We start from the raw sequence: 144,179 nt of genomic DNA, 5'->3' as shown, positions 1-144,179 counted from the left end.
TTCCTCATGGGACATTTATAGCAGAGTGGAAATCAGAGTAAAAGAGAATTCCTTTTGGAAGGCTGTTTCAGTCTTTAGAGGAAAGGGGTCTCAGAACTCAGGTGAGTATTGGCTGAAGAAAGGAAAAATCCTACTTCTGCTACTAAAATTAGGATCCTCTGGACTAGACAAGAAGGGGAGGGTGACACCATGAGGTAGAGGGGAGAGGAAAGAGAGAAAGAGATGGAGAGAGACGTGTAAAGACAGACACAGAAAGAGAGACAGAGAGACAGAGAAAAAGAGATAGAAAAGTCAGAGAATGAGCCCTTTGGATCTTGAGTAGCAGAAATCTGACCCTTGCCCTGCAGCCTATGGGAGAGTTGGCAACAGCTCGGCTTACAGAGGTGCCAGGTGATTCTGGCTGGATGGGATCACAGGAAGAGCCACAACAGAGCCTCATTGTCCAGGCAGTGCAAGAAGCACAGAGGAAGGGACAGGATGATGGCTGCACTGGTGACAACCTGTGTGGATGGTTAACTGAGAGCCAAACTCAGTCACTGGTTGGATGCCAAAGATGGGGATATGAAAGGACCCTGGGAAGAGCCAAATTAACTTTTCTGTAGATCAGAAGGATAGGGAGCAAGCAGTCATGTAGTCAAATTGAGATGACAAAAAAGGAGACTAGACTATTGCACACCTGAGTTTGAAGTTTGAACTGTGCATCTATGACAAATAGAAAAGAATGTGGTAATTGTTCCCTGGTTTATGATGAGCAGGGAGAACTTTCTGGTACTGAAGTCAGCACTGCGTGAACCTCCATCTGGCCACGTGGGTTGCTCGGCACACAGTCCCTGCAAAGATGGTGGAAGGTACTGAAGCTGAAGATCAGGTAAGCCAAAGCCAGAGTCTTGACAGGGCTACTGGCTCAGTGAAAGAGGACCAGGAAATTGTGTCCATCAATCCAGATAAGCAAATTGGGGGATTTATCACTCACCAGTATTCTAGGTTAAAAAATTCTAGAATGACTTATCTGTGAGAAACCAAAATGTCAAGCATGCACCATATGGTCATGATCAAAGTCAAATTTGGTAAGTTAATTGGTAGGTGTAGGCTAGGCTGGTAAAAACTCCAAGTTTCCCTGTAGACAGGAATATAAAATCTTTCTGTAATAACATTACTATAAACTCTAGGCTCTAAGGAACACCCATGACAGAAAATTTCCCTAGGATGCAGCAATAATTCAAAAACTAAAACGTACAGGAAGAAATGGTCAATTGTGAGGGAGACTCAGCAGCTCCCACGGACAGTAAAATCAGCAGTCCCAGGAGTTTTGGTATCAGAAAAACAATCTGAAAGAGACTATAAGTCTATGTAAAAGAAAAATAAAGGAATCCTTAAAAACAGGATACCAATGAGAATAATAATAAGCAGGGCTGAGAGAGAATAAAACAGAATGTCTACCAATAAAAACAGGCACAGAGAACAGAACCTTAATAAATGTGTTAGATACCAGATTAAACACAGTTAAAAAGAGAATTGTTGAAATATAAGACAGAGCTAAGGATATTACTGGCAATGAAAGTTAGCGAGAAGAAGAAGTAGACAAGATAAAAGAAAAAAATATATGGAGAACAGGCTTTGAAGAGAGTTCTAGAATTAAAGACGAGAATGAGGACTAGGCAGCACTTAAGGAGAATTTCTAGAATTCAGGGTGCACATTGCATTCTAAACTAGGCAAAGAAAAATAAAGCCACCTCTGGATACACTGAAGAGAAACCGAGAAATAACAAAGACAAGGAAAATCGTAAAAGCCACCAGAGATAAAAGCTAGTGAAATTATCAGAAAGGCAAAACAGATTGATAGCCACCCAGAAACTCAGAATGATGGCACAGTCCCTGGCAAACCCTGAGAAAGAATCGCGTGGAGCCAGGGCACTGTGCCCAGTTTAAATGTAAAAGATGAAGGTGACGGACACGTGTCTCTAACCACAGACGTGGAGCGTTCATAGTTCAGGAGAAGGGTGTGAGCACAGAGTGAAGGAGCAGAAGCCGCCGGCATTACTGAGCAGCCAGCTGGTGACAGTTGTGGTGACTCTAAGAAAGCACTTCTCTAAAAAATAATAACTACCATAGGGGAGGAAGTAAGAAAAAGGTGGAAATAAAATAAACACACAACAAAAATAAGTGGAGAGAGATCATGTTTTCTTAAATCTGTGTGCTGCTCTGGGATAGCAGGACTAGATTAACTACAGAGGTGATGTATGCATATTAAAAGCCTAAGGGGAGTTATTAAAAGAATAGAAATGCAAATCAACATTTTGAAAGGAGTAGGTAAAAGATTCCCTACTAAATCAATAAAAGGAGCTGAAGCTATATAAATATATGATAGAAATCACACAATAGGATCTCAAGACAGTTCCAAATGTACCACCAATCACAATAAATGTAAATGGATCATTACCATCAATTAATATGCAAGGATTCTCAAATTGGATTTTAAAATCTGAAAGTATCTATACGGTATTTATTAGAAATGCACCTAAGAAGTAGCAACTGCTAACCAAATGAAGGCTGATGTACTAATCCCAGTGTCAAATAAAAAACGACCTAAGCTCACTAAGCATAAGTCAGAATCAGGAGTGATCAATATGTAATGATTACAGAGGAAGTGTACCAACTGTTTTCAGTGAACACAGCTTCAAAACATACAAAGCAGAGGTGAGAACTGTAAGAAAAAAATTTGGCAATTTCCAGCCACTGAAAGTTCAAAGAATTGAAAACTACACCAGGATATTGGAGTTTTGTGCATCACTATTAAAACACTTGTTCTAATGCTCATGTTGAGAATACAGAATGTTTTTACAGAATGTAGAAAATTAGAATACATTCTTCTGAAGCACACGCAGAATATTTATCAAAACTTCCCCAGGCTACCAAGCAAGTCTCAACAAATGGTGAAGACTCAATACCACATAGACCGTTTCCTTGATAATAAAATCGCCATAAAACTGAGAAAAGGAGCAGAAAGGCAGTCAAACCCTCTCCCCACTACCTCTGGAAACAATAACTTTTAAACAATTCCTGTGCCACGGAAGACACATTTAATGAAAAGTAGGAAGTATTGAGATGTAAACACAAAAGATACTAGCTAGGAGCACACGCAGATATGGGTTCTTACAGTTCATATGAGAGAGTAAAGAGTCAAGTTCAGTGGAAATGCAAATTGATACAGCAATGAGTCCCTTCTGTATCCAACAGTAAGGTAAGAAATGTGACAATGTGACAATGACCACCACGGCCAGGACATTCAGTAATGAGAAATGAGGCTGCTGCTGGTGGAGCAGACAGATCAGTCCTGAGGAGTGGCCATGGGCATCCAGTGACACCAAGCACACAGTACCCTCCAACTCAGCCAGAAGTCACTGGGCATACACCACGGCAGGTCACCCTGATTGTGGCTGAGAAACTAAAAAGAATTTGGTAGACACTGCCCTAAAGAACCTTCCCTAAAGAAACTCTCACATGTGTACACAGGGAGACGAGCTGAGGGTGTTCACTGACACGCTGCTTGTCACGATGAAACATGGAAGACTCTAAATGTCCTTTTTATTTTTTGAGAGGACTGGGGTTTGAACTCAGGGCTTTGCATTTGCTAGGCACGTGCCCTACCATTTGAGCCATGCCCCCAGTTATTTTTCCTTTAATAACGTTTTCAAATAGAGTCTCACTCTTTTGCCCAGTTGGCCTGGACCATTGTCCTCCTATTTATGCCTCTGGCTTAGCTCTGGTGCACATTACCAGCCCAGATTGATTGAAATGGGTTCTTGCTGACCTTTTGCCTGGGTTGGGGTTGAACTGTGATACTCCTATCTCTTCCTCCTGAGTAGCTGGGATTGCAAGAGTAAGCTACCGTACCCTGCTCCTAGATGTCTATTTATAGTGTAATGGAAAGAAAGAAAATTTGTATTTATCCACATAATAGAATATATCCTGCACTTAAAGTAATGGATCAACACTGAAAAATCTCAAAATCAAAATGTCGAACACATGAACAGCATGTAGCATTTCTCTACCTGTCAAAGATGCCTGAGTATGTAGTAAGATATGAAACATCCCCAGGCAAAGTCCACCCCTGAAACTTCAGGAAGAAGGTGGGAGGAGACCAGGCTGCAGTGTGTTCCTGGCAGGTGTCTCTTGCTTTACCTACAATATTCCCCATGCAAATGACATGAAACAAAGCTCGGAAAATGTGCGCACTTGCACATTTTGGGTGCAGGGTCCATGGATGCCTGTTATCTTATTTACTGTGGGTTTGAAATCATTCAGAAATAAAACCTTAAATATTAAAATTATGACAGTAAAAACAGTCCTCTGAGCATCCATTCTGCACACCAGATGAATGGCGGGCGTGGACTTGGCTGCCTGGAAGGGGCTCTGGCTGGTCTTTAAGCCTGAGGCCAGAAAGACAGAATGTAAATTTGTGTCACAGACCCCAACGAAATCAATAGAGGCAGTTTCCTGATTCAAGCCCATACATGTGCACAGAGCCATCCAGCTCTGGAGAACCAGCACAATTGAGGGGGAACAGGAGGAGGGAGGTGGTGGCGGTGACATAGGGCCTGAATTATTCAGTGCAGGCCTCTTGTCCCCGTCACTTTGGGCGGGCCTCGGTTGGGATATGGTGGAGGAGCGTGAATTCGGCTGCAGGAGAGGCCTCGGCTTGGATGCTCTGACAATAACAGACCCGTGATGAATGATAATTGCGTTCTCTCTACATCAGTGTATGGAAATCTGTTTATAGATTTGGGTTACAAATTCTGGACGCTTTATACGTTTAATGGATTTTTCTCCGACCTTAAAGGACTCCGTACAGTTTCAACCACGACTCTGCCTAAACTCTGGGCATGGTTGAATTAGCTCTGATTTGGCCCAGTGGAATCAACTTTTGTGATTTATAAAAAGCCGGAAATGTCACTTTGTCCCCAAGTTCCTCATGTGATTCAGAACACGGGTGGGAAAGACTTCAGCCAATGGCTGCCCATCTGCCCTAAGCTTCTAGGAAGAAGCCAGGAGCCCCACATTTCACACATTTCATACTCTGAATCCCTGCAGGTAGAGAAAGGTCCTGTAGTCTCACGTGTGTTTCTTGAAGACCGCAGTGAGTGGCTGTGAGGTTCAGTTCTAACAGGATTAAAAACTACACCCAGACACAGCTACGAAACCCAGCGGTGCTGACTGGCATACATATTAGAAAAAGAAAACTGAATTAGCACTGACATTTTTTGGCCTGAGGCCTTTTTTTTTTTGTTGATGTTTTGACTGTGGAAATAAAAACAAACTTTGATCTATTCTACTAAGACCTTGATGCAACAGCAGAGTCACAATATTGCTTCTAATCTTATTTGTCACTTCCAGCCTGGGTCTCTTCGGATCCTCTTTTCTTGAGGACAGGGCTATGTGTGCCTCTGAATGGACATTTTATGCTTCTGTCACAACTGCAGAAGGCATGTCCTGTTGGGGACTTAAAAGGTGTCCCACGATTGCAGTGGGAGGCAGCCACCATAATCTGTCCACTTGGACTGGTCGTGGCTCTGTTTGATTCACAAGTCTTGAGCATTTCTCTCCGGTGTGGAAAAAACATCAAGAGTGGAAGGAAAATAGAAGAGAGGGCAGGGGAAGGGCAGTCCGGTAACACAGAATTACAAAGCACACACCAAGTGGGAACTTTCCTTTTTTCTTAAATGACAGAGTTCATTTTTTCTCAAAAAGAGGAAATGAATGAGGGTGGACCTATCATTACACACAATTGAAGCATACTTTTTATGTTTTTAAGATAAAAAATTATGCAGCAAGCATTCAAGCAAGGAAGTAGCTATTTTCAAAGACAAGGAAAACATAAACACAAATGAAAACCAAACAAAAATATATATATTTTAAAGGATCTGGTAGACTCAGACCTTTCTGTTTCAGCAACAAATGCCATAATAGATTTGAGAGATACTTACACAGCTTTGAGAAAAGAAAACTGTAACTCAGTGTGTATCCAAGTCAGTCTTTGGGTATAAGGAAAATAGCAAAGGACATTCTGGCAGCGGGAACAGAACTGCAAAGACCCCCAAGTTGAAAGACCACAGCACACACAACTTTGAAGCAGTATCAGTCTGGATTTTTTTCCCTATAGGTTTTAAGCAAATGAATGACATAATTCAATAGATGTTTAAAGATATTAATCCAACTTGTTGGGTGAAGAACAGACTAGAAGGCTAAGAGTGGGAGTGGTGTAGGAATGAAGGGGCTTTGCACAGTGAATGCTGAGTGATGAAGTCTTGCCCCAGCACAGAGACATTGGGGAAAGTAGATGGATTTGAGATCTCTTTTATAGGAGCTGGTTGGCAAGATGAGGATTCAAGGAAGATTTTGGGGTTCTGGAATCTTCCAGATTGCAATTTCCTGAAGTGAGAAACTTGGGCAGAAGTACCAGTTTAGGGTTGAGGGTCAGTGGGTTGGTTTTGAACCTGTTAAGTTTGGAATCGCCTGTCTCACTCTCCTCCTAACCATGTCCACCCACCTTCTGGGTGATCAGTTAGTGCCCCTGAGTCCCCAAAACCACAGCTCCCAACCCTTCTTGCTGTTCTCTCTTCCTCAATCTAGTAAGTGGTTCATCCATACTGAACTCTGATTCCTAACATGCCCCTCCCCCCAGGGTGTAGGAAGCTCTCTATAATTTCAAGTAATGGCACCCCCCAACCAAAGTCCAAAAACTGACTTAATTTTTTCTTTAACATCCCTCACTCAGTTCTCCAAAAAAACCCAGTTGCTTTCCATAGAACTCAGTAACTCTTACAGTAACCCCCAAAGTCCCCCATATGATCCTGACCCCCTGCTACCTCTGCCTTACCTCTTGCTACCTTTTCTTTCATTCATTTTACCCTAGCCACATTGACCTCCTTTCCACACCCCTACCCCAGGGCCTTTGCACTGGCTCTTTCTTCTGCCTGAAACACTTTTGCTCACTTACCTGTAGGCCTTCCTTATTTTTTATGTCCTTCAAATCTCACCTCATCAGTGAGGCATGCTCTAACCCAAAATAAAGCAGCATCTTCCCTTCTCACCATCTGGCATGCTTTATTCTTTGTAAGTCCCATGGGATCGCCATCTTTGTTTATCCACTGACGCGGACCCAGTCTAGAGCAATACTCAGCGGTGGCAGATGGATCAGTATTGTTGCTAGGTGTTAGGGCTGGTGATGAGGAGCCAAATGATCTGGAATTTAGTCTCAATTATAACCTCATGTGACCTCTTGAGATTCACCTTTCTCAGCTAAGGGGTGGGGACATTGTTACCTGCCTTGCCTATCTCATGGGGAGCTGTGAAATTCAAATGAATGACTGTTCCCTATGGCTTAACTGTTAGACAGGAAGGTTTTGACATTTTCATAGGCTCTGATCTCATGCCCAAAATGCAAAGTGGGTGTTTGATAATTTCCTATATAATTCCCATGGGGAAAAGAGGAGGGGTGAGACCCTTAAAATAGTGAGTTATGATGTTGAGATAAATAAAAACTAGAGGGTCATAAAAGCAAAGATGAATACAAAAGAGTGGTATGTGTGGCCAGGAATGGTTTCAGTGAGGCTGTGGGAAAAAAAGAGCTAAGGCCTGCAAAAAATAATGAGGACAAGGAAAATTGATTTGGGGCCCACTTGAAGGAAGAAGACAAATGACAAGATAGTGCCAACCAATGACAAATTAAGAGCAGAACTTGGGTTTTAGTTTGTTCCCAATAAAGGAAATACTCTTCTGATTCAAAATAAGAAATCCTTAAAAGTGAAATTTAGAGAACAGAGAAATAGGAAGAGCTAGATGGATTCTGCTCATTTAAGAATGTTGTCTTCAAACCCAATGTGACGGTCAGCCCAACCTCCCACTTTCTTTCACGCTCTTTTGCTTCTCCCCCAAGCTTGGCACTCAGGCTGCCACCCCAGATGTGACAGTTCCCATGTCACGCTCAGCTCAATCTGATGAGAGAGATAACTAAGAAATCACATCAGCTGAGTTTTGTAAGATCTGAGAACTCTGTGCAACAGGGCATCTTCATCCAAGACCAGGCTAGGAGGGCCTGCCTGCCAGGTTGTGTGAATGTGCACAAGGGTGTTTTTCTAACGAGAGAGTTCCAGGTGGTATCTGCTCATGACCATGAACAAGGCCTATGGCTGCCAAGCAACTCTTCATCAGAGCTCAGGGATTTGGGGAGCAGCAGGGATATGGCTCCCCAAATAGTACAACACAGATGCACTTTGGCTTCTGACTATCACGTTCAGTACACCAAGAACTGCTCATGAGACTTTGCCTTCTCTTCTGGGAGCTCCAGAAAATATTCCAGAGATGTGAGAAACTCTGGGAAGCCCATAGAAGTGACTTAAATAATCATTGCTAATTTTATCCAGCAAATGAAGTCTGGGCCTCATTGTGCTTTGACAGTGAACAGACCATCTCCTGTCAGGGTTCTGACTTCATATAACACACCAAATGAAGTCTTTGCCAAGTACCACAGTTTAAATATGGGCTGTCCCCATACTACATGCTGAGTGCTGCCGGGAGGTGATGAGACTTTAAGTTGCAGGCCTACTGGGAGGTCTTCTGTTCTTTGGGGATATGCCTTTGGAGGGGATAATGGGACCCTAGCCCTCTCCTTTTCCTACCTTTCACATCCCAGCCATAAGAATGTGATATAACAGTTTGCTCCACCAAGATGTGCTGCCTTGCCAGAGGCCCAAAAGCAACAGGGTGAATTGACCCTGGAAGGAAACCTCTAAAACTGTGAGCCAAAATAAAGCTTTCTCTTCATAAGTTGATTTGTCTTAGCTAATTGTTCCATTAATGGAAACTGACTAATCCTGTATCATTATCTCCCGATGTCCCCTTCCCCCACTCCTCATGCGACCACTAGCTGAGAATATTTTTCAAAATTTGATTGTTGTTGGAATGTGATTACCTCAAATTTGGGAGTGGCTCAGACTCACACTAACATGCTTGAATTCACTTATAAATTTTGTCACTGTGGCCAATACCTGCAACAACAACTTTAAGGAGGAAAGGTTTATTTTGGCTCACGGTGTCAGAGATTCTAGTCCATGGTTGGTGGCTCCATTGCTGTGGGCCTGTGGGGAGGCACAGCATCATGGCGGGAGCCAGTGGCGCAGCCATGCTGCTCGCTTAATGGCGTCCAGGAAGCAGAGAAAGGGGCAGGGCAAGGTACAGCTTTTCAGGACATGTCCCGTGACCTACTTCCTCTAAGCAGGCCCCGAATTCTCAGTCTCCACCGCTATCCACCACTTCCCAATAATGCCATCACTACGGAGAACCATGATTATGGTTAATGGATTAAGCCATTGGTGACGACAGAGTCCTCATTGACCTGTCACCTGTCACTAGCACCACTACCTGGGACCACGCCTTCAACACTTGAGCCTTTTCGAGGGACGCCTTTATATCTAAACCATCACACTGACTGACCTTGACTACAATAGTTATAAAATACTTGCAAATGGATTTTCTAAACAATTTCCAGTAGCTATTTGGCTACTGAGATACTGAGACACATTCATCTTTGCAACCTTGGACAGAGAGCAGTCACAGTCTTTATGAGAAGAAACTCCAGAAGACTGGGAAAAGCTGCTAATCCTTGTTCCAGAAAAGAAAATTCCAAGAAACTAGAGAGAGTTACATTGCAAAACCCTAAATGAGCTGTTGTTACATTTTTGCTTTGTGTATACTTGGAAAAGAGTGAGATGGTCACTGAATAAGTCATATCATATTAACCTCATGTCCTGATTTTGAGGGAGTTAGTCTCAGGAGTGTGACAAAGTTGAGTGTGTCAATTTTTTTAAACTTATTTATAATGTATCTATTTTTATTGTGGTAAAATATACAAAACATAAAGTTCGCCATGTAAGAGTACATTTCAGTGGAAACAAGACACGCACGTTGTCATCCAACCATCACCACCATCCATCTCCAGAACTTTCTCATCAGCTCAAATCGAACCCCTGCCAGTGGCTCCCCCACGCTGTCTTCCCCCAGGCCCTGCCAGTCAACATGCTGCTTTCTGTCCCTACACACGACTGCTCTAGGAACCTCATATAAACGGAGTATTTCACTTAACATAACGTCCTCAAGGTTCACCCATAGTGCAGCATGTGTCAGAAATCCCTCATTTGCAAAGTTCTAATGTATCTCCATTGTAACAGGTCAATTTCCCTCCCACTGTCCTATGGATAAGCTGTGGGAATGTGGCTTATGGAGGGGATACTGAATCCATGTCATTTGAGAAGCGCTGTCTTAGGCAGTTCTGTGACACTGCTCTCGACAATGTTTCTAACAATGACTTTCATGAGGGAGCAGAAAGGCTGCCAAGCTAATAACTTGTGAATGACACAAAATTGGGCATAATAGCTCTCCTGCCCAATGACCAATACAGACTCAAAATATGTAGCGCCCTAAAATGATGTGCTGAAACCAAGAGGTAAAATGTAACAACAGTAAATGTAATACACTTAAATTAGACTGAAGTGCACACACACACACCTCTGCAGAAGCAGCAGCACAGGATGGAGTAAAACCAAGAGCAGCGTGACCAGGAGCTGTGGGTTTTAATTGACCACACTCATGCCAAGTCACCAGGGGATGTGGTTACAAACAAAGCACTAATGTGTTCCCAAGGAACATTAATAGAAGCTGGTGTTCAGAGCAGACCAGGAAGCAGCAAGTCCCCAGATTGCCATGCCACACTGCACTTGGAACGCTGTGCTCGTCCCAGTGTCACAGTTTATGAGGGACATCAAAACTGGGAGGCCATTTGACAGAGAGTGAGTGGCCTGGCGAATGAGCCACACGAGAAGCAAGAAATGAACCAAGAAACCTAGCAGGGCAACCAGAGAGGTCTTTGAAATCTGGAAGTCCTGCTTTTGTGTGGCCCTAGGAGGTGGAATTTGAACTCAGGATGGGAGAGATGAGAAGGGAAATGTCTACTTAGAACTACAAAGAACTTCCTTACACTTGGACCCATCAGACAATGGGATGGGCAACTTCAGGGTGAGGTGGAGTCTTAGAAAGGTGGCTCTCAGAGGCCCCACCAGTGCAGTGTCTACAGACACTGGTGGTCATCAAAGCAAGGGAAGACAGGTAGCTAATGACTCCTATGAGGTAGAGCCTGGATGCTGCTAATTGTCCCTGCTACATATAGGACAGCTCCCCTCCCCCAAAGAAGTGCTCTGAAGTGCAGAGCTTAAGAAACATGGTGGAGAAAGACTCCTACTCTAAAATGTTTTAGAGGAAAGATCAAGCCTGCTGAATCTGGCCCGCAAATTTGTTTTTCTTTTCCTATCACTTGCCAATGCTTAAGAATCCTGAGATTTCACATAAAGACCTGAATTTCCAGCCTCTTTAAAAAACAAAATCCAGGCCAGGAGCAGTAACTCACACCTGTAACACCAGCTACTTGGGAGGCAGAGATTGGGAGGATTGTGATGGCACAATGTTAGCGAGACTCCATTTCAACCAGCAGCTGAGCCTGGGGATGTATATCTGGGGATGTATGGGAAGCATACATAGCAGAATCTCGGTCCACACCAGCTCATGGAAATTCATAGACCCAATCTCAAAAATGACCAAAGCAAAAATGGGAGCATGGCTCAAGTGGTAGAGCACCTGCTTTTCAATCACAAGATCCTGAATTCAATCCCCATTACCACTAAAAAAAAAAATATATATATATATATATATATATATATATATATATATAGTAATAATTTCCTGGAGCTGAATAGCTGAAGTCCTTTGTGATCTCTGGTTTGTCAGAGTCCTCGCCTAATGGGCTGTGTCACACTGCAGGCATTTGAACGTAGGACTGTGTGTGCCTTGATTCCAGTGGGTCTCACTTCTGCCTGGGCATTTGAATTGCCTGGGGAGCTTTTAAAACTCTCAGTGCTGAGCTGGCACTGGATTCAATTCCCAGAAACCTCCCTCTCCCCAGAAAAAAATAAACACCCAGGGCTATGGTTGCACTCCAGACCAATTACATCAGGTTCTGGGGGTGGGCCCAGGAATCTGTGCATCTCATAGTTCTCCAAAGTGGCTCCAAGTGCAGTCAAGGGTAGGAAGCACAGCTGTAGATAAGGACACCATAGCCAGCAGGAAGCAGTTCTAAGATGAGCTCACACCCAGCAGATAGAACTTCCAAACAGTCAAAGAATTTGAATAGCCAAATAGACTGCTTTAGAAGGGAGCTCAAAGATCCTGATTTGGGAATATTTGAAATGGAGAAAGACTGAACCGAAGCAGCTGGTCATGACTGTGAATCTAGAGGAATGTCACCAGAGGATCATCCTCAGATGCCCAAGTCTAGGTTCCTTCCTGGAAGGTGCTATCTAGTAAAGTCAGGTAGGGACTGAGCAGGTATAAGTTGAAAAACTTCCCCTGATTAGTGCTCATACAGAAAGAACCACGGAGTAGGTAGGTGACCTCTGCAAGCCCCAACCTTGACCTTGGCAATGACTCATTCAGGTCCTTAAAAAGAAATCTATGTCAATCTTCAAATACGCACTGAAATAGAAACATCCGTAACGTGACCACTGTGGCCTGGGAGACTTTTATCACACGGAGATGAGGCTACACTTGAAGCTTCAAGATTCTCTGATTCCATCAAACACAGAAGCCTACAGGATACAAGGTGAAACCTTTCAAGGTTCCAGCTCTTTTGCCAACATGCTGGACGTGTGCCGTTTGCTTAAGGAACCTCTTGGAAAGTGGCTTATGTATTGGAGAGAGAGTTCTTAGCCCCAGCAACAGACGGCAGTGCTGCCTGCTGTAAGCGCAAAGGATTTTACCCAATGGATATTGACCCAGTGCAAGCAGGTTTTAAAATACACCTGCCCAGTGACACATCAGTGCAGTGGCTTAGATTGTATCTAAGAAGCAACTGTTAGACGTGACCAAACAAATTAAACTTTATTGATGCATAAAGAAGCCAACATAGAGGATTTTGTGAGAAAATTAGATTATTCAACAGAGTATAGGATAAGCTTATCTTATTGTAGCCTACAATTTATTTTTTGTAATAGCATCTACTTACATTAATTTATATAATTAAGCAGATCATAGTCTTAAATATAAAATGTACTTTTTAAATACCAATCTATAAAAAAATGAGAAAAATCTTAATGATATGAATTCTTAAACTTATTACCAAAAGTATAATCTGTAAGAGGAAAGAACTGATAAATTTTACCTCACTCAAATGAAAAACTTTCACTCTACAAAAAAGTAGAGTGCCTTGTGAAAATAATGAAAAGATGAGCGTCAGGCTAAGACAAAACACTTGTAAGCTGTGTGTCCAATGAAGGACCAGTAGCTAGGATCCATAAAGAACTCTCAATACTCAACGGTTCAAAAATCAGCTCAGGCCAGGAACTGTGGTACATGTCTGTAATCCTAGCTACTTGGGAGGCAGAGATCAGGAAGAGCACAGTTTAAGGCCAGCCTAGGCAAAAAGTTCTTGAGATCCCATCTCAACAAATGGTTGGGTACAGTAGCTACACAGGGAAGTACAAATAGGAGGAGCACAGTCCAGGCTGGTCCCTGCATAAAGTGAGACTCTATCTCAAAAGTAACCAAACCAAAAGGGCTGGTGGGGTGGCTCAAGTAGTAGTGCTCCTGCCTAACACGCATGAGGCCCTGAGCTCAATGCCTGGTACTGCACCCCCCAAAAAAATCAGATTAGAAAATGAGCAAAGAACATGAAAATACATTTTACCAAAGTATGCATTTGAAAAATAAGCACATGAAAAGGTGTTTAATATCACTAGCCGTGAGGAAAAACATGTTAAGACCACAATAAGGTGTCACTACACACCTATCATGTTAAGATCTCACTGAGGCATCACCACACACCTATCAGAATTGGTAAAATCGTGACAACACTAAGTGCTGTCAAGGATGTAGAGAAACCAGACCACTCACGTACCGTAAACTGGAAACAGTCTGGTGTTTCTTTTCAAGTAAGCATTCAATTGTCATTTCATCCAGCAATTAAACTCTTAGGCATTCATTTACCCAGGGAAATGAAAACTTATGTCCACACCATAACCTGCACTCAAATGTGCACAGCACTTTTGTTTACAATAAACAAAAACCGGAAACAACCCAAATGCCCTTCTACAGGCAAGTGATGAAAGAAATGGTGATAGAACCATAACTGTGACACAAACAGGAATGAACTACTGACACAGGGATGGATCACCAGGGAGTTCTGCTGAGTGGAAAAAGCCAACTTCAAAACATCATGTATGTCCCACTTGTCAAAAAAAGATGAAATTTCAGAAATGAAGAACATGTCAGTGTTGGGAAGAGAAGTAGGTGGAAGGGGTGGGTGTGGTTTTTAAAGGCCACATGAAGGCCCCTTAGGAACAAATGGGACTGTTCTGCATTTTGACGGTGGTGTAGGGAAAATTAACATGTAACAACACTACAGAGAATTAAGTCCACACAAACAAACACAGGTAAACCAGGGAAATCTAAATAAAATCAGTAGATTATATTACGTACAGTCCTTTACAATATGTCACCACTGGGGGACACCAGCTAAAGGATATCTGGGCTTTCTTTGTATCCTCTCTTACAACTGCATATGAATCTACAAATATCTCAAAACAAAAGGTTTAATTAAAAATGCATTGGTATGTTAAGATGTCCACTGTATAGAATTTTGAGGCATGTAGGTTGCAAAAAAATAAGATATATGATCTATTTTTAAAATTTTGTACATTTTATTAATAATTACATATAAAATATGGAAGGTTTCATGCTGAAATGATACCAGTGAATTATTCTGGGTGGAGGGATTATGGGTAACTTTTTAACTTTTTTTTTGCTTTTGCTTGTTTGTCTATTGAGACAACGTCTCACTATGTAGCCCAGGCTGGTCTCAAACTTGCAATCCTCCAGCAATTAAACTCTTGGGCATTCATTTACCCAGAGAAATGAAAACTTATGTCTACACCACAACCTGTACTCAAATGTGCACAGCAGTTTTGTTTGCAGTAGACAAACCTCCCTAGTCTGGGATTATAGGCATGACCACCACATCAAGCAAGATTATGAGCAGCTTTAGTTGTAACTTTTATTTCTGTGTGTGTTCTATTTTTCCTACTGAACACATGGGTCAATGACTGGAAAGTAATTAAGCACGGTAAAACAAAGACTAGAAGGCTATCGGGTAATTCATAGAATCACTGAGATGTGTGGATGAAGGGGAAAGTGGGGAAGAGCCAAGAAGGGACTTGGAATCTGTGGCCAGGTCCCTTCTCAGGATGTCTGTCTGGGCCACTGCTGCTGACCCAGCCATGGATGAGTTTCAGCTTGCCCATCAGCATCATGGGTAATGTGCTCTTGATTCCCTCATGAGTCCTGATATCCTGGTTGGGGGGCAGGTAAGGGCGGTGAGGGAGGGAGAGAGGTGTGGGAGAGAAACAGAGACAGATTCTGTGGTCCTTGATTACTTGTGTCTTTTGTTCCCACCTCAGAGCCTGGAGCAGATACACAGACAATTTCCAATACTTTTCAGGGACTGGAGCAGAAGTTCAAATGGAGGCTGACATAACTACATGTCTACACATTTGACAGTCATAAACCAAACTTACAGTTACCTAAAATAGTTCCAGAATCCTGTCCTGATGAATATATCCTCAGAACACTCTGGAAGACCAGCTTCAAAGGAATTTGATGCTATAGGGAGAGCCAGCCTGTGATCCAGCCCTTTCTTTCTCTACCCTGACTCATCCTCCACTCCAAGCTGCCTCATACACAAGAAACAGCCATTTCTCTACCTCCTGTGGCTCAGGTGTGCATGCTGGCACTGAAGCCCACCTTGAGAAGGATGGACCTGGGAAAGAGAAGGCTAGGAAGTGGGATGAGACTGTTTGGTCAGGTATTCTAGGATTCAGTATGCCTGGAATGTGGTGCAGAAGGAGGGATCATAGGTGGATCATCTCCTTGACCCTGCAGACTCCTCACCTCCTGACATAGGAAAAAAGTTGGGTCTTCCTAGCTGCAAGGGAGTTCAGGAAAGTAGAGCTGACCTTTCACCTTCTTAGTGTAAAATAGGTTTTGCTTGCCACCAAGACTCATTGTGTAGGGAATTTCATGGACATAGGAAAGGTTCTCAAACCTAGTCAACCTAAAACAACAGATCAGTACAATGTTTTAGTACCCAATGCAACCCATGGTCTGCTCAGAGAGTCAAGAATGATGCTGAGGATGGTGAGGTGAATGACGTGATGGAGGGTGAGCCTTTTTGAACATTCACTCTGTCAAGCAGTGTGGGAACCTCTTTGCATACATTCCTACTAAATCTTCAGGAGAACTCCAAGATGGCATCCTTTTTGTTACTCTTACCTTCAACAGAGATTAAAGCTGAGATGCTAAGAAGTTAGACAACTTGCTCACTGTCATGGGTAGCAAGCAGCAAAGACAAACTCTGGAGTCAAGTTGGCTCTTAGATGTCCAAGCTTTCCCACTATACCCGCTGATCTCTGGAGGATAGACTGGAGTGATGTTTTTGAGCCTACAAATCAAAATGTGTGTTATCTGCCTTGATTACAGAACACCTGGCCACATTTACTACAAATGTCAGCTCTTGAGTCAGAACCCATTAGGATGAGTTTACCGCGTGGCGCGTCCTTGGGATATGCAAGGGACACAAGCTGAGATCAAGAGTATCCCAACACTTGACTTGGCAATTCCCAGTACATCCAAATATGTACATATGTGTGTATTTGCTATGTCTATACATGTGCATGTGTGTAAGTATAAAGAGTGAGATGATACAAAGAAATGTTGCAGAATTTGTCACATTATTGACACTCAGTGGGGGGGGCAGAAGCTCTGAAGGGTCACGTCCATGTGAATGAGTGAAGTTTGGGGAACGGTGCCTGGGATTGTCACATTCTGTTTCCTTCCCTTGAAAATTTTAGTGCAGTGATAAAGGGCACAGAAAATGAAAGACCCCCAATAAGTACCATCTATCTCTTTCCCTTTCTCTCTTACTCTTTCATCTTCTATTCAGAAAGGGGGACTCTAGATACCCTCCTTCGGTATGTTAACAAATGATCCACAATGAGCTATGGTCCTCGCAGCTCACCTCCTTAGGGAATGGGGAGGTGGGGAGGCCAAGAAAGGGTCACTGGAGGGATTAGGGAAGAGGCAGCCATCACTGAAAATAAAGAAGCATTTTCAAGATCTGTGGCTAAGCCTCAAGCCATCTCTGGTGAGCTAGGAAGTGCGAGAAAGTTGTTTGTGTGAAATGGAGTGTAAACTGCAAACTTGTGATCAAGACAGAAGGGAAGGAAAGGGAGGCTGAGGGGGCAGAAGGAGGGACCCATTTAAGGCAGCAGTAGCCCCCCCCCCCCCGGCAAGTGGGAGACTGCAGGAGTCTGTCTGTCTTTATTTATACAATACCAGATAATGAACATGGCAGCTCCCACTCATGCTTTTGCTGCTGCCACCTCCATCAACAGATGGAGGTAACAAAAAGACTAAAAATAGAAACATGAACTGGTGTGTGGCTTTGTTGTGACAGTTTGTCATGGAACAGTCAAGAATCCCTTACTGGTAAGTATGCTTGTCAAGGTCACTCATGGCCTCTTTGGTGTTAAATCTAGTAGACGCTTGGCTGGTCCAGCTCCTGGGGAAAAGGGTGGCCGCTGCTCACTTGCGATCAGCCAGACCTAAGCAGTGGCCTGGCTTCCCTGGGGTTCCTGAAGGGCTGTTAGCTCCAGCATTGGTCAATAGCCTGTGTAATTAATCAACTTAAAGGGAGTTCTGGTGAGCAATGAATCTTGACCCTGGTTGCACATTAAAGTCATCCAGGGAGCTTTAAAAATAAAACCAGTGCCTAGGCTCACCCAGAACGGATTGAGCCAGAATTGGAGGGCCCTCTAATATCAGCATTTTATAAAAGTTCCCCAGGTGACTTTAATGTGCAGTCGGGAGTGACAGCTACCAGGCCAGATAATATTAAGGGACAAGTTCAGATACACATGCCCAATATCAATCTCGTTCCTTCTCTCATCTATGAGCTCCTGTCTTTTCTAGTCACTACTGAACTGGGACAGGAGACCAATTTCTGTAAGCAAAAACCAACCAAGCTGGGTTTCGCTGGCTCACGCCTGTAATCCTAGCTACTCAAGAGGCAGAGCTCAGGAGGATTGCGGTTTGAAGCCAGCCCAGGCAAATATTTCATGAGACCCTGTCTTGAAAAAAAACATCACCAGAAAGGGCTGTGGAGTGACTCAAGGTGTAGGGTCTGAGCTCAAACCCCAGTACCACAAAACCGAAACCAAAACCAAACAATGCACTTTAAGATTGCTTCCAGTTTTGTATACGTCAAATGTGATGAACCACCCACCTCATGCCCAAATCTCATACGTATCTATCACCTGATTTTTGGTAGTGCTAGGCAGGTGCTCTGCCACTTGAGCCACAGCCCAGCTCCTTTGTTTCGTTTTGTTTTCGTTATTTTTGAATATGGTCTCCTGTCTATGCCGAGGCCTGCCTGGACCATGAGGCCAGCCTGGACCAGGAGCCCCCTGTTTATACTTTCTGAGTAGCTGGGATTACAGACGTGAGCTATTGTGCCCAGCTTATAACCTACTTTCTTAAGATAAATTTCTACTCTGAGTAAAAAGGTATGAATACTTTCTCAACTCTGTAATACATATTGCCAAATTATCTTCTAGAACTATTGTTCCAATTTAAACACTTGGGCATTCAAATACTTCTTCTGTAAGTCCCATAGCCTGGAGCTTATCATTTTAAATAACTTTGGGCAACTCAACAGGTAATAAACTCTATTTACTATCGTCTTATTTTGCACTTCTTCAGTGTTCAAGTTTTCCATTTGTTTATTAGTCATTTCTTCTCTTCTGAAATAGCTGTCCATATTTTTTGGCCATTCTTCTGTTGTGGTATTTTTTACCGATTTTAAGAGACTTTTTATATATGGAGGGCATTAAACTTTGCTTTATGTATAGGACTGATATTTTTTTCTTGATGCCTATTATGGTTTGGGTATAAAGTATAATAAAATAATATTTTTTAAATCTTGTAAAAGTATTGTGAAATCAAAGCATGTTAAGACAATGTTGTCTGTAAACACTGATGAATAGGTTTATGGAATCAAACAGAAAGTCAGAGATAATGAATGTAGCATTTTATATCAGTGAGAAAACAGGTTTTTTTCAGTAATTGATTTTGGACAATTGCTTATCCAATTGGATAAATATCAGAGTACTATCTCAGATTACCTACAAAAATAAGCGTCAGGAAAAGTGGGGAAGTCATTTACAGACAAGATATCCCAAACGGCTGAAAACATAAAAGATTTTCACCCACAGAAGTAGGGCAAGGTAAAGAAAAACAGCAATTAAATATCACTTTTCTTTCATATGATTTGTCAATTTTTTGCAGTGCTGGGGGTCGAACCCAGGGTCTTGTGCTACCACTGAGCTCCATCCCCAGCCCTTGGTTTTTTGAGACAGGGTATCACTATTTGTAGCCCAGGCTGGCATTAAACTCATCATCCATTGCTTCTACCTCCTGAGCGCTGGGATAACAGGTGGGCACCATTATGTCTGGCTCAAAATTATTTTTTAATTTGTGGAGCTGATGAGATCAAGTCGAGTTGCTGGGGGAGTGTGGATTTACACAGCCACTTTGAGACAATCTCATACCCTGTGACCCAATGAGTCACTTCAGTGAAACACTGCCATGTGCAAGTAGAATCAGGACTCTTCCAGTTACTAAAATATTGAAACACTTCCCTTTCGATTGGAAAACAACACTAACCTCACTTCCTGAAGTTACTCTTGGCCCCTTTGTCCTGGGCCAGTTTTCCTCAGCCCCATACTCCCTGTGATCCAGCAAGGAGAGAGCTAATGACAGGCACATCCTAATGGATACAAAGCTAAATAGCCATTAACCATGAATGGCCAAATAAACCATGATATATTAGAAAATATAGACTATAAACAACTGGAGACATCTATATGCATATACGTATATGCATATATACACACACATATACACATGTATACACAAACATATAATGAAATATTTTGCAGAGATTAGCATGTTGTATGTTATATGAAGAAAGAAAGTTGCAGACTGTCATAGACATATATGGACACTCAAACCCCCCAATAAAGTACGTTGGGGTTTTCCTACTTCTTTTTGGTGGTACTGGAGTTTGAACTCAGGGCAGGTCCTCTACCATTTGAGCCATGCCTCTAGCCCTTTTTGCTTTGGCTGTTTTTGAGATGGGGTCTTGCTTTATACCTGGGTCACTTGGACTGTGATCTTCCCATTTGTGCTTCCCCAAGTAGCTGGGATAACAGGTTTTGTACTATAGCACCGAGCCACTGGTTAAATGGGGTCTTGCAAACTGCTTTTTGCTTGGGCTGGCTTCGAACAATGATCTTCCCGATCTTAACCTCCTAAGTAACTGAGATTACAGACTTGAGCATCTCACCCAGCCCCTATTTTTCTATATATGAAAACATTTTAAAAGAAGTGATTATACTACCTAAACTGTGCTAATGTTAGGAAATTTTGGGTAGAGGAAGAAAACACAAAAAATGCTGGGGAGCGGTCAAAGGTTGCCTTACCTTTGGCTGCACAAGTCTCCATTTTCACAAAAGGAATGATTCATGTGTTCTTGTAGAGAACAAATTAATTAGGCTTCCCACCTACCCACCAGCTGACCTTCTTAAACTGTTTTCTTGCCCTCTGCCTACTACCTGCAGGGTGTGCATTTGAAAACTGTCAGAGCTGGAGCCTCAGACAGGGAGCAGCAACCTCTTTGGCAAAGAGAGATTAGCTCAAGAGCCACACCTGAGTGCTTCTGTTGGCAACGTTCAAGGTTCTTTCAGACACCCTCTGTCACGGACATTGTATTTTCACAATGCCACTGTGTCTAAAGAAATGAAGTAAAGGCATTGCTCTGCAAGGACAAAGGGCAGGAGAGGACAAGGTGGCAAGTGGGATGACAGTAAAAATTTGGAAGGAGGACCTGACTCAGTACAGCCAGGAAAGTTTCATATTGTAAAAAATAAAAACTCATCCTCTTTGGAAGTACTTATTCATGTGTCTGAGGACAGTTCTCTCTGGTTACTTGTCAGGTTTGAACAGGAGCTGGTCTGAGCCTTGCTAGCTCCTAGTGTGGATAGTGTGAATAGTGTGGATGCTGGGGTGGAGGGGAAAGATTTGGTTTACTGTCTCAGAAGACTTCTCAGGTTGACACATTTTTAGCCCCAAGAGTGGATCTTCTCTCTGAATGAGACTAGAAGTCAGTGAGGGCTTTGAATAGATAGAAGGATTCCTTTTGATTTTGAGACTGGACTTAGGAAGGCCTGCTGGGGGCTCTAGCAATTAATGTGTGCTCTGGAAAACAGACACCAGGTATTTCAAATAAAAAGAATTTAAACCTATAATCCTATTTACTCAGGAGACAGAGATCAGGAGGATCGAGATTCAAAGCCTGGGCAAATAGTGCTATGAGACCCTATCTCAAAAAACCCTTCAAAAAAAAAAAAAGGTAGAGCGGCTCAAAGTATAGGCCTTGAGTTCAAATCCCAGCACACAAAAAAAGAATTTAATACAGGGAATTGGCACCAAAAAGTGATAAGAGGGTAGGAGGAGTAAAAAGGGAAGGACAAAGCCGCTTACAAATTAATAACTCCAAGGACAACCCCTGGGCTGTAGGAGCAAAGGGAAGATGATGTTAACAGAGCCCACAGCTGCTGTGTCACGTGGCTGCTGGGGCAGATGCTACCGTTCCTCGCTGGTTTTGGCACTGTGGCCCCATCTACCTTGCAGAGAGCTGCTGGTCACACTCCCGCTAACACTGCAGGTTCACGGGGTCCCAACACTGTCCAAGAGGCCAAGGGTCTGTTACCGTGCTGGAGCAAAGCACGGTAAGTGAGTTCTGTGTTGCCGACACTACAAGAATGCCCACTTCCACCACCACGAACAGGAATTAGACGTCTGCATTCAACCACCTCCGCCATTGCTGCTAATGTTGTGTGAGACACTTCTAGAAGCAAAACACACTTTCTCCCTTCTATTTTGTAGTTTCCTGCCAAGACCTTGGGTGAACCTAACTAGAAACCGGCTAGCAATGGATTCTGGGAAATGTAGTTTTAAGACATCCAGCAACTTGCAATTCAAGGAGCGCTTCAGAGGATGGATGAGGAGCTGAGAGAAATGACTGGTGGCAGCTATTGCAGGAATCTGGATGAAAAGGAATGGTGACTTGGATGAAGATGACATCCATGGAGGTGTTGAGAGTACTCAGATTTAATATACATTTTGAGGGAAGAAAAGACAGGATTTACTTGCAAATCAAATCAGAAGAGAGTGAGAGCTACCTAGATTTTTGTTGGCTTAAATAATTAGATTAGAATTGCCCATTTACTTAGATATCTAAGACAGGGTAAAATCAAGTTTTAGGGAAGTAGTAAGAGTTTGTGATGTGTTTAGTTTGAGATGTCTGTTAGAGATCCAAGTTGACAATTCAAAGGAAAAGAAATACACATTTGAGATTCAGTGAGTATATAGGTGACATAACAAACCATGAAACTTATGAGGCCATTAAGGGAATTAGTGTAGAAAAGACATGACATCCAAGGACACTGCAAGTTAGAGGTCATGAAAACATCAAAAGGAGGCTCAATAGAAACAGAGGGGATAGACACAGAGGTGACAGACACAGGAGGAGAATGTCACATCTTGGAATTCTGATGAACACAGTGTTTCCAGAGGAAAAATGTCACCTGTGTCACATGCTGCTTTTAGGGAGGATCAATAAAGATTAAGAATTGACTTAAGAGGCTGGGGGTAGAGGAGCACTTGCCTTGCTACTCAGGGTAGATTCTTGCCTAGCATGTGCATGGTCCTGGGTTTGATCTCCAGCACTGCAAAAAAAAAAAAAAAAAAGAGAATTGAATTGAATTTAGCAACGTGAGAGTCATGGGTGACCTTAAATAGAAAAGTTTTGGAGGAAAATAGGCAGAAGAGTAGGTGGAAGGACTTGTTGAAAAGAGAGACTCTGGGGCTAAGCTGGAAAAGAAAGACTATAAACCAAGCAGAAGGTGTGGGGAAAGATGAGGTCAAGCCAGGGCAGTTTCTTTTCTTTTCAAGATGGAAAAAGTAACACCATACTTGTATGGTGATGAGACAGTCTAGTGGAGGGGAACATTCCCTTCCAATCACTTCCATCTTACCAGTGAGGGAGGAAGCAAGGCCATCAGTCTGCAGGGTGAGGAGGAGGAGCCGGGGGATAAGAGGAGGATGGGTGGCATGTGGCACTGACAGAGGAGGGCCACAGAGCAAAAGGATCTAGACAGCATGATTGCTAGGAAGCGTTGAGTGCCCACTTGAAGTGGCTCTGGTCATCAGCTCCTGTGTTTGGGGGTTCAGCTGTGTGGGTGCAGTGCCGCTGAGCAGGAAGAAAGTTGACATTAACCAGGAAAAACAGCACAAGGAGCGCAAGGTCAAGGAAGTCGGTGATACCAACAACAAAGCGATGATCCTGTTTACTCACGGAATTCAGACTGAATAAGAGGGGAGAGAGGACGGGGTGGGGGGGTGGGGGGAGATGGGGGGTGGCGATCAACAGACAATCCAGTCCTTTGGGATTTTTTTTGGCTCATGTAGCCATGGTTAAAATAGTTGTCCTCCAAGCAAAGGGCTGTTTGAGGGTACGAAGTGAATCGAGAAAGCACTTCCCGAACTCCTGTCTGTGTCGTGGCTGGACAGTGCATCTGGTCCCCTCCGTTGAGGCACTTAAAGAATTGAGGATACACATTGGACTCAAAGCTGGGGTGTCCTTAGGTGATTTCTGAGAACAGAGATTGATTTTATTTTGTTGCAATACAACTTTCAAGTCAGTTGAAAGATGTGCACCTAGTTGCAAAGTATGTATCTGCAACAACGTGACCAAAGCCAAGAAAGAAAACGTATCAACAGATGTACCTGAAAAGTTTTCTGGCTGTTCTGGGTGCACTGGATTTATCACCTGGTTTAATTGCAGGAGCAGAACCAAGATCTGAAGGCAGGCTGTCAGCTTCTGAGATGGCACTCATAACTGCTGTGCTTTACTGGCTCTTAAAAAGATAGCTTCAGGCACAGCTGCATCTAGGGACTCAGTTATTATAGAACTGTGCTGCGTCTGTGTCGGATCAATTCACATGCAGAGTAAGCTATCTCCATTCACAACAGCTGGAGGTCAACACGTTCTTACATCTAGCGTTTCCAGTAGAAAGTTATTTTCTCTTTCTGAAAAAAAAAAGTACACAAGTCTGTATTTAATGATATAAAATAGATTTACAATGTCAGGAAGGAAAAAAAAACTTTACAAAACAGTACGCATAGGCAGACCCATAAGAAAATGAATACATTTATAATTGGAAAGATATAAATAAAATCCTAATGATATTAATAAAATTAACAATATATAAAATATCAACAAAGTTCTGTGTATTATGTGTTGGGTTTTTTTCTTGATTCTCAGTATTTTCGTTATTACCTGACTAATAAAAACTGTTAAAAAGAAAATTTAAAAACCAGGAAAAATCAATAAATTTCCCTCCCTATATCTTCCTGTGCAGCGATGTACTTTCCCACTCATCCCCTCTTGTACCACTGAGGTCTAGATTTTAGGAAACTGATAAATTGGGGTGACAGAGTACTGTCATTCTTAACTGTTTCCTTTTGCTTAAGGAAAATGAGAGATGGGCTGGGTGTGGTGTTTCACACCTGTAATCCCAGTTACTCCAGAGGCAGGGATCAGGAGGATTGTGGTTCAAGGCCAGCCTGGGCAAAAGCTATTGAGAACCCATTACCAGCAAACAAGCTGAGATCATGCCTTTGATCCCAGCTACGAAGGCGGCACAGGTAGGAGGACCGTCATCCTGGCCACTCAGGCAAAAACATGAGACCCCATCTCAGTACTGAAAAATCAGTAAAACAAAAAAGGATGGTAGAGTGGCTCAAGTGGTACAGTGCCTGCCTAGCAAGGTCCTGAGTTCAAATCCCAGTACTGCCATAGAGACAGGAGGCATTCCTAAATCCACTCTACCACATGTAGATTATTTCCCTAATTGCAAATAATCCAGTTTGGATTGACAGGAGGCATTGATTTGTCCTTATAAGCGCAGATGGGTAATATTTAGTGGTCCAATGGAGAAGAAAGACTAGGGAGTCTCAGTACAGATGTGCATCCAATTCCAAGTCCCAGCTGAACTGGACCAGCCATTTCGTCCCTGCTCCCAAAGAAGATGAGCTTGGGTAGCTGCTGACAGAAGACCCTGTGATGAAACAACAAAGGACTCAGTGGTAGAGCACACATCCCAGGAAAGAGCCTGAGGTGATGAAGCTAACCCTGGATCCCATTCATGCCTTCTTTGCACTCCTTTCTTCCTCCCCTGGCTCAAAGCATCTGTGAGAACATGGAAAACTCAACCTACTTGAGACCTCTTCCTATTATTTATAAAATAGGGAGAGCAATAACACTCACCGACTGGCTTACTGGGAGGACCAAATTAGGTCATGTGTCTGAATGCTTAGCCCTGTCGCTGGTGCAGGATAAATGGAGAATAAATGGCACCTCGTATTACAATTGAGATTATAGCGGGTGACAGAGCATGGAGAATGACGCAGGGCTTAGACTCTTACGCAGTCCCCGGTGCCCATCTTCTAGATTCGCCTCCCTGCACTGGGCAGTATCTGGAAGCCCTTGAGCTTTTGCCATCTGATTTCATCCAGAGACCAGAGTAACCAAAACTTTCTCTCACCCTAACTCTCAACGTCCACGCACATCCTCTGGGCTCACTGAGGACTTCGCCCCTCACAGAACCCACGGACCACAGGACTCTGTCACTGCCCTCTGCCCTCAGAGGGACATTTTCTCACATTTTACCAAACTCTGCTCTTGGGAAAAGATCTGAAATTTAACTCTGAAAAAGAAAAACCTGAATAATAAGGCTTGATTAGGCCTGAAGACGCAAGGGAAAGAAAACTTATAATTTAAAATTCAAGGTCTTTGGTGCAAGATGTCAGAGTGGGAAGGCTCAAGACAAGCCTGGTGCGAGGTGACTGGAGAGGCACGGGGAGTGGGGAGCAGAGGGGAGGCCAGCTGTGCGCCCCAGCCTTCTTCCTCCTACGGTGTGAACCCCCCAACTCCTCTGCATATCACAGTACAAGTCAACAACCCTTACTGATTCATAAACAAGGAGCGTAGAGCAAAAACAGAGATGATGAAAAAGTAGCTGGGTGCCCCTTTTGCAAATTCAGAATGGTGCCAGCCCTGGCCTGTGCCTTTTTTTTGGTGGTCATGGAGTTTGAACTAAGGGTCTTGCACTTGCTAGGCAGGTGCTCTACCTGCCACAACCACAGCCCTTTCTGCTTTAGTTATTTTTCAGACAGGGTCTTGAACTTTTTGCCTAGGCTGTCCCATATCACAATACTGCTACCTACACCTCCCATATAGCTGGGCTTACAGACATGTGCTACCAAACCTGGCTTGTTTGTAGAGATCGGGGTGTTGCTAACTTTTTGCCTAGGCTGGCTTTGAACTACAATCTTCCCTATCTCTACCTCCCAGCATTTCTTTAAAAATAAGCCCCCATTTCCTCTACACCACTTTTGATTAAAATGGTGCAACTGAAATGGTAACTGTTTGTGTCTTTAATGAGTCAGGACTCTTTGAATTACTAGTAATTAGAGAAAGTTATCTAATTAACTAGCGCAAAGACGTCTGGGGACATGGTGACATCTGAGGCTCTCCCTAGTCCAGTCCCTGCTTGCTTCTCTTCCTTGTTGGCTTTGTTCTCAGGGTCCTCCCTCCTGGTGACAGAGATGACCACGGGAAGTGTCAGGGTTATTGAGTCTAGTTCATCATCTTTTAGTAAAAGCTATGTGATTGATTGATTCTCTCTGGAAAGATTGGAGTTCTTTCATTGAAATATGACTCAAAAATGACAGTGTATGGCTTGGTCACATGCCTGTCTTTGAACTAGGCTCAGCCCTCAAGACACCTGGGCAAAGAATGAGGGAAAATCATGTCTCTCTAATCATGGTAGGGATGACTAGCTGCTTTCCGTAATTGTTCATTGGTTTCTCCTTAATTGTAGCCAGGCACAGAAACACCCAAAATAAGGACCGTTTAGTAGGACTTTTTTTTGGCAGTACTAGGGTTTGAACTCAGAGCTTTGCACTTGCTAGGCAGGTGTTCTACTGTTTGAACCACTCTGCCAGTCCTTTAGGCTCTGGTTATTTTGGAGATATGGTCCCACTTTTGCCCAAGCTGGCCTGGATCACAATCCACCCTAGCTGGGATGACAGGTGCACGTTACCACTCTCAGCATTTTCCCTTTGAAATGGGGTCTCATGATCTTTTTTTGCCAGGGCTGGCTGGAGTCACAATCCTCCCGATCTCAGCCACCACCCCCCCATATAGCTGGGGTGGTAGGCCTGAACCACTGCATGCAGTTACTGATTGAGAAAACGTCTCATGAACTTTTTGCCTATGCTGGCTTGGAACTGTGATATTCCTGATCTCAGCTTCCCAAGTAGCTTGGATTATAGGCGTGAGCCACAGTGCCTGGTGTGTTTGGTAGAATCTCTTGGAGCGTCCAGGTATGTGACAACCATTTTGATCAATTGAATGTGGGTAGAAATAATGCAGACAACTTCCAAGAAAGGTCCTTAGAGGAAGGGAGCATGCTTCTCTGACATTTTTTTCCTTTCCAGTGACCAGAATGTGAACATGATGACAGAAGATGAATGAGTCATCTCAGAATACAGGGTAACTTTGGTGAAGGAAACACAGCAGAGTCACAAGATAGAAGGGACCTGGATCCCTCACATGTGGGACTCCCGTACAGCCCCAAGTCACCTTCCATGTGACAGAAAAATAGCTATATCTCTTCTTTAAATGACAAACCACTTAACCCAGCATAATTCTAGCTGACATTCCCAAAGGAGAGCCAGAATCCTACTGTAAAATGACAGGGGGTGGCTGACAAGCTGGCATGGCCGTGGTCACACTCCCTAAGGAGTTCTGTCCATGTCATGGTCGTTACCCTGGTTGAAAATTTGAAGGAGACAATCTGCCTAGCTCGAATGCATCTGGAATTTCAGAGTTTATGAATTAAAGATTAAAAAATAAATTAAAAAAACTGAACCACGCTCAAAATTATGAGAAATAATTGTATCCATGTTTCTTTTGCTAAGAAAAAGCACCGTCAGAGTGTGTCACACTACCTCTAACCTTATAATTTTAACAACAGAGCGCAGAAATGGCATGTTCACAATGGGGAAACTGCTGCAAGTATGCATGAGAACTCCTTTCAGCATATTTGTTTTGACATTTTTATTAATAATTTGAGTGAAGAATTAATTAAGTTGTAATCAAATGTGGAGACGACATGATGCCAAGACGCTGGTTTATGCGTGGATAATGGAACCTTGTAATCATAGACTTACGAGACAGAATGTTGTCTTTGAAGTTAACCATAATGCCCCATTATATAGCTAAAGAAACTGACACTCAGGAGGGAAACCCAATTGCCCCAATACAGCTAGAAATCATGATCAAAGCTGGAATGCAATCTTCTTACTTTTTTTCAAATACAGGAAGTCTACATCACGACTTTGAGATTCAAATAGACGTTTAAAAAAAACTGGAGGAGTGAATTGATGAGGGGAGATGAAATCTAATCAGGTCAAATGTCTAAGGACCTACAAGTTGGGTCCAAAAAAAATCCACTGTACAGAAACTGTGGGACAGACGTGCCTCTATCAGCAGTGCTCGCAAGAAATACTTAGAAAGTTGCTTTGCACCTTCCAGCTGGAGATGCCAGCAGTGTGATATAGCTCAGGGAAAAAGATAATGGGGTCTTAGGTGGCATTACAAGACACAGCTTGCAGAAGGAAGGGGAGGTCCTGTTGAACTTTTCAACCACCACCTTCTAGTAGACACTTAGACAAATGAGTTCACATCCAGGAGCAGAGCCTGGGAGGAAGTTCTGCGAATAATGCTCAAAGAAGTTAGGCAATGTCAAAGCACTGTAATTAAGAACTGGAATCTTGGAGTCAGGCTGCCTAGGTTTAATCTTAGCTCTGCCAATTACTGGATATGCATTCATTTAAGCCTCTCTCACTGTCTGTAAATTTGGAATTATTATAATACCTATAATACACCTACCTCCAAAGATAAATGAGGTGAGGCATACTGTGCCATTGGCAGGAAACAAGCACTTGGTAAATGTTAGCTACTGTTAGAATTAAGAAGCGGATAAGGGAGCCACTCTGGTAGGTTGTAGTAAGTATTAAATGAGTTAAGGTGCCAGGAACTTGGCACACCCTCAAGAGCTACTATGCCCACAGTAGAGGGACTGGTGAAATGTTTTTAGGGGTGGCTTGGTTGGGGGGCAAAATATTTCCTGGTTTGAACTAAGATCCACAGAGCCTGTGTTCTGGTTATGCCCAGAATGAGCCTGAGTGAGTGCTGGGGGTGGTGGAGGTCCTCTGACCATCTTACTGGGGGGTCTCACTTTGGGACCATCTGGGTATAGTGATTTGGCATTTTTGAAGGACAACTTGGCAGTGCTCTTGGCCGTGACCATTCAGGCCTGTTCTGATCCTTCAGGGCCCTCAGGGCCGTCCTGGGATCCACCACTCACACCTGTTCTTGGGATGGGCACCGAGAACTGTTCGGTGGGTGGTCACGTAGGACTCATTCGCAGTGGAACAGCTCCTGGATAAGTCCTCCCTGTCCTTTGTTTCCTCCTCTTAATACCACTGTGAAGAAGCTCGCCGCACCCTGACCCTCCCTTGAGAGACCCCATGGTACCTTGGACAGATCCCCGGGGAGCTGTCTACCGCTAGGGGGCGACCGCAGGGAGAGGAACCGGCTGGCGCGGAGTCCGCGGTTCCGGGGGAGAGGTGCAGTGGGAGTGGGGTGGAGGCGCGCGCTGCATGGGTGCGAGACAGAGCGAGGCGCTGGGCGTGAGTCAGCCGCGGGGGACCGGGGAGCTGGATGAGTAGACACGGAATCTCCCTCTCGCTCCGTCCCTCCGCCCGGCCCTTTTCCAGCGGGCGCCCCATCCCCGGGCATGTGCGCACATCGCACCAGGTCCGATTCCCCGCTGTCGGGCTGTTTGGCAGTGGGGCGGGGGAGGGGTGTGTCTCTGTCGGTGTTTTCACGGCGTGAGGGGGTTCCTCCTCCCCACCCCTCGTGGGGTGCGAGGGGTGTGTGTCTGGGTTAGGGCGCGCGGGCTGCTGGGCATGTGCGTGCGCGCGTGGGTCAGTGGAGTGGGACCGCGCACCAGGGCAGGGTGCTCGTGTCTGCGCCAGTGCCCGCGTCTGGCCTGGGGTTGGCGCAATCTCGACTTGGGCTCCTAGCCCTGGGTGTCGACAGGCCAGTGTACTGGGGATGTCCAGCCTCCTCCAGGAGTACCTGATGTGCCTGGCACCTTCTTCTCACCGCCCCAAGCTGATCAGAGCTCCTTAGGGAGAGGCCTGCGTGCCGAGGACCTGGGACAGCGTGTCCCTGAGAGGAGAAAGAGAGTGGGGGCGCAGGGGGCGGGCCAAGGTCCCCGGGCGCGGCGCGGGCTCGGGGGACCCGCGCGGCTGACGTCAGGCGACTCCTTAAATAGAGCCGGCAGCGCGCTCCGCTCGGCATTTCCCGAGGAGCCAGAGTGCGGCCCGCGCCAGCGCCACCGTCCGGTCCGTCCGCCAGCGGGCACAGCCGCGCGGCCACCGAGCGCTCCCTGCGCGGCGCTGCGAGCCTCCGGAATGGGGCTTCGGGCGCTGGGCGCGCTCCGAACCCGGCGCATGTAGGAGCCAAGCCGCGCCGGAGCCGCCCCACTGCCCGGAGCCCCATCGCCGAGGACCCGGAGATGCTGGGAATGCTGTCGCCTGTTCCCCGAGGAGCCGCCGCGCCCGGGATTCCCGGGCATGGTGCGCGCCCCGAGAAGAAGGCGCCCCCTACAACTGACCCGCGCCCCCGGGGCAGCGCCACGAGAACCCTCTAGGCGACCGCAGCGCCACAACCGCTCTGCCGCAGGTGCCCTCTCGGAAACCATGTACCCCGGAGCGGGCCCATGGAGCCATGGCCTATAGGGTCCTGGGCCGCGCGGGGCCACCTCAGCCGCGGAGGGCACGCAGGCTGCTCTTCGCGTTCACGCTGTCGCTGTCCTGCACTTACCTGTGTTACAGCTTCCTGTGCTGCTGCGACGACCTCGGCCGCAGCCGCCTCTTGGGCGCGCCTCGCTGCCTCCGCGGCCCCGGTGCGAGCAGCCAGAAACTTCTCCCCAAGTCCCGCCCCTGCGGTCCCCCCGGGCCACCGCCCAGCGCGCCCGCGGCCGCCGCCGCTCCCGCTCCGCGCCTCCCCGGCTCCAACCACTCGGGCACACCGAAGCTGGGCACCAAGCGGCTTCCCCAAGCCCTCATTGTGGGCGTGAAGAAGGGGGGCACCCGCGCGGTGCTGGAGTTTATCCGCGTGCACCCGGACGTGCGGGCCTTGGGCACCGAGCCCCACTTCTTCGACAGGAACTACGGCCGCGGGCTGGACTGGTACAGGTAAGGACGTGGGTCCCACTCCGTGCGCCACCACTCTGATCGGTTCCATCCTTGGAGTCATGGCTTGCGTTTTCTCTTCGCCTTCACCCAGCTAGGTATGTGGGTTTAGGCTGACACGTGGGGAGCAGAAGTCTCTAGCAGAAGGCTCTCCCCAGAACTTCCCTGTGGTTATCGAGATGGGCACGCGGTTTCTTGAACTGCTCAGGGCGTCTCCTCCTGTCCCCGGAGTCCCTGCAAGGGAAGGGAGATTTCCAGTCACATCCTTTTGCGGGCTGGAGAGCTGCCTGTGCCTCCAGCCTTTAAGGTGGATGGAGCAGGGTGCCCAAGCAAGGGGCAAGCCAGGCTACGGGTGCTGCTAACCACAACACTATCCTGCCCTAGGTAGGGTTGAGAAGGGGAAATCAGGACACGGATCCCCTGGGAGAGGTCCTTGTAGTTAGGCAGATGGAGAAAGAATGAGAAAGACCCTCCAGGGAGTCCCATTCCCAGCCACCAGCATTTGGTGCTGTACAGGGGCTGCCTTCTCCTCCCCCAACACTGGGGGATGTCTTGGAGTCAGAGGTCTTGGAGTGATGGAAAGAACCCTAGATTCAAATCTTGGTTCTGTGCATTAGCTTGAACAAGTGCTTCCAGCTCTCCCATCCTCTCTGCTCTCATCTGTCAGGATGGGCAGAAAAACAGTCCATGCCTGGTCTGCCTCCCAAGGCTTTGCTAAAGTGCTTTGAAGGTGTAGAAAAAGACACTTAGAACAGGTGCTCTATACCAGTAGTCAAGATGTGGACTTTGGCACCTCAGGTGAAGAGTAGCCAGAGTTCCAGGGATAGCTAGACATACAAGACTGTCCACTCTTCCCTGGCACCTCGAGGAACAGAAGTTAGGGGGACACAGACAACCTTCTGCAAGGTGATAGCCTCCACTCTCTCATGTCCTGTGTGGTGCTGAAGTGCGGTCCTCCCTTGCTTATGTGCTCACTAGGGGCTGAGTCAGGGCTGGTACAATGTATGGACTCTCCATGACAAACAGGTGATAGAATTCTCACCTGACCCCTTGAAGACATTCTAGAAAAATCTGCATAGTAATGGAACTGTGGAGGGGTGCTCCAGGAGCTCTAGAGTGGCTGAGGCCAACTCTTTTTTTCTAAAAGTAAACTCTTTTGGGCAGTGGAGGTCATGGGCACATTGAACAAAGGACAATTTCATTAGAAAGAGCCCCCCACTGGACTCGTAATAGGGAGCCGTGGATGTGCAAGAAGTGGAGACCACAGGGCCGACCTGCCTGTCATCTTTGCCAGCTAGCCGTGGCCTGCAGTGGCTGTGACTGTAGGTATGGAGCATACACCGTCCCTAAGAGGTGGACACACAGTCTGTCTGCAGCAGAGCCAAGCAGTGCCTCGCTGGCCTGTGGGTGGCTCCCACACTATTAGTATCTGGTTAGTGGATAGGGTGGCAAATGGTGACAGGTGTGGCTCCATGCCAATGCTGATGTCCCATTGTGCTCTCTGAGCTATGACCCACAGGCGTCACATCTCCGTGGATGAGGACACTGTCTGAGGTTGAGCCCAGGTCCAGGGAGGCAGGTGCATCAACAGTGCCCTGCCTGAGTGCGTCAGCCACGGCCACACTCGAGTGCCTGCCAGTTTCCTCGATGGAAAATCTGAGGATTATTAGGAGCCCTTTCGCCAGTGGGAAGTGCAAAACAGCAGAATTCCAAACAACTGCCTTTTAGGTAATGTGCTCTCCAGTGACAAACACCTCGCTCTGAACCCAGTGTCTCCTTCCTCTCTCCTCCCTCCACCATCAAACAGCATACCTCAGGCTTCCTTCCTGGAGCCTGTGTCATTCAGGGATGGCTGCTTTTTATTTTTAACCTTGGCATGTGTGATTCTAAGCCAGCTTAGCTGTGAACCTTAGAGATGGGAGCCATGCTTTTTTTTTTTCCTAGCACATTTGGATTCTGCTAAAATTCTCGGCTAAATCTTGGTAGGTTTTATTTAACATCAAGCACACTGACAGCTCCACTTTTCTTTCTCCTTCCCCCCCAACCTCACCACCCTTTCTTCCTTGATATTTCTAAAAGAAAGATTAGCGCAGAGGCTGGTCCTAGCTGCTATCCCATCACTTGCCCAGGAAGGCTGGGAGCCTACAGCAGCCAGGCTGTGTTGTTTGGATGCTCTTTGGATTGCGATTTGGACACCTCCAGAGTGCAGGGTTTCAGCTGTGGATCCCATGTGTGCACAGGTACTACCGTGCCGTTTGGATACTGCTTCCATATTTCTAGAAGGTCTCTCTGGCTATGTTTCTCCTTTGACTATCACTCAAGTAACATGCACTAATGGCAGAAGTGATGGGGATTACTGGGTTCTTTGAAACCTATGTTCTTCCTTTCTTTCTGAATTCATGAGTTAGGCATGGTGCCCACTGCCCTTATCATTTCACAGCCTGCCATCAGAAAGCCAGTGCCCACTGGTAGACAGGGCTGAGAAGCTGCGCACCCATCATGGTGGACCGCGTTTTCCAAAGTCAGCATTGCAGAGTTGCGTGCAGACACTGGGCTCTACCCACATGGAAGCCCCAGGTGGCGCTTCCAGGGTCAGGAGATCTAACTCTAGGTAGACTCTGGAGAAAAAAATCAAAACTGTTTTCCTCAGCCCACAAGGAAGACTTCTTTCTGTGGGTGCATGGAGATTCAATGTAGCCAGAGAGATACCGTCAGCCAAAGGGACAAGGGGACAGAGCCTGCACCTTTCATGTCTTCAGCCTGAGCCCTTCTTGGGAGCCAGCCCAGCAGGCCACCATTGGACAGCCCTGCCCTCTGCGGAGGGCTCCTTTTCCATGAGCTCATCTCTCCTGTGCCAGTAGCCCGAGGTCCCCTCTCCACATTTCCTCCCCAAGGCAGCAGGGGCCTCAGTTTCCCTGGTCCACAGGGAGGCAAAGTGACAACAGGCTGGCAAGGGCACCAGGATAGGCCAAGCTATATCAAGCCAGAGGTGGCCCCCAGATGCTATGCGAGGTGAAGAAAGGGGGTCCTGCTGAGTCTCATCAGAGTGGGACCCAGAGTCACTGTCCTGGAAACTGGTTTTGAAGATGCTGTGTCCAGAAGTGCCCTGGGAAGTCTTTGGGACATAAAGATGAGGTGGCAATGCTACTACTGTTGCCACTGTCTCTATTCCTTTGCTGCTGACACTCCTGTGACCACCATTATTTATTTTTATTTTGTGATACTAAGGTTTGAACTCAGGGCCTGGCACCTGGTAGCCAGTCCTTCTTCCACTTGAGCCGTGGCCCCAGCCCTTTTGGCTTATTTTTCAGGTAGGGGCTCACTGTTTTTGCTGGGCTGACCTGGACTTCAGTTCTCCTATTTATGCCTCCAAGCACAGCTGGAATGACAGGCTTGTGTCACCATGCCTGGCTTATTTGTTGAAATGGGGTCTTGCTAATGTTTTGCCCAGGCTAGCTTTGAACTGCAGTCCTCCTGGTCTTTGCCTCTTGAGAAGCTGGGACTACAGTTGTGAGACACTGCGGCCCAGCCTGTTACCATCATTAATACTAGTCTATTAAAACTATCCATCTCTGTCCCTGTTGCTGTTACAAGTGAACTGAGGAAGTAATTAACTGCTAGAAAATTGTTTTTATACTTTCCTTTTCCTTACTTCCTTTCTACCTTCTTCCTCTTCCTCCTTCCTTCCTTTTGAACTTCCTTCCTGCCTTTCTCTGGATTGATAAAAAGTCACCTGACACTTCTGCTGATCAGTTTACCCACCTTTCAAATGGAAACAGCACCCAGCCTGCTGCTTGTTAGTCTTGTGAAACTGCTGCACGGCAATCTGTGTCTCACGTAGACAAGAAAGTGCTTCTCCAAGTGGAAGATTCCATGAAGGATGTTATGGTTTTGCCAAGATTTGTGCCAGGCACACATTCCTAAGTGTCATCACCTTTTAGGAGTTTCGGAGTGTCCGGCAGTGTTCAAAGACGGAGGGGAAGCTGAGCATTACCTAAAGCGCTCTCAGCGTTGCTGGCGTTCCAGGCTGGCAGGGTGCGTGTGGAGAGGAAGTGAGTCTTTCTAAATGCATTAAAATGCGAACAAGAGCAAGTTAATACACGATAATTGACTCTGCGCTCCGTGTCCAAATTTTGATAGATGAGCCCGTTCTGTACATTTTAGACTCCATCTCACATCTCTGGTTATTTATTTGTTCAGCATCAATGGTGTTCTTGGGACTGTGTAAGGCAAAAGAGATACAGTATTTGCCCCAGAGGCAATAATCTAAGTCAGACAGAGAAGGAAAGGCACAGAATGAAATCTGTCACATTAGCAAGCTCGTTTCCATCCAGAAATCATATGCTAACAGCACAGGAAAACATTGGGAGAACCCAAAGGCGAACGACAGGGGCCTGGCGCATGAAGTAGAGGGGCAGAAGGCTTTGCCATCTTATAATGATCAGATCCATGCATGTGACAGGCGGCCTGTGCTCCCTGCCTGTGCTCAGATGTTGTGCTACACACACAGATTGTGCCTGTGCAGACTTCTGTCTTTCTGTGGAGCTTCCCTGCCCCAGTCCAGGGGAATGCCACCTATCTGATAAAATGGAACCACGAGTCCCTAAGTCCCCCATCTGTCTTGTAGCTCTCTGTCAGCCTCACAGCACACTGGAGATACGATAGTTAGTTCTGGCATATGTCCTGGCCAGGCACTAAGGGACATTTAGAATGGGCAAGTAGAGCTGTCATTGCTCAAGGAGGCTTTGAAGAGCTGGCTTTCCTAGCACCGTTAGGACTGTTTGCGTGTTAAACTGTGAAAACAGCACCTCAGAGGCACAGTTTGCTTTTTCCTTATTTTACCATCGCTGAGATTAGGATGTGTCTTACGAGTGATGATGTTTGTCCTAGACTCAATGAGGTATGGCACTTCCATGCTGGTTGGGAGCCCCTCCCCATCAAGATGCCGTCTGCCTTGAAGACTTGGCTTCCCTGGCTAGCCTGAGACCCACCGGCCCTTCCAAAGAACAAGTGACAACATGGAGGGCGCCTGACACACAGAGGGCATCCTAGCCCCTGGAGTCTGCAGGGCTCTCTCCTGATTGGTGAAGGAGCTGTACCCACTTTGGATTTTGGAATGCCATCTCCAAAAGCATCAATCCTAAAATTAGGGAGGGTCTGTGGCTGATGCTCAGCATGAGACAGAGGCTGTCTGCTGGGCATGTAGTCCCAGGCTGATTAGAGACGTGCTCACTGTACCCCCATACTTGGAGGCCCATCCCACGAGTCCTTCACAGTTTGGGGTGCAGTGGAGGCTGACGGGTGCTCTTACGTGCGTGCTCTTCCGTGTTCCATGCACCAGTGTGCACAGGCGTACAATCGCTTTCTTCCCTTTGGGTAGACCTCCATGAATCATTTCGGGGTGACTGAATGACAGAGTGGGAGTGGAGGGGAGGAAGCACACTTTCCTATTGATCGGGATCTGAAGGAGGACTTGAAGGGGAGGTAGCAGCCAGGGGCAGGGAAGAGGATGTAGATAGCAGACTGGGGCTCTGAGCTGGGCTGGCGGGGCCTGAAAGGTCACAGCTGTGCCGGGCCTGTGGACACACCGTCTCCCAGCTCTGACTCTGATGCAGGTTAATCCATGTATATGTCAGACGCCTACCACGCACCAGGCTCTGTGCCAGGCTGCTGTAGGCTGGCTCTGCTGCCACTTTTTTCTCCTAATGGGCTGTGCTGAGCTGAAGTGCTTTGTGGTCCACGAGCTGATTGACGAGCTGGGTGAAGCCACCAGTGAGTGGAAATAACTCGGCTCTCCAGAGGTAATCGCTGCCTGTCAAGCTACACAGCTGGGCTGGGCGTCCACAGCTGCACACCCCGGGTCTTCTCAGCAGGACCACGTGACAGGCGGGGGCGGCGTTCTGACAGAGCGCGTTCTCCCAGGAGACGGACTGGTGGTGTGGCCTAGTGGTCCAAGTGACACTTGGGTCACAGGTCCCTCGGGCAAATCTGCCCCAGCTTTTCAGAGTAGAGGAGCCAGAGTGGTGCCATCTCAGTGCCCATGGCCACCAGCTCCTGTCCCTGCTCCCCAGGTAAGAAAGTAAGGGGTGTCTGCTCGGGGTGGAGGCCTGAGGACCCCTCACTCCATCTCCCAATAGTGACATAGCTCCCACGTCTTGGAGGGACACATTTCTAGGTGTCAGTCATTCTTGTCTCACTTCTGGATTTTGCAAAGCCTGGGGTAACCTCTCCCACTGTCTTCTTAATATTTTTGTTCAAGTTAACTCATTTAAAAATTATGATCGTGGTTACCAGAGGCCAAGGACTTATGGGGGAGGGAGGGTTGGTCAGTGGGTACTGGGTTATAGTTAGACAGGAGCAAGAAGTTCTAGACTGTTACTGTACATTTCACAAAGTTAGAAGGAAGGATTTTGAATGTATCCCCATAGACGATGATAAATGTTTGAGGTATTTTTAAGCATTATGCAATGTGTGCATGTATCAGAACATCATCTGAAACTCCATTAGTGCTAGTCAGCTTTCTGTTACTGTGACAAAATACCTGAGGCCATCAAACTTAAAAAGAGGAAAGGTTTGTTTTGGCTCACAGTTCTTTTCAGTGCACAGTTGGTTGGCACATTGCTTCTGCCCTATAGTGAGACAGAACATCATGGTGGGAACATGTGGCAGAGGAAGCACTCAACTCGTGGCCAGAAACAAAAGAAAGAGATAGGAAAGGGCTGGATTCCCACTGTTCCCCTTGAGGGCATTCCTCCAGTGACCTCCCAGTAGGTCTCACCTCTTGAAAGTTAAAGGTTCCACATCATCCCACTAACACCAAGCTGAGAACCAAGCCTTAAACATGGGCCTTTGGGGGCCATTCCAAATCCAAATTATTGCACCACTAATTTGTACAATTTTTATGTTTTTAGATATTAGTTAAAAAATGAATTTAAAAAGTATAATCTTTCATAAAGCAGCAGGTTTAGTTTTCCTTCATAGGAGAGACTATATTACAATATACGCACATTAGTGCAATTCAAAATGACAAAGGGGGCCCAGGCCCAGTGGCTCATGTCTGTAATCCTAGCTGCTCAGGAGGCAGAGATCAGGAGGATCACATTTCAAGACCAGCCTGGGCTGGTCCACAAGACCCCATCTCAGCCAGTGACTGTGCATGGTGGCACACGCTTGTCATCCCAGCTCTGAGGGAAGTGTAAATAGGAGGATTGAGGTCCAGGTCAGCCAGGCATAAAAGCGAGACCCTATCTCAAAAGTAATGAAAGCAAAAAGGGCTGGGGGTGTGGCTCAAGTGGTAAAGTGCCTGCCTGGCAAGAGCAAGGTCCTGAGTTCAAACCCCAGTACCACAGAAATTTTAAAAATGACCTAAGTATCCAGTGGAAACTTTCCCCTCTTTCCTACTCCATCTTTTGGCCACAAAATTCCTCTTCCCAGGAACAATGACAGTACCATTTTGGGGCCTTTTAAAGTTCTGCTATGTATTTGTAAACTCAATGCATTCTATGCAAATATAGTTCAAATAAATATTTTTACAAAGCAACTTTATTTTAAAACCCCCTAAATGGAAAACCAGCATCATTGCATACATAGCAAGTAACCATAAAAATAGATACATATTGAGAACGAAAGTGCGTTATTGAATTTTTGCTATGTTGTGTGGCTGGAGTGTTCCAAGCCTGCAGCGGTCCCTAAAAGGGGTACCAGGAGACGAGAGCAGGAGGTTGAAGAAATATTGATGTCGCTGTGGGACTTTTCCCCTTAATGCAGTTAGAAGGGATGAACACAAAATGGAAAAGACAGTACATTTCTCCCTCCGACCCTGTGGCATTTAGTAGGTCTGTGTGGCATCTGACACGCAACATCGCTGACATGAGGGGAAACACTGCTGGGCTTTGCAGAAAATCCAACTTCAGTCAACACGATTATGTCTCTAGCTTTTTGAATCCTTTGGCGGGTTAATGATTGGGATCAGAAAGCTGAAGGAAGACCCAGAACAAATACAAGCATTAAGAGAAATGCTTTGGCCAGACACTGGTGGCTCACACCTGTAATCCTTGCTATTCAGGAGGCAGAGATCATGGGGATCACCGTTCAAAGCCAGCCCCAGGGAAATAGTTCCAGACACCCATATTGTAAGAAAGCAATGCAAAAAAGGGCTGGCGGAGCAGCTCAGGTGGTAGAGCACCTGCCTAGCAGGCGTGAGGCCCTGAGTTCAAATCCCAGGGCTACAAAAAACAAGAAAAAATACTTTTGGTTTGTAGGACTCACAGAGCCTCCAGCCTCCAGGAAAGCCAGGTCTCCTGAAGAAAGGGGAGAGTGAACATTCAAAGGGGAAAATATTACAGTCCTCCCACGATCGTCAGCTACTGAAGTTGTGGCATAGCTGCAGGTGAGGCATCAGGGTTGCAAAAGTCAGAGAGAAGGTTGCTCCCACAGGGGAGTCAGCAACTTCTGGAGAAGGTGATCAAGGGTATTTTTTAATTTTGAGGCTCATATGAGACAGGATGTCCCTTTTTAAAAATCTCTGAATGCAGGCCAGGCCAGGTGGCTTACTTCTGTAATCCCAGCTACTTATGAGGTGAAGATAGAGAGGATCATGGTTTGAGGCCAGCCAGGCAAAAAGTTAATGAAGCCCCATCTCAATCAGATGTGGTGGTGTACAACTGTGGTCCCAGCTATGTGGAAGGCAAAGATAGGAGGACCATGATCCGAGGCTGGCGTGGGCACAACAGTGAGACCTCAGGTGAAAATAACTAAAATAAAACAGCCTGGGGTGTGACTGAAGTGCCAGAGCCCCTGTCTAGCAAGTGCAAGGCTTTGTATTCAAACCCAAGACCACCAAAGAAAAAAAATTTGTGGCTGCAAAGTTCCATTTCTCCCCTTTAGTCACATGACACGAGGCTTACACACAAGGCAGGGCAGGGCGGGTCCGTTCCATGTTCTCAGATGGTTTAATGTCAGTGAATGGAGAGGATGCCCACTGGGGAAGACAGTCACGGGGCTCCCCCATCCATTGTTAACAAAGGCAACACGGAGGGTGATGGTGACAGCGACGGTGCTCCCCACCACAGTCTGTCCTTTAATTGGGCAGATTGTCACCAAACTGCTGGAGAGGTGGCTTCTGGCCGGCTCAGGCCTCAGTGCTCACTTCTGGGAAAGCACCCCAGATTTGCCCTGAGGCGGGGGAAAAGCTGGGCAGCCACTGAAGCAGACCTGGTGTGGGATTTGGGATCCCTGGGAAGAGGCTCTTGGAACGCATGGGTGGAGAGAACTCAGAACCATAAGGAGCAGAAATGCATTGCCCCCCTTATCTGCTGGGGATACACCCCCAAGACTCCAGAGGATGCCTGAAATTGTGGTTAAGACCAAACCCTATATATTCTGTTTTTCCTGTGCATATGATAAAGCTTGATTTATAAATTAGGCACAGCAAGAGATTAATAGCAGTAACTATTAATAAAACAGAACCATTGTAACAGTGTACCGTCATAAGTTCTGGGAATGTGGTCTCTTTCAAAATATCTTACTGTTTTTCCACCTTTTCACTTAAAAGAAAGACTTCACAGCTTCTCTGCCTTTGGAGCTATTATTAAGTAAAATAAGGGTTATTTGAACATAAGCACTGACATTCTGTGACAGTCAGCCTGATAGTCAGGATGCTACTAAGTGACTAACGGGCAGGTAGCATATATGATGTGGACACCCTGGACAAGAGAATGAGTCAGTCCCCAGGTAAGACGGGGCAGGGTGGAGTGAGACAGAGATGTAATCATGCTATTCAGAATGGTGCGCAACTTAAAACTTATAAATAGTTTATTTCTGAGATTTTCTATTTAGTCTTTTGGGGCCACATTGGACCACAGGCACCTGAACCATGGATAAGGGAGTCAGCTGTACTTGGCAAGTCAGTTTCGACACAGAAATTCAAAGCTCAGGTCCTAGGATTGGAAGGAAGTGCTCTCTGTGGCTCAGTTTCCACGCTGAAAACCGGGCAAATCATACCAACTTTCAGGTTGGGTCACAGTGAGAAGTCAATGAACAATTCCATGGAAAAATGCTTTCAACACTTCCAGCATACAGAAAGTATCCAATAAGTGTTAACTCTCATCATTGACTATCCATTCTGATGTCAGACCTTTATTGATCCCAAAACTGAGGACACAGGCTGGCTTTTGAAATGTTCATGGAAAATTTATACACAAGTCCAAGACGGTAAGTAGGCTCCATAACAGCCATCATCACACAGAAAGGAGATGAAATCTGAAGGCTTCCTGGGAGAGACAGTATGTTATTTGGGTCCCCATAGACAAACAGGATCTCTTCAGCCAGTGTTGTTGAACCAGGGCTGATGAAGAAGTGGCCCTACAGGGGTACTGATTCCAAACACTTCCATCCCACAGTTTCACTCCTGGTTACAGTGAAATCACAAAATTAAGCCACTTCAGATCTGTGTGCATTTTGGACCACCAAACACTGTTCCCTTTCCCTGGGAACAAGGAAAAGAGCTGAAGGGGACTACAAGCCACATAGTAAGATCTTGGCATCTGCAGGGTCACAGAGGAAGGACCCCCATCCAGGGACACTTTGGGGAGGTAGATCCTGGAGCTTCAGGGTGCTCTTGTCTCCACTGGGTCCCTCTTTCCCCAGAACATTCCAGATCTTTTCCCACAGTTTGTGGCTTGTATGTTACTTCCTGGAAGAAGTCTTCCTGAGCCACCTGGTCTAAGACTGCTCACCTTCCTCACCCTCCTCTAACTCCTGTCACCTTCTTCCTTCATCTTCTCCATCTTTCTGCTGCAACTCAAAATGACTTGTTCATTCTCTTTTTACTTACCTCTCCCCGGTAGACTGAAAACTCCCGGAGAGCAGACTTGGTGTCTAACCTGGTTTTTAGTCGTGTCCCTGGAGCTCACATAGAGCCTGGCTCACAGTCGGTGTTCCATAAACATTTGTTGAGTTGCAAGGCAAAGTGGCTCACGACTGTAATCCTAGCTATTTGGGAGGCAGAGATCGAGGAGGATAGAAATTAGAGGCTAGCTGGGGCAAAAAATTCACAGCATCCCATCTCAACCAATAAAAATGCTGAGCCTGATGGCACAAGCCTGTCATCCTACTACAATAGAAGTTTAAATAACAGAATTGCAGTCCAGACCACCCCAGGCATAAGACAAGAACAACCAAAGCACAAAGGGCTAGGAGCATGGCTCAAGTGGTAGAACACCTGCCTAGCAAGCACAAGGCTCTGAGTTCAAACCCCAGCACCATCACCAAAAGGTATGTGTGTGTTGAGTGGCTAACCTTCAAGCATGAGGGACAGTTGGGACTTCCTGAGTGTGCTCTGAGGCCACCAATGGACCATATTCCTTTATTTGGCTTGTCACACTGGTTCTGATGGGGTGAGAAAGTACAGAATTTAGATATTGGTGGCTTGGTCATCATGTCAACAGATTGTTTATTGAGCACCTTCTGTGTACTGGGTTCTAGAAGTCACTGGGGAGAGCAGGGAAACAAGGAGACAGATCCCTGACCTCATGATGCCTACTTTCTGTGGGGTGGGGAGGAGAGGGCCAGTGAAGAAGGTGTATCTTTCGGGGGCAGAAAGTACTATGGAGGCAGTGTGAGCGGGTGAGGGGAGGCATTGCTAATCTCAATAGGAAAGGCCTTAACTGGGGAGGTGGCACTTGGGCCAAGATCTGAAGGAGGTGAAGGGACCAACCATGCTGTGATTTGGAGGGAAGAACATTCTAGCAAAGGGAAAAACAAATGCCAAGGCTCTGATGACAGCAGGGTGGTCACAGTGATGGAGGCCAATGTGGCTAGAGTGGAGCGAGCAAGGAGGATGGGAGAGAATAAATTCAGAGAGGGACCAGGGGCCAGAGTACGTGGGCCTAGTCAGCCATCTGAGAATCTTGGCTTGTGCTCTGTGTTCATGGGGAGGCAGTGGATGGCTGGGAGTTGAGTCCTGAGCTGCTGTGCAGGAGAGCAAAGCCTAAAGCCAGAAGTGTGATTAGGGGAACCTAAAGCTGTGCCCAGTCCAGCTTCCAGGCTGGGCTGTTCAGCATCCATCTGTAGGTGTCTCTGAGCTAACCAAAGAAAAGAGCTATGCTTGCCTGTCGCCTGGAGTCTTCCTTCCCTAATAGCTGGGAGATGGCAGGGTCTCCCTTTCTGGGGTCGTCTAGAAATGCATTTTGTGGGTAACCTCTTAAGATCTTTGAAGGTTGAATTAACTCTGCCACAACCCCCAAAAGGCATGTGTCATTTGGTGTGTGCTGCCCTGCTTCCCTCTTGCCCTGTTCTGCCTATCCACATGCATGGTGACATGTGTCACCTGATTTGGGGCTTGTGTGTGTTCAAGCAGAGCTGAACACTGTCCCCCCTCCCAGACTTCCTCGAAGCTGATGACGCACAGGGACCCATTCTCTGCTCCAGCAACCTCTTTGCAGCGGTTTTCTGCCTTGGTGGTTTTCATGAAGAGGGGAACTCATCTAACGGCTTTCATTGCTTCAGACGATGGCTTAAAGTGCAGGTAGCACTTCCCAGGATCAATCCCCGTTTTCAGGAGTGTCTGGTTAGACACGCTGCAGTTTATGGCCACTTCTCATTGAGACAGTGTGGGATCTGAATTATTAATTCTGTGAAGATGAGTTAAGTCACTGTGGTGCTCTGTGGTGGCACTGCCCCTGCTCCGGAATCCTTTCTCATCTTTTCCCCAGCATAGACATCACCATTAACTAGACGTTCTAGGGCAGCATGGCCAGATTTCCACCTGTCAGTCATTTTGCAAGGAGGGAAAAAACTCTGACTGAATTCAGCTGATTTTTCCTTCCAGGGATGAAGTGAAAGAAATACACCCAAATGACTGGGGGAGGTCCCTCTGTCCAAACCAGTTACAGGTCCTTGAATTTGAGCATCATTCAAATGACAACTGTGCAAACAAGGTCACACCTAAAACATGCATCTCTGAGCTGGTGCTGGGAGAGGTGTGTGGAGGGCGGAGCCGCTCGGAGCATTGGGATCTGAAGCAGTGACAGAGCTTCGCAGAGCTTCTCCCCCACGGACCATCAAAGACTCAGTGTCCCCAGGGACGACGTGGACACATGACCAGTGAAGTTGACTGTGGAACCACAAGGCTACATGGGATGTTGCAGTCACACAAGTCCCACGGAGAAGATAACTGCTAGTTGATGCTGATTTTTTTTTCTTTTGCCATGCCTGTGTGGCTAGCTCTCCCAGATTTTTCTTTCTTTTTTTTTTTTTTGTGAAAAAGCCTTTTAAAGAAAATTGTAGCAGGTGTAGGTATACCTGTAATCCCAACTCTTAGGAGGGTGAGGCAGGAGGATCTCAACTTCAAGGTCAGCCTGGGCTGCATAGCAAGACCCTGTCTCAAAAAAAAAACCAAAATCATGAACTCTCCAGTTACAACTGTGACTTACTGATCACCACTTTTATCAAAACAGTTTGTGGGGGTGCTACCAGTTGTCTGCTTTTGTGACTAAGAGGGTGGGCCTTAGAAACAGGCACTGCTGACTTCTCATCTGCCACTCGTTCACTGTGAGGTAAAGTTGCCTCATCTTTTGTTTTTGGTTTTCTCTTTTTATGGCAGTGATGGTGGTTTTGGGGTTTGAGCTCAGAGCTTTGCACTTGAGTGCTGTACCACTTAAGCACACCTCCAGCCCTTTTCGCTCAGGCAAGTTTTGAGATAGGGTTTTGCTTTTTGCCTGGGGCCAGTGTGGATAGTGGTGGCCCTCCCCTATTAAGTTTCTTGCCACAGCTGAGATGACAGGTGTGCACCACCATACCTGGCTTTTCTCTGTTGAGATGGGGTCTCGAGAACTTTTTGCTTTAGGGGCTAGCAGAGTGGTTCAAGTGATAAAGCACCTGCCTAGCAAGCATGAGGCCCCACGTTCAAACCTCAGTACTGAAAAAAACAAAAAACAAAAAACTTTGCCTGGACTGGATTTGAATTGAGATCCTCCTGATCTCAGTCTCTCAAGTAGCTAGGATTACAGGAGTAAGTCACTAGGCCCAACTTGCTAAGATGAGGATAGCAAGTGTTCCTACCACACAGGTTGCTGGAGTGATTCAGTGTTAGGTTTTGTTATTGCTGCTGTTGGAAGCAGGTTTCATTCTCACTAAGCTGGTGGCTTGCCTGGAAGACAGACTCACTGACAAAATGAAGACCTGTGTCAGCGGGAGGACAACTGAGTCTTGTCAGTTGGGCCAGTGAGATGCCAGGAGACTCATGGTTGGAGAGACCCTTTTGGTCGCAGAACTAGACCACAGGGAGGAAGCCAGCAATCTCCTCTACTCCCTCATCATTCAGTGTGCCCACAGAGTCCCCGCAGGGCATGGAGCTGGTGACCCTGTCCTCCCTGCTTCCCCATGGGACTGAAGGACTTGTAGCTCCATCACTGCTTGAAGCTCATTACAGCTTCAAGCTCCTCCATCCTTCTACTCCTCTTGCCATTTGCCACCTGCACAGGACACAGGTGCTCCACAGTCCATGCTTTCATGATGACATCCTTCCACAGAGGCGAATGCTGCTCTGATTTTGGACGTTTGCTCTAGACCAAACCTCCAGCCTAGAGAGGAAAATCTTGCTAAGAAGGACAGACTTTGGGCCAAGCAGGAGTGGGCCATAAAGATCAGCCTAGAGGAATTTCTGTTCAGTCATGATCAGTCATTAGCCCTTGCAGAAGGAGCTTGGCGACTGTGGGGCACAGGAGGCTGGAGAGAGATGAGTGTGAGGAGAGAGAAGGCAGCCACCTCTCAGGAGAGTGAGTACCTGCCAGGGGCCTCAGAGGTGACCCAGTTAGTTCTTTTACCAGACAAGCCAAGCTCTGACTCACAGAGCGGTGCCGTGAGAATGGTGGCCTCACTGGTACTGAGCCCGCATATGCCAGCCATGGGCAGATGAGCCAGGAGATGGTCGAGGCTGACCCTTGCCTCCAGGGAATTCTGTCTGTCCATGAGGCCCCCAGTCATGGGACCATCCGTGTCCTTTCTAAACACTTAGGCGTTGTCCCTGACCCTCAGTCACTGCTGTGCCATTCTCACCATTTATTTTTGGACATTTTAAGCAAATCCCTCCATTTGGGTAGTATTAAGGCCCACTCCCATGTGTTTACTTAAAAGTCAAATTTCCCATCACCATCTGAAATGAGACCCTCACCTTGTGCCAGCAGGAGAAAGTAATTAAAAACAAAACAGCTGGCTTGCTTTGCTGTGCCAGAGGCTGCCCCTTTTTCTGGTAAAAAGGAAACTCGGCATTCTAGCACCTAAAACTTCTCCGTGCTGCAATCAGAAGTCTTGAATGGAGTGAAAGAGGAAAGGCAATTTCTCTAATGAAGTGCTTAGGTGGCTTTTGGAGTCAGCACCCCCTTTTTTAACACTGGTGGTTCCTAACCCACACTTTGGGACATGCTGACTACCATATATCTTTCCCCCTTTGACATTACCAGTACGTATCATATTTGGTTGTCATAATGGTCCATCCACAGCTTGGGAGGGACTGGCTGACATTACAGAGTCTGAGTGGTTTAAAAAGCTGTGATTCCCATTTAAATTGCAAATGATAGGGCATCATGGGAAGACGGAAGCAGCCAAGAAGAACGGGAGGAAAGGATCCAGCTTGGCAGTATTTTTAGATCCCTTTCCCCAGATCGCTTTTGCATAATTTGAATCTGGACTTTCGTGTGATAAATTCTGATATCTGTGCCTGATCCATTCCCCAGGGGCTCGCCCACGGCCTCTCCACAGTTCCAATTTTCATCACCTATGTCAAACCTTTGTTTAATTCTCCTTAAAAACACAGGGACATTGGAAGATGCTTACAGGCATTACACTGGCCATGTACGTGTGTTTCTAGATGTGTGACACTCTGGCCCACAAGCCATGCTTGCCAGCCACAGGGAGGGGTGGCTAGAAAGAGTCAGATAAGGAGGTTTGGGGGTATTCTGTGGGGCACGTTAAGTGACCTGTTCCCATCCTGACTGTGGAGGGGTGCTCACGAGAATCTACATGTGTTAACACGCATACAACAGGACTTGGGACGAGCCCAGTGGTAGAGCACTCACCTAGCACACTTGAATTTGGACCCCAGCACTGAAGAAATAATCACAGAGTGGAACACCAATAAAAAGTCTACTTTGTAGTATGTATATGCAGTCTGTAAATATATACATGTGTGTGTGTGTGTGTGTGTGTGTGTGTGTGTGTGTGTATGTGTACATGAGAAGATCAGGCCCAGCGCCTTGGGTCAGCTGGAGGTGAGTGTCACGATGAGGAAAGATACAGTAAGGTGGGGAGAACCCAAGGATTTCCCTCCACAAAGCAATCCATGGTCTCCCCAAAGCACTCGTGACCTCCTAACTCCCAGAGAGGCCACTGCTGAGCCAGAGGCGCTTCCCCATCCTCCATCCTGAGCCCACAGAGCAGGGGAGGAGCACCGCTTTGGCCTGCAGAGGTCACAGTTCCTTTCTCCCCAGACTCTGCTAAAGAGGGCCGCCAATCATGTCCTTCTTGCTGTGGCATTGGAACTAGATTCAGAGACCATCACCAGTGAAGACTGCAGGATTGCTTCCATTTTGTGTCCACAGCGCACTCTGTGTCCTTTCAGGAATCCCATTTTGGGCTAGGCACGGGTGGTTCACACCTGTAATGCTAACTCAGGAGGCAGAGATCAGGAGGATCTCGGTTTGAAGCCAGCCAGGGCAAATAGTTCACAAGACTGTTATCTAGAAAAACCCATTACAAAAAAAGGGGGTGGGGGGGCTGGTGGTGAGGCTTGAGGTGTAGGCCCTGAATTCAAATCCCAGTACCAAAAAAAAAAAAGGCTCCATTTTGGGCTAGGAGAATGGTACAAGTGGTAGAGTGCCTGCCTAGCAAGTCTGAGGACCTGAATTCAAATCCCGGTACCACAATATCACAGACACACACACACAAGGTCACACTTTTCACTTGGGCTACTTGAAGTAGCTTTCTTTTCCTCAGGTAACTGAGATGTCACTTGGATGGTTGTCACTCCCCTCACTGGGGTGGTTGTGTTGAAACCACATGGACTGGAGGCAAAATCGTGGGTGTGGCCAGGGTGTGGGTGATAGTGAGACTCATGGGAGTGACCACCATGAGCATTTGTGGGAAGGAGGTGGGTGAAGCGGGGGGATGGTGTAGTTTCCAAACCCACCAGGGAGCAGAGGGTAAGTGACCAAGTGTGTCAGAAGCGTCCACACCTCCAGCATTGTTACTCTGCACGTGCCCCTGAGGGAAAGACATTGCAGATTTCCTGACTTTGCTGTTTTCTTGTGGATATTGGGCTACCTGCATCAAGTTCAGCTTTGGTTACTCATATTTATCTATTTCAAAAATCATAGTGATCACACCACATATCGAGAGATCTGAGATCCGTCACTGTCATCATTGTCCCCAACATTTGATCTGTAAGTAAACAAAAAAGCAAGCAAATAAACATCCAGCTGGAGTTCAGTTATGCTCAGGTAAGAAGAACAGCAGTGAGGCTGGGCCCAGTGGTGCATGGCTATGATCCAAGCCACTCAGGTGGCAGAGATTGGGAGGAATGCAGTTTGAGGCCAACCCAGGCAAAAAAGCTAGCAAGATCACAGCTCAACCAGTAGCTCCACGTGGTGGCAGGCAACTCTGTGGGAGGCGTAAATAGCAGAATCTTGGTCTGGACCCATCCAGACTCTATTCCAAAACTAAAACAAAAAGTCAGGGGTGTGGCTCAAGTGGTAGAGCACCTGTCCAGCAAGCACAAGGCCCTGAGTTCAAAACCCCAGTGCTACTCCTCACTTCTCCAAAAAAAAGAAGAGCAGTTAAGAAAACATTTGCTTCTTTTTGTATAAAAGAGGAGGAAAGGAATATTATGTAGTTAAAATTTCTTATTTATGCATAAATAAATTCTGAAAGATCACAGAAGAAACTAATAACCTTAGCTTCTGGGGGTAAAACTGGGAGATGGAGAACAGGGTAGGAGAGAGATTTATATTTTTTATGCAACATGAAGATAGTCCTCGAACAATTAAAGTGGAAATTATGCACTATGGGAAAATGAGGAAATTGGTAAATGTAGTAAAAATTTGCTCAAAACAGTTGTAAACGCTGTTGGAATTTTTGCTTTTTAGCCTTCCTGATGGATTGCATGTGCTTTACAGACAGTGCACGCCGCATACACCCTGGGCGGATTCATGTCTTGCAGTTTTATGGAGCAATACAACATGCATATCTTTCTGTGCCCGGGCGTCTGGCTCTGGAGTCAGTTCAATGCTTGTATGACATTTAGCTGTATAGACAGATCATTTCCTGTTTAACCACATCACCTATCGTTGGGCATTTGGATCGCCTCTCCTTTTACTATTTAAAAATAAAAGGGTAGTAACAAGCACTTTGCCCATCCCCCACCCCCGAATAATTCTCTTTGGGAGGAATTTTAGCTCTGAGAATAAGCTTGCTAAAGAAGAAAAGTGTATCAGTTTTGATAGAAATTGCCAGCAGCATTCCTACTCCATGAGAATGTGGGGGCATGTGTCCTTTGCTAGAAGAATCTAAAGTGTTCCCCTGCCAACAGGCTGCTTTCAACCTCAGTAATATCAGCTGCTAACAATCTAATGCCTAAACACTATCTCCTTTTAATTGGAGAAATTTCCATAAGTATTTTAAATTGTTTATTGCTCATTTGTATTTTCTGAAATTTTTGGTTAATTTTTTTTTTCTGTTGAAATATTTGTGTGTAGGCAGAGCACTGGAGATTGAACTCAGGGCCTTGTCCTTGCAAGGCAAGTGCTCTACTACTAGAGCCACTCCACAGCTCTTTTTTGCTATAGTTATTTTACACATAGGGTCTCTTGATTTTGCCTGGGGTTGGCCTGGATCAGGATCCTCTTACCTATGCCTGCATAGCTTGGGATGACAGACATGCATCACCACACCAGCTATTGGCTGAGATGGGGTCATGGGAACCTTTTGTCTGTGCTGGCCTCAAACCTTGATCCTCCTGATCTCTGCCACTCCAGTGGCCTTTCCCCTTTTAAAAGAGGCTGGTTATATAACTAAGGAGTCTCCCTCTGGATTGACTCTTAGCATCTTTATTATTTCAGATGATTCTGATTAGCTGAATTTGATTGAATTTTATGTTTTTATCCAACCTGATAATTTTCATCCTTCAATAGGAAGCTTAAATTTTATATGTGCTCTGATCATTGATATATTTTGTATATGTATGTGTGTGTGTGTGTGTGTGTGTGTGTGATATATTTCTTGGATATTTTTAAATCACTTAATAGGCTGAGGGATGGCTCAAGTGGTAAAACAACACCTGCCTATCAAGCACAAGGCTCTGAGTTCAAACCCCAGTACCACTAAAAGAAAAAAATCATTTCTTTTGTTCATTTTCCCCACCTCTTTGTTCCTCCTCTGACTCTGCTTTTGGGTTGGTGGGATTCTCTTTAGAGTAGAGTGGAAGGTACTTTGGCTGTTTCTGTAGTTTTTTGTTTTTTTGGTTTTTTTTTAGGTACTGGGGTTTGAACTCAGGGCCTACACCTTGAGCTATTCCACCAGCCCTTTTTTGTGATGGGTTTTTTTCGAGATAGGGTCTCACAGACTATTTGCCTGGTCTGACTTTGAATGTTGATCCTCCTGAGTAGCTAGGATTACAGGCGTGAGTCACCTGCACCCGACCATTTCTGTACTTTTAATCATTGCAGTCCCAAGGTTCCCTTGCCAGGCTCTGTCTCTGGTGGATGCTGCTGGGCTCTTCCCTCCCTTTGCTCCTGTGATCTTAGTGTTTAAAAGCACACTATGTCTACATAGTTTAAATGGTTAAATCGTATCAGGAGGCCTGGCAGAGAACAGCCAGAAAAGTCACCGTGTGACTTGTGCACCTTCTGATTCCTGTCTAATGAAACTACCAATTTGTGACTCTTTTCTCTCTGCGTGTGGTTCCTCCGTGTTGCTGGATAACTTGTTTATGTTGCTGTGTCTTACAAATCGCACAAAGGATAACCTTGGAGTTACTCAGGTAGAAGAAGACTTTCAAAACCACAGTTCATCGCAAATAATCAAATGCGCACGGTGCTCGTTCAAACAAGTCAGACGCAGCCACTCAGCTGCCTTCTGCAGTGAAGAAAGCCAGCCAACTAAAGACTCAATCCCAAATGTTAGAGGAATGAGGAAGGAAACAACGAAATAAAGAAATCATTTGGAACAACAAAGGCAGAAATTAATGCATCTGGGGAAATGGTAACAGTAACAGTGATTTTTCTAAAAAATAAATCTGAGAACTAATTATTTAAAAGTCATTAGAGTAGACAAGCATTTATGGTATCTGATGACAAAAATAGACAAAATTAGAAGTGGGTGGGGCCGGGGGAGGTATAACTGCAAGATTTTTAAAAGATCGTCACAGGCCTCAAGCATCTTCCTGGTCCTGGAAGAGAATTAGGTTAAAGTCTAGCACTTAATCCCCACAAAGCACTGTGAACGTGTTAAAGGTATTTTCTTAGCAAGATTCAGAAAAGAATTTCATCTAATAGAAACAGGATGACATCCTGGGCTGAGGTGGGTGACACTCCCCCAAGCTGCCAACAAATCACCCCAGTGCTGGTGTTTCTCACAGAGAGCCACCCAGCATGCAGGAAAGAGACACAGATATCTCAGCAGAGAGCTGAAGGAAGGGAAGTCCTTGGCGGTCACAGAGACCGAGTAGAAAATCTAGGATGCTGTTGCTGAGTGCTTCTTTGTAAAATTGTTATGATTTGATAATCATCTCCGCTAAACTGGGCACAGTGGCTCACACCTGTAATCCTAGCTACTTAGGGAGACAGATTGGGAGAATCACAGCTCGAAGCCATCCTGGACAAAATTTCCACAAGACTCCATCTCAACCAATAGCTGGGCACCATGGCATGTGCCTGTCATCCCAGCAATGACAGGAAGCATAAAAGAGGAGGACCTATTTGCCAGACTGGCCTGGGCAAAAAGCAAGACCTTATCTCCACAATAACCAGAGCAGAAAGGGCTGGAGGTGTGGCTCAAGTGGTAGAGCGAGGTCCTGAGTTCAGATCATGTCAAGTAGTATGTCTCCTATTTTAAATATGACATTTGGTGTGCACTTGAGCTCCTTCACCATGTTAACAATGCCAATTGGCTGTAGTCCTCACCTTTCTCTCTCTGCAACTTTAACCCAGAACTTTCTTCACTTTGTTTTTATTCATCGCTCAGTCAGTTGGTGAACATTTATGCGTGACTTTTTTTTTTAGTTCATGTTTTAACCTGAGCCCTTTGCATGTTGAAGAATATCTTTCTTCTCTTGCATGTAATGATTTGATTGATTTAAAAGTTTTAGGATGAAGTCTTTGTAAAAGTACTTCTAAAAATATGAACCAATGGTCACGGGGCATCTGTGTGTGTGACAGAAGGAACGGGGATTCCTTCTTTCCTCTGTGCAGGAATATGGTTTTGTGTGCTTTTTTTCTCCCTGCCTGTAAGCTTATATAATTTTTCTCTATTACTTAAATTAACAATAAAGACTTGGAACTAGATGGCCTTGTGTTCAAGACCAGCCTCCTCTGCGTGCTAGCTGTGCCCCATCAGGCAGCTTACGTCACTGCTGCGCTCCTGTTGTCCCCTGTGTGTGGCAGGAGTGATGACTATACCAGCCACACAGGGACAATGTGAGTTGACTTGTGCAAAGTGCTTAGAGGAAGACCTGAGCCCGTAGCAGGGACTATATAGGAATTTTTCAAATTTGATTTATTTTCAAATTAGCATATATTATATGCATATATATATAATAGGAAGAGGTTCATTGTGATAATTCCATACGTGTGTACAGTGTACTCTGAAGAAGTTCACCCCTCCGTTACATTCTCGTCCCCTCCCCGCTTTTTATACAATATTTTTGGGCTCACTACCCATCTTCAAATGTAGACATGTGGCTTATTCCATCCTCTCCCCCTCAGCACCCTTTCCTTTCCCCCTCCCTGTGTTGATACCCCAGACTGCCCCCCATACGTTCATGTCCCATCGTCACTATCACCATCACCACCGTCGTCATACTAGATCAGGTTCCACAAATGAGCAGGGACATTCGATATTTGACCTTGGCTTATCTCACTCAGCAGGATGATCTCCAGTTCCATCCATTTTCCTGCAAATGACTTGACTTCATTTTTTTTAATGGCTTAGTAATGTACAGGAATTTTCTACTGTGGCATTATTTTTTATTGCTACTAAACACTTTAGTTCTCATCTTGCTGTGAATTTTATTTGTTTCTGTGAGTAGTGAGAGGTTTTGGCACTCCTATGGGGATTTTCCAAAGGGTCTCCTGTAATACTGGCAGTAACCCTATTATCTGCCAGATTGGCCCCTTTTTCCTTCTAGACACCCCAGATGAGTGTTTCTTCACTTGGCAAGAGAGCACACAGTGAGTAAGTGCCTTGTAGGATCTCAGCTCTCTGAGGCCTCAGGTATCTGGGAACCCTGCCTGACGTTTGTAAGATTGACATTTACCCCCACCCCACCTGACCGCTCAATAGCTGGCCCTTCCTTCATCCCTCTGTCCTGGACTCAGGAGCGTGTCCTGGATCCTGCTAAATCTTCCACGTCCCCCAGTGCGGGTCACGGGTCACGGGTTGGCTGAGTCTTCCCTCAGTGTGGTCTCGTCTTGGTTGGATCTTGTAAAAATTTCTTTAAAATTCTGCCATGGAAGCAAAACACATTCCCTATTCTCCATGCATGCACAGATATCTCTTGGTTTGTCATGGCCAAAAGGGACCAGAGAGCCTGGGGGGAAAAGGGGAAGATGCAAGCTTTAGCTTTGTGTTTCTCCTCCTGGGCTACTGGCTTCTTTGTAGTGGGTTCTGGGTTTTGAATCTAGGCTTCTGGCAAGATTTATGAGCTGCCTTTCTTTTCTTCTCTTTCTTCTGTTGCATTGCTGAGTGCTCAGTGTTTGATCTCCAGAGAAAAGTGTCCTCTTTCCTTGAAGAGAAGGAGAGGCAGGAGAGGGAGAGGAGTTGGCCTTTTCTACCCAGGCTTCTTGAGACTATAACCTCCCCCCAGCACAACATACACCCAGGCCATGTGTGCACTGCATGAGATCCTGACATGCACACCAGGCATCGTGGCTCACATCTGTAATCTCAGTTACTCAGGAGCCAGAGATCAAGAGACTCTAGATTCAAGGCCAGTCTGAGCAAAAATTTAGGGAGACCCCATCTCAACCAATAAGCCAGGTGTGGTGGCACAGGTCTGACATCCCAGATACTAAGGAGACCATAGGTAACAGGATCACAGTCTGAGGTCAAAATGCAGGACCCTATGGCAAGAATTGTGGGAGTTGGGTAGGGCACAAAGGTGCACACCTGCAATCCCAGCTATTTGGGAAGTGACAATCTAGAGGCAAAAAGGGCTGGGGGTGTGGCTTACATGGTACAGCTCATACCTAGCAAGCATAGACCCTCAGTTCAAACCCCAGTACTCCCCACCCCCCAAAAAAGCAAATACTGACACCGACATGCTCAGTTTTCCTAAAAACTGGGGTCTGGAGGCAAGAATGTGAGTGCAGGTAGTTTATTCCGGAGGTGATGCCTGAGAGCAAGGGTGATGCAGTGGGGGAGGAACTCAGGCACAGGAGAAAAGTCAGAAGGGACAGCTGGCTGCCCCTCAGTCCTGCTTGGGAACCTGGAACCTAGGGGACCATGGAGGAGATAGTGCCTAGACTTGTCCCTTAGGCCTGCCAGTGGGAATTTCTCCAAGGGGCACTTCTTTCCCTTGCCTCTGGTCTGCCCTATGTCAGGGCAAAGCAAAGCACCCGCAGGCTGAATAAAGCCCAGGACAGAGTCAGGACACCCCATGGGCTTTTGAGGGATGCAGTCAGGGTTTACAGGAACTGTCAACCTGTCTGTGATGCCAGCCACATGGGAGGCTTGTGCCACCATCCAGCGTATTGATTTGAGATTGAGTCTTGCTAATGTTTTGCCTGGGCTGACCTTGAACTGTGATCCTCCCCCACTGTCACCTCCTGAGTACTGAGAATACAGGCAGAAGCAATGGTCAGCGCCAGTCTTTTCATTTACAGAATTAGAATGGTTCAGCTAAACTTGTGTATCCAGAGGGATACACCACACAGAACGAAGGGGTGAGTTTAGCTGATCCCTGAGAGATTCACAGTGCACATGAAAACACGGTTCCATTTTTCATTTTCCTTCCCTCATCCTGAGTCCAAGAGAAAGTCTTAGTTACACTCTCTGATGCCTATAACACACTAGTTACAATGAACTCTTACATTTCTCTATGCATTTACTTTTACATTTACGTACTGTTGGTAACAACAGTATGGATTTAGGGAAAGAATCTAAAAACCAGATCTATGTTAAATAAAACAGTGAATTTTAAACAAAAATATAAATGAAGCAGTAGTGCAGGACTATGGCAAGAATTGTGGCAGTTGGGTAGGGCACAATGGTGCACACCTACAATCCCAGCTATTTGGGAAGTGACAATCTAGAGGATCAAGGTGCAAGGCCAGCTCAAGCAAACAGTTAGTGAGATTCCATTTCAACAAATAAGCTGTCAGTAATCGCAGCTACTCAGGAGGCATGAGTAGGAGGATCTCTGTCTGAGGTTGTACTGTGGATAGGACAGAGAGGAGAAACATACAAACCTTACAAGAAAAAAAAAAAAAAAACTGAAGCAAAAGGTCTGACGTGTGGTTCAAATGGTAGAGTGCATGCCCAGCAAGCTAAGGCCTAAGTTCAAACAGTGTGGCCACCCACAGACACACACAGGAGAGTAGTTGTGTGCAAATGGCTGAATTGGGAGAATGTGGACTTAATATCCTTTTTCCAGCTCTGGAAGCTCTTGAGTGAGATCTCTGTGCAGTCAGAGTGGAGAGTGCAGTGTTCCATGCCTGGAACCTTGAAAGCCCCGTTTTGGAGTCTTGGAAGCAGTTTCTAGCTGGCCGGGAGCAGCATGCCTGCCTGTGCATGGGGTCCAGGAAGTTGTTGTGACTATCAGTGAAGGCCTGTCCCCTACAGCCCGCAGGCTGAGCCCTTAGAAATCTTAAGTGACCAGTGGCCTCTCTGACTGCTGTGCTGACCTCGTGTACTTTGGTCCAGGTGCGCTGGATCTGAAGTCTCCGGCCAGAGTCCTGGCTGGGGAGGAAATTGTTAGGGGGACCCGTTGATTAGGTGTCCAAAGCCACTGCAGCTTGACTGGAAGGCCAGGGACTGGGGACAAGGGCAAAGATGTCACATGCTGGGCTGTGGTTTGTAGAAAGGACCGTGTGTAGCAGACAGGCAGACGGCCGAGGGAGCCAGGCCCTCCTGGTGCCAGGTTCAAGAAGGGGAGTCACTCAGCTGTCGGCTAGGATTGAGTGCCAGGGCTGAGAACCTCGGGTCTCAATGTTTTCTGCTGTCCACTGCTGCCCTGCACGGTCTTTGCTGCAGGGTTCAGCCTGCCCTGTTTAGGCCCACACCTCTGCCCTGCCACGGATTTCACTACACTCTGGTTAACAGGCGCGCCTCACCTTGCCTTGGGCGATCCACTCACTTGCCATCCTGAGCATCCTCAGACACATATGTGTGACTGCAAAAAAGGACCTCAGCCCTGATTATGCCTCGGTCTCCTGGACCTAGAAAAGTGTCCTCACATAATAGAATTCATCAGCGTTTGTCGAATGAATGCAGGATTCGCACCACACGAGCAGGTCAGGACTCAGAAAAGCTCACAGCACCCCACTGCAAGGCCCGTGTACTGTGGGCTCCCAGCTATGAATCCACAAAAAGCATGAATTGCTGCTCGGGAAACCTGAAAGCGCTCGACAAGAACAAAAGTGTGAGCGTGAAGGAGTGTGACAATGTTCCCTCTTGCCTGTGGCTTTCTAAGAGTGGTAATTTCAAATGATCCATCAATCACATTTGATAAATTAAATCATAACTTAGAGCCACAGAGAGAAAACCTCGTTTTCTTCTTGGCACAAAAGCTGCTGCATAGGTAGCTTCTCTATGTTATGTGAAATTTTCTTTCCTGGGTAGCAGCAATTTCACTCTCTCTTCAGTTCAAGGCAGTATATTATATATTTCTGTCTTGATGACGCACAGTCCCCCCACCCCACCCAAAGATTATGATATGCACCCCCATGCCCCACTGGCTACTTTTGCTAACTACAATTAATGTCTTCTCACCCTCATTTTGCTCATAAATTTCTCAGAGAATTGGATGCAAGCTATTTTCCCATTCTTCCCCCCTGAAGTGTATAAACATTTCGCAGAGAATTCTTCTTATTGTAATGGAGGTTGATTGCCTTCACGTGCACGCAAAATGATTCTTATCTTCAGGCCTCGTCCAGCACCTTGGCTGCTTCTTTTTTTGGTAGGTCTGGGGTTTGAACTCAGGGCCTCGCACTTGCTAGGCAGGTGCTCTACGACTTGAGCCTCATCCCCAGCACTTCTAGTGTTGGTTATTTTTGAGATAGCGTCTCTCTTTTTTCCTCAGCTCAGCCTGGACTGTTCATGCTTACCCATGTAGCTGGGATGACAGGTGTGTGCCACCACACCCAGTCATTGGTTGAGATGGGGAGGGTCTTGTGAACTTTTTGGTCAGGCTAGCCTCAAACTGCAATCTTCCCCATTTCTGCCTCTTGTGTAGCTAGGATTACAGGCATGAGCCACCGCACCCAGCTTCAGTTTCTCCATGTTATTGATCATTTTTGGGGAGGAAAAATGTAAACTTAAGCCTGTGCAAAGTAAGAGAAAAAGTAGCTTTGAACTTAAGAGGCCATTTTAATGATGGTACCGCCAAGTTCAACTGCCATGCACACACTGTCTTTGACATCCAGTCAATTCTGACGTCTGATTTTGATGACCATGGACTCCTATTTGCAAAGTAAGTAGAAGTGAAGAGAGGCTACCATGGGTAGCTTTGCCCGAGAGGTGGCTTGGCGGTCTAAGAGCAACAGGTTTCCTCCTGACTCACAGTGGACCTGTGTCAGGAGCTCGCCTCTCGCACAGTCTGCGTACTTCTCTCTCTGCTTTGCAAACACACTTCATTATTTCAGTGATCCCCCCTGCTTTTGCAAGTTACCAAAAAGAAGCTCACAAAGTAGGATTTCGTTGATGGTGCCAGGGCTGCACAGGGAGAGCGTGGTGACTTTCTCATCCGAGGGCCATGTTGTCCGTGACCTGCCCCACTCCATCAGAAGGTCCTGCACTGGACAATGACATTCCACAGAGGCCCTGCCTGAGTTTCTCCGTCCACTCCAGCCACACAGCAGCCCATCAGCCTCTCTTTCAACTGCCTTGGAAGTTGTCCATTTTGCTTGTAAGGTTTTAGGGTTATACTTACGATGGTAATCGCCATGGTCTAGAATTTCTCGGTGTTTTACCTCCTTCCTGAATGCTACAAACACTAATTCCCACACTGCTCCCACCTAGCTTGTCACTGCCTGCTATTGGTGTGCCACGAGTACCAACCCAAATCAGTGACCGTTAGAACTCCCTCTTTAAACAGCCAGCACAGATGCAGGGTTAGCCAGAAAGTGGGTTTCCCATTCCTTTGCTCTCTGTGACTTCTTTCACCTGCCTCTGAGTTTAGCCGCCTATAGGAGGTTTTCCTTGGGAAATTCTTAGAGTGCCTTTTTTGGAAATATCTCTATTTGGGGCTGGGCTGTACCTCAATAGTAAACTGCCTGCCTACCATGTGCAAGGCCCTGGGTTCCACCCCCAGCACTGCAGAAATAAGATAAAATAAAGTCCCTATTTTGCATCACTTTCAATTGGTAGTGTGGTTGGGTACAGAATTCTGTGTGTGTCATTCTCCCTCACATCCTGGAAGATGTCATTCCCACATCCTCTGGAACTTTCTTGTTAAGAAAGCTGCTCCAGCTCTAAACAATGTGTCTTTCCTCTTTGGTTGCTTTTACTCTATTTTGGTGTTCTGTAACTTCAGGACAGTGTATTTACACGGATTTGTCTGGTTTGTGTTTCATTTTTCCACAGTGAAGTGCACTGTGACTAACTAACGTGTTAATGACACGTTGTACTGCAGATCTCTAGAACTTTCTCCTGCTGCCTGGCTGATGTGGTCTGTCCTCAGGCCAGGCCGCCCTGCTGCCCCAGCCTCTGTACCGCTGTCCTTCTCATTTGTCTGTCCATCAGGGCCCAGTGCTTCAGAGTCTCAACACTGATGTCTTACCAAGTCTGGAAAATTCTCCACCGTTGTCTCAGAATATTCTTTCCCCTTCTCTCTCCCTGTCCCCCCACAGACCCTCCCGGAGATGCTCAGAGGGTCTTCTCAGCCGCTCCCATCTCTTGACGCTCACCCGTTTTCCTGCCTTAAATCTTACATTGCTTAACTGCAACTGCAGAAATTTCCTTCTGCATTTTCCCATTTGCTCACAGTTGTTTTTTTTTTTTTTAGTAAGAAAAAGGCCTACTTTGGAAAGGCTAGAACTTTTGCCAAAGCTTGGATTTGCCTCCCCCCGCCCCAGCAGTGTGCTGTGTTGTCATTAGTGTTCCTATTTTGTACAGCCTCTTCAATTATGTTAAACATGCTTATTTTATAGGGTTTTTTTTTTGTCAGGTCTGGGATTGGAACTCAGGGCCTTGCTCTTGCTAGGTGATGTTCTACCACTTGAGCTGTGCCCCCAACCCTTATAGTAAGTTTAAATTGCTTTCATTATCTTTAAAATTTTTTTTTGGACATACTGGGATTTGAACTCAGGACTTTGTGCTTGCAAAGGCAAGTGTTCTGCTGCTTTTTATTCTGGTTATTTTGGAGCTAGGGTCTTGATTATTTTGCCCAGGCTGCCTGGACCACAATCCTCCTATCTTAGGCTTCCTGCCATCCCTGCAATGACAGGAGAGTGCCACCATGCCCAGTTTTTTCCATGGAGATGTGGTCTCATGAACATTTTTGTCCATTGACCTGGAACTTGATCCTCCCCATCTCAACCTTCCACATAACTTGGAATGACAGGCATGTGCCACCTCACTGAGCTATTGGTTGAGATGGGTTCTCACAAACTTTTTTTTGTTGCTTGGGCTGGCCTCAAACCATGATCCTCCCAACCTCAGCCTCCCAAGTACCTTAAATTGTTTCTTCATGTTAAGTTTGGAAAGCCTGTTCCCTTTTGGTCATGTTTCCTTACTTACTGTCCATTATGGTGGACTCTTTCTGGTGTGTTCTGTATTTTTTAAATTGTGAGCTCATCTTAGCCCGTATTCCTTAGAGCCCCCTGGGCCTGTGGGAAGACTCTTTCCTCTTCCTGCTCTAAAATATCAACCTTTCAGAGACTCCCAGCTCTGTGTCCTCACATGAACTCAGGGTCACACCATCAGTCCTGGGATATCACCGCTCCGTCCACTGAGGCCTGAGCTGTGGTTTGAATGTGGTTTGTGTCCCCCAGAACCCACACTGAGATTTGATTGCCATTGTGGGGGTGAGGGGAAGGGAGCCCAGTAAGAGGGAGTTAAGTCCCTAGGAGGGACTAATGCCTTTCTTGGGACTGGATTAGTTACCACAGAGCAGGTTGCTATCAAGCAAGCAAGCCATCCCTTGTGCTTTGCTTCTTCTGCATGCACCACTTGCCGTCCAGGTGACAATGCAGCAGGAGGCTCTCGCCAGACACGGCTGCCCACACTTGGAGTTCCAGCCTGTAGAACTCTGAGCTAAATAAACTTCTTTCCTTTATAAATCACACAGACTTGGATGTTCTATAATAGCAACAGAAAGCATAGCTCTCTCAAGGTTCTCATCCTCTGGGAAATCCAGGACTTCCTTTTCCTTACTTGTAAGCACACTTGTGTATTTTTATTGTAATATTTTATCTGTCATTTCTATTGGGAAAATCCATGTTAGCTAAGTTACTTTGTTAGCGGCCGTGATGTCTCTCTAATCACAAATCAAACTGTTCGGTAACACAGTAAGCAACTTAGCGGCAGGCTGCTGTAAGGCTCTCGTGTTAAAGCAAATGCAACTGTTGGTGAAATTCCTGTTTGCAAATTGAGTTTTCTTCTCATTAACCCATGACCTGTACTGTCTAATGTCATTTCAAGCTGGACAGACATGAGTTGGCCTGCCACATTGGACCCAAAGACGAAGTCAGCTCTTGTCAGTGTGTCACTCCCGGCCTTGGACAGCAGGTCCCCAGACACATCATTGCCGACCTCTCTGCGCTGTCACCATCAGTGCCTCCCATGTTATAGTCTGTCTTACTGTGTGACCTCATGTAAGCTGAATGATAACCTGAGCCACGTCACCTACTTCACGTCACCCATGCCACCACACACATAGTAGGCAGTTTAAAAAACTGTATGTTTTACATGGACTCATTTGTAACCAGATATATCAAAATTAACCCAATTCAAGAAGGAATTTTATACCCATGAGACCAGGAAAGAAAATCAGAAATCACTCCACATTGCAGCAAGTTGCCCACACTGTGGCCAGGCAGGTGGGCAGAGCGATTCTGGGAGCAGTTCAACATCAAGGTCAAGTTGAGCCTGTCATCCAAGCTGTACTCCTGAGCATGTGGCCCAAAGACATTCCCATAAGCTCTCTAAAAAGACACGCACAGGAAAATGACTGCAGAGTAGATCTGCTGAGGGGGCATTGGAGACCATCCCGGTGTCCATCCCTGGCAAAGCTGATGGGCAAAGGTGGAGTCCACAGCATGGCGTTCTCTGCAGTTCTTAGAATCAGCAGATTGATGAATACCCAGCATTGTGCATAGACCTTAAAAGCTTAGCACTGAGAAGAAAAAAAAAAACTGCAAGAAAGAGAGCAAGATATTCAGCGCAGGGCCGTTATGTAAAAATCTTAAAACCCCCATGCAAAACAACATACATTTTGCAAGAACAGATTCTAGCCAAAGAATACACTTAAATGTGTGAGAGGATTGCCTGTAGGAGGGGGAGCGAGGACACAGAGAAATGCATTAATTAATAACTTCATGAGAAAGGGTCCTCGCCCAGACCAACATGAGGCCAGTCACGGTCAGGAGTCTGGCGCCTAACCCCTGATCTGCACAAGACATTAATGAAAAGAAAGAAGCATTTGGTCAGTCAGGAGCCTTGCATTCTTGCGGGCTCAGGTCAGCCTTGTGTTTTCTGGAATCTTATAATTCTTATTATTTTAATATGTGTCTCTCCCTGCAACTCACTAGAAAGCTCATTAATTGCAGAAATTGTTTCTTATTCGTGATCCCATGGGTGCAGCAGGACGCAGCTGAAGGAACATGGGGAGTAGATGAGCCTCTTCCACTTACTGGCCATTTGACCTTGACCTCACTTTGCTCATTTGAAAACAAGCAAGACCTCTGCGGGTTGTTACAGGAACTAATGCTGGTGGTAGATATTTAGTAAATGCTAGTGTCCTCTTCTTGCAGTTTTTTGAGAAGGGTCTCACTCATGTCATCCAGGCTGGCCTTGAACCTGTGATCCTCCTACTTCTGCTTCCTGAGTGCTGAGATTATGGGTATGCACCACTGCACCTGACTTTCAAGGTTTGTTGAACAGAAATGAGTTGATGTTCACCATAGACTGGAGCAAAAAATGGTGGCTTTGCTCCATCTAAAAAACAACAAAAAGAAGAACTTCCATCCAGCGTTTAAAAAAAGTGTCTGTCCGGGTTACTTGTGAGTGTAGTTGGGAACAATTCTCCTTTGAATGCATTACTAAAGGAATTGTCTCCTCTCCTGCGTGCGTCCTCCATCCTGTTCCCTGCCTCTGTTTCTCTGCGGGCAGTCTCGTGGCTCCGTGACTTCTCACTCACCTTCCCCCCGCTGGTCCCACCGAGAAGCACTCTAAGTATTCAAGATGATTTTTCTCTTGCTTTGTTCTCTGCTGCCTGCCAGAGGGACCACAACTTAACATGAGGCTGAATGATTATCCCTGGGCCTGCCACCGTGCAGAGAACCCCTGACACTCCACCCCGTACATGGTGATTTTCTAAAGCCGTTAGATTGATTGCATTCATCTTATCAGCGGGTCATACACACTATAAAATTATGCAGCTGCTTTTTGAAACCTCGCATTCAACCTGAGAGTCTTTAAAAGCTTTCACATTTGAACGTTTGAAATCCAGATTTGGAAAATGCATCTGACTCATCATGATTTGGCCTGGGATTTTTATCCCTCTGGGCCTTGGTTCCCCGTGTAGGAAATGGGAATGATCTTCAGCACAGTGTGTTCAAACACCAGAGGGATGTGGAACAGGTGACATGCTCTCAGTAATGTAGTGGTACTCTGAAGGTCCCCACCCTCTGCAATGAAGTTACAGCCAACGGGGGCACACAGATGGATGTACAGAAGATTTCTTTAATGTAATCCACTCCTGTCTCTTTAAAATAAGCCAGTCCACCCAGAGACTAAGAACATAAATCATCGAAAACAAACCTTTGCTAAAATGTTTGCTGCAGATACGTTACAGCTCATCGTCTAGATGTGGGAAATCACCTATTTTAACTTCTGGCTCTCATTCTAACTCAGTTCAGAATCGACTAGCTTGTGCTGCAGTAACGAGCAACCCCAGTGCATCAACGGCTCAGAGGTTTATTTCTTGATAGCATTATCAGTCCTTTAAGGTCACTCAGAAACCTGTACTCACTGAAGTGTCTTGGTGCTGCAGAAGATAGAGGCCTCATCTCAACATCTGTATCCAAGGTTTCCAGGGAAGTAGAAAGGGGATATGTTAGCACACTGGCTGGAACAGCTTCAGGAGAAGCTTGATCCAGGACACAAGCAATGCCACTGTGCTCCACCTTGGCAGTCTGATTGCTCTGGCTTATCTCCATTTTCAGATTCAGTTTGGTAACCTTCCAGCACTCAACTCAGCAAGTGAGACAGGGACCCCTCAAGTAGTTCCCACACAAATTCTGGGCTTCCCTCTCTGGTTGCTCTGAATTGAGTAGCATAGCTGTTCAGAAGTCCTGCTTGTGGGTGGGGCATCCAGTGGCTGGGTATAGCCCATCCCCACTTCTGGGCTGGGGGTGGGCCTCTACGCAATAAGATATAGCATGCCTTGTTACCTCTAAACTTCACATAAATGATCATGTTCTAGGATGTCAGTCCCAAATACTTCATGAGTCGTACTTACACTAAAACATAGATTGTTTATCTGAAATTCAAATTTCACTGGCCACCTGTATTTTTTTTTGCGGAAAAAAAAATAAGTAAGAGTCCACTCACAAAGTACATCTAGGGGAGTGGGTTTCTTTGAAAACAAAATTGGGGTGCCGCATTATCTGCATGACAGACTGATGTCAGCTGAGTGGCATAAACTACAATTATTCACCCAAAATGAGTACACACGGGCTAGCCCTAAAAGTAACACCTCGTCCTTTTCTCTTTTTACTATTAAAGTAATGAGTTAAGAAAAATAATGCCCTGTGATAACATGGTGTGGTTCTGGTTACTTCTGTCTAACAAACCACCCCAAAATTGAGTCACGGAAGCCCCTGAGTTACTCTGTCCTGTGACTCCATGGGGTGGCTTGGCTCAGCAGGGTGGTTCTGTGTAGCAACTGGTACAGTTGTGGTCAGACGTCACCTGGGGTCATGAGCACCTGGAGGCCCTGCTGTGCCTAAGATGGGGTGTCATGTGGCAGCAGTCGGTGCTTCTCTCAGCTAGGAACTTGGCTGGGACTGTCACCAGAGTGGCTGTCACTAGAGTGACTACACATGGCCTGTCTGTAGGACTTGTGCTTCCCCAGGCAGCTGGGTTCTGAGAAGGAGCAAGTGGACTGAGAGGTCCAGGCAGAGGCTGCAGGGCTTCTCTGAACAGCCTCTGACATCCCAGATCATGTGGTCCCTCATCAGTCACGCAGGTCCCTGAGGCCAGGCCAGTCCAGAGAAGGCGAGCCACACCCCTCTCCATGTGACCACATGCGTCGTACACGCCAGGTGATTTCGTTCTCTGTTCAGTAGATACTGAGTTAGTCTCACCGTAAGGTGAGGTGACCAAGTCCTACTAAGTCTAGGACTTGCCCCAAACCGCCTCCCAATAGGGGGCAGAGCCAGGACTAGAATTCAGGTGTTTGGAGTTCTTTTCTCCATTGCCGCCTAGATGTCTCCTCTTTGGAGTGTTGCAGTCATCTCTCTGTGTCCACAGGACGTTGGTTCCACAGTCCCCTGCAGATACCAAAACCCACAGATGCTCAGATCTCGTATATAAAATAGTATATGGGCTGGGAGCAGTGCCTCATGCCTGTAATCCCAACTATTCAGAAGGCATAGGTTGGAGGCTCACCATCAAGGCCAGGCAAAAAATAAGAGACCCGATCTGAAAAATAACCTAAAGCAAAAGGTGCTGGGGGAATGGCTCAAATAATAGCCTCCCTGCCTAGCAAACACAAAGCCCTGAGTTCAAATCCCAATACCACCAATAACATGGTGTAGAATTTGCATATGACCTATGCACATAACTCCCAGCCTGTGAGCCATCTCCATGTGACTTGTCGTACTGAGAACAATGTAAAAGCTATGGAAATAGTTGTCACACTGTACCGTTTAGGGAAAGACAGCCTGTACCTGTATATGTTTAGTACTGACAATTTTCCCCGTTATTTTTGATCCAGTCTTATTTGAGTCCACAGACACTGATGGCTGCCTGTGTAGTTATTGTCCATGGGTTTAAGAATAACGATTAAACTCCACCCTGATGAAGGAGGGTGCTTTCAGATACAACCCACACCCTGGGCCTCCAGGTACCTGTAGACCTGTGAGCTGCACTGTCACTGCTGTTGAAAACTCCAGGTTCTGGGGGAGGCTTTAAATGTAGCATGATTGTGGGAATAAGTAGCAGCTGTCATGGCAAACATGAGACCCATGTTTTGTGAGAGAAGCTTGATAAAGGCTTCTCCCAGCTAAACTTGGGGTCTTCTTGCTGGCGCTGCTCCCTGCTCAGGCTCATTCCCTCTGGCAAAGGCAGCCCTGCAGGTCAGCTCAGATTCTACTGGTTCTTCGTCCCCCACATTTCATCAGCGTGGGGCTCACAGGCTAGGCCTCTTCCCCTTGGCCACCTCCAAGGGGAAGCTCTAGCTGGTTGTCACTATTGCTGGTTTTCTCCTGCAGAAAAGCTCACCTGTTCCCTCCTCCTTCCAGCCTGGACTCTACACGCCTCTTGGTGACTCCTGCTCCCCCAAGGAACTGAATTCCTTCCGTACTTTTGAGGACAGATGGCAAGTGTTCCTGTTGGTCCTTCATAAATTCCTACATCCCCTAGATCTTCTTTTTACAGTCTGGGTTCCCAAACTGAAAAGAGAATCAGGTTATGACTAATCAACACAAAGAATTCTAGCAACATCTTTTATCTTCTGAACATGCCATCTTGTTTTATATCAGCATACACTTTCACCCTCTGTGGAGGATTTTTAACAATTGATGTACCATTTTGCATATGGCAAAGTGCACAAATCTGATGTCTGTGTACACCTGTGTGACCATGATCTAGAATATTCCAGCACACCCACAGGCCCCCTGTGCCCTTTTCCAGGCAATCACAGCCCCACAGAGGTAACCCCTATTCTGTCTTATGTCCCGTGTCAGCCAGCTCTCCATCACTGTGACACAATACCTGAGAGAAACTACTTAAAAAAGGAAAGGTCTGTTTTGGCTCATGGTTTCAATCATGGTTATTTGGCCCCATGGCTGTGGTGAGGCAGAGCATCAAGTGGGGAGGAGGTGATGGGACAAAGCTGCTCATCTCAGGTAGATGGGAGCCAGAGAGAGAAAGGGAGAGCGAGAGAATGGAAGGAAGGGGCCAGTGACAAAATATCCCCTTCAAGGGCACAGGTCTTACTCACCAGGCCCCACCTCCCAGACTGCCCGTGACCTCCCAACAGCTCATTAAGCTAGGAACCCATCAACAGATTAATGGAGCCTGGTGCCCCGGGGACCAAGCCTTCCACGCACAAGTTGGGCGGGGATCATTTCAGATTTAAACCACAGCAGTCACCAAAGGCTAATTTTGCCTGTTCTTGAACTCCATGTGGGCGAATCATGCAGCATGTCTTACAAGAGTCACGCGCTTGAGTTTGTGGCTTCTTTCAGTGAACACTTTGAATCCATCATGTGGTTGGGTGTGTCACCTAGAGGATTCTAAGTGGCTTCTTCCACAGAGAAGAGGAAGGATCTGGTGAAAAATATTTCATGACTCCATGGGTAGAAGAGGGAAATGAGGACGTCTGAGATGGCATTCACGAAAGCGCCTGTCCTCCCCTCGCATCTGTGATGATGATCAACACAGCACGGCAGGAGGAAAATAAGCATTGTTGTTTAGACACATGTTAAGCACCCCTAATCCAAAACTCTGAAATCAAAAATGCTCCAAAATCCAAAACTTCTTGAGTGTTGGCCTGATGCCTCCTGACCTTGTGTGACAGGCAGCGATGAAAATGCAGGTGCACTAAAAACATCATATAAAGTCACCTTCAGGCTAGCATGTAAGGTGTATGTGGGACAAATTTCATGTCTAGACTTGGGTCTCATCCTAAGAGATTTTGTTATAAATGCAAATACTCCAGAATCAGAAAAAAATAAAAATCTAAAACACTTGTGCTCCCAGGCATTTCAGACAAGGGCAACTTGGTTGTAATAGGAACAACTTCATCTGGATGCTGGAAACTTCTACCTGGCCGGTACAGGTGAGATGAGACAGTCCAAGATCACCATAGATGGCGGCCTCATTCTGCAGCCCAAGGGGAGCCAAGTCAGCCACAGGTCAGCAGAGAAGCCTGCAGCTCAGGGCCTGGCTCCCCCCAGGACTGGAAGGCTGCTGTGGAGGCCTCTCCGGTGCCAGGTGCCCCCACAAATAAAAATCCACCAACATGGTGGCCTGTGGTCCAGCACACAGCCTGGGAGTCACTGGCCTTAAGCAGGGTGAGTCTTCCATGGTCAATTCTGATGACTTCTTTTTCCCTAAGGAAGTGCTGCTTCACCCAGCTTTCCAATACACAAGCATCGTGCATTATACGTGGTATCACACGTGCTTGGCACCAGGTGTGGGGTGAGGGCAAGGACAACTTGAACTCTAGCAGAAAGCATCCTCCCTGCTGCAACTGCTGTGTGTGCAAAGATGGGGTGCAGACTTCTAGAACCCCCCAAATGCAACATTGACTTTGGTGTGGTATGCCACAGAGGTGAGGTCTGAGGTGAGGCTGACTCTTTCCCCTGAGGGTTCAGACTTTTTTCCTTGAAGTTCGTCCTGTACCAGGGTTGGCTGGGCTTTGGTCTCCTTTTATGAAGTTTCTGGTGTATGATTTTTGCTCTTCCGAAGCACAGTGCTGTTTTTACTTCATTCAGTGACATTCTTTCTCTCTGTTCTTCTTCTAATAGACTAAGAAGAGGGGTTTTGTGTTTTGTTTGTTTGTTGCAGTATTGGGAATTGAACCCAGAGTCTTGTGCTTGCTAGGTAAGTGCCTCTCTCTCCCTCTCTCTTTCCTTCTTCTCCCTCTCCCTTCCTTTCTTTTCTTTCTTTCTTGTCCTGGGGATCAAACCCAAGGCCTTGCACTCTACCACTGAGCTACATCCCCAGTCCCTGTTTCTGAGACAGGTCTTGATGAGTAGGCCCAGGCTGGTGATCCTCTTGAGATTACAGGCACATACCACCACGCCCAGCTACCTGCACACATTTTTGTGTTATATTACCTCATGCATCGTCCTTAGGGCCCTTCTCTCACATTTCACCTCTGCCCAGCTCCTCTGAGTCCTGCAGAACTTTCTTTTTTTTTTTTTTCATTCAATATTTTATTTTATTTATTTATTTTTTTCATTTTTCTTTTATTATTCATATGTGCATACAAGGCTTGGGTCATTTCTTCCCCCTGCCCCCACCCCCTCCCTTACCACCCACTCCACCCCCTCCCGCTCCCCCCCTCAATACCCAGCAGAAACTATTTTGCCCTTATCTCTAATTTTGTTGAAGAGAGAGTATAAGCAATAATAGGAAGGAACAAGGGGTTTTGCTGGTTGAGATAAGGATAGCTATACAGGGCATTGACTCACATTGATTTCTGTGCGTGGGTGTTACCTTCTAGGTTAATTCTTTTTGATCTAACCTTTTCTCTAGTTCCTGGTCTCCTTTTCCTATTGGCCTCAGTTGCTTTAAGGTATCTGCTTTAGTTTCTCTGCATTAAGGGCAACAAATGCTAGCTAGTTTTTTAAGTGTCTTACCTATCCTCATCCCTCCCTTGTGTGCTCTCGCTTTTATCATGTGCTCATAGTCCAATCCCCTTGTTGTGTTTGCCCTTGATCTAATGTCAACATATGAGGGAGAACATACGATTTTTGGTCTTTTGAGCCAGGCTAACCTCACTCAGAATGATGTTCTCCAATTCCATCCATTTACCAGCGAATGATAACATTTCGTTCTTCTTCATGGCTGCATAAAATTCCATTGTGTATAGATACCACATTTTCTTAATCCATTCGTCAGTGCTGGGGCATCTTGGCTGTTTCCATAACTTGGCTATTGTGAATAGTGCCGCAATAAACATGGATGTGCAGGTGCCTCTGGAGTAACAGTCTTTTGGGTATATCCCCAAGAGTGGTATTGCTGGATCAAATGGTAGATCGATGTCCAGCTTTTTAAGTAGCCTCCAAATTTTTTTCCAGAGTGGTTGTACTAGTCTACATTCCCACCAACAGTGTAAGAGGGTTCCTTTTTCCCCGCATCCTCGCCAACACCTGTTGTTGGTGGTGTTGCTGATGATGGCTATTCTAACAGGGGTGAGGTGGAATCTTAGTGTGGTTTTAATTTGCATTTCCTTTATTGCTAGAGATGGTGAACATTTTTTCATGTGTTTTCTGGCCATTTGAATTTCTTCTTTTGAGAAAGTTCTGTTTAGTTCACGTGCCCATCTCTTTATTGGTTCATTAGTTTTGGGAGAATTTAGTTTTTTAAGTTCCCTGTATATTCTGGTTATCAGTCCTTTGTCTGATGTATAATTGGCAAATATTTTCTCCCACTCTGTGGGCGTTCTCTTCAGTTTAGAGAGCATTTCTTTTGATGAACAGAAGCTTTTTAGTTTTATGAGGTCCCATTTATCTATGCTATCTCTTAGTTGCTGTGCTGCTGGGGTTTCATTGAGAAAGTTCTTACCTATACCTACTAACTCCAGAGTATTTCCTACTCTTTCTTGTATCAACTTAAGTGTTTGGGGTCTGATATTAAGATCCTTGATCCATTTTGAGTTAATCTTGGTATAGGGTGATATACATGGATCTAGTTTCAGTTTTTTGCAGACTGCTAACCAGTTTTCCCAGCAGTTTTTGTTGAAGAGGCTGCTATTTCTCCATCGTATATTTTTAGCTCCTTTGTCAAAGATAAGTTGCTCATAGTTGTGTGGCTTCATATCTGGATCCTCTATTCTGTTCCACTGGTCTTCATGTCTGTTTTTGTGCCAGTACCATGCTGTTTTTATTGTTATTGCTTTGTAATATAGTTTGAAGTCAGGTATTGTGATACCTCCTGCATTGTTCTTTTGACTGAGTATTGCCTTGGCTATTCGTGGCCTCTTGTGTTTCCATATAAATTTCACAGTAGATTTTTCAATCTCTTTAATGAATGTCATTGGAATTTTGATGGGAATTGCATTAAACATGTAGATTACTTTTGGGAGTATCGACATTTTTACTATGTTGATTCTACCAATCCATGAGCATGGGAGATCTCTCCACTTTCTATATTCTTCCTCAATCTCTTTCTTCAGAAGTGTATAGTTTTCCTTGTAGAGGTCTTTCACATCTTTTGTTAGGTTTACACCTAGGTATTTGATTTTTTTTGAGGCTATTGTAAATGGAATTGTTTTCATACATTCTTTTTCCGTTTGCTCATTGTTAGTGTATAGAAATGCTAATGATTTTTCTATGTTGATTTTATATCCTGCTACCTTGCTATAGCTATTGATGATGTCTAGAAGCTTCTGAGTAGAGTTTTTTGGGTCTTTAAGGTATAGGATCATGTCGTCTGCAAATAGGGATATTTTGACAGTTTCTTTACCTATTTGTATTCCTTTTATTCCTTCTTCTTGCCTAATTGCTCTGGCTAGGAATTCCAGTACTATGTTGAATAGGAGTGGAGATAGTGGGCATCCTTGTCTGGTTCCTGATTTTAGAGGGAATGGTTTTAATTTTTCTCTGTTAAGTATAATGCTGGCTGTAGGTTTGTCATATATAGCTTTTATAATGTTGAGGAACTTTCCTTCTATTCCTAGTTTTCTTAGAGCTTTTATCATGAAATGGTGTTGGATCTTATCAAAGGCTTTTTCTGCATCTATTGAGATGATTAAGTGGTTTTTGTCTTTGCTTCTGTTAATGTGGTTTATTACGTTTATTGATTTTCGTATGTTGAACCACCCCTGCATCCCTGGGATGAAGCCTACTTGGTCGTGGTGAATAATCTTTTTGATGTGTTGCTGAATTCAATTTGCCATTATTTTGTTGAGGATTTTTGCATCAATGTTCATTAAGGAGATTGGCCTATAGTTCTCCTTTTTGGAGGTGTCTTTGCCTGGTTTTGGGATAAGTGTAATACTGGCTTCATAAAATGTGTTTGGCAGTTTTCCTTCCCTTTCTATTTCATGGAACAGTTTAAGGAGGGTTGGTATCAGTTCTTCTTTAAAGGTCTGATAGAATTCAGCAGAGAATCCATCAGGTCCTGGACTTTTCTTTTTGGGGAGACTCTTGATTGCTGCTTCAATTTCATTTTGTGTTATAGGTCTATTCAGGTGATTAATTTCCTCTTGGTTCAGTTTTGGATGATCATATGTATCTAGAAATCTGTCCATTTCTTTTAGATTTTCAAATTTATTTGAATATAGGTTCTCAAAGTAGTCTCTGATGATTTCCTGGACTTCCATGGTGTTTGTTGTTATCTCCCCTTTTGCATTCCTGATTCTACTAATTTGGGTTTTTTCTCTCCTCATTTTAGTCAGGTTTGCCAGGGGTCTATCGATCTTGTTTATTTTTTCAAAGAACCAACTTTTTGTTTCATTAATTCTTTGTATGGTTTTTTTGGTTTCTATTTCATTGATTTCAGCTCTTATTTTTATTATTTCTCTCCTTCTATTTGTTTTGGGATTTGCTTGTTCTTGTTTTTCTAGGAGTTTGAGATGTATCATTAGGTCATTGATTTGGGATCTTTCAATCTTTTTAATATATGCACTCATGGCTATAAACTTTCCTCTCAAGACTGCCTTAGCTGTGTCCCATAGGTTCTGGTAGGTTGTGTTTTCATTTTCATTGACTTCTAGGAACTTTTTAATTTCCTCTTTTATTGCATCGATGATCCATTCTTCATTAAGTAATGAGTTATTTAGTTTCCAGCTGTTTGCATGTTTTTTGTCTTTACTTTTGTTGTTGAGTTCTACTTTTACTGCATTGTGGTCAGATAGTATGCATGGTATTATTTCTATTTTCTTATATTTGCTGAGGCTTGCTTTGTGCCCTAGGATATGATCTATTTTGGAGAAGGTTCCATGGGCTGCTGAGAAGAATGTATATTGTGTAGAGGTTGGATGAAATGTTCTGTAGACATCTACTAGGTCCACTTGATCTATTGCATATTTTAGATCTTGGATTTCTTTATTGAGTTTTTGTTTGGATGACCTATCTATTGATGATAATGGAGTGTTAAAGTCTCCCACAACCACTGTGTTGGCGTTTATATATGCTTTTAGGTCTTTCAGGGTATGTTTGATGAAATTGGGTGCGTTGACATTGGGTGCGTACAGATTGATGATTATTATTTCCTTTTGGTCTATTTCCCCTTTTATTAGTATGGAATGTCCTTCTTTATCTCGTTTGATCAATGTAGGTTTGAAGTCTACTTTGTCAGAGATAAGTATTGCTACTCCTGCTTGTTTTCGGGGGCCGTTGGCTTGGTAAATCTTCTTCCAGCCTTTCATCCTAAGCATATGCTTATTTCTGTCGGTGAGATGAGTCTCCTGTAAGCAACAAATTGTTGGATCTTCTTTTTTAATCCATTTTGTCAAACGGTGTCTTTTGATGGGTGAATTAAGTCCATTAACATTAAGTGTTAGTACTGATAGGTATGTGGTGATTTCTGCCATTTAGTTATCTTAGTTGTTTGAAGGTTTGATTGTGTGTACCTAACTTGATGTTACTCTCTACTGTCTTGCTTTTTCTTATCCTGTGGTTTGGTGCTGCCTGCCTTTTCATGGTTAAGTTGGGTGTCACTTTCTGTGTGCAGGATCCCTTGCAGAATCTTTTGTAATGGTGGCTTTGTGGTCACATATTGTTTTAGTTTCTGCTTATCATGGAAGACTTTTATTGCTCCATCTATTTTGAATGATAGCTTTGCTGGGTAGAGTATCCTGGGGTTGAAGTTATTTTCATTCAGTGCCCGGAAGATCTCACCCCACGCTCTTCTTGCTTTTAATGTTTCTGTTGAGAAGTCTGCTGTGATTTTGATGGGTTTACCTTTGTATGTTACTTGTTTTTTCTCTCTTGCAGCCTTCCATATTCTTTCCTTAGTTTCTGAACTTGTTGTTTTAATGATGATATGTCGTGGAGTAGTTCTATTTTGATCTGGTCTGTTTGGTGTCCTGGAGGCCTCTTGCATTTGTATGGGAATCTCTTTCTCTAGATTTGGGAAATTTTCCGTTATTATTTTGTTGAATATATTAAGCATTCCCTTTGCTTGCACCTCTTCTCCTTCTTCGATGCCCATGATTCTCAAGTTTGGTCTTTTGATGGAGTCAGTGAGTTCTTGCATTTTCTTTTCACAGGTCTTGAGTTGTTTAATTAATAGTTCTTTGGTTTTTCCTTTAATTACCATTTCATCTTCAAGTTCTGAGATTCTGTCTTCTGTTTGTTCTATTCTGCTGGATTGGCCTTCCGTTTTGTTTTGCAGTTCTGTTTCGTTCTTTTTTCTGAGGTTTTCCATATCCTGGCTGTTTTCTTCTTTATTGTTGTCTATTTTTGTCCTGAGTTCATTTATCCATTTATTCATTGTGTTCTCTCTTTCACTTTGGTGTTTATACAGTGCTTCTATGGTTTCCTTTATTTCTTCTTTTGCTTTTTCAAATTCTCTATTTTTATTGTCTTGGAATTTCTTGAGTGTCTCCTGTACATTTTGGTTGACCCTATCCAGTATCATCTCTATAAAATTCTCATTGAGTACTTGTAGTATGTCTTCTTTTAAATTATTCTTGTGGGCTTCATTGGGTCCTTTGGCATAGTTTATCTTCATTTTGTTGGAGTCTGGATCTGAGTTTCTGTTCTCTTCATTCCCCTCTGGTTCCTGTACTAATTTTTTGCTGTGGGGAAACTGGTTTCCTTGTTTTTTCTGTCTTCCTGTCATTGTCCTTGGTGTTGTTACTGTCCCTGTACTGTGTGTAATTAAGTATTTTCTAGCTTGTAATAATAACAATGGTAATATTGAGAATGGAAGAGTGAGCTGAGATGGAAAGCAAGAAGTTAAAGAAACGGGGAAAACAAATATACAGACAAGAGGGAGAAAGCAGAACAAGGTATCAGACAAGAGAGTTTCAAAGGTATAAATAGGGAGTGTTAGTGTACTAATCAACAGTAAGCTGAACAGACAATAGAGAGACAGAGAGAGGATTGAAAATCAAAGATAAAAAAAATAAAAAATAAGTATATGAAAGTAATATCTATTTATAAAAATGAATTAAAATAAAATGGAAAATAGAAAATTAAAAAAAAAAAAAAAACCAAAAAACTTCCAAGTTTATATGCAATGCAATTTCAGTCTTAATAATTTGGATGTCCGTCTCAATCTCCAGTCCTGGAGTTGGTGCCTCAGATGTTGTTCTGTAGTTGTCTCATCAAAGGGGATGCATAAAGTAGAACAAAACTACACTCACACACACACAGAAGAAAAAAAAAAAAAAAGCCCCACCAAGTGTCCCCAGTTCAAATGCAATACAGTTTCAGTAAGCTTTTCGGCTTGCAGGTGTAATTCGGTTGTTCTCTCATCAAAGGTAGGGAGAAAAAGAAAAAAAAAGCGTCTGGAGACAGTTCTGAGAGTGGTATCTGCAACTGTGGCTTGCCTGCCTGCTGCTCTCAGCCTGTAGCTGGCGGCGTTATTTATGCAGATCTCTGGGGTCAGCTAGCGCTCACCTGGTCCCACAGGCTTTGTTTGCTCAGAGTTCTCCTGTGCAAAGCTACAGGCTTTCCCCTTTCCAAGCACTGGGAAAGGTGCCACTGCCCCGCGTTGTCAGGCCTGCGTGTTTATTTACAGTTCACGTGGGAAGTGGGTCTTCCCTCCTCTCACAAGCGTCCCCACTCCTGGTTGCTGGCGCGCCCCGCTCCCGCCAGAGCCTCTCCGGCCCCCCGGCTCGTTTATTTACAGTCCCGGGAAGGCTTCCCTTCCCCCAATCTTCAGCGCTCAGGGCGCCCCACCCTCTTTCCAGCGTGTCTTAACTGTTCTTATTGCTTAGTACTCAGTTTCTCTTTTTTTCCCGGGTGGAGGTCAGTCTGTCCAGGGGGCTATGCTGCTCTGGCCCAGGCTTGTCTGTAGGGGAACCGCGGTACCGCGAAGCTCACCTGGTCCGCGTCTTCCCAAGCCGTATGGGCGCCGGCCACTGGCGGCCCCGGGGGCCTCCTCGGTTCTCCGTTTAACGTGAAGTGGAGATTCTCTGCGCCGGCTGGAGATGTGGAGGGGTCAAAGTTATGCCTTTTCTCGGTGATTATGCCTGCAAAGTGTGTCTCCAGCGTCTCTCCAAGATTTCACTATAGGAGGGTCGCTTTCTGCTTCCTACCTCTAGCCGCCATCTTGGAATTCTCCCTGCAGAACTTTCTTAAGCTCATTTTCATCAACTCTGAGCTGCTTTTCCACATTGCTAATTTAGCTGTTTCTGTATCAGATTCATTTTTAAATGGCTTACTTTCTCTCTGACTCTAAACCATAATTATTTCCATCTCTTTTCTTCTTATCTCATCCAAATTTTAGTTTCTTGGAGTCTGCATTTTATAAACTGTTTTTTGAAAGTACAAAGCAAATGTTATGGAATTTACTTCTATTTGCTTTTGTAAATTCCTTTCAAAGGCAGGTTTTTTCCTCTATCCAGTTTTTGACATCTTTTGTAGGCTTCTCTTTTTTCCTTCTTATTCTTTGTAATTGATGAGACATCTGTCCAGGTCAGCCTTTTTTTTTTAACTGAGTAGAAAACAGTGGGTTCTTCCTGTATTTTTCCCCCACCTGAACTTTGAACTGGAAGATTTTGCAAATTCAGGGATTAAGCACTCTGGGGCTCACAGAAGGCAGATGAGGACACAGATAGTCCCATCCCTGGGCTCCACATTTGACAAGGCCACCGTGGCAGGCTTCAGACACCCAAAGTGTCCATACCCCATCTTCATGGCACTTCCAGTGTCCACAGGAAGTCCTGTTCCCTGGAATGGGGGCTCCCTTCCCACCACCACTGCCATCTTGCAGAAAAATGTCTGTCCCACTCTGCTTCCCCCCACCCTTAAGTCTCCCCTCAAAATTGGGGTACTTGTGAGGCTTGGGGATCTTTTGTCTATAAATGGCTCAGGCAATGTATTTAGTCTCACACAGCTGAAGAGTGCAGGGTGGTTCTGGCCTCTGGGGTATCAGGAACAATAAATGTACTCTCTCTCCCTCCCTCCCTCCTTTTCTCCCTTCCTCTCCATTTCATGCACCAGCTCCATTCTCAGGCTCCTTATGGTGACATGACCTGCTGTAGCTTTAGTCTTCACGTGCTCGCCACCTCAAAATTAACAGAAAGGATTTTTTTCCTCCCAGCATCCCCAGAACATGACCAGTCATGGCTCATTGGCTCTGCTTGGTCACATGTTCATCTTTCAGCCACGCATCACATCCAGGGTGTGGAATATTCTGCCTGGTTAAGCACAGCTCACCTGCTTGCTTTCGAGCAGGGGTTCGGATCTACCCCCAAATGCTAAAAAGCAATGTTGGGTTAGATCAAAAAGAATTAACCTAGAAGGTAACACCCACGCACAGGAAATCAATGTGAGTCAATGCCCTGTATAGCTATCCTTATCTCAACCAGCAAAACCCCTTGTTCCTTCCTATTATTGCTTATATTCTCTCTACAACAAAATTAGAGATAAGGGCAAAATAGTTTCTGCTGGGTATTGAGGGGGGGGAGAGGGAGGGGGCGGAGTGGGTGGTAAGGGAGTGGGTGGGGGCAGGGGGGAGAAATGAACCAAGCCTTGTATGCACATATGAATAATAAAAGAAAAATAAAAAAATAAAAGGCAATGTTGGAGTACTGTTGTTATAAGAAGGTTGGTAGCACAAGGAAGAGATTTACTTTATAGAAGACTTTGCCACTTAATCCCACAAAAGCACTCTGGCTTCTGAAGGATGGTAAGCTGTAAACTGACCTAACAGGACTGTCACGTGAAGTAGCTCAAGTTGTGCACTGCACAACTGTGCACATCAGGGGGCTGAGGTCACATCACAGATGCCATGGAGCTGCATAACTTTTACACATGGAAACGGTGCTTGAGGAGGGGGACCTTTTGCTAATAGTGCAGAAGTGCCATGTAGACTGGTGAGAAGTAGCAGTCCTCCCAAGATGGCGTGACTCAATGTTGTTTCTTCCTACAAACTGCAGTTCCTCTCCTGGGCTGCCAGTCCTTATGCAGTTCCTCAGATAATTTTGCATATTTAAGTTTATAAATCTTTCATTCTGTCTTTTCCCAGGAAAAGAAAACCTATTGCTAATCTAACAACTCCAAAGCATATACTTCTACTACCCTCTTCCCTGCCCTTGGCCTCCTGGGTGTGAGCATTGCTGATGGGAAAGGGTGGGGCTCATCCTGAAGAAGGCAGGGTGGCCCTGGAGGAGCAGGCAGGCCACGTATGCTTTCTGTGTGTTGACTGTGGCCGCAAAGTGCCCAGGGAGTGACCTTTGCTAGCAGGAGTGCAGCCTGGGAGCCACTTGGTTCCTGGTCTGACTTGCTCCCCGGAGGCGGGGGGTGACCCTCTCTTCTCTGGGCTGTTCTGTGGGAGGCAGAGCTGGTCACTTCTGAAAGCTTGGCCGCGCTTGGATCTGAGGCCAGTAGACCTTTTCTGGTAAGAAAGAAACCATCACCCTGGTGAGCGCCTAACCTCATTAAAACCTTTTCCAACCACAGTGGGTGTTTTGCATACAGAAGCCACCTGTTTAGAGAGACATGTTGTCCAACAACCCAACATATATTTAAAATGTTGTAAGTCAAAAATGCAGGTAAGCCCTGAACATCTGGGCTTAGCCACAAAGTACACCAGCCATTCCTCTCGTGACCATGTGCTGACCATGTGCTGTGGGTCACTGTCACCACCCCACAGCATCACATATGACCAGCCCAAGACAAGATCAAAATCCCAAACTCAAAGTGCAGTTTCTACTCAACATGCATCACTCTTGACCATTGTAAGTCAGGCTACCGCAAGTCAAGCTACTGTAAGTCGGGACCTGCGTATACCGTGCCATTGAATCCCACAGCACCCCACAGGTGTGTGTAGCCATCTTATAAACCAGGACTATGAGGCCAGGACTGTGGCATTTTGTTAAAAAATGTATATATATCAACTAGTTCTCATCCCCTGATGTGATGTGTGACTTCCTGGTGTTAGTACAATGAAGAAAACAGTATTGCTAATTTGCACAGTTACAACTTTTCACCAGGGAGAATATGAACTGACTGTTTCACAGACATTTCTTACATCTTTCCATGCATCTGTTATTAATCCCCGTTTTCTCCCTCAAGCCAGAGGTCTTTGATAACTCCCTTTTAAGACAGCCCCCTTCTTTGTTTCCTCCACACCTCTGCATGAGTATTCCAGACGGTTTTAAAATGTAACAGTGAAAATGTGCAATCTCATCTCCTTCCCAGCCCATTTCAAAATGAAACAGTGCTGTATTTGGGGGGAAAATTCCCTTACAAGTTCGGCCAAATGCCTGAACTCTGAAAAGAGCCTCCAAAACAGAACAAAGTTAAATCTTCCCTAAATCAAATCCTGTGTCTCTGATGGTGCTGGGGAGGCACTCACGGTGACCCACCCATCAATAATGGGACGTGAAAGACGGTCTTCTAATCAATCCCTTTAATCCTGCTGGCTCAGATGAAAGCACAGAAAATGCCCACATGTCCCATCTGATTCTTCTAAGATTTCTGGTAGGCTGGAGCCCAATTATGGCTGCCTTATCCATTTTTAATAATCTACTTATGATCATGCAAACACGGGTGTGATTAGACCCACATTGGCTTTTGTTCAGCGTTTCCGTTGCCATCCATAATTAATCAGCTGCTCAGTGCATGGGAGGGGAGCTGAAGGAGAGAGGGGAGGTGTTCTTAAGTAGGCAAGATCTGCCAGCTGTCGTTCATTCATTCACTTTACAACCCTTACTGGTGTCTACACTGCACCAGGAGCTGTGCTAGACCCAAAGGTGAGAGGAGAGATAGCACAGGCTTTTGCCCTCACTGTGAGCCCTTCTTGGACTATGGAGGAAGACGGTGTGCACACACACTCACACACACACACACACACTCCTTGTGCTATGGACTATGTGAGCTCGTTAACCAGAAAACTCAACTGCTCAGACAACCAAGATGTTTTATATTTGTGAATACTGAAAGGTAGGATGGTTAGATCTCCACAGTATTACGAATATAATTCTAGCATGGAACCAATTTCTTCTGTTTGGAAGGGAGTGAGTTCTTTGGGGCAGATAGTTGTCTAGTAAGAAAGGCTGGGTAGAAAGCTGCTAAACTGTCAGACAAGCCAGGGTGCAGGTCCCTGCTTTGTGTCCTTAGACAACTCCCTTTACCTCTCTAAGAGTTTCTGCACTGAAAATGATAGTGGCCCTTCACTGAGCTTTTCTGGGATGATGTGTGTGAAGTCACTGTGTAGATTACCAAGTACAATGGCAGTATAGTAAAGAAAATTCGAAGTCATCCTGATCAGAAGGTCTGACAGCCAAATGTCGTATGGGTTCCATTATTATTTGCTAGAAATGTAATCACATCAGTAATTGACTGACTACTAGTGTGCCCCCTCAGCGTTCAGCTGCCAGACTGCCCCACACTTTTCATGGGACTTGGGGGCCCACCAGGCCTCCTCCTTCTCAAAGTCTTCCTTCCCTTTCCCCCAGATAGTTCCTTAGTCCATGTTAGATGAAGTCTCTGTGTCCCACTGCTAGGCTTGGTGGAAAATTCCAGCAACCTGCAGGTTGTGATTTATAGCTGAATGAAACCTACAAGCATCCATCCCCAGCAATAATGGAGCAGCTTCAAGTGAGGGAGCTGGTGACAAATGCCATGTTGCCGAGGAGAGGCTGCTGCTTTGCCCTGCTCTGGTCCCAGAAGATTCCTTAGGGAGGTGGCACCTGACCTGAGACCTGGTGGAGAGGGAGGATGGTGTGCGCATGGCGGTGGAGTTGATGCTCTTCGGACCTCCCCACCTGAGGCCAGCCACATGGCTGATCTGTGTGCACCCTGCCCCAGAGCCCCGCACCTGCTCCTTCTGTGAGATCCTTCCTGTGGCCCATGTGGCTTGCATATCCCTCCTGTGATGTCAGGAAGTTTAAATCGTTGTGTTTAAAATTGCATCCTTCTCCCCCACACATCAGAGCTCCCTGTCTCACTTCGGAGCTTTAATTTTCTTTGCAGTAATTATACTTTTTATTGTATCATTTCCTTGTTCATAGGACTTTATGTCTCCTCCCCACCCCAAGGGCAGGAATAACCATCTATTTTACTACCTCCTGCCATCCCCAGCACCGAGGGCGTCTCGGACTCCCAGGAAATATCTGTGGAAGGAGCAGATGCAGAAGTCTTGGGCATAGAACGTGCTTTCAGGTCTCACAGTCAAGTATTCGTAGACGGAAGTGCTGAGGAGCTGGACCTTGAGTCTGGAGTCTCTGGTGGACCTGCATTAAGCATGGGTTTTACCCAGCACAGTTAGAGATGTGTGGGTGGCATGAATGCGTACATGTGTCTGCTGTGACGGGCTGGACAGTCCCAGGAGCAGCCTCAGTCCTCCTCTCCTCTCCTGTAGGTCTCAGACCTGTCATCTGAATCATAAATGATGCATAGAAAGCTTTAGAGCAAGATAACTCAAAAGAAGACAACTTTTAATCCAAAGTTGGGGCGCCCCCTTCCTAAGAATCATAGATGGATAGAATTTAAAGTAATAAATACAAACCTCTCTCCATGACCTTCGAGATCACACATGACAAGGTCCCCACAGACCTCTGACTGCAACGTCTGTCACCCCATGCTCACCATACCCAGCCATGGGCTCCTCTGCTCCTCCATCCTGCCAAGCCACTGGCCTCTGGCACTTGTCTCCTACAGTGCCCTGCTCCCTAGGCTTGGCTTCCTCTCCTTTGACCCTCAGCCCAGTGTTGTCCCAAGGGAGAGACCTTTCTGGTCTGAAACAGCCCCTCTCCCTATCTTGTCTAGTTTTTCCATAGAAAAAAGAAATTTCTCTTGTTCAATTTGCACCACTTGCCTCCCCGGCTCCCCACCTTGGGAAGGTGGCTGCTATGATCACCAGTGCCCTTCCTCTGGTTCACTCACCATGGTAGCCTTAATGTCCAGTGCAGCACCCTACATTCCACAAGTGCTCAACACTTGTTTGTTGAGTGAATAAATGAATGAAGGGACTGACAGGCCAATTACACCTTTCTGCTTTAACATCCGAAGGCAACTGTGTGGGCGCGAGTCTCATTCATGAGGCCAGCTTTGAAGAGAATTGGCAGTAAATGTTGCCCACTGGTAGACTGTGGGCTTCGTGGAGCCTGTGGATTTGGTGAAGTGGTTTGATTGGCCTCCCATGGTGTTTTAAAGGCGAGCTAAGCAAGCAGCTGCTACGCTTGCAGCCCAGCTGTCAGCATCCACGCTTTCCACCATCTCCATCCCACATGCTTCTGTGAGCTGCAGGTTTGGGCTTGCCCATACTGGACTATTGCATCATTCAGACCCAGAGCAAACCTGCCATGGTTCCTACTACTGTTCTTGGGAGTCCAAGTTCATCCTCAGGAACCTGGCTGGAGAACCAGGCTTCTCACCTGGGATTCACCAGGCTGCCAGCCTCAGACATGTCTACAATATTCCCAGGCTCTCAGACAGGCAAGGGTTAGCTGGCAGTTGATGACTTTCACCTTCCCAGAGGAGGTAAGCAAGGCCGACAACCAGGAGAGAGGAGGCCAGTGTAGAGAACAAAGGGTTGAGGTGGGTCTGCCCTGTCCACTGTGAGGCACTTGGAGTCTAGCACCATATGCACTAGGGCTGGACCTCCCCAGTGTAAGCCCCCTAATGTGACCACAGCCACAAAGACTGCTTTTTTCAGTAAGCCAGAGGTTCCCAGAGCTAGGACCTGGTATCTTTGGGGACCATTATTGAGCCTACCACATACAGCGTGCCAGGCTGCTGGGGAAGGTACAGAAGTGGCAAAAGACCTTCCACAGTGTCCCCTGGGACTCCGAGTAGGGCCACCAAATGCACAGAACTCAGGCTAGATGTTGGAGGATGATATGCCTCCTGAGTCTTGCCCTCCACAATATCATGGCAATCGATGTCATTGTCAGCTTGTCCCCCTGAGGCCACAACGTTGCTCTTATTCTTCTGGAGGTCTCACTCATGCCATGACTCCACACGTCTCCTGACAATGTCCCTCTTCCCCTAAATACCTCTTAAGACCTCTGCTTTCCCAAGCCAGGAACCATCTTTTGGGTACCTTTAGAGACCTCAGCTCCTGCCCTGGCACCTCTGATTCAGCAAGCCATCACCCCTCCTCACCACCACCCCACGGGACTCACACATGGGGAGTGACTAGGAATCCTATGGAAGAAAAAGCCATCTGGCTCTTTTCATACATAATCCATTGTTCTCTTGGTCACCCAGGGGACGTAATGGGAAGCACCAGCCACCTTTCCCTTCATCCCGTCACCCCCAACACTCAGTGTGCCATGGTTCCTTCCTATGCTGGGTTTGGCATAGGTCCTCACTCTGTCTGAAAGTCCCCGGCCTGGAGATCATGACCAGGGTCACCCCCGGTGAACAGGACAAATGCTCTTTTAGCAAGTAAGGTGGAAATGGAAGTCTTAGGGTAACAAATGAACTTAAATGATGCAGAGGGACAATCCACACTGTCCTTTCAGTGGAGGTCATGTGGTCAGCATGGAATTTCCCCCCCTGGAAGAGGGGATGTAATGGATATGTGACCCGCAATGACTGTCTCCATGTGACATTATCTGGTTGTGAACAGCAGAGATGTAGTCAAATTAAATAAAGGAGAAAGAGGGGGTGTCACAAAATTGCAAGGCTATTTCAGGGAACCAAGTATAGGAAATGCAGGGTCTCATGAAAGATGGTAGCCAGGAACAAGAACGGTAATTACCCATTTGAGCAAATGACAGACAATAGCTAGTGTCTCGGATTCTCAATTCCAAGTTCCCAGGAGAGAAGCTTTGGCTGTCATAGCTTGAGCCCAGTGTCCATAGCTGGTCTGGTCTAGGTCAGAATGTTCAGGCCGTTCCATGCAGACGTGGCTCCAGGCGGCTGCTCCTGTGGGTAAAAGGGCTGACCAGACATCCCAGAACACATCCAATGGTGAAGAAAATACAAATCACACACTTAACTGTGCTTCTAGGAGCATAACCTTCAAAACATGGCAACTGACAAGAAGGCCAGTGCCCCAGGAGCTACTGTTCTCAAGAGACAAAACCAACAGGTCTCTGGGTGGGAGGGAGGGAAGAAGGGAGGAAAGAGGAGAAAGGAAACAAATGCACAATATTAGAAAGACAAACCACAAATTTTTTTAAAGTTGCATTTATTAAGTGGCAAAATCTTATTTTGGAAGATAATTTTCTAGTAAAACATTTTACTCAAGAAGAGGTAGAAGAACTGATAACCCAACAGTCTTGGAAACATCTTCAAAGTATTTTTTTAGAAACTACTAGACAAAAAAGATTTTGTGTATGAGTATTGAATCTTCAAGAAAGTAGGCAATTTATGCTGTTCCAGACAATTTAAAAAGTACTTTCCTACTTACTTTGCTAGCAAGAATCTGGATTACCTTGATAACAAACTCTGAACACAGATTCAGAAAATTAGAATAATAGAAGAGCAAATAGCATCTAGCTAAATTAGAAACAAGAAATAAGCGTCTAGAGAATTGTGGGAAATATATTGTAGCCAAGGAGGATTTCTTCCAAAAATGCCAAGAATGTCCTCTTGTTAGGATGCCCAGTGACACAGTGAAAACATTCCAGAAGAGGGGGAGACACACCGTCAGTCACATGGCTTTTAAATGAGGCATTGATGGAGGTCAGTAGTCATTTCTAGAAACAAAATACTAAATCAGGACTACAGGATGCCTTCATGTGATATCTCCTTACAGTTTGCCTAAGGCAACCTTTAGGTCCTAAAAAGCCATAAGTGCAGTTATTTGTTTTTGTTCTGGGAGGTAAAGCCAATGCAACAAGACAAGAAAAAAAGGACAGAAAAAAAACACAGATTCTGAAAAGCACAGTTTTTCATGGTTAGCAGATGATAGTATTGTTGGCCTACAAACCAAAGAAAATCAACTGACAACCTATTAGAACTAATTAAGAGGGTTTGGTAGGGGGAGCACGCACACACACGCACACACACACATGCACAATACCCAACTGGATCACATTAGAGACAGATGCAAGGGGAAGGTTATTTACAACAGAGACAAAAACACTCAATATTTAAACAAATGTGTAGAAACAATTTGTATGAAGGAAACTATAAAATGTTGCTAGGTAATTAAATAAAAGACCTGAATACGTGGAGGGTGTGGTATGTGCCTGAATGTCATGTCTCTTTGAATTAATATCTTCTTTTTATTTGGCTAAATAGAAAGCACAAGTGAAGTAAAACTTTTAATAGTCATGTAGGGATCAACGAAAACAGAAGAGACTATTTTGAACACGAGATTAATATTATTACATTAAGATATAAGTGTAGAATAATTAGTAGCACAGTGATAAGAAAAGCCGGTGAAGTAGATGAGAAAAATCCACTGAAATTCTTGGAGTTTGATATGCTGGCATTTGCATCGGTGGAAAAGCTTATTCAATTAAGTGTTGGGACAACAGACTGAACATTTGGAAAAGAATTCTTCCCTCACGTGTACCAAAATTAGTCTCAAATCATTACAGATTTACATGCTAACATAAAATCACTTTATACTTATGGAATGGTGAAATTTGTCTAATTGCGGCACTCAAGATGTAATACATCAATAAAAAAAAAAAAACCCTAAGAAATCAAAGGAGATAAAAATGTAAAAGCTAAGCCAGGTGTGGTGGTACACACCAGTAATCCCAGCATTTTGGGAGACTGAGGCAGGAGGATCATGAGTCTGAGATCAGTCAGGCCTACATGATGAGACCTTGTCGCAAAAAAAATGTAAAACTGTATAAAATATTAAAACCTTTTTATATTTAAAAATCAGAAAGGCAAAGCAGACAGTAAATGGGTAATGGGATGTTTAACACGTAAAAATGAAGTCTTGATAGCCTTAATTGTGACAATTATCACATCTATATAAGAAAGCAGTAAACATCCCAATAAGTAAATTGGGCACTGAACATTAGCAAGGGCTGTGTAAAGATAGAAATTTAAATGGACAATCCACAGTGAAACAAAAACCTCCACGCAGTAGTCAGGGAAGGCAGTAAAATAACGAGCACAGTTTTCTCACCTGTGAAGGTGCCCTTGAGCTCAAGGTCAGCCTAGGCAAAGTTAGCAGTGAGTCCCTGTCTAAAAAGCAAATCAAAAGAACAAAAGGGCTGAGTGTGTAGCTGAAGCAATGGAGACCCAACATTCGATCGTTAGGACCCACTACTCAAAAAAGAAGTGGCGTCTGCATATTTAACTTCAGGAGTGTTGAGTATAGTTTTGTTTGAATATTAAAATGCAAACAAATACTGATTCAGGAGAACGAAATGGAATACTATACAACTGTTTTAAAAAGATGAAGTGAATGGGTGTAAGCCATTAATATAGAATATTATCCATAACATATGATCAAGTGAAAAGGTTACAGAATACTTCATTCATTTAGTGGAATTCTGTTTATATAAACAAAATTAGTACACATGCACCAAATCACACACACAAATGGAAACACAATGACTGGAAGTAAACCCAACATTCTCTCCTGCTGCCATCTCCCGAGGTGGAGGTTGGTTATACATTTTTTTCCTTTTCAGATGTGTCCTTTTCATGGTATCAGCCAGAGAACGCAAAGTCAGGAAATATTCAAAGTCAGCTGCAGTTAAGTTTTAGATCCATTTCTGAGCCAGGGCCCTACCCAAGACTGTTGTTACTCTGAGCATGAATTCACCCACGCCTGTGCTCTGTTGTACACTTCCAGGAATTGCTTTGCTGCCTTTTGGAGGTAACTTTGCTTCTGCAGCGCTCTGAGGTCCCCTGAGCTGGGGTGCTGTTTAAACTACCCACCCGCTGTGTCCCTTGCCACATTTGCTCAGCGGTTTATCAGGTGCTTTTCTTAATTGAATAAGACTCATAATTTCATTTTTTAAATACATGGGCCCATTAGTGTCAGTAATTAGACACTAACAGTATAAAGATGGCCCATTAATGACACAGGAGTTGAAGAAGGCTGCACTGGAAAAAAGACAACCAAGGAGTCCCATACAAATGCTGTCCCTCATGGAGTATGATGGACCTGTTTGAGAACCTTTGAACAACCATGGGACCAACAACGAAAGTAGCATTTCCCTAACAGATATTGAACAGCCAGGACTGCACAGGGCATTTGTGTTGGTGTAAAAATGGCCCAGAGAAGCTGGAGACTGTCGTGCAGTACTTGGCTTTCCTGGCCTGGCCTGCTGGACTCATCTCTGAGTGGAGGATCTCCCAGCATGCTGTTGTGTCTAAAGGCCTGGCTTTAGCATTGGGCCGCTGTGAGTTCAAGTTCTAGGTCTGTAATCTTGGGCAGATTTTGAGAATTCCTTAGCTGGCTTAAGCCTCAGTTTTCTGGTTCAAGATTATGGAGCAGAACTCAGATAAAACCTCAAGATCTTCGGCTTTAGGCCAGGTTGCAAAGGAAGTCCTTTTTATTACTAGGCCTGTGGTCCAGCCCCAGTTGAAGGCAAAATGTCAGAGTCCTATTTGAATTACTCATCTTGGGAAAATTGCATAAAAAATTATATATGCCAATATATATTGAGCACTTACCATGAAGTGTAATACAACCACAATCCTGAATTCCCACATGGAACTTGTCATATTGTTATGGCTATCCTGTCACGTACAGGTGAGGACACTGGAGGTTGTAGAGAGGTCTGAGGTTACAGAGAGTAAGTGGCTCATGTGGAATGAAGTCAGGACATCTGACTGCAGAGCACGGCTCTGACCACTGGCCACTACTGTCCTACGCAGTCACTCGTGCGCATCCCATACACAAGACCGCGGGTTGCAGACAATTTCAGGGGATCCATAGACCCCCAAAGCCCACCCAGGAATGCCCCTATCCTGTGGGAGGCAGTAATCAAGCAATCAGGGAACTGGACGCATCCAGAATCTAATCACCTCTCACTTGCCCTTAGCCAAGCCACCACCATCTCCTTCATCAATAACTGCCAACAGCCTCCTAAGTGACTCTTGCTTCTGCCCTTATCCCTGGTCCATCTGCCCCAACATGACAGCCCCCAAGACCTGCTTACAGATCACAGGGAGGAAGTTGGACCATGTCACTCCTCTGCTTCTTGTCATGATGGAGGTAAATGTTGAAGTCCTAGGACGTTCAAAGTCCTCCATCCCCTGTGTTTCTCTGATTGCCTCTCCTGTCTCTCTGAGCAACACTGCCTTCCCGTTGTCTGTTGGACACGCCAGGTGCAGCCCACCTCGGAGACTGTGCACCTGTGTTCCCCTCCCTGTGCCCATCTCCGTCATTTCCTCTGTCTCTGCTCCAACATCTACTTCTGAGTGATGTCTTCTCTGGCTACGCTTTGGAAATGTTTAATCTCTATGTCTGCACAACACCAGGACTTTCATCTCTGCTAAGTCTGGCTGGGCGTTGGGACAGTACCTAGCACATAGTAGCTGCTGGATAAATACTTGATGACGCTAGCCAGTGCCTGTTTATCCACGAGGATATGGAATTTGGGAGGCAAAGTTCTAGGGAAGCTAGCAAGATCCTATACTGACAGCAGCTGCTAGCAGGAGCATCTTGTGGGCTAAAAACCTGTGTGGCTCAGACTTCAATGTTGACAGGAACAAGGGTGCATCCAAGGGTGCACCTGGGAGGTGGGATCAGACTCGGAATCACCCTTTGGGGAAGTGGCCAGGCATACACACATCTCTTTGGAAATCAGCAGCACTAGTACAGATGGCGCCTGTTCTCCAGGTTGTTTATTACTGGTAGAAATAAGATCTGTGCACTTTAGATACCAAGAGAGCCATGGCAGAGATGACAGTGTCAGAGCCTGGCTTATATATCTGCTGTCCATGGCCTTGTGTTTTGTCAACCGAGCATTAGGATGTCAAATGGCAGCCTTAGAGATAATCCAAGTAAAAGACCACTTAGTAATCTCCCCTTCATTTTCATATCAACTCTAAAAAATGATGATCTGAGACTTATTTTCCAGGAGATAAGTTCCACCTTAAACACATTCTGATTTTTATTGTCACTTACCCTGAGTTTTATCTCTTGTACCAAATGTAGCAAACATTGCTCTTGGGCAATAGTTGGTCCAAAGAAATTTTGTTTGGTTCACATGGAATTTTGAGGAAAGGAAATTTTATTGTGTGCCAACTTAAAAATCAAAACATACCCAAAAAATTACATTTCTGGCTTATCTTGAAAAATGGAAAAGTCGGGCAACACTAGACCCAGACTCCCACCTGTTGACAACCAGCTGGAAAAACAAGGTTTCTTCTTCAGTGGGTGTGCTCCCTAGGGCCCCCTGCCAAACCCCAAGCCCTCTCCATCCACTATGACCTGCTGGACTAGAGTGAATGTCTGAACTAGTGGACCTGGCTTTTACCCTTGGGTTCTGGGCTGCCTTGTTGAAGATGGGAATGGAGTGGCCCTGGACCCCAACATATAGAATTCTCCCAGACTTCATCCCAAAGAATTCAAGACGTGAACTTCCTGGACAATCTTTATCCACACCTACAGCCTTTGAGCTCACTTGTAAGAGGCAAAATGGGAAGGAGGTCTGTATATGAAGACTTTGGGTCACGAATATTAAGTGCTCAGGCTGGAGTGTAGCTTCTTCAGCCTGTCACATCCTGCCTGAGCCACTCACTAGCCATGTGACGATCTGGTTTCTTAACCTTTCCATGCCTCAGTTTCCTCATTTGTAAAGCAATGGTAACAATAGTCTCTACCCTGTGGGGTTACAGTTGGGGTTCACATTGCTCTTGTACAGCGTTTAGAATAGTACCTGACCTGTACTATTCTAAAGTATTTGCTAGAATTGGAATCCTGTGATGTCAAGAAATCAGTCAAACTTTGAACTATCACAGTGGAATTCAAAACCTGGCTCTGGATTGGATATAGTTGTTCAAACCTGTAATCCTAGCACTAGAGAGGCTGAGGCAGGAGGATCATGAGTTCAAGGTCAACCTGGGCTACATGCTGAGTTTGATGCCAGCTTATAGTACACAGCAAGACACTATTTAAAAAAAAAAAAAAGCCTGGTTCTACCACTACTAGAAAAAACAAGACTTCCAACCCCTGGGTTTGGCAAGTGTGCAAGCAGAATCTATTTGATAGGTTATGAAATGGTAATGCTAACTAGAGGCAAATGAAACCAAGAATCTCTAAACCATCAAGTTCAAAGTCTAGAACAAGATCAAATGTTCTCTTAATCTCATCTCACTGTAGTGGCGAGTTTCTTGAACCATTTTCTCTTGACCTCTACTTAACATCTAACTAATATTGTTGGGTGACAGACAACCTAGACAGGAAGAGAGAGCAATGGGAAAAGGCTTTTTATTTCTGTTATGGGTATTTGAATGCTGCATTGTCACTGTTTTTGCTGTGTAAACTTTACTAATGACCACTCTGGGATGTTGTGGACAGATATCTTAGTCTGGCTGGATGAAGCCCAGTCTACCTTGGCAATCTCTAACAATACAACAGTCACAGTTTGCTCTTACTGTGTAACAGACTGCCTCAAAATTTAGTAGCTCAAAACAACTGGGTACTGAGCTCAACAACTCTACAGGTTGGTGATTTGGCCTGAGCTCACCTGGGAAGTTGTTCTGGTCTGAGCCAGGCTTGGCTGAGCTCAGCTGAAATCACTCCTGAATCTGTAACCTACTTCTGGGTCACTGGGGCTGGCTGACCTCAGTCCAGAATCCCCAAGATGACAGGGGCTTTCTCTCCATGTGGCCACCCATTCTCCAGTAGAATGTCTGGCGTGCTCAACAGCAGCCACAGTGTCCCGGGAGGCCAAGCTCTAGTGGCCAAGAGTATATAAAGTGTCTACACGTGTCACATTTGCTACTGTCCTATTGGCCAAAGTTAGTTGTTTTGACTCCATGTGGAAGGACCCCTTCACAGGGGGTTCATACAGGAAGGGGACTTACTGTATCCATTTCTACAAATGACAGACCCCATCATGACCATAAGATAAGCTAGAAAACAATTCCCTCAACTTCTAGTGAGAGGAAACTCAGAATGTAAGTCTTCCTCCTCCATATCGCATCTGCAAGTTCTCAGACAGGTGGGGAATTTGGTCCTGTGAGGCCCACACTCAGTTCTCCTCAAGCCTGGTTCACCATGTTCCCCACATGAGCCTTCCAACCCAGGATTCCCTAAATGGCCTGACTTGACCAGAGTAGCCTAGGCGATGGGCCAGTATGGCTGTGAGTCTGTGTCTCTAAATGGCAGACTCTGCCAGGGCCATATGCTGTCTGGGAAAAGCCATTATTCACTGTGCACATCATTGCTGGGACCTGGCAGAGACATCTGCTGGGTGGAAACCTGTCACAGTCCAGACAAGAACTGGGACCTGGTGTACCTCCAGGCCCCAGGAAGCTGAACTGGCTGGACCAAGGACAAATCTCCTTGTTCGCTTCAGATTTCTGCATCCCATGTCCTTAGGCTACAAATGCCAAAGATAGCTAGTTTCTGAATCCCCAGTGTTCTCAGAAAAGACTGACCAGGATTTAAACCCCAGGACTCTGACAGATCTAAACAATTTGGGACCAGGCTGATCCTTCTACCCTGTGAGAAAAGGATGGGGGCTACATCATCCTGTCAAGCTATCCCATGGCTGGGTCTATGTGGCGGACGGGAATCTTACCTGTGGCTGACAGTACGTGGTGTCTGAGGGTCAATTTTAAAATACACATGGGACAGTGTTGCATAAGCTCACCCTAATGAGACAGTGCCACCGCAACCAACATGGACAGAGCATTCAGTACATAATCCAGGCACCCTGCTGAGTACCGAGTCCTACAAGGTCTGGATTGTTATTATTGCTATTTTTAAGGGAAACTGAGGCATGGAAGTCACTGTGCTGACTCAGGTAGGAAGAGGGATAATGACCAAGCCCTAGTCTCTCTGCCTAACTCCAGGGCCTTTAATCATGACACCAGGATTCCAAATTTGGGGAGGGTAATGTGGACAGGAAAGTTTGGACTGCCTGATTCTGGCTACAAACTCAACAATCAGTGTTCTGTCATTGCCAGCCCAGAATCTCCATCTCGACAGCCCTGAACTCAGGCTCTCTTTTCTGAGCAAATAATCGGCTTGCATAACTATCCTTTTATTCCTACAGAATCCACCCTGTGTTTCACCATCTACCATGCATTTTAGGGACTTGTAGATCACCTCCACTGCTTCCAGGACCATGATGAGAGTTCTCCTATCTCTGGAAGTGTTACTGAACTCCCCAGGGAAAGTTAATTGAGCTCCTTTGTGGACTATGTTTTTGCCAGGTGTCCTGTGTCTCCTGCACCATGCCCTCGGAAGGGGAAGGGCAGATGGTGGATGGAGAAGGGGAGTTGAGTACCTCCTGCCTGGCTGTCATCAGTTGCCCCCAGAGACCTGATCCTGAGTGCACATAGTCCAAGGGAGCTGGCCCCATTTTACATGAGATTAGCTGTGTCCAAGGTCTGACAAGGGAAGGAGAGGAATTCAGAGCTAATGAGCTGAGTTCGGGGTAGCATTAATGAGGCTGCACACCCAGCAGGCCTTGCCATCCATCAGTCTGTCGGCCTCTCTGGGGGCTGCCAGAGTGTGCATTAATCTAGAGGTAGCAACTCCACTACTGAATTCTTCCTCCAAATGTTTGTGTCTGAAATCTTTCCCTGAGCTCCTGGAGAGGACAAGGCAGTCAATTCCCCCTTAGCCATCAAAGCCTGGGGATTTTCCATGGCCATGAATTCCAGACAAGGCTCATGGCTATTGACCTGGGAAGGAGACCATGATTGCCAACCAGGGACTGGATGAATCATGGTGACAAAAAGCAAGATGTTTGCACAGATCCACAAAGCTCAGTGAAGCATGGAGCCCAGCCTCTGGGCTATTTAAGGACTTTCTGCTACCCTAGGTATTTGAGAGTAGTTAAATGACAGAAGGAAACACTTGTGTGTGTTAAATCACCCATCTTAAATATCTTCTCTTCAATAAAGGTATAGGAAAAAAACTTTGATGTCACAAAGTATAGGTGACATCTATTGATTTTGCCTCACCATCATCCATTTCCCTCTATGGCTGGCCATTGGGGAACCTGTTTTGTGCCATGTGGTGCTGGTGGAGGAATGTATCAGACTATCCTCCTCTCACAGAGGTGGGCCCATGGCCCAGGCCAGCCAATCAGAGAACTCCATGTCCCTTGTCATTGTGATTTGTTTAGGGATACATGTGACTCAAACTGGTTAATCCAAAATTCCCTGAGATTTGAAACAGGGACTCTAGTAGAAATAAGTTTCTTTTCTTCTGGATCTCAAGCCACAGAGATTATGCAACCATAGCACCAATGGCATCTTTACCAAACACATGGAAGAAGAGGTCTACAGAGTAAAGCCAGCATTTAGAAGACAACAGAACAAAGTGATAAAAACAAAGAGCTCCAAGGACACTGTGACTCCAGATCCAAATGGGCCTGGGATTAAAGGAATCACTAGCCTACCAAACCATGTGTGGGAATTCCCTTGTTGTTTGAGCTGAGTTCTGCCACTTGCAACCAAACTGCAGACTTCAGCTTAAATTCCAGTTTTACCAACTACTAGTTCCATGATCTTGGGAAAGACCTTAGCTTATCTAAAGTCACGGTCCACACCTGAAAAAATAAAAGTGACAGGTCACATCTTATAGAGAAGTGGCGAGGGTTAATGGGAACCCTTATGAGTTCTCCTGAGCATTTCTTGACACTAATAGGGGCTCAGTGGGAAGCATGGTTCCCAGATGCAGAGTGAGACTGGAGGAGACACTCCACACCGTGCTGGGTGGTGGGGACACTGGTGCTGTCAGGAGACGACGTGGTAGATCCACATGATCACAGCAAGCTCAAGGCGAGCTCTCAGATCTTGCTTCATGCACAGTCTGTTCCTTTTCTCTGTTCTCCATCTCCCCTCAGTCACCAGCCCCTCCATTCTATAAAGAGGGCATCAGAATCCACATCCCTCCATGTTGGAATGGTAAGAGTCAGAGGAAACCAACTGAGAGACAGTGGAACCCACAGGAAGCTGACAGGAGGAACAAAGGGTCTACATATGGGCAGGGGACGTCCATGACAGAATCCCAACTTCTCAGCAAAATTGGACTGAATGGCTTCCAGAAGCATGGGAAACTGAGAGCACACTTCAGAGCATTCAAGAAACTTGCACCAACAGATCTTAGTTTGGTTTGTTTGCAAGATCTGAAAGAGAAGCACTATGTGTCTGTTCTCCACTCACTTCACTTCTCCCGGCAGTCCCTCAGGTGCCTGGCTTTTAATAGGTCCCTAATGAACATCGGGAAAAGACGAGAGAATTTGCCAGTGTCTTCGCACCCAAGCTGCAAACTGGCAGCCGATAGACTGTAAGCAAGGGCAATACATTTTACTTGATTCTTAGCATGCTTTTTTTTTTTTGTAGCTGTTGATGTTGTTTAAAAAACATTCACAGAAATTTTATAACTGAGAAATTTCACATGAAAATCTTTATTTTTGGCTTCACATTTTAAAAATAGCACATATGGGATTTGCAAGGAGCATCTTAGGGATCTGCGAGGGAGATGAACTTGGCTGTGAGGAGATTCTTAGACCACGATGATCTTCCTGGTGTCCATATGCTGCATTTGGGGAAGGCTCAGATCTCTTTATGGCACCTACAGAACGTTATAAACCACAAGCAAACACTAATTCCAGAGCACGTAGACCAGTCATGTCTCTCAGAGTCACAGGATGAAAGAAAATGATACCCAGAAGCTCAAGGAGGGTTCCAGGGTGCAGCTAATGTCAGCCCACAGCTGCCAAGGACACCAGCTCAGCAACTCAATTGGAGGGTCTGACACTTGATATAAGATAGTCAGACAACTTGGGGAGGCCAGTAAGGCAAGGGAACTAAAATAAAACTGACCCAGTGAACGAGAGTTGAAGGAATAAGAGTGATTTTGCCAGGGCGAGAGAATTATCTAAGGCAAAGTATTATCTAAGCTGTTACATGGAGGAGAAATTGGTTCTGCCACGCAGGATGGATGGGAAGTTCAGTATGTCACTATTAGCACCAAGAAAATGAAGTGTGCTGTCTTGGAAGTCACTAAAAAGGCTGGAATCACTATTTAACTGTGATTTTGTTGGGGACTTTTTTTTGGCTCAAGGATAAAATATGTGGTGTTGAACTGAATACATAGTTCCCTTTTGTTGAGGTTAGCAATTAATCACAGCCCTCCTCACTTCCTATTTTTGAACTTTAAATTTTGAAAAAGTAGATGAGGTAGAAATTGAAATGTAAGTTCTATTTGTATTCGTGATCAGACTGGAGTGCCTAATGTGTATTGAGTGCAAGGCCAAAATGAGAAAATCTGAGGCTACCCCTTATACCTGACTTTGGGACCTGCTTTTGGGAAAAGTTGGAGCACCCAGCCAGCCACAGGGGATCTGGCCCTCTTTTAGGCCCCATAGAGGAATGTCAGAGGGGAACTTCTGGAGATGCCTCTAGGAAGGTTGGTCCTTCCCCAGAGTCCGGGAAAGAGCTTCATCATTTCTCTGTGATAGGCAAGTGACCACGACAGGAAAAGGAAAAATGATCAAGAGGGAAGCAGAGACACACTTCACCCACATAGCACCGTGTAGATGTTCAAGACATTGGACCCTGCTCACTCTGTTAGGAACCATTCTAAGAGCATTGGAGCATCTCGCCTGTCTCTTGTGTTATCTCACATGACCCTTGTGTAGGGTTGCCGCCCAACACGGTTACTACTGTTGTGTCTGGGGGTTTTGTTTTTGTTTTGGCACTACTGGGGATTGAACTCAGGGCTTGTGCTTGCTAGGCAAGTACTCCGTCACTTAGCTATGCTCCCATCCCTTTGGTTTTTAGTTTGTTTTTAGATAGGGTCTCGTGCTTTTGCCTGCAATTACAGGCATGAGCTACCACACCTGGCTGTTTGTCTCCATTTTATAGATAAGAAACTTGATAGCTAGATAAGAAACAAGTTGCCTAAGGACACACTCCTGAAAGGTTGGGCAGAGCTTGAACCTCAGGCTCATCTGACTCTAAATGGGGGCTCCTGCCAGGATCAAAGGAAAATCAAAAGCTTCAGTCACGGTAGTTTTCTGAGAGGATGCAAGTGTTGCCAGAAGTCTCTGCCACCCTTTGTCACAGGCCTAAATAGTGGAAGTAGCTTCACATCCTGTGTCTTCTCCCTGGGGCTCTGGGGACAGGTCTGGAATATCACATTCCAACGAAGGTATGTGGAAGCCCACAGGTGTCGGGGTATAAACCTCTGCTTTACCACTTTTGAGTTGGCCAACGTTGGGTAATTTCTCTAGCCTCAGCTTTTCCAACTGTAAAACTGGGAAAAGAATGAATCAAATGTTACTTTTATGCCCTGTGAAAAGCTGGGCAGCTCTGACCCATCCAGACATCTACCTTGACCATCACTCCATGCTGCCAGATGGATCCACTGCATTTTTCACTTTTGTGTGACATACCACGACCGCACCAGCATTTTCCTCTTTGACTTAAGGTTCTGTGAAAGGTGGTTTCGAAGAGGAAAACCTTCCCCACTCTCATTTCTTTAAGCTTCCAACACAGGTGAAGACTCCAGCTTGGAACCAAATCCACAGTCTTGGGGGTGAAATTGACAGAAGCAAAGAAAACCCCAAGAAGAACAGAATGCTTAAACTCAGGGCTGCCCTCAAATCTTACTCTCTACTAGAGGGGCCTTTCTCTGTGTTCCTGAGGATTCAGTTATATCTTGGATTTGTACCAGGGATGCCCCACTACTGGGGAGAAAGTGGGACCTGTCCCCAGAGGAACACCTTCATAGCAGCTCTCAGGTACAGCACCAAGTGGACAGTCCAGCACATAGTCACCTAGTCAACTGCCTGTGATCACTGGTTGCCAAAAGTGTGGGAGTCACAGATTTCAATAGACCACCCTGGCCCAGCCCTTCTCTCCTAGCCTCTCTGTCTGAGGGTGAAGCTACCAGAAACCAGCCTTTCTTTACCAGCTGGTGGGGGGCTCCCTCATTTCCCAAAACTGAGAGCTAAACATGCATCACTTTCAGGAGGTGACATTGACATGTGGATTATCTTCTAAGCAGAGTAGCTCATGGGCTCATTTGCTTCTCCCTCCAAATTCTCTCAGGCAGCCACAGATTCTACTGTCTAGCTCCAGTTAGCTGCAGAATTAGACCCAAAGCGATCTATGTATGAACATGGGAAGTCCAATTTCCCTGTGAAACAGCACAGTACCAGATGCTTACCAGCAACAAACAGACAGACACACAGCTTTTTGTTTTTCTTTCTAATACTAATAAGCAGAAAACCTTCCTAGGGAACCATAACTTGAGGGTGGGATGCTAGAAGATGGGGGAGAGTGCCCACATCACACCATTGGGCATGGGACTGGATCGGCCACTTTTGAAGACCCACATTATCCCAAAGCCCAATGAAAGATAGTCCTTGCAGGATGCCCAGGGCCACTGCCAGCCTCATACAAAACAAAGGCGCCACTTCCTGGTAAGCCCAGGCACAGGGGAGACAGCTGGGTAAAGCGAACAGAGACTTTGGTTAGCTTCCATCTCCCTTGGCTGGGCAGCCGTGGGCAGGAAACAATCTGTACAACTTTAAGTAGACAGCCGTCTGACAAAGGAACTTTAATATTGCCTAGAAAGCGACCTCTGGTTCACAGAGTTAGAAACCAGATTCAAGGGCAAGAAGGGAGACTTTTGACCCACTCTCCTTTGCTGGTTTGCACTTCACAATGTCACTAACTTTTGACTTAACAACAATGACTTACAATGATGACTTAACAATGACTTAACTTTGGAATTATGAGTCACAATTTATTCAAGTCCCTAGAATTCCTGAGAGATGTTTTGTGTATACCGGTGACCTCCCAATTCCGTTCCCCCGTGGCCATTTTAAGTCTTTCACCCCACCTATGTCTTTGGTGCCACCCTGGCCAGCCCCTTAGCAGGTGACTTTGCTCCTACAGAGCCTTCCATTCCCACTGTCTTAGTCTGTTCAGACAAATGCCATAAAATGGGTAGCTTAGAAGCAACGGAGCTTAGTGCTCACGGTTGTAGAGATCAAACAAGTAGGTGCCAGCAGAGTCTGTGAGGGCCTGCCTCCATCTTCTCACTGGGTCTTCACCTGGTAGAAGAGATGAGAGAGCTCTTTGAGGTCTCTCTCTCACTCTCTCTCTTTTTTTTTTTTTTTTTTTTTGAGGTACTGTGGTTTGAGCTCAGGGCCTTACACTTGCTAGGCAGGCACTCTACCACTTGAGCCACTCCACCAGCTCCTTTGTGTGAAGGTTTTTTTGAGATAGGATCCCATGAACTATTTACCCATGCTGGCTTCAAACCACCATCTTCCTAATCTCTGCCTCCTGAGTAGCTACGATTACGGGCATGAGCCACCAGTGCCCAACTGAGGTCTCTTTTATAAGGACACTAGTCCCATTCATGAGGGCTCTGTCCTCATGACCTAATTACCTCCCAGAGGTCCCGCCTCCAAATACCATCACCATGGGGATTAGGTTTCAACATATAGATTTTGAGATGACACAAGCATTCAGTACAAAATGCCACCCCATGTGGTCACATTTGCAGGCACCTGTAGCAGACAAGAGATGCTCTGCTCAGATCTGCCTTGGTCTTTCCCTTTCCATGGTGAAAGCTGTAACTCAACAGTAGTCTTCCTGGCTTGTGGAGGGCAAGCCAAAATTCTGGAGACTTCTGTGCCTGGAAATAGCCCTCAACCAATAGCAGAAGCATTCTTATTTGGGACATCTCTGTAGTGTACACTGTCCAGCCAGTGGGACTGAACTTCAGTTGCTCTGGCTTCATGACACAGCCTTTATTGCTTCCTTTCTGTTCCCACTCTCTGGTGCTTCCTAAGATCATCGTCCAAATAAATTTCTTTCATGAAATTCCTTGTCTCGGTGTCTGCTTTGTGGGGTGGGGTGTAAACTTAGATACTAGCTAACCCCAGCCCTGGTCTCCTTTGTGTCGTTCAAGGCTGATTACTAAGCTGTGCCTTTATGCTCATTTCTTGCTAAGGTGGTTCATGATCTCATAAACACAAGGTGCTAATTTTTCAAGAACTGTTTTTGGGCTTTGTCCACAACAGTAGACGCCACTGATCATTTGCTCCTTCTGGAAACTATACTATCCCTTGACTTCCACTTCATCAGAGGGTGGGAGATAGGTTTAAGCAAATTAGTGCTATCTTAATCAAGACACTCTTGTGCTCTCTGGAGTCAAGCGAGGTGCCACTCTACCATTAGCACTTCCTGTTATTCTGTAGCCGTTGGCCTCATTGACTAGATTATGAGCTCTTAGCTAAAGTTTAGAAACTGCTTTCAGCACCAAGGACAGCACACAGCACAAACAAGATGGCTCCTCAACCAAAGTTGGACTAGTTAACAAAATTATACAAGAGTCATTGCATCATGAAAATCAGTATCAACCCATCTTCCTTTATGCTCTGGCCACCCAAGGATGTGTCTATCTGGAAAGTCACAGGCAAACATTTGGACACATACAAATGCAAATGCATGTTTATACTTCCTGGAAATAAACCAAGGAGTCAGCATGAAAGCTTCTGGCTCCAAAACTTTGGTGATAAATTTACTATCAAAATCCAGCTGGTTGCAGTGACAGTAAGTAGAGATGGAGGTGGTGTAGGGCATCAGCCCATTGTTCATGAGTTGGGCAATTGTGCTGACATTATGTACATTTTATTTAATCTTCAAAAAAATTACCTCCTCTATTTCCTATATATGGAAACTGAGGCACAGGGAGTTTGAGTGGTGGCTGACTGCCCCCCAGGTTTTAATTGATAAAGACTAGACTATACCTCAGATCTGCGTTTTTCACAACACTGAGTAGTTTCTAGTGAAGTTATGCTTTACACATTCAACAGGCTTTACCACAACTAGAAGGTGAGAGGACACCTGAGATTTGGGGGAGTTTCCCATTAATTTCTGGGAAGTAACAGACTTGTGACAAATTTTACTTGAAAATAAAATAAAACAAAAAAAAAAGACTAGCTTGTTGCCTTTGAAGAAATGACTGTAGTCAGGATCAACATTGGATATAACAGTTAATAGTGGACACCTTCATTCATTCCATAATTCTGTCAGAATAATGAAGAACACTTGTGTTCTCCATGATGGTCTTGAACAATCAGTAAAAAAAAAACCCACCAATATCTCTCCTTTGACCCCACTGCTAATCAGAAATTTTCTTTTTACACAAAAACTCCAAGCTAAATAATAACTATTTACATTTATATAATAGCCCATCCCTTGGAAAAAATGTGGATATATGAGATTCCATTTTATAATCACAATAAAAACTAGACTTTGGGGACTTCTAGAGAAATTTTCTTCTTAAAAGAGCATTGATTAATTTTTTTTTCTTTAAAACCATTGAAATGTTCTTGACCTTAGTAGAACTATACTTTTAAACAATTTTTCTCACATCTTCCTTTTAGGGCTTACTAATAAACAAGTTATTTCTATGCCTAACACGGAAGACAACATGAACATTCTTTCTGGGGTTTTTTTCTGGTTGTTACAGGGCTCCTCTTCTGGTTGTTAAAGAACCTAGACACCTAAAATGATGATGGTGATAAAAATAACAATAATAATAATAAAAGGACATGAATGTGTATGGGGAACTGTCTGGGGGAGGATCATTAGGAGGGAGGGGAAAGGAAAGGAGAGTGAGGGGTGAAGAGGATAGAAGTACACCGCATACATCCATATGAAGACAACACAATGAAACCCATCAACACTGTTTGAAAAGGAGAAGGAGGCTGGGGAATGGAAATACAATGGAGGGGTGACTTGTTCCAAGTACACTGTACACATGTATGAAATTATCACAATGAAGTCCCCTCGTATTAGTAATGTATGCTAAATCAAAAATTAAATTTAAAAAGAGAGATCTCAGTTGCACACATCTCTGCAATGGGTGCCCTTCTCCAACTGTCCCCACTAGGACATTATTACTCCCTCTGAATCTTCTGAAGCTAAGCACATACATCTTTGTTTTGCTGACAGTTTTTGAGGACTTCCCAAGCACCAGGCACTGGCATTCCCTCCTTTAACTCTCATCTATCCTCACACGAGCCATTGTAGTAAGCCTGAGGTAGGCACTGCAGGTCCTACCAGTTGGTCCCAGTTAGCAGATGAGAAAACTGAAGCTTTAGGAGGTAAGCAAACTGAACAGAAGCTGCACTAGACAGACTCCAGGATCTGTAGGATTATCTGCTAGTAGAGTGTGCATTCCTAGTTTTAAAGACCTATCAAAGTGACCTACTGCATCAGAAATGTCTTCCAGTGGGCCATGAAGGAGAGACAAGTGTCCAGTTCTCCCACATTCAGCATCCTGCTGGAGGCACTGGCAAGTAGGAGAAATGAGTAGTGTTTAACAGAAAAGGGCCAGGACTTGCTCAATCCACATAGAGATTGCTGATGAAGACTCTTAATTAGTTGTGGAATTTTAAAAACGAGCAGATGTGCCATGGTGCAGCGCATTTTTCTTCCTGAGCCCTAGGGGATGCACGGTGCGTTCTGGGCCGTGTGTACTTGCAGATCTTGATTGAACATTCGTCTGCATGTTTTGCAAGACTCAGGTATCCTGGCTTGCTCCAACGTGGGTAATTACATTCTGCACCGCTCTCCCTGTAGTCCCAGGCAGGTACCAGGTTAATGACAAATAACTACAGCTAACAAAGTGCCTACTGTGCATGGCAGCAAACTGGGAAGTTTCCTTGCCTCATCTCCAGTTTCTTCCCCAATCCTGCAGAATAAGTTTCATGTTAGCCCTTTTATGGGAAAACTGAGGGTCAGAAGGAGGTTAACTGACTTGCCTGAGTCCACAGAGTGTAAGTAGCAAAACAGGGCTACAAACTTTTTCCCTCTGCACTCTTCATCTGAAAAAGAAAATAATACACTTGTTTTAAAAAGTTAAAGGGACAAAAAAGATATAATTTGTATTTCAAAGGATTAAAATGACAAAGGATTGATGTTAAATTAAATTTTAATGCAATTAGTTTAAATTTAAGTATAAAATTAAAGGATTAAACTTGTGTTTTCCCAAATTCTATCTTCCTCCAGGATCTGGGTGTCATAATGAGAACTGGATTTCCCTCCAGCCAGCCCGGAATGTGGGCTGTTCCTCGTTAGCGGCCCCCCGCAGCTCTCACGCCTGGTTCCAGGAGGGCTGGGCTTCCTGTACCTTATCTCCTCTTTTAAGTTGCTGTTATAGCTGTGTCTGAAATAGACCACGGCTCTGTTCCTGTTTAGAATTTGTAAGAGCTCTCTATAAATGTCCGATCTTTCAGGAAAAGTCATGGAGAGGATACCAGAATATCATTGTCATTTGTTCAACGTATTTTCTAACTTTTTAACCTACTACTTTATTTATTTGCATATTATAGTTGCTTCAGGAGTACAGTGTGACATTTACAAAAGTGCTTCCAAGATATCTTAGATTGGCTCACTCCATCTTTCTCCTTTATCTCCCCTCACCCTCTTCTTAGAACAGTTTCAATGGGTCCAATTTTTCCATTTTCATACATGAGTACAGGCCTGGTGGAGTGGCTCAAGTGGTAGAGCACCTGCCTACCAAGTGTGAATCTCTGAGTTCAAACCCCAGTGCCACCAAAAAAAAAACCAAAAACCATTCATACATGAGTACTTAATACTTGCCCTCCATCATCTTTTCCTTCTGTCCTCCCACTGATACCAACACCAGGACAGGACTCGTTTTATCTTCCTGTCCTCTGTTTTTTTAAAGATATTTTTGTTCATTTATGATAGCTTTACAGGGAGTTTGGTTATGTCGCTTCATATATAGGTGTATTATACCCCGAATTTAACATACTACTTTATCACCAGCATTTTCCTGAGTCTCAAATACCTGGCAAAATGTCATTTGTAATCACAGCGTGGCATTTCATTAAATGCACCTGCTCAGCATGGCGCACACCTAGAACATTTCCAACAGTTGCCCCTCTGAGTGACTCGATGCCCACATGTCTTTTTGCGGCTGTCTTCACATTGTGATAGGACAAACTCAAGAGCGTACGTACCTTCCAGAAAATGTGAACTGATGCAATCCCGGCCTTGAATCACGATAGTCGTTTCTGTGTCCCCAGGATGATTAAATCATTTTTAACATTCTCATAGGTCAACATGCTGTCTCATTTGGATTTAATTTGTATTTCTTTAATCTCTAATTAATTTCAATGTTTTGCTAATTTTATATCTTTCAGGATTTATGTCTTTTCCTTGTTTTCTATCAAGGCATTTTTCTTAATCTATAAAAACACTATGTGTTTAAGACATTAAATATCTAATTATATTTGGAATACAGTTTGTCTTTTCATTTTTTTCCTCTTCATGGCAACTTTTTTTGCTTTCCAAAACTGAAATGTTTGTATGATTACATGGGATATCTTTTCCTTGGCTTTCTTGCTATGATAGCTGGTCTTAAAGCCTTCCTAATTCTTGAAAAGATACACATGCTTACTGAGATTTTAATTCTTTATGTCTGTTTCCTTTTTTTGTCAGTATTGAGCATATTATTTACTTACTTTTTAAACTTTTTCATTAGCAATATATTAGTTGTACGGGGGGTTTCATTGTGACACATTCCATATTGCTTACAGCACACTTTGATTAGACTAACCCCCTCCGTCCTTCTCCCACATCCTCCCTCCCCCCTTCTTAAATGATTTCAACAGGTTTCATTGTTGATTTTCATACAAGCACACAAAGTACATCGCCACATTCGCTCTTCTTCACCCACTCCGTTTACCCTCCCCTCCCGCTGGTTCCATCTGAACAGGACCTCTTTTACATCCCTGTCCTTCATTTTTTTCTTTTATTCATATGTGCATACAATGTTTGGGTCATTTCTCCTCCCTTCCCCCGTCCCCTTCCTGTCCCCCGCTACTCCCTCGCTACCAAGCAGAAACTATTTTGCCCTTATCTCTAATTTTGTTGAAGAGAGAGTATAAGCAATAATAGGAAGGACCAAGGGTTTTTGCTAGTTGAGATAAGGATAGCTATACAGGGAGTTGACTCACATTGATTTCCTGTGCGTGTGTGTTACCTTCTAGGTTAATTCTTTTTGATCTAACCTTTTCTCTAGTTCCTGGTTCCCTTCTCCTATTGGCCTCAGTTGCTTTAAAGTATCTGCTTTAGTTTCTCTGCATTGAGGGCAACAAATGTTATCTAGTTTTTTGGGTGTCTTACTTATCCTCATACCTCCCTTGTGTGCTCTCGCTTTATCATGTGATCAAAGTCCAATCCCCTTGTTGTGTTTGCCCTTGGTCTAATGTCCACATATGAGGGAGAACATACTATTTTTGGTCTTTTGGGCCAGGCTAACCTCACTCAGTATGATGTTCTCCAATTCCATCCATTTACTTGTGAATGAAAAGATTTCATTCTTCTTCATGGCTGCATAAAATTCCATTGTGTATAGATACCATATTTTCTTAATCCATTCATCAGTAGTGGGGCATCTTGGCTGTCTCCATAACTTGGCTATTGTGAATAGTACTGCAGTAAACATGGGTGGGCAGGTGCCTCTGGAGTAACCTGTGTCACAGTCTTTTGGGTATATCCCCAAGAGTGGTATTGTGGATCATATGGTAGATCTATGTTTAGATTTTTAGGAAGCCTCCAAATTTTTTTCCCGAGTGGTTATACTAGTTTGCATTCTCGCTAGCAGTATAAAAGGGTTCCTTTTTCCCTGCATCCTCGACAACACCTGTTGTTAGTGGTGTTGCTAATGATGGCTATTCTAACAGGGGTGAGGTGGAATCTTAGTGTGGTTTTAATTTGCATTTCCTTTATGGCTAGGGATGGTGAGCATTTTTTCATGTGTTTTTTTGGCCATTTGAATTTCTTCTTTTGAGAAAGTTCTGTTTAGTTCACTTGCCCATTTCTTTATTGGTTCATTAGTTTTGGGAGAATTTAGTTTTTTGAATTCCCTATATATTCTGGTTATCAGTCCTTTGTCTGATGTGTAGCTGGCCCTGTCCTTCATTTTTTTTTTAAAGTGTATATCCATTGTTGGAAGGGTTTTGCTGTGGTATCTCACACATGCAGATAGCCCCCTCTAGTACTCTCTCTTTCCCTGTCATGCCTACCCATGACTCACCAGCTTAGTGCATTTCTTTATGCCATGTCCTACACACGTGCAATGTCTTCACTTGCATCTGTCATTCTCTTTTCCTCTCTCACCTCCCCCTAGTCCCCTCAAACAGACCCACCATTACAAACGTGTGTGTGTGTGGTCATGTATGTATTTATGTCTATATTTATCTTTTAAGTTTAGCTTCCACATATGAGGGAAAACATGTGACCTTTGCCCTTCTGGACCTGGCTTACTTCACTCAACATGATGTTCTCCAGTTCCATCAATTTACCTGCAAACAAAGTAATTTCATTCTTCTTAATGGCTGAATAATATCACATTTTCTTACTATATACCACATTTTCTTAATCCACTCATCAATCATGGGGTACCTGGGCTATTTTCATAGCTTGGCTATTGTGATCAGTGCTGCAATAAACATGGGTGTGCACGTGCCTCCATACATTGGGACTTAATTTCTTCAGGTAGATGCCCAGGAGTTCTGTCACTGGGTTGAATGGTATGTCCATGATTAGTTGTTTGCATAGTGGTCGCAAACAACCACTGGAGTGGGATGGGATCTCAGGGTTTTGATTTGCATTTCTTCTCTCATTTATCCGCCATTTGTTCTTCTTTTGAGAATTGTCTGTCCAGTTTATTTGCCTATTTATCCAGTGTGTTGTTGATCCTTTGACAGGTTAGTTTTTTGAGCTCCCTGAATATCCTGGTTATTAATTCCTTGTCAGACTAATAGCTGGCAAAGATTTTTTCCCATTCTGCGGGCTGCCTCTTCACTCTAGTGACTGTTTCCTTTGCTGTACGGAAGCTAGTCATCTTGATTCAGTCCGTTGTCAATCCTTTCTCTTAGTTGCTGGGTTGCTGGGGTTTTATTCAGGAAGTTGCTGCCTATGCTGTACATTCCTGTGTTTTCCCTGTTCTTTCCTGTGATGATTGCACAGTTTCTGGTCTTACATTAAGATTGATCCACTTTGAATTGATGCTGGTATAAGGCAAGAGATGGGATCTAGTTTCAGCCTTCTTCACAAGCACTGTTTTCTTTTTAACATTGAATTCACTCATCTTTCCTCATTCACAGGAAAGCTAGCTCCATTTCCCCCACAATGATCAGCTAATCATCCCAGCTAAGACCAACTAACCCAGAATGTCTCAATTGATTTGAGACACTACCTTCCTGCTGTGTTTTCTCACATATCTCCTGATTTTTTATTCTATTCTATTGTATTAATCTGTCTGCCTGTTCCTGAGCCAGAACTGTTTCATTACTACAGTTCTATTATGATCATATGGGATGTGGCAATTTCCTCCCTATCACTCTTTTTTCTAACAAAATGCACCAGCTCTTTTCATTAATTTACTAATCCAAAAGAAACTTTATAATTATTTTGTCAAATTCAATTTTTTAAATCCTTTTGGGGTTTGGATTGGAATTACACTTGATTTACAGATTAACTGGAGAAGAATTGGTGTCTCTCTAATATTACCATCTCCTATCTCTCCATTTATTAAAGTTTTAATTGAGTTGTCTATAAATTATAGAGCAATATTAAATATTAATTGTGTTAACAGGCATCTTTGCCTTGCCTAACTTTAATAAGGCTCAAAGCCTGTAGGTTATGATAACAGGCCCTAGACTCAAAATGCTGGTGTTTATATCCTGGCTTCCATTACTCAGTACCTTGGGTCTTTGTGTCTATTACTTTCCTGTGCCTAATCCCCTTATGTGGAAAATAAGCTCAGAAAGTTACTGGTGATACATACCTGGTAATGCTGTGAGGTTTAAATGAGATGCTATGTGGAGAGAACACACAGAGTTATGTCTGCCACCAGCCTCTCAGTAGCTCTCCACAGTTGTCAGCTACTGATATAATTTCATCATCTCTTCTAGGCTGAAGCCTGTGGGGGAGATGGACGTTCTGTGTGACGATGTAAAGATGTGGTCTTTCCTGCCTCCTTAAGCTTATTTTTCTCTTCATTAGTAATGGATGTTGAATTTACTAAGTGCTTTCTCAATCTGTTGAGGTGATGATTTTTTTTCTTTTGACCTATTTCTGCACTGAGTTATAACTCTGTATTTGATGGAATGATATTGATCTCAGTGGGACTTGGCAGTTTTTCTTTTAATAAATTGTGCTTTGGTGGATAGGAACTGCCATCTTGAAGGGTCTGTCTGTCTTGAGGGCTCCTCCAACTATCATCTGGGGTACATTTACCTAGCTGCCTGCCAGTATCTCTTCCCCACTCTTCAGTGCTTTCTAGTCTCTGGGTCTGAGGGTTTGCTGCTTGTCTATCTCCAGAGGATAATCTCCCCTCATCTGCCCTCATCTGCCCTAACAGGAGAACCCCCATGCCCCAATCCCCAAGACTTAGGGAGGTTCTGTGTCAAGATGCGTGGTCTCCCTGTTATTGACACAGCTCTCCAGAAGCCACTTAAGTATTGTCTTTCTTCTATGTCCAACACCTTGCGCAAGTCAGCCTTCTTCCTTCTGAAATGGGTCTATACTTATTGTCTGCCCCTGCTCGCCATTATTTCTCTTTGACATTTTGAGTTTATACCTTTTATCCCTTGTTATTAAGTTAGTGATGATCGAGGCAGGAGTGAATGCTGGGTTGGATCCCCCATGTTCTTCACAAATCCCAGTTGTAAATCGAGCCTGTTTTCAATCCTAGAGAATTCAGGCTGCCTCATTTAAAGTCATTTAAAGCTTTGCATCCTGCCTTTCTTGCAGTTGCTATCCCAACTCTAGCTGTCTTTAGAATGACATTTTCCTATAAAAAAATGTTTCCATCCCTGTGTTCTGGAGTGCTCTTGTTAACACAGTTATGAAAAGGTTTGACTTTTACAATGAGAAATCTTTATTGTTATTAAAAATTGTAGTTTGGGCTTATTTCTAGTGATTCTTGATACTAATATTACCTGTCTTCTATACTTCTTCCATCTTGTCCTAAAATTTTTGCTTTTTTTTCTTACTTTCTTATCCTCTCTCTTTTGTTATTTGATCATCATTTTCTCTGCATTTTATATTGTCCAGTATAGGGGAGGGCATATGTCCTGTTTTAGTTCTTCATTCTTCTAATACAGTAAGTTGACAACATCTTCTGGGGAAAAGTCCCATGCACTCTTACTCCACGTCCTCCTTCTTTTCTTCAAGTTTTTCAGTCTTTGTTAACTTAATCTGGGATTTTGGTTTGATTTATCAAATTACTAATTTTTGGGCTTTGCTGAAAAATCTGTTTTGTTTTCCTTCTAATCAACACATAATTGGGCATACTTATAGGGTACAGTGTGATATTTGCATACATATGCGTCATGGGCAATGGCCAGATCAAAACAATGCAACTGTCCCTCACCTCAGACACTCGTCATTGCTTTGTTACAGAATTAATTGTTGCCAACCACAGTTGTCCCTGCTGTGTTACAAAACAGTAGAGTTTATCCAATCACATGGTTAGAGGATGGGCCACTAACCACCCTCTCCACACCCTCTGCTCCCCAGCCTCTGGTAACCTGTACTTTGACCAGATCCACTTTTGTTTGTTTGTTTGTTTGTTTGTTTTTTAGCTTCACGTGTAAGTGAGAACACATGGGACTGTTGAGAAGAATAATCTTGATATCAGAAGCTATCAACATTACTTTTTGGTGTTCAGCACTGTTTAGCTACAATTACTGTCCTATGCACAGCTTCCCTGCGGAGTGAGCTTTCACGTCATCGCTCGGGGTGACTTTCAGGGGACTTTGGAGAAGAGTATGTGATGCTTTTCAAGATGTCGCATGTCATACAATGTTTCTTTTCTGCCTTCACAAGCAAACCAGCTAAGTAATAAATATTATATTCACAGTTCTTTTCTGTGAAACTCTGCAGATGATAATCTGTGTTTTTCTACCACTCAATGTTGCTAGAATTTGTAGAAAATTGTATTTCTTGCATTACCTATTTTGGACACCTGTAGAAGATTTGCCTTTTACCTATCATTTAAAATGTTTGCCCTGATGCATTTGTGCATGGATAACAATAGGTGGCTGGATGGGTGGATGTATAGATCCAGATGTGGGTTTTATTTCATTAGCTTTTCAGTCTACCCACAAAGCCAGCTTATCTCTCTAGGAATGTCTCTCTAATGAAATCTTTTCCTATTGTTCTATGCCATTTGTTTCAGGTTTCTTTTTCAATAACATCAGCAAACTACACATTGCCTACTTCTCTCTCCCTAATTCCCCTGTGGACCTCAGTTCTAGAGCTAGAAAGTCAGGCTCCAGTTTGTTCAGATTTTTATTTTCTGCATCACTAATGCCACTCTTCACTGCTGTCAGGTGTTCTTGGGCCCTCGTGGATTCTTTGCAGCACAGTTTTACCTCCCCCACACCCCGTTATTTGTTCTCCTGATATTCCATGTCACCCTATTTTCTTTCCATCAAAGCCTGTGTTCGCCACTTGAACCCCTGCTCGAATGTCCTCTCCAGGGCTACTCTAGCCACTTACTTCCCTTGTTGACTTGCCTTCCTTCTTTTCCTTCCTTACAGATTAGAGTGAGATATTTTTTATTTGGCCATTAGCTCCTCCGCCAAACCTGGAGCCCTATGAGAGCAAGTACTACATCTGTTTTATTTATTGCCATGACCTGGAGGCATAGAAAATGGTGGGCAAATACTAGATGGTCAATAAGTTATTGAGTGAGTGTTATGTCCACCTCACTTTGATTTGGATTCTGTTTAGTGGCACCAATATTATTTCGAGTCATTGAAGGTCTAGCTTCTCACCTCACTCATCTACCTTTTGTATTATTATTATTACTTAGTGTTTATGTTTGCACCAATGAGCGTTGTCTACCTTCATTACATATTTAAGCCTCATCCTAAGTGCTATAATCTGCTCTATTCAAGTGATGCCCTAGTCACAGTTTTCTAAGATATATTAAAATAAACACACAGCCGTAAAAGTGTTCGTTTCACTCTTGCATCAGTAGGGTGCCACAGACAATAAGTGAACACACTTGGGGAATCCTTTCCTAAGATCTACCATGGCTGCGTTTCCTCCGGGAGCCCTGTCTTCTTGATTTAGACTTTGATCTCTTCCCATCACATTCATTTGACAAGCACAATATTTGGTGGGTATAATTCATTCCCTTTTGCCTGTCTGTGACGGGATGGCACAGTGACAAGGATTACAGATCCACAACAGCAAGGCAGATGTCATTTCTTCTTAGTGGGGGCTTGCTGGAGGAAAGGCTGGAGATAAATAAGCAGATAGGCAAGACAATTACATATTTGTGCTTAGACCTGGGAAGCATGCTAACTATAGGGTTTAGAGAGTGACAGTGAAAAGCAGTGACATTCAAACTGAGTCCTGAGGATGAGAAAGGTTGAGTCATGGGAAAAGCCAGGGTTAAGTGGTCTAGACAGAAGGAACAGCAAAGCTCTGGAGACAGGAAAAACAGGACTGGGAGGTTCAACTGTGGCTACTAGCTCAGCCTTCCAGAAACGAAATATATTCAAGAATCCAGATTTGTGCAGCTTAGGGAGGCCTTGGACCTCACAAAAGTGTTGATGACCCACACATAAGACTTCGACCACATCCGAGGCCAGGACAATATTGGGGCAGCTGACTTCCCAGTGTTGGCTCAGCAGCTAAACTCTTCTTGCTCTGTGCAGGATCAGAAAGCCACAGTCTGCTAACCTTTGCATCCATAGAGCTCAATGCATTCTGATGCCTCTACAGCTTCCAAGAAACGAAGCGGGAAGCCCCTTAGCAGAGCTTAACTTCCCATGGGGCAAGCAGCAAGAATTAGTGGAGGGACCCGGCAGGTGTTTGCTCCATCAGTTGTAGTTGGATCACCTTCCACTAGGGGGCATTACTAGGCTGCAGGAAGTAGGGCCGGCTGGCGGAACTCATCCCTGAAAGAGCATTCACACCCCTGGGGACTCTGGAGTGTGATGTTGCAAACCTTGGTGTCAAAAAAACAAAGTAAATGTGGGTTCATCCAGTCCTTGGTTGGAGAGTTTGCAAGTGCCTGGGAAGCATCCAAAAGTTGTGGAAACTGACTGGTCCTTAGCCTGGATCTGGGCACAGATGGTAGGGGAGGAGGGGAGCTCTGTGGGCAATGCAGGCAGGTGAAGGTAAAGATGCTCAGACCATAGAGGCTGGCATCAGAGGGCCGCTGGGTTGACTGACTCTGTCTGCAGCCTAGTGCTGCTTGGGTGAGAAACTCAGTGTGCTGGTAGTAAGATGGTGAGTGTTCCGCTCCAGTGGTTTTTACACTCCAGGGAATATGATGCAAGCTTGTCTCTGGGAGTGGCAGGAAAGGGCAGGCTCTGGTCATTTCTGGTCATTTGCAAAAAATGGGAAAGGTCTGAAGTTTAGATCGTGCAGAATGGAGAACCAGTTCACCACAGGGGCATGGCGGGCTTGCCAGCTGTGTGCTGAAGGCCCCTTTGCACTGGTAATCAGGATCTGCCCTGGAAGCTACCTGCCAATTCAAGACATCCTCTGACAGCACTCCTCCTCCTTTAGACTGGCATAGAGGAAAGGCAGCCGGTTCTTCCAACCCCCCATGCTGCTCAAAAGCTCCTTGGCCTTTGTCTCCTGCAGGAATTTAGGGGTGATCTGTCATTCTGCCCGGCCTCCACATTTCTGTATGGAGTATAGCAGACCAATCAGAGGAAAGACAGAAAGCTTGTCTTGGAGTTGTCACGTGCTGTTTTACTTAGATTGGCTCACAGAGACTATTAAAGGAGATAAAGATCCCCTCCAATGCCACTTGGTGCCATCCCTGCACCAGGTACCATCTTGTTTCCTAGACACTAATGTCACTGGCCTGTGCAACACATGGGCAAGCTGGCTGAGAATGGATGCTACAGAATAGAGCCCAGCCAGAGAAAGGTGACAGGTGTTTCCTGGGTTTGGACAATGCCTAAGGAGAGCCGTGATGATCCTGAGTGGCTGGGATGAAGGTCAGAAGAGAGTGAGAGGTTATTGATTGGGTTTGGCTTCAGAGAAGATGTGGGTGTTGCTTGGCAACTAGCGGATGATGAGGTATTCGCTAAGACATGTAGAGATTAATGGTAAGTTGAGGAAAAAAATGTACATGAAATATGTTTAGAGACCAAAACCACGAGAAAGCAAGGCTCAAGAAGCAGGGTGCCAGCAAATGCCCCAGACGCCACAGAAGGGTGAATCAAGACCAGGACCAGAGGTGGAACTGGCATTTCAAGATGTGCTAAGAGAGCCACCTCGGGGAGAATGGAAATCAGAGGTGACAAGTTCAGGGTGAATGGGAGGTGAGGGAGAGGAGCCATTATTATTTCAAGAAATTTGGCCCTGAAGAGCGGGAGGCACACAGGGCTGTGGGGAGGGGAGGAGGTGATGGACTTTCTTGAGCCTGAAAAAGACTTGACCTGAAGGAGGAAAATTAAGTAGAGACAGAGGAACCTGTTCATGGACAAGGACAGTGCCTTATGATCTGTGTGGGACTGTCACCTATTTATCCAGCTTAGAACTCTCAACAGCTAGGGGAAGGTAGCGCCATCATCAATCCACACGCTGCAGGCGAAGAAGCTAAAACCAGAGTTCCAGGCCTCAGACCCACCTGCAGAGGTTCCCATGTCGGTCTGACCACTCACCCCAGCGTGCCAAACAAAGAGAGGACTATGGAGTGGTGCAGGCCAAGAAAGGAGGGTTATTATGCCGCGCAGGGTGCCGGCATAATAAGAGTAAGCCCTTCAGTCCATCTTCAGGGCATGGACATGAACGTTAGGTTTACACAGGAAAGGAATTAGGCCAGGGGTGAGAGGTGTGTGTAATTATTGAACAGTTCAGTCTCAGTGTGGCCTGGCGGATCGTTAGCTCAGTCTTTATCTTGTGGGGAGTTACAGAGAAGTTGTTATCACTGTCATCATTGGAGGGGAGCAATTTGGCCAGGATAAACAAATCCAGTGACAATTTGCCTGATAGGAGGGAGGGGGGTTCTGTCCTGTGGATGCTTTGCTTTTCCCTTCCTTGGGGGCAGTTCCTCCGTCCTTTGTTGTAAGGATGTTATTGATCAGTGCTGTCCTTCCTAGACTCCATGTGGCTGTAAGGTGAATGGCTCAGAGCAAAGACAGATAGAAAATGGAGACAGGGATGCCAAGCTTGTCTCCAGCTTTTCGTTAGTTTATGGGCACAAGTAAGGAGGCTGTGATTTTTGGCAAAAGCAGTCTAAACACCTGTTACAAAGGTAGTAGGAGTGTCACAAAGCCAGGAAACGGAAGTGCCGTAGCACTTCCAAATCAAATCCAGGGCTTCTGAATTCAAATCACCCACAATTCCTCACTAGACAGCACTATTCAATTCCAGTGAATACAATAAACACTCATGAAATATATACCTGGGGAGTGGGGGCATGACTTAAGTGAGAGATCACTTACCTAGCAAATGTGAGGCCCTGAGTTCAACACCCAGTACCACAAATAATAATTAATAATAAGATAGATAGATAGATAGATAGACTTTGTGCAAGCATCTCCAGGGTGGCCTTAAAAACCTTGCTAGTCAAGTAACAAGGGACAGGAAGCCCCCTCCTAAGACATGCTCAGTCAGAACCTGCCTTTCACAGACTCGCCAGCCCAAAGATCCCACCAAGGAAGAAGGAGAGTGTAGGAGAAGAGTCTAAGTCTAGAAGGAGAAAGGGGACATATGTGGAATTTCCCCTAGATAGTCCCACAGTCAGCAACAGATGGAGTCTGAGAAATTGAGGTCCGGTTGCCTGCAAACTTATCAGAACTGTACATGAAGCAGCAAACGCATTCATTCAACACCCACGGGCTCCCTCCCTCCCTCCCAAGCCAGCTCCTACAGAAGGAGCCATACATTCCCAGCCGCCCACCCACACTCCAGCCACTCTGACAACTCCCCACACACACTCCTCAATAACATCAATGGGGACTTTTCTAAATAGCTCTTTATTACCTGGAATTTTAGACAAAGAATATATGCTCAGGGCAAAGAGAAAAATGAATCCGATGAGTGCAGAGAGCTAAGGGTGAAAATGAAGTCCCATTTTATCTGTCATCCATCTTGGATTCCCCAAGGTCATTCTCCAAACGGAGTCACTGCTAATGATTTGCTGTGCCTCGCATGTGTGTATTTTGTATGCAGATAGGGTCATATTAACCTGACTGCAACTTGCTTTTTACCTGGACTCTTTCTGTGTCAATATTTATATAGATAAGCTCCCATTTTTTAACAGTCGCATCATAATCCATCGTATGGCCCCATTATGGTTTATTTAGCCAGCCTCTGACTGCACACTTGGGTTGTTTTTGATCTTTCTCTATTACAATGTTTCAGGAGCTAGGTTCATGCTAGCTACTATAACAAACAAACCCAAGGAAATTTATTTCTTGCTTAAAGTGGTCCAAGCAGCATGGGTCCCAGTCACAGGAAGACGCCCATTCCTCTTCTGCTTTTTGGACTTGCCCCATACTAGAGCCACAGAGTCCTCTGCACTCATCTAGAGGACCAAAAAAGACATTCAAGAGGACTTTCATACCCGCTTTGTCCCACCTTGGCTTAGAGGTAACACACTGCACTTCTACTGTCCCGTCCCTGTCAAGAGCCAGCCATGGCCCCCTGCCTGGATGCAAAGGATGCTGGGAAATGTAGTCTTTGGCTGCCAGCGCTGCACTGGGGAGGGAGGAGTAGACATGCATGATAGCTGCCTCACCTGGTCTTTACCACAAACACTACAGTGAACATCCATGCACTTAGGTCCTTATGCACTCGAGCAAGTACGTTTCTGGAAGTGCAATCTCCAGGTCAAAGAGTGTGTTCAGTGTGCATTTTGATAGTTCATCTCTAACAGCCCTCCTAAAATTGCATTGACTTGCACTTCTACCAGTATTGGAGGTGCAGCAGCTCCTCACAGTCTCGACACAACTGCAACTACTGCAATTTCTAAAATATGTATTTCCCAGCCTCGTTTGTGAATAACACAATCTAATCATGGCTTTTATTTTCATGTCTGTAATTCTGAGAGCTATGGAGAGGTACTGAATATGACACCGAGATTTTTTTCATGTTTGTTTTTCTGATATTTCAACTCTTGTCCCATGGCCTGGGTTCTTTTCTTTGATTGGCTGGCTCTCCTTTATTTACTGATTTGCAAGAAGTCTGAAAAAATACATAAAAATACATAGATGAAAATTTATGAAGTCACCTCTCTGTCTCTAGCATACATGCTACAAATATTTTTCTAGTCTGTTATTTTTTTTTATTTTATTTCTGGTATTTTTCCATTTCACAGACTTCCACTTTTTTAATGTAGTTTAACTTTTCAATCTTTTCCTTCATGGTTTTTGTCTCATGCCTAGAAAGGCTGTCTGCGTGCCAAGATCAATTTTTTATTTTCTCACATTTTCTCTAGTGCGGGAGTCACATTTGAATCCAGACTCCTCTACCGACTGCATCGTGTTGGAGATGCACTTCACTCCTCCCTGTCCCAGTTTTCTCAGCCCCAAAACAGGAAGAGCGTGAGCACATGCTCTGTGAGGTTCTTGTGCAGCCGGAGTGAGACAATTCAGACACAGCCTGGCACAGCACCTGGTGAGGCCTGTTCACTGCACACCAGGGTCAGCCATTAGCTTGCTTGTGTCTGGGGTTTACGGTACATGACCACATGTATGACTGATGTCTGCTGCGTGCCCATTCCATGTGGTTAGCAAATGACAAGAAGGTTTGAAAAAAAAGAAAAAGTTCTTTGATTTCAAATCCTGCGTGCCAAACCACTTGTCAGGCCAGGTACGGTGGCTCACACCTGTAATCCTCACTACTTGGGAGGCAGAGATAGGAAGGTTGCAGTTTGAGTCCAGCCTGGGCAAAATAAGTTAGCAAGGTTCCCATCTCAACCAACAAGTCAGTAATGATGGTTTACGCTGTGATCCCAGCTACATGGGAGGCTGAAGTAGGAGGATTGCTATCCATGGCCAGCCCTGGGAAAAAGCACGACACTCTATCTGAAAAATACCTAAAAGGGCCGGGGTGTGGCTCAAGTGATAGAGCACTTGCCCAGCAAGGGCAAGACCATAAGTTCAAACCCCAGTACTGCCAAAAAAAAAAAGCCCACTGTCCTCTGTATGGAAATATCACACAGTGTCTACCTGTCACGCAGCGGGACTCAAGACAAAATCCACAATGCACAACAAGGTGTGGGTGAAGGAACTGGCTTTGCTGGGGGCCTTCACGAGTGGAGTCACAATGGAAGAGGCCAGAAGACAGGGCAACCCTGTCTGCTCGCAGTCATACGGGGGGCCTACCGGGCCCTGGAAGGAACTCTGTCCCCACTCCTCCACCAACTTCCTTTCTGCCAGGGCTGACAGCAGCCTTGTTGGTTGGGGGATAATCAAGTGACTGATTAGGACCAAGAGTTTACAAGAGTTAGCTGCCCAGCACCCAAGGACCTTGAGGACACATATAAAACTGGGTTCACCAGACCCCCCAGCCCGGCCAGAGGTGAGAAGCTGTTTTCTTGTGGGAAGCTGCATCCAGGTGCAGCCCCTCTCTGGAAAGATGGCCTCATTCCCTCCAGTCCAGTTCCTCCACAAAGCTGTTAATTCCTTGAAGAAAGAGGCTTCCTCACATGTCTTTGTATCCCTGGCATACAACAGGTGCTAATTAAATGCGTTCCTAATGATTGAATACATGAATGCCCACCAGACACAGGACTAGGCAATAGAGGTGTGTCAGTCATGGTTCCTGACTTCATAGTCACTAACACTCTAGCAATAGACTCAGAATATGTGATGAAAACAGGTTATGTTATGGTGAATAACACAGAATTTTTTTTAAAAATCCCTTAGTCTCTGGGCAAGGGAAGAACTAAGGATAGTCAGGGAGGGCTTCATGGTGGAGGTGATGATGAACTAGAGGATAAGGTTTGTCTGACAAATTACAGGAGGTTCGTGTAAAGGGCAATACATGCCAAAATCCTCATAGCATGAAAAATGCAGCCTTTGAACTTAAGTCTGGCCTGGGTGGCTATGGATCAAAAGTCAGAGAAGCTCTGACAGGGAGCGTGTCATGTGAGCATGGAGAGTGATGCATGGAGTTTAAGCTGGGGCTTGGTGTTTTGTCCCCAGGTTGCAGAAGAGGAAAGGCTTGGGGCTGTGGGCCTGGAAGGCAGTAGTCCACAATCCAGGTCTCAGGATACACTCAACCAGGTGAATGGGCACAGGTGACGTGCCTGTTCCTTGGGTCAGTGCTCCGCAGGTTGCTTTAAAAACCAGTTCCTTGCACTAAAGCCGTTCCTGACTCTTTTGCTCCTAAGTGTCCCTCAGGAGACTGGGATGGCTTTCAAGGAGCCTGGTTAGGAGCTAATAAATGAGCAGAGTTCCCCAGGCAGCCAGGCCTTGCCATGCCTGTGTGCAGTGTTCAATTCAGCAGATGGAACCTTCCAGAGAACTCTATCAGGACACCCTGAGGTGTGCAGGGCTCTAAGTTTCCAACAAGGATCCCACGTGTAGACACGGACACAGATGCCCCACGTGGACAGTGGGGCCAAGGAAGCCGTCTCTGCTGCCCTGGGTGGTCAGTTGGGTGACAACTATAATTTCCAGAGAGTGAGCATTCAGGGTTTTTCTGGTAGGAGCTCCTGTTCCTGCCTCTTATGACACCGTGTGGAATTCTGAGCGGTATGCCCAGCCTGTCCTGCCTGTGTCCCCAGATGAAAGCTGGCTTTAGATTTCTTCTTTATTTCCTGAACCCCTATTAAGTGCTGAAAACACTGCACTGAACATGACAGACAATCTGTAGTAGGGGAAGGCACAGTAGACATATAAATAAATATACAGTTTGTACACAGTAATCAGTGTGGCCATGTCACTTCTGGGAGCACCTGTTTTGACACTTGTACTTCTCAGGCTTCGCTGATAAAAGTACAGATTTGAAGACCCGCCTCCATGCCATTCAATAGGTGTGTTGGGGAGGGCATGGGAATTTCTCTGAGGCACACCCTGGTTGACAGCCATGAGCGTCTGTATTAAAGGACATGTGGCTACAGGAACACGTTGAGCACCACAGGGGCTCTTAGCCACTATAATCATCTGGCTAGCTTAGATGATTATTAAAGCAGAGTTTCTGCTTTAATAGTCTGGCTTGGGACCCAGACATTTGCATTCCTCCAAGAGCTCCCTAGGTGGTCCTGGGCACACTGCAGAGCCTGGGCTAGGGACAGTGTGCAGGCGGCAAAGCAGAAATGGCACAGGATGTGCTCTTGTAAGAGTCATCAGCTGACCTCTGGAGGTTGAAGTCAAAGTGCAGCTGGGATGCCAATCTAGTACCTATGAGCCAGAGTGCCCGTGACTGAGACAAAAATCCTGAAGACAACAGAAAACTCCACCAGGGCCATCTGCCAAGGCCTTCTTCTGCCCATGGCCAGTATGTAAGGCTTTATGACTTTCTGAGGACTCAAGGGACATGCCATGGTTTGGAAAGACCCACATGTTTGCTGTTGGGAGGTGGTGGAACCTTTAAGAGGAGGAGCCTAGTAGGAGGTCTTCTGGTCTTTGGGGGTGTGTCCTAGAAGAGGCCATTAGGACTCCTGTTTCTTCCTCTTCCTGTCTTTTATGTTTCCTGAACATAAAAAACAAAGTAGAACTCTTCAACAAAATTAGAGAAAAGGGCAGAACAGGTTCTGTCTGGAAGAAAAGGGGGTTGGGGGGAGAGAGAGGGGGTGGGGATCAGGAGGGAGAAATGACCAAACAATGTATGCACATGTGAATAGATGAATAAAGAAAAAAAAACAAAGTAGAAGCTTTGCTCTACCACTGCTCCCCAGGTATCATATGCTGCTTTGCCACAGGCCCAAAAGCAGCTGGGGATAATTGGCCATAGCCTGGAAACTCCCAAACTGTGAGCCAAAATAAGCCTCTTCTCCTTATAAGTTGATTACTCAGGAATTTGTCACAGTAATTGAAAGCCAACTGACACAGGCCACTTCACAACAGGCACCTACCTCTGACACTGGACCTTGGATCCATTCATTAAGTGCCTATGGTGTGCTAGGTAGTGTGCTGCAAAGGCAAAAGCAAGCAAGAAGTGTCCAAGTAGCTAATGATTGAATGATACAAAAGGAAACATAACTAATTGCAAGATGTGATGGAGGTGCCACTGGGTAGATATCCAACATGCCACAATGTCACAAGAAGGGGTCACAGAAGTGTGACTTTTGATTTGGACTTGGGAAGATATGTAGACATCACCAGGGGAGGAGAGACAAGAAAGATGACATAGTCTCTTATAAACTAAAACAACTCAGCAAGTAGAAAACACATAACAGGAGCAAGACGTGTTTGGGGAGCAGATTTTGAGTTTAGCCTGGCAAGAGCATCAGGTTACTAGGAAGTGGCAAAAGACGAATTCTACAAAGGTTGATAGGGTGCTCATATTCCAGGGAATATAGGTTTTATTCTGAAGAATTGTTGATGGGTGACGTGACTGGATTGACTTTGAGGTTTTTGCTCATGGACATGGAGGGCAGAGTGGATTGAAAGAAGTTGGTAGAAGTGTGGACATCAGAGGGGAAGAGGAGCATGGACATTGAACTGTGTGAGCAGCTGGGAGAGGAGGACAGAGACTTGAGAAGGTTAAGGAGGTAAAGCAAGAATGAAGGACAGACATAAGGAGGAGTCAGGAATGGGAATTTTCTATTTTCATTTTTATTTGCAAATATAGGCAAAAGAGCACAGTGAGTTTGAGGAGGAAAGAAGTGAGCTCTGTTGTGGAGGTGAGGTCTGCAGTCCCCAGATAGCTGGGCATTGCAGTTTTAAGTTGTAGCCTCACTTACAGATATGTGAGTCATCATCTCCCCAGCGAAAGCAAAAGCTGGATGGAGAGGGAATGAGGTCACCCAGGAGCATCATGTAGGATGAGGGAGGAGGGAGAGACCCCATCAGGGTCTGGGAGGGCTGGGAGAAAGCTAGGAATTGGAAAGGGAGAGGAGGGCTTCAAAGCAGAACTCAAAAGTAGTCTTGGAGAGCTTACTTGTGCCATGGCTTGTGGTAGACTCTCTGGAGATACAGTTGAGAATAAGATATACTCTGACCTGCCCTCATGGAGTTTATAATTGAAATGGGTGTGTGTGGGGGAATAACTTCCACAAAATGAGGGAGAAGAAGCCAGATTGTAAAAATAGAGGTGTAATATGATCTCACTCATATGTGGAATCTAAAAACAATGGTGATCTCTTAGAAATTGAAAGTAGAATCATAGTTACCAGAACTGGGGGAGAGGGGGAAACACAAGGAGGGAGGCTGGTTAATGGGTATGGTGGTACAGTTAGAGAAGAAGAATAAGTTCTGGAGTTCTTTGGCACAATGGTGGGGGGAGTACAGTTAACAATAGTGTGCCTTATATTTCACCATAAAGAAATAATAAAATCTAAGGTGATGACAGGCTAATTACTCTGATTTAGTCATTACTCAATGTATGTATGTATCAAAACATCACACTGTACTCCATAAATATGTATAATTACTAGGTTGATCAATAAATAAAAATAAAAAAATAGGGGTGTAAGCAACAGAACTCACCTCTAGCTTACAGTAGCAGTGATGTGTTGGAAGAACATGCAGTGACTCACAAAATCCAGAGGGAAGTGGAAACATCACATCAGAAAGACCAGGGACTGAGGACATGGTAGGGACCTGGTAACAGAGTCTCTTCCAGGACCCTGTGTCTAGTTGGAAGAGCTCCACTTTCAGTCTTGAGGACACATTTTTAGTGTCTAGGACACAACTGGCATTCTGTTGTGTGCCCACTCTGCAGCCCACCGAGATGTTGTCCAAAGCATGGGTGGAATTTCCTCAAAGAAAACTCTGGGGGTTGTAAGCAGATGTAGGGAAAATGGTTTCTAAGCAAGTTAAAACAACAGATGGGAGATGAATCCCAACAGCCAGCCCTTGACTGTGCTTCCAGTGTTTTTCTGCAGAGCCATAGAAAAGAAAGGAGGCAGAAGCTGAAGGCAGTGATGGGGTGAGAGGAGTTCAGCTGTTTGCTAGCAACTGGAAACCAGCAAGCAAAATTTAATCTGTGACATAAGGAGAAAAGACAGAGCTCGATGCACAGTTTAATATCCCCTCCCCTGGCGCACACAGAGCAGGGAGAGTTAAATGCAGTGTCCTTGCACACTGTCATCAACAGGAGACATAAACACCAAGGGTGTCCTTTGCAGGGCAGAGAAAGTTTGGTGTGCACAGGAGCCTTTGACCTGTGGCATGTCTGTGTGAATGCGTACAGTCTGGTTCTGACATTTTAACATTTGTCACTGATTTGGCAAACCATATGCCAATTAGTGGCTAGAATGGTGGCACTTCACTTTAGGGCCCAGCCCGGGGGAAAGATGTGCAGCTCTGGAAATCATTGAATCATCAGAATTTTCTAAATTGGTAACAAAGAGAGATGTTAATGGATGCTCCTGGCTAATGTTTGTAGCTCCTTAGTTAAATAAGCTTGGGAAACGCTGTGTCTACAATTCTCCAGAAATAGAAGAATATCATGAAGAGTCTGCTTAGTGGCCTGTCAAGTCCACAACTTCTTCATGCTAGGAAGATCTTTGTATCAACAAAAAGGACTTTGGAAAGTCCTTAAACAAGATTTAAGTTTAACCTACTGTCATCATAAACCCCTAATTATAATGTGTACCAAGGTTGTCATATAGTATGGTCAGATTTCTAAGAAAATCCAGTCAAAGAATTCCCTTCAGGTACACTTTGATGGTAATGACGTCCTATTTTAAACAAAGGCTCAATATTCATAAATACTATTACAACTTTCAGCCCATGAGGGCCTATGTAGACCCTGGGCCAAGAAGGAGAATATCAGTTGTATCAGCGAAGTTGCACAATGACTTTGAGGGTACAAGGGGTGGGCTCGCAGGGAAGCCTGTAGGGGAAGGAATCTGAGCACAGGTGGACAGGTGAGCCCCTGCATACCTTGTTCTCTGAGAAAGAGGGACTCAGGATAGGTACAAGCAAAAGTCAGTTTCAAGATTCAGGAGAGGAAGATTGAAAGAACTGAGGTATGGTGGCCTGTTCCCTTCTAGAATGTTAGAGACTAGCTGTGATGGTGGCTGTTGAGAGCGGGGCTGGGACGGCATGGTGAAAGCTTGGACATTTACTGTGAAGAATGGTGAGGGGGCCTGGAAAGTCAAACATATGATTATTTGGAGTGATGGGGCTTTGGCTACAGCTAGCACTGATAAATACACAGGGTCCACTTGTGGGGTCAGCAGTTTCATCCACTGCTGGTTGGAAACCCAGAGACAGAAGGGAAAGGAAAGGAAAGACCAGGAGAGAGAGTAGTAAAAGGAAATTGATGATGATGCTGCTACTGAAATGATGGTTTTGAAAGATCCCTTTGGAAGCAAAGGGATCATGGATGAGTTCAAGGATGCAAAGGTGGAAAGAAAGAAAGTTGAAATATGCCACAAGCAATGACCATTAACTAGGTAACTTAAAATGACAGATGGAGATTCTTTCACAGTTCTGGTCTTCACTGCCCCGCTTCCCTCCCAGGATACTCTGCAGAAGAGCTGCTACATGCCTGGCTCTGGGGGCTGCTGAGTTAGAAGAATATCATGAAGAATCTTCTTAGTAGCCTGTCAAGTCCACAATTTCTTCATGCTAGGCATCTTTGTGTTCTTGGCTCTACTCTTCATTTGTTCAGTCACCTTCCTCACCACCTGCCTCTTCTCTTCTAAGGACACTCGCCATTGGATTAAAGTCTCCCTTCACACAAGATGATCTCACCTACAGGTCCTTAACTCAATCTCATCTCCATAGATCCTTTGTCCCACTCAGGTTCTAGGTGGACATGTCTTTTGAAGGGTCATTATTCAGCCTACTACATAGTCCCAGAGTGAAGTTTCAGAGTTAACCATTTTCAGAATCAGGATAATTTCAATGAGAAGACCCAAGCTATGGCATGAGTCAGAATTGCTAAAGGAAAGGACAGAGAAAATGGAGCCATCTGGAGTAGAAAAGGTGAGAGAACTTTGAGGCCAGATAGAGTGGTGATCAGATCAGGGAAGCAGGGTATGCCAGAAGTATACCTGTATGCCAGAAGTGAGTGAGCATCAGTAAATCAGCTTGGAGATAGGGAAAGCAGGATTGCAGAAAAGTGTTCTCAACTCTGCCTTCACCTGACAAGCATTTGATTCAATGTGAGCTTCAAATGAGCTTTTAAAAAGTACCTACCCCCAAATAGTTTGAATCAATTGGTCTAGGACAGAGCCCAGCCATCTTGAGAGAGAGGGAGGGAGGGAAGAAGGAAGGAAGGAAGGAAGGAAGGAAGGAAGGAAGGAAGGAAGGAAGGAAGGAAGGAAGGAAGGAAGGAAGGAACTCCTTAAATACTAGTTAAAGAAGTATAGATTGGGGACCAGGATTTTTCCCCTGTCAAAGTCTGAAAGAGAGCCACCAGCAGGGAGATTTCAGAGTCTCCTGCCTTCATGCCCAAAAGTCTACAGCAGTGCCAGGAAATTAAAGACCAGAGGAGGGAGGGATCACATTACCTGGCTCTGACTAAGGTCCCAGCCTACCTGGAGTTCTGGGCTTCTTCCAGCCCTCACAAAAGACATATTTCAGATGTTTGTTGACAGGAAAAAAATGTTAGAACTCATTTCTAAAACAGTTGCTATTCCTGCAAAGCAAGTCTTTTTTCCTAAAAAAAAAAAGATTTTCTTAATACATTTGGAGAAATATATTATGCCAGAACAATATTCAAGGTCTTAGTTTGTATTTTTTGAATATGTAATAAATACATTAAAATATCAAGTAGCATAAAAAATGATACCATCAAAAGTAATTCTCAGTCAGGCACCTGAAATCCCAGCTCCCCTGAAGGGAGAAGTAGAAGGATCAAGTTTTGAGGACAGACCCAGGCAAAATTATCAAGACCCTGCCTCAAAAACAAAATAAAAGCAAAATGACTGAGGGAGATGCTCAGTTAGTAGAGTTCTTGCCTAGCATGTGTAAGGCCCTGGGTTCAATCCTCAGTACCACTCAAAAAGGACAAAAACGTAATTCTTATCCCTGATCACACCTTATTCCACCTAGCTCCCTTTTCAGAAGCAACTCGTTACCAGATTCCTATGTATTCCTCCCATTATAAAATGCTGTATCTTGCCTTTCTTCCTTAAAAACTAGAAGATCATTTCCTGGTATCCATGGAAGAATGGACCCCTCCACCTCCCCACCCCAGATGGGCTCCTAAAAAATGGAGTAATGTTTGCTGATAATCAACACATGTTGTGTGCTTTATTCCATCTCTAGATTACTTGTAATATATAAACACAATGTAAAGGCTAGTTTATACTCTGTTGTTTAGGGAACAACAACAAGAAAAAATGTCTGTATATATTCAGTACAGACACATTTTCCTCAATTATTTTCAGTCTGCTGTTGGTGGAATCTCTGAACACAGAGCCTACAGCTGCAGAGGGTCCTTGCACATAGGGAATATCACATTAGCGCACAGGGAACCTCACTCTGTAACTCAGCTGTCCCACAATTTGATTTATGCATACTGATGGGTGTTTCTGTTGTTTTCAGTCTCAAATGTATTAGAGAATTTTTAAAAATTAATGAACAAAAGCTAAAGAGGGTTCCTCACCAGGTGGGTACCTCAAAAGTGACCAGGTTGAGGAGGGGACACCCAGCTCACTGGGTGGAAGGAGGTGACATGGCCTGCCCCCAGGGGAGCCCTGTGTGATGGTGTGTTGCTTCTCCCCCAGGAGCCTGATGCCCAGGACCCTGGAGACCCAGATCACGCTGGAGAAGACACCCAGCTATTTTGTCACTCAAGAAGCCCCCCGCCGGATCTTCAACATGTCCCGAGACACCAAGTTGATCGTGGTTGTACGGAACCCAGTGACCCGGGCCATTTCAGATTATACCCAGACACTCTCCAAGAAGCCCGACATCCCCACCTTTGAGGGCCTGTCCTTCCGCAACCGCACCCTGGGCCTGGTGGACGTGTCGTGGAACGCCATCCGCATAGGCATGTACGCGCTGCACCTGGAGACCTGGCTGCAGTACTTCCCGCTGGCCCAGATCCACTTCGTCAGCGGCGAGCGACTCATCACCGACCCCGCCGGGGAGATGGGCCGGGTCCAGGACTTCCTGGGCATCAAAAGATTCATCACAGACAAGCACTTCTACTTCAACAAGACCAAAGGATTCCCTTGCTTGAAAAAACCAGAGTCGAGCGTCCTGCCTCGATGCCTGGGCAAATCCAAAGGGAGAACTCACGTACAAATCGATCCTGAAGTGATAGACCAGCTCCGGGAATTTTATAGACCTTATAATATTAAGTTTTATGAAACTGTTGGGCAGGACTTCAGGTGGGAGTAAGCCACCCAGATGAGGTTTGCTGTCAGAGCCTCTGACCTTCACCTTCCAAGAAACTGAGGCTCTAACACCAGTTCCCATCTAGGTTCCCTGATGGATTAACTTGGAACCAGGAAGGTCAAGAGGCAGGGGGAGCTCCTATCACTGCCTCTTTGGCACAGCCATTCAGCTCCAGAATCATCCCTTTCTTTGGAGAACTGCTCTAAGATGAGTGGATCTCCCAATGACGACAGGTATTCTAGGTGCTGACGGCTGTCTCGCTTCGAGCACAGCAGTCTGTCCCTGTCACTGTACACCCAGGAGTGGGCTTGTTAGTTGCAAGTGGCATGTCCCTTCCCTCTGAGTTTCATTTCCCCAGAAGCCCTGGGTGGTGGGGTGGGAGATGGTCCTCAATCCTCCTCAGACCTCGGCAGCTCGGTGAGAGATCGCAAAGCTGGAATTACCCCCTGGCCATCTAAGGAGACAGACAGACCCCTGGACGATGGACCCAGCCAGTGATTTCAGAGCCTGTGGTCTCAATTGCACTTGGAGGAGACTGTCTTTGAAAACCACTCTGTGACTGTCCCTGCTCCCTGTGGACAAAAGCACACAATTACAATTCTGCTGTTACGGGTACTTTCTTCACACAGGCTCTCATTTCAGCATGCATGGAATCATGCTTGTCCACAAGAAATAAATACGGCTCTCTCGTGTCCTTAACGCTGAGTGCTTCTCTGTGAGTCAGGCCCACAGCCGATTCATTCAGCTTCCTTCTGGTGCAAAATGAAGTGGGTGCTAGGGAGGGCTCTGGAGGGCAGGAAGGGGCAAGGTCAGGGGCGAGATGGGGGGGCGGGTCTTGCTGGCAGAGGCTGACACAAAAAGGTCTCTTGGAGCTCTGTAAGGATGCCCTCTTTCTGAAACAGGAGTCAGGCTGGGAAAGATATCTGCCTAGACCCTTCCGACTGGAAGGCCCAAGGGCTGAGGGGACATCAGATATGTTTTTGCTTGGTCAGCATGATGGTTTATAACTGCCAATTGTTAAAAATGGGAAGCATTTACATAAAACTATGGATTCTCAGGTTTAAAAAAAAAAAGATGAAAACTCAGCTCCATTGAGCCTGCTCTCTGGTTTGACAGTTGGCTGCCATCTTTGGATGAGGCCTACATTCCCCCAGATCTCCCACTCCCACCCAGCCCCTCCCCAGATACACCATCCATCTGGCCCTATAGGCATTTGAGTCCCTCACCTTGAATGTGTCTCAGAACCTCAGTGTGACATCCAAATCCAGCTTGACATCCAAATGACCCCAGCTTAGTCTCTGGCTCACCTCCTGCTTCCTCCTCCTCCTCAATCTAACCTCACAGACCTCCATACCTTTTCTTGCTCTTTTCAGGCCGCCACACGTTGGCCCATGGAGTACTTTACCTTTCCTCTTCCACATCATCAGTAATGGAAGCCCATGTTCCCAGTAAAATTGTTACAGGACTGAGTGGTCTAAGAAGACACTAGTTCAGAAAATCCCAAGTCTTTGTGTCACCTGAACAGAGAACTGGACAGAAGCAAATTGCCAAAACAGTAATTATTGAAAGAAAAGGAAAGAAAGAGGAAGAGGAAGCACTGCAAGAGAAAAAGCAGTGTGTTCTACCAGGTGACACAGAAGCACTGATCTTTTTGTTTAAAGACCAATTTATAAGTTGTAAGGCAGGAAAAATCTGGGCAGTCTGCAGGAAAGGGCTAGGATGGCTGGCAGGTTTAATTAGCACAGCCTTACCACATAATATGGGTATCCTGTGCTTTGATTATTCTAATTTTTAGTTCTTTAATTGTATGTATGAGATGTGGTCAATATTCATAAGGTCTTAAGTAAAGGATTTTGCCTGAGAAGTCAGGTTTGGGGCAGACCTCTCTTTTTACCAGGTAAACCAGGCTCAGAGGCATCCCTTTGGATACTGTCTTGCAAAGATATTTACAAGATATTACAAAAGGTGTTTATGACTTAGAGGGGATTTTTTGCTCTAGAGACAGCTCAAGGTAGTGCTGGGGAAGTAGTGGGAAAAAAGTCTAGCATAAAGATATCTGTTAAGAGAAGGGGATCCTGTGACAGGTTATTTCACTTTGCTAGCCTGCCTCAAAACATCACTCAACTGTCACTTACTTGGTATTTGTGAGGCTACCACAGCCACAGTGACACTCTTCTGTCTTCACTTGGTAGTTGGTGCATCACTCAGTTACAGCTTTTATCTTACTGGGCTGTAGTTGGATATGGAAATGTGTCTTCTCTGTAGAGCATGAACTCCTCAAGGATCAAGGCTCTATCACGCTGACCTATCCACATGTTACGTGCTGGTGTGAAGTGTTGTGTGGGGGCTGGTGTGAGGGTCCTGGCCTGCACAGGCCGGAGAACTGGCTCCTGAGGCAGCTGATTGACTCATGAGACAAGACTGGTACACAAAGGAAAGGCTACAGCCAGAGCAGTGCAGCGGAGCCTGGAAGCTGGTGCCTCCCTGCTCAGGTGAGGGCTGGGGCTTTAACTGAACGCTTTAACTCTGGGTTAGGGTAAGGGTTAGGCGGGTTTTTCCATTGGCGGTGGATTCGCACACACGGGCTCTGGTAGATGAACTTGTCTGTTGGCCCCTTATTGGGGGTTGGGGAACAACCTTCAGATCACTCTGTTTATTAGCCCCATGGCAGATTTATGAGATCCTGTATCTCCTCCTCTAATGCTTGTGTGAGTAGATGGATGTTGGAGGTCTCAGGAATAGACAAGGATGTCCCAAAGAGCTGCATTTCTGGACCATTCTTCCCAGATGGCTTCTTGCTTAAACTCCAGGGGCCTCTGTTTTTTGTCTGTCTTGTCCAGTCTGTAGAAATTCCCTGAATATCAAGATCTGACTGACAAGGGTAAGGACAGAAAAGCCTAAGACATCAGTTCTGTGTCTTGGCCCAGCTTTCTGACCCAAGCATGTTCCAGGGCATGAAATGACTGGGCGCGTGATACTGAGAAGTCAGTGCTGTGAGTTTGTCCCTCTGTATCTCCCCTGTGGGTACAAAAAAGTAAATGGGGGGTGGTCCATTACCACCTGGAAGCTGGCCCTGGACCACTGGTGACCAAAAGAAGGACAGATGGTTTGTGGATGTTAATAAATCACCTTTATATACCCCCACCCAAAAGTATATGCTGTCCTGGGGTCCTGAGCTACATGGTGGTCAAACTCAAATCCAAACCCAATAAAGATTTGGGAAGTGGACTTGTTTATCCTGACTGGGAAGAGTTCACTGAGAATTGAGGAAAGTTCTGGATGTTGTGTGCATAAGACAGTAGTATTATTCCTCTACATTACAAACACCCTCAGACTGCCAAGCCTAAGTAGCCTCTCAGTCTTAATGAATAGGTATGAGTCTATTGTAATTAGCATATCAATCATTGTATGCAAGTGAGAGATACTAGCACACCTTAAAACTCCCAGTTAAATGAGTGAAATCGCAGTACATGAATCTGCCTAACAAACTCTGATTTTTAACCCAGGGCAAATGTGGCCCGTCACCTAGGCCACCCCGGGGGCAAATTTGCCCAGGTTCCAAATTAGTATGGTTTAAAACCTGTGCCTTAAAAGATTGAAGTGTTTCTCTGTCACCAGTGGCTCAGACCAATACCAGAAACTTACAATCCTGGCATCCTAACTGCTCAGAGCTCAGCCAGGGCCACCCTGTGTCTGCACCACTGGGCAGGAAGGGAACAAGCAGAGGCTGCCGATAGAGAGCTTCCTATGTGTTTGGCAGAGCCTCGAAGGCTGTAAAGGAGGGAAGTTGTGTAATGGAAGGAAGGGAAGAAAGGCTTCAGGTGCGCCAGGAGGCCTCTGGTGCAGGGATGGAGGCAGGCTCCAACCAAGTGGGGCGTCATACATGCTTTGACTTTCTCTAGGTGGTGCTGAGTAGGAAGTGGGGGCAAATAGAGGGAAGGGAGCAAACATTGACTAGGTCCTGACTATCGTGGGCCCGTTACTGCAGAAGCTGTAGGTCACAGCTCTATTGTCACATTGCTGGCTATTGTCCATTCACAGGTTCCATCTCTCCAGAGCAGAACAGGGCAGAGAAAGAGCCCACCTCTCCCATTTGGGGTTGTGGCATCATTTCTAGCCACAGCTTCCTTGTCTTGTGAATGGTGCTCCCTAGGGTAGCATGAGGGTGGCGGTACCACTTTCACTCACATCCCTTTGGGTAGAACTCAGTCCCTAGGTTACACTGAGGTGTGGAGGAAGCTGGGAACCTTGTTAATTTGAGTGGAGGACGCTCAGTTGAAAAGTAGGATATCCCCTTCTGGAAGAAGAGTAAGATAGCTAGTTAAAGACACTTTGCTGTCCTGGTTACAAAGCCTCATCCATGTAGCATAGCTCCCCCAGGGTGTCTGGCTCTACGAGGGTCTCCATGCACACAGAATATGTTGGGCCGGCCCTGGATCGCTCCTTACTTCCCTTCCCCTACCTCTATCTAAAGACAGCATGGTACACAGCAAGCACAACCTTGGGAGCCCAATAGGTTCAAGTTCAAGTCCTGCCTCTGCCATTTCTGAGCCATATGACCTTGGGCAAATTATTTAACTTCTCTAAGCCAATTTCATCACCAGTAAGTAGGGACATAGATTGTACTCAAGATGAGGGATTGAGTGAGAAGATTCTTGCCTGGTACATAGCAGGTTCTCAGTTTATGGTCCCTTTGTTCCTGCTTATTTGGTTCCTGGTAGTAGAATCTGCCAAGGCTCCCATACTCCTATCTGCTGAGACCCTGCAGCTGTAGGAGCCTGCAGGAGTCAGGCTCCTAACACTCGTCCCCATCCTGTCTTTTCCACTGGGCCTGGAATTGAGCCACTCTTACAGTCCAGGATCAAATGGTAAAGTCTTGCGTGGTTCAGTGTGAACTCCTGTCTCCGGCCAAGTAAACCCAATATGCACTGCCCCAAGGGAATGGGTAGCATTCATCTTGCTTATCAGACATCACAGCTGAAATGACTTATATCTCCCAGAACCAGAAGGACAGGATGTGATCTGTTCCTCCACTCTGGTGAAGAACACACTGGATGAAATCACCCAGACTGTACCTGTTGAACACTTGGGTATACTTCCAGTGACAGGTGCCAAAGAGGCAGACTACTCTCCATTCTTGTCTCACCCTTAGAGCTCTCAGATGAGAACGGGAGGCACAGAAACAAATTATTATTATATGATGTAAGAACTGAAGCTACTTGATAAAGGATAGCAAAGCAGGGACAGGAGGAAGTGATAGCCATCTCTTAAAAGGTGAGGATAATAGCTGTCTTTTGGAAAAGAGTTATATGCCAGTCTGAAAAATCCCACAGGACATGATTTTTCACATGCACTCAATTAGGACCAGGGATTGAGGACACTGGGCTAAATTCTGGCCATGCAATGTGACCCTGAACCCATCTGTATCACATCCCAATCCAAGTTCTTCTGTCAGTTGCCCACAGAACCAAGGTGGATTTCATACCTGACCACCTGTAATAAGGGCAGAGTCTAGACCCACTATTCCCAGATGAGGCGGGATTCTGCCTTATCTCCTTCCTCGATAGACTTATGTAATCCCCCACTTCCTCACTCGACCTCTGAGTCCAGCACCAGACATCTGAAGAATCAATTTAGGCCAATAAATCAGTGCCCTAGTGGGTCCTCACACTTTGACAATGAACTTGACATTGTTTCCTAATGAATACGAAGAACATGCTGTTTTCATCACTTCCGAGGAGGGAACAAGCATAGATGCCCTCAAATAGGCTTTCAAAAATCTTATTCCATGTTTCTAATGTGAAATGAAAATATAAATGTGATATTTAGGGATGATATTCTTAACTGGTTTTTTTCCTGACAATAACAGCTTAAACAAATTAAAGAATTAGTCTCTCAAATTGAAAAGTCTGGGTTGGGCAGGTCAGGGCTGGGAGAGCAGCTGCTTTATGTTTTAGGGACTTGGGCTCCTTCCGTCATTCTACTAAGCAGTTCTTAGGCCATGGTTTCAATACCCATGGTCCAAAGTGGCTTCTGAGGCTCCAAAAACCACATCTACATTCCAGCCAGAAACAAAAGGGGAAAGAAAGAAGCCAAGAAAATATTCCTAACCAACTCAGCCCGCTTTGAGGAGATTGCCCCAGATGTGAACCAGGAACACAGACTTAAATGTTTTGGCCTCTTCTAGCTGCAAAGGATTGAAAACAAGCAAGCAGCCCATGTCAACTTCCCACTGCCTTCATTTCCAGCTAGCAAGCTGGCTGTGTGAGGGAGTGGCAGGCACAGGGTTGACATCCGATTTACAGCACCTGCCAGTCTCCCCAGAGTACATATGCCCATCGTGGCCAATTTCAAGCTTGCAGAGTGGCCCCACTAAATGCAGAGTTAGGCAGAGATGTGCACAGTCAAAACTCAAGAGGCATGTAGAGGAATCTCTCCTCTCTCCACTTCCATGGCCAAAAGATACCTGAGAAAATCAATCAGACGCCCCGGAGTTCTGGTACCAGGCGCTCCTGTGCCTGGTGCCTACAATTAACCCTCAGACTCTGTCTAGGACCTGAACTAAACACATTTCCAAAACTAAACCAGATTACCTTTCATCTGATAAGGCAATGGAGTCAACTCACAAGCATTTAATTTGCCTGAATTCAATTCCTAAAGAGAGCTGATTTAAATAGCACAATTACGTTTACCTACCATTTTGCAGAATAACTGTAAGAGGGGGACTTGGCTCCTTTGTCCTCTCCCTCCATGCATGCCTCCCTAATTATGATTCTAATGTTGATTCATGCTTATTTTTGTACCCCAAGGTCCCTACATACAAGCCACCTAGCCCCTTCAGATGCCCAGCTGGATAAACAGAATCTGTTGCATGATGGACCATGCAAATTAGGTAGAAACTTAGTCCTCAGGGCAGCAGTGGCAAGAGGCAGAACCTATAGAAAGTGCTTAGGCCATGGAGACCCCTCACCCACGGATGAGATTAGCATCCCTACACAAGGGCTGAAGGAGTGAGTGCAGACACTTTTTGTCTTCTGCCCTCTGAGGACACAGCATTCAAGGCATCATCTCAGCAGCAGAGACCAGCGCTTTTCCAGACATTGAACCTGCCAGCACCTTGACCTTCCATTCTTTGTACATTACTCAGTCTGTGGAGTTTTGTTACAGCTGCACAAATGGACCAGGACACCAGTAAAACTTCAAGTGTTAGATTGAGGGAATTTCTCAAGGAGAGTTAGCTTTTATGTCCCTTTGTCATCTGACCTAGTGACTTTAGAGTTCAACCTCTGAGTCTCAGGTACTTCCACTTTATTTGACCCCTATCATTTGGAAGGCATATCCCCGAGGTACACATGAACAGATGTAAGTAACAGTCACCAGGCTGCAGGAGAAAATAAAGGGAAGATGCAAGAGAAAAGGAGGGAAGAGCTTCTAGTAACTTCTAATTCCTACATCAACCTTCCTCCTGCTTGCAACTGAGGGTGCACAGTGTGTGCCCTTGCTCACTAAACAACAGTGTGTTTGATAGAAATGCATGCAGTGGGTATGTGTGTGATTGACATTTATTTTACTCCCTGTGCCTCAACAGACTGGAGATGAGTCTCCGTGACTGACGTACGTCTCACAAGAACGTGACTGGCCACACATGACTAATTGGATCATGACTGACTGACATGACTTGTGGGCAAGACCCACCCCAGCAAGCTCAGTCTGGAGCTGGTCTGAGGAGACAGTCTGCCTGATTGATGCTCAACCTTACTCTTGGGCCAGCATGGTGCCACCAGTCAATGGGCTTGCTGTCCTTCCCCAGGCTTCTAGGAAGGGTCTCTCTTCCTCCCTCAGCATGGAAAGGGGGGTGCACCTAAAGCTTGACTCTAGCTAACCTCCCCCCTGACCTAGCTCTTCTTCTATGCTGGACATTTGGCTACATCAGAGACCAGCACAGGCCCTGCTGCCCACAATTCAGTGACCCAGTCCTAATGGAGTTCAGTTTTAGGCTCCTGACAATGGCTTTAAAGGGCTCTTGTGACACTTTTGGAGTCCTAAGCACTCATTGTGGGGGCTATAGCTGTTCAGAGACCTTGGATAGGGGCATAGCAAGGGGATTCTGGGTATATGGAGGAACAAAGATAAAATGGCAAAGGTAAAGAATTCAGGATGCAAAGATATTTTAGTTAGGACTTCAATTTTCCTCCTGCCTTTGAATAATATTGTGACTTGTGTACTGATTTAAGGGAACAAACTCCTTTCACATACTTTATATCATTTGCTCTTTGAAATAACCGAATAATCTTTCAAGGATTTTTATTCCTGTTTTGCAGAGAGACAAAATTGAAGCCCAGAGTGTGTTAAAGTGACATGTCTGAGGTTACACAGGACTCAAATCTACAATTTCCAACTCTAAATTCCTTGGCTTTTTAAGTAAAAAGACTTCTGCTACAAGACTAAAATTTAAATTGTCTTTAGAGAATGTGCCATCAACAAAGCTTGTTAGACCTGGGAATAGAAAACAGGATACATTGTCTTTTCCCTAGAATTCACTAAGTTTTCTTGGGCACTATTATCTGGGAAGTGGAGATAATAAGAAGAAGAAATTAGGCACAAATCCTGGCACTTCATTTGTGGCAAAGGACAAGCATCAAGGGAGATGGAGTGAGGTTTCACTAAGCCTGCTCTGCAAAACTAAACTGGCATTTGGGGAGTCATGTCGCTAATCCAGGGGCCAACACAACACCCCAGATAAAAAGTTAAGTAATTAAGAAGAAGGGAGAAGCTGGGTGTGGTAGTAAATACCTGTAATCTCAACACTCAGGAGGCTGAGGCAAGAGGATTGTGAGTTCAAGGCCAGCCTGGGCTATATAACAAGACTCTGTCAAAAAGAAGGAGGAGGAGGAGGAGGACAGGGGGAGGAGGAGAAGGTAGAGCCATGTCAAGAAATATTACAGTGAATATGATGGTTGAGCTAACACAGCTCTGAATTTCCTAAAAGTCAAAGCAAAGAGGGCAACTGATGAAAAAATGTACCTCCCATGATCTCATGGTGTTGCTCAAAGGAGACAGAGTGAATTTCCTGATAGGAATCTTCATATAAGAGATGCTGGTTAGCATACTGTTTCTTGGTAATTAATGTAGCAGGAAATCCTGGGATAATATACATATTGTATTTTCCATATAAAATAATGATAAGTCTGAATTAGTAAGAATATAAAATAATGGTTCTATTAAGATGATTGTCTTGGGAACTGAGATGATATGGTATAAGAATTACAAATTAAGAGTGACCCGGATGGACAGAGGGATGAAGCCTGTAGAATCAGAAAGCAATGATTATTTTAACCCTCCTAGGAACTCAACCATGTGAATTCAGCGTTGGCTGTAACAAAACATTTGCCACTTGTGCCACTACTGAGCTTCTGAAGAGCAAGTCTTCTACCACTTCATGTAAAAAAAATGTTTATCTAATAAAGAAATTGGGTCAGTAATCATCCCAAACTACAATTTGTAATGAAAACAACTAAAAGCTTGATTTTTCTACCAAGAAGATGGTTACTAGAGAAACTACTAAAAGAGTCAAAAGTATATCTCCAAAAATGATTCTCAGTTCATTTTTTAAAAAACTCAACAAATGCTCTCTTGAGTCTCCAAAATGCCATCATGACCCTGGTTTAGAAGACTCTGAGGTCAGAAAGTTCTTTCACCTTGTAGCACAAGTGCCTGCCATAGCTAAGGTGATCCTCCACTTTCCTGAAGATATTTTAATAGCTTTGCCGACTTGGGGTTATGATATTGAACCTCATGAAATTGCCAACACTTGGCTGTTTTGACTTACAAAAATGGCACCTCCATGGCTCCATCTAACATAAACTTAGGAATTTATGTGACATAGCTACCTATTTGTACTGTCTAACTTATGTTATTAACTTGGATATGTTTCAAATCACATTATCTGCATAAATATATGAGTTTTAAGTCTGCTTTTCCCCTTCTTATAAGAAATGATAGCATTTAAATTTGCATTCATGTTTAACACCAAGATCTTGTTTTGTGCTGTCTAAATTCTTTGCCACAGTGTCTGGAAAGTCCCTTATTTTAAGACACTGGGGGCATTTTCTCCCAGTCTCACAACCCATTCTCGGGACATTAGGACAGCTGACCTTTCTGGTTACTGGTGGGGAAGAAATGGGGTCACGATTCTAGCAAAATAATCACTTCCCATCTTGCCTGTCAAGATGACCTTCCAAGATTGGTTTACATTCAATCCTTGCACTGTAAATTCAAATCACCAAGAATGAGGACTAAATCTGTATAAAATTTCTTGGCTTTGTCTGTGCTAAATTTCTTTGCCTTTTCCGTTACCAAGCCCATCCGGCGACCTATATAAACATCTCAAATTAGCATTGAGTTAGCTCACTTCAGGCTGTACATCAGTACATCATGGTTCAAAAGAAAATGATGTAGAGAATGTCTTTTAATATCGAGATTTTGTAAGGATTCAGATGCAAGATTACTCCATTTTTTTGGAGCGATTTTTCTTAGCGGGAGAGACTATCACCCCTTACATAAGCATATTTGGAGACACTTTTGATATTAGTAGACATGTACAGCGATGAACCTTTTGGGGAAAGTTGCCCCCGGTGACAGAGTGAATGAACCTTTGGGATCATTTAATGTTTCCATTTGGATGTCAAGCTTTTCTTTTTCTGCATAATTCCTATGGATCTAATTGTCCCTGGTATCACTTGGTCACCACACATGGCTGTTTCATGTTGCCTTCTGGATCTTGTGACTATAACCTTGATATCCAATGGGTAGAAGGAAACCGGTCTCCCTGCTTGCTATGGCAGTGGGACATGTTTTAGGGCATCTGAAAACTGCATCAAATTGTTAAAAGGCATAATGCCATTTTACAAAAAGGAATTTTCTAGCCTACCCACCAGAATTCTCACAATGAATTTAGAAAAAGGAGAGAGGGAAAAAGAAAATTAAAAGCCATGGATCATTACTATTAAGATTGTATGACTTGACCTATAAATGATTTATATTTATGAAACCAAAGTCAATAACATATCAACAGCCTGGTTTTATTTGTTTTAACCATTTTTTGGTAGGACTGGGGTTTGAACTCAGGACTTCATGCTTGCTTTAACCACCTTTTATTGAGCAAAACCAAATCAAACTATGGTCAATGATCAAATAATGGAACTAAAGCTCCCCATCCTTCATGAAAAACATCACAAAAAGGGACCCTGATCAGTTTACAAAGATGACATGTGTCACTAAGATTTCAGGGGATCTTAACTGGCTCATTATTTCCCAAACTTTAGATGCTTGAGCAAAATTTTTATAATCTTGACACATTGGCATGCTATTTGAACAATTATTACCTTAATCTTTGTCTTTAATTCATCTTTTTTATTTGCTTCAATTATTTTTAAAGGCAGTCTTCTATTTCTATCATAAATGGAGAATCAGTTCCACAATCCCCGATTAATTAAAACACAGGAGCATACCATTGCTATAAAGAATATCTTTCTCCCAGTCTCTCTCATTCATCTGGTTTCTGAGACAAGGTACTTTTCACAAAACACTCAGACTCCTACATATCCTTTCTCCTCTTCACAGAACTTACCTGGTTGGTCCTGAGTGAAGACCCCAGCCTGTGTCCCTTCCCACCAGTGTAGAGTCAGGCACACACCGAGTTTGTTCCTCGGACACACACTGAGGAGGGCAGCCCAATGTCCCAGCTGGAGGATGGAGGTAGGGTATTTGTAGGGCCCCTTGACTCACAAAGTCAGACCTCAGCCTAACCTTTACCATAATAAGGGTGTTATTATAATCTCCCATCTTCCTTGTGCTTTCGTCTTGTTTCTCAATTGCTTCAGAATTCAGATGGAAAAGTAAAGTTGTATCTTAGTGGAGTCCTCAAATCTCAGCAAAAACTTAAATAAATTGAAATAAATACTAAATATCAAAGTATTTTTAGGGCTGGAAGTGTGGCTCAAGTGTTAGAGTGCCTGCTTTGCAAGCGTGAGGCCCTAAATTCAAACCCCAGTCCCACAAAAAAAAAATTGTTTTGTAAAAGTTACCAGTGGAGTAACTAAAATCATCTTACACACCAACAGTGAGACAACTCATTCTACTTTGAGATATACTGGATATGGAGAATGAATTGGGGAATTATAAAAAATGAATCCTTTTTTCTAGCTAGAATAGAGAACACTTTGAGTTTACCCTAACAGATTTTATTCAAAGACTGAATTATAATAATCTGTAATAATTGGGGTATTCCAAACTGAGATCAAAACCTAGAAAACATTAGTGGTGAACAGTTTCTCCACTAACGGATTATCAAAAAAAAATATTTAAATGCAGTACAACATTGGCTTTGACCAATGAGATTGGATTCCAGCCATATGCAAAGAAGGTGGTCTTCATTTGCAAAAAGCCAAGTCCTCTGAAGTCTAGCTACCCAAAGCACATTCTGCAGACCAGCACCGTGTGCATCACCTGGCACTTGTTGAAATGCAGAATCCAGAACCTCACACCAGACTGGCTGAGTCTGATGTGTGTTTTAGCAGGACCCCCGTGTGATCTGTGAATGCTATGAAGCAGAAACCCTGTGTGTTTCTAAAAGACTGCTAGGCAGTCCTATTCCGTAGACCCTGTTGACCCTGGAATTAAGAGAACGCTTCCCAGGCATCAAACTTATATATGCACCCCCAAGGTCTGTGACAACAGCAGCACTGCCCCAAATCAGATTTGGTTCCCAAAAGCCAGGTGCTAGGTTCCCTGATGACAGTGCTGGCTGCCTCTTCTACTGTTAAGAAATGAGCTATTTCTAGAAGGACTTCAGAGATCTCTAAGGTAAGCATTTAAGTCTTTAGTTATAAAAAGAATCGATGCCCTTAAAAAAAATAAATCTTCAACAACAAATGGTGACGACTGTTGGGTTTTATGGTGGGTGCACAGTTACCTGGTGTATGATTTTCTACATGTTTGACATTTTGAAATTAAAAGATAAAAAACCTAGGAAGTAAAAGTAATAGATATCCCACTGAGATAGGAAGAATTGGAAAGATTAAACTCAGTCATAATTCCACTAGCCAGCTATACCTTAGAGGATTTGTCCTTGCAGTCCTTTTTCTTGTTAAAGGGGAAATTTCAAATTTGCATTTTTATTATAATCACTTAAGCTCATGCTGTTAATTCTCCTTTCTTCATAAATTCTAATTGAAATGGTCACATAAAGGGAGATAAAAATGGTGGGTAGAGAAAGACTTCCATCAGTATTGGGAAAGAGGGAAGCTAGCTGGCAATGAGCCAGGGCCAAAAGAGGGATTTCAACAAAGAATCCGCCAAGCTCAGACTGAGGGGGACAGGACAGGAGATAGGTCATGCAATGTGGGAGGTGTCAGCCCTGGCCCACAGAGCTTGGCAGTGTGCCAAGCCCAGGGAGGCTGACCCAGCCTGGAACCATTCACTTCCACAGCAGGAAGCTTCTTTTGGGCAGTGCTGAACCCCCAGAAACTCACCTCCTACTCATAGCATCGCAGAGAACTATTCAGAAATATTGTTTTTAGCCAACAGAAGGCATGGGTTGAGTTAAAAGACTGGCTTTGGATCTAAATAACCCAGTTTCACCATATTTTTAACTGTGTGTGTTTGATTAAGGAAATCTCTGTGTACCTCAGTTTCTTCATTTGCAAGGACTGATGATAGCTCCTGCCTTGCAGAATTCTAGCAAATATTACATGTGATTTTATATATATATATATATATAAACTGTCAATAGTTACACACTCTTTTTGCTGTCAAAAAAATCACCAAAAAAAAAATTGTTTTTGCAGTATTGGGGTTTGAACTCAGGGCCTGCACCTTGAGCCACTCCACCAGTCCTTTTTTTTTGTGATGGGATTTTTTGAGATAGGGTCTTGTGAGCTATTTGTCTGAGGCTGGTTTCGAACCATGATCCTCCTGATCTCTGTCTCCTGAGTGGCTAAGATTGCAGGCATGAGTCATTAGTGCCTGACCAAAAATATTTAAAGCAAGGGAGAACTCTTGTTTTCTGGAGGGAGAATCTAGCTGCATGTTCACCTCTTTTTTTTCTCCCCAAATGCGACTGGGATTATAAAAAAAAAAAGAACCCATAGTAAGCCTGGAGAAGAGGGAAAGGCATTACCTCAGAACTCTTAAGAGTTCTGAAAAGGTATGAAGCGATGCAGCTGGACTGACAGAAAACTCCATCAGTGCTGAGCCGCTCCCCACTCTGGCTGGGATGCAGAGTCCCCAGTAAGCCAAGTTCTGGTCACCCAAGTCCGGTTGGGTGCTATCCTCTCCCAGGGAAGAGCACTGCCTGAAGAGGAGGAATGGATAAAGTGGAGGTTAGCAACTTGGGGATTGATAAAGAGTTAAATAAGCTCTTTAAAGAATTTTTAAAAGAATTTCCTTGGGTCCATGGCATGTGGTGAGTTTTCCCTTGTAGGTAGGGGCAGGTGCACAAGTGGAGTGTGTGTGTGTGTGTGTGTGTGTGTGTGTGTGTGTGTGTGTGTTGGGGTGTCTACATGTGGATTGATGGATGACGTGACATCGGAGGAGGTGTGTGGAGTGCATTTGTGAGTGTCACTTACTATCCAGATGGGTCCATGCCCAGGTGTGAAGGGCACTCATTTGGGGGTAGGTGGGAAGGTGTTGAAGACCATTCACAGTTAGATTGTCTGTGGCTTAAACTGAGACTCAGCCATTTACTAGCTCTGTCAAAATAGAACTAATGGTATCCCCATCCCATAAGGTCATACAGAGATGAAATGAAAACCCTGGGAAATCCCTTAGCTTTTGCCAGGTGTGTGGAAAGCAGTCAGCAAATGTGAGCAGTGAATGGCTCGTGTGTGTGTGTGTGTGCATGTGCATACACACAGGTATGTGCACACCAGGCCCTAAGAGCGGCCAGATTCTTCCTGTCTCTGGAAGGTGAGTCAGTGGGAAATTTGAGGCACAGCCCAGAAAAAGCACTCTCACCATCAAATCCCAAAGAAGTTGTAATCCGAGGCAGATCAGGCCGCCCAAACTCTAAGCAGCTGTCCTTGCTCCCCCAGGGCCTGTACATCTTCCCCAGAGCAAGAGGACTCCAAGCGACATTGTTGCTTGGTGATACTTTCCATAATCCACACTATCAGCTCCTGAGCCAGGAGCCTACTCCACATAAGCAATAATAATTTATAGTTGAAGTTAATGGGCTGTTTTATAGGAACCCACAATTATAATTGGATGTCAAGTGTTGTGAAACTCAGCGGCTGGAGAGCGACAACCACTGGGGCCTGGTGTTTAATTTTTTAATGTGATTATTAAATTTCCCATCTCCTTGCTCCTGTATCTTTTTGCGGCGTGGCTTCCAGCTGTGGATTGCTCTGTCAATGCCAGCTTCTCTAGCCCAGAATCTTGACATTTACTTCCTGTGCCCACTTTACTCCTCTACCTCTGGCCCCACAGGCTTCTATATGGGCATAGGTAGACAGCCAGCCACTGCAATGACCCTGAAAAATAGAGTAGATACCAACTTTTCTGTCTGGGAACGCCTATCTCCTCCCCAATCCCCAGAAAAAAACCTGGCCAGAAAGGTACTTCAGATCACCAGGTTTGCTCACTTTGCACATGTGAATCCCATAGCACTTGTCCTGGTAGCCCCCAGCCATTCAGAGGGTGACCATAAGGAGTGCCTGGTTCTTTCAATCTATTGGTCACAAGACCTTAGAAAGGACTTCCTTGGCATTGTGAAGTCACAACCTGTGTGTAAAGTTCTAAATTCTAGGATCCAAGATTAACACAGGATTCACCACCAAGAGTTGGTGAAGTGACATCGTTGTTTGGGGAAGTGGCAAACACATATAGAACATGTTTTTCTATTGTCCCTCCTGAGTCAAGGAGAACAGATGACCTTCTTCCAGTAAGGCTGAGGAGGACTTCCCGGATGAGATGTCGGGCTGATTGAGCAAAAGACAGAGACAGCCATCAAAGAGAAGCTGGCCAGGATGCTACTGTGTGGTGCTGGCCCTGAACCCATCCGCTTCACCCATCTCAGATCCCAGCTCTGTCAGGACCCCAGAGCCCAGAGTAAAGTGGAGCACAACACTTAGTCCTGGCAAACCCAGAGCTAGACCAAGCCCCACCACTTCCCAGGACAACTCAGACCCTAGCCAAAGCATAACCCAAGAAAGCCCTGGGGCCTTCTCCAAAACCCATCCTAAGACACTGCCAACCCCAGAACCCAGTGGAAAAGTAGCCTTGAATTCAGTCTCACCTAAAACCCATAACTGGGGCCAAAATCCTGAGCTTGTTAGCCCAAGCGAGTTATGAAAACCACTGCCTGTTGCCCAGTAGCTGATCCAGAGCTGTCTTACGCAGCATTTCTCTGCAGGAAGCAGCTGCAGTCCAGACAGATGTGCCTCGTGGCACCCAGAACACTCATGCCATATGGTGGACTTCCCACTCTCTGGGGACAGAGACTGTCTCCCACTCAACTAGAAAGTCACACACATAGCACAAGGTGGACATTGGACCAGCAGACCTGGATGAAGAATTTACTCTGCCACTTCTTAGCTGTGTGACCTTGGCAAGTCCCTTCCCTTCCTTCAGCTATGAGAGTCTTGGCACGGAGTGTTGGGTTCCTTTTTCTTTCTCCAACGGCAACATCTCCTAGGATGGCATTAGACTAATATTCTTTCTGTCTATCACTGAGCCTACAGTCCTCAGTCCTTGGATCCTCCAAGTCCACTTTGCCTTCCTGCTGTCTAGGACCTGCTGTACATCTTTCCAGGATTGAGTGTCCATAGTCTTTTGTATCAGCTATCTCTGGCCACAATAGTGCTGTGTAACAAACAGTCATTAAGCTTTAGTGGTACCCAACAATGGACATTCGTTCTTACTCAGAGTCCCTGGGATGGCAGCATTCGTCTAGCAATCTGGGCTTCCCTCAGCTGATCTCTCGTGTCTACAGTCAGATGGGTCCTCAGTGCTACTCCACGGCACTTCTCATCCTATAATCTGGTTTCTCCCCCATCCCCCACTAGCCTGGGTTGGCTCACATGGCAATGCTAGGTTTCCAAGAGATGAGCAAATGCCTGTAATGGTCGCAACTGACAAATCATCAGTGCCATAGTGAGTACAAGGCCAGATCTTGATGGGAGGAACTTGAGAGTCACATCACAGGGGAAAAGGATTCAGAGAAGGGAAGAATTGTGACCATTTTTGGTCATTAGTCTAGTCTGCTATTTCTTCTTTGTCTTCCTTTAGCTTTGAGCAGGTGGGTAAGAGGCTGGAGAGAATGACATGCTTGGACTGGAGCCAAATATTGGGGCTCTAACCCCCATATTTTCCTGAACCTCTGTGACCCTCGATTTCCTTGTCTATAAAGTGATGTCCGTTATAAGATCTGCTCACCCAGCCCACTCCATCTTCTCCCTTGGGGACATGCTCAGCTATCTTGTGTTAGTGAGGACAGCAAGAAATATCTAAGCCACAGATTGTCAAAGTCATTGCCTGGCAATGCTGTTTATCTCAGTCTCCACCCCAGTGTCTAAAGTCAAGGTGAGAGCCAATGGTCACCAGGAAGATGGTCTTCCACCATTTTCCAGGAAAACCTTTCTCTAGCTGGCTAGGCTAGCAGAGGACATACAAGGCTATTTGGACTAGCAATCGCATTATTTTTTGCCCATGCATTTTCCTCAAATGTGCCAGAGAAGCTCGAGGCACACGCCCTGCCAGGTAACTCACACACAACACAAACTCTTCTCTCCTGCCCTCATCTACTGTCCAGTTTCCCCAGGGTAGTGCTAACTAGGCCTCACACAGCTCTTTCTCTAAGTACTGTTTGTTTCATTTGCATTTCCAATTGTAATATTATTGTCCTAAAGTGAGGGTCCTGTTGCCAGGGCAACAAGAAGGGATGCTTGTGTGAGTCAGTCTTTACCCAGACATCAATTCTACTGGGTTAAAATCCACTCTCAGGGTCAGAGAGCAAAAACCACTCCACAGTCCTGCCTGCCCTTTCTTCTTGTTTTGTCTTTCTACAGACAGGACTTGGCTGACCTCTGTGGAGTCTCGTGATGTGTTCACATAATGCATTTTACTTCTGCTTACCAGCCACAATCTCCTTCCTTTCTGTGGATTCCCATCTGATCAATCCTGCCCTCTGGAGACCGAGCCGGTGGGGTGAGGTGAGGCTAAGTGAATAATGCACGTAAGGTCTTAGAACAGGCTCAGCACATAGAACGCAGCTCAATGAAGACCAACCGCCAGCATTAATATTAAT

General features: G+C 45.1%; 1 protein-coding gene across 1 annotated transcript; it reads left to right on the top strand.

The window, feature by feature from the left end:
• Positions 1–30,760: 30,760 nt before the first annotated feature.
• Positions 30,761–126,574, top strand: Hs3st2 (heparan sulfate-glucosamine 3-sulfotransferase 2). The gene is made up of 2 exons (XM_020153721.2): positions 30,761–31,674; positions 125,260–126,574. Exons 1-2 carry the CDS (start codon positions 31,205–31,207, stop codon positions 125,876–125,878), a joined length of 1,089 nt encoding a protein of 362 aa, XP_020009310.1. The 5' UTR covers positions 30,761–31,204; the 3' UTR covers positions 125,879–126,574.
• Positions 126,575–144,179: the final 17,605 nt, after the last annotated feature.

This window comes from Castor canadensis, chromosome 17 (genome assembly GCF_047511655.1).
Source record: "Castor canadensis chromosome 17, mCasCan1.hap1v2, whole genome shotgun sequence".
In the NCBI taxonomy this organism is placed as follows: Eukaryota; Metazoa; Chordata; class Mammalia; order Rodentia; family Castoridae; genus Castor; species Castor canadensis.
The sequence above is the reverse complement of the archived record's forward strand: the minus strand, read 5'-3'. Positions and strand labels throughout refer to the sequence as shown.

What these genes read in the sequence shown, in the direction of transcription:
- Hs3st2 (XM_020153721.2), top strand. Translation starts at nt 31,205, where the DNA reads ATGGCCTATAGGGTCCTGGGCCGCGCGGGGCCACCTCAGCCGCGGAGG. An exon ending in CGCGGGCTGGACTGGTACAG is followed by an intron (nt 31,675 to 125,259) that starts GTAAGGACGTGG and finishes CTTCTCCCCCAG; the next exon opens with GAGCCTGATGCCCAGGACCC.